This window comes from Typopeltis vanoorti, chromosome 18 (assembly GCF_054136105.1).
Source record: "Typopeltis vanoorti isolate ZY-2024b chromosome 18, IOZ_Tvanoo_1.0, whole genome shotgun sequence".
Taxonomy (NCBI): domain Eukaryota; kingdom Metazoa; phylum Arthropoda; class Arachnida; order Uropygi; family Thelyphonidae; genus Typopeltis; species Typopeltis vanoorti.
In genome coordinates, this window is record NC_143566.1 from 75,485,474 (window position 1) to 75,599,906 (window position 114,433).

Consider the following 114,433-nt stretch of genomic DNA (forward strand, 5'->3'; position numbering starts at 1 on the left):
ATTAAAAGAAAGACAAATACCAAATAATATCCTAAAAGCTATCACAAGTATATATGAAAATAATCAAATACAAATAAGATTAAATCACGAGCTATCACATACAAGAGAGATAAACCAAGGGGTCCTACAGGGATGTCCCCTCTCAGCAACTCTTTTTAATATCTACTTAAATGAAATAATAATAAAATGGAGTAAAAATTTACACCAAGGAATTAAACTTTCACCTACAGTAAACTTAAACACTCTCCTCTTTGCAGACGACCAAATAATAATTACAAATTCTGAAGATAACTTGCAGACAGCTATTTTAAATCTAAATGAGATATCCAAAGATTATGGTATGATAATATCAACAGAAAAATCAAAAACTATGGCCTTTAATGATCCAGCAAGAACTAAAATAGTATTAGATAACAAGATCTTAGAACAGGTGAATTCATTTAACTACCTAGGATGTATGATCACATATGAAAATGAAAAAGATATAAACGAAAAAATTGCAAAATATTTAAAAATAACAGGTGTAATTAACTCTATATTTAAACCAAACCTAGTTCAAAAACAAACCAGGCTAAAAGTATACAATACATTAGCCTTACCGGTCTTAATATATGGAAGCGAAATCTGGACAATAAAACAAAAAGACAAACAAAGATTAACAACAGCAGAAATGAAGTTGATGAGAAAAACTGCAAAGTATACCCTATTTGATCACAAAAGAAATGAAGAAATTATGAAAGAATTAAACCAAGAACCAGTAATAGAAAAAATTAAAAAATATAAACATAAATGGATGGAACACGTTCAAAGAATGAAAACAGAAAGATTTCCAAAACAAGCCTTAAAGTACAAGCCATTAGGAAAAAGAAAACCAGGACGTCCTCTTAAACGATTCAACGATGACTTCTAAGGCCGAACAGGCCATGCTAGGCCTAAATCCTTGATACGTATGATGATGATGATGATATATATATATACTTTCTTTTTTTTGTGAGAAAAAATTTAATTGCAATTAAAAGTTAATGTACCTTAAATGAAAAGCCAAACGGCTAGTTTTCTGGCAACCTTAATAGAATTTAAGAGGATAAAAATCCCTTGTTGTTTTATAGCCAGTAAGCGAAACTCAAGATCGAAAACTACGATCTACGAGTTTCATGCCGAAAAACTATCGGCGAAACCAAGCGTAAGTGACCGCTTGGTAGTACAACACCAAGGCAACTCGAAGTAAAGGTGGAGCAAGATCCCTCACTATTCTTGATATTTTCTCATAATGTAAAATACAGCTCCTAGGAGATGTAATAGTGTCATTACATTATGAGGAGAGGTCACTACCCAGACCGATTTCAACCTTTGATGTCTCATCATTGAGTAGGTAGACCTGGAAGATATCAAAGCTTAGTGACAAGAATATTCGTATAGTGAAGGTGTCAATTCTTTCTTGTCACGCTTGGTTTCGCCGATAGTTTTTCGGCATGAAACTCATAGATCGTAGTTCTCGATCTTGAGTTTCGCTTACTGGCTATAAAACAACCAGGGATTTTTATCCCCTTAATTTCTGTTAATGCATCTTTTTAAAAAAAATATCATAAATATATATAAGTATATTATTGTTAAGTTAATTAGAAGGTAGACCGTGAGATGCGATGATCAATATCAATATAACCTTGGAGGGTACTGGATGGCAATGCTGTAGCCAATGAAGTTCTAACTGAGGCTTGGCTGTTGCTGTTACTCTCTTGTCATGATCAGGGCTTTAATAGCTCAATAGCATCTTATCCCTACACTGTCCTCTACAGATAACGGGGAAGATGAAAAGCATTCTTGCTTCGCCCCTTTAAGCCAGTCCTTATTATTATTATAAGGACTTAATTATGAAAAACGAATGTTTTTCATGATAAACAGAGCAGAAGAAGCAATTGAACAACCTTATCTTTTTAAAATACAAATCTCTATTAGTCAATACCGCCAATGTGAGCATCTAGCTGTGTTGTGACTATGAGATTAAGCGTGTAACGAATGGAAATAAATAAGAAAAAAAAAATTGATATTAATATCAGAAAGGAGTTGATACGAATGACAACGTGCAAAAAAATCTTGCAGATGCATTTTATTAGAACGACTAATATTCATGATAAAATTTGAAGCGTCATATGTGTGTGTGTGTGTGTGTGTGTGTGTGTGTGTGTGTGTGTGTGTGTGTGTGTGTGTGTGTGTGTGTGTGTGTAGTGCAAGACAGATAAAGATGGGAAGATGGTCACACACTCAACAGTGTTCTTTAGACGACTGAAATTAAATAAATCTAGTGAGTGAAGTGGTCTAAGACAGCCGAGGATACGTGAGTGGTGTATGCAAATGAACTGCTTAGTTTAAACTGATTTGATGGCCCCCCCATACATCGGAAATGTCGAACTGTTGAAGAAAATAAACCATAATAGCATGCGGAAACTGCTGAGAGAACGAAGGAATAAGAGATAACTGGTGCAGAGCAGGTTTTATGGGCTTAGGAGCAGAAACAAACGTTGTCGGTGTTGTAAACAGCTGACTCAGGAACACGAACTTGGAGCGTAAAAGGATACAAAACTATTGCCATTTTAACCAGCCCATTTTTTTCCCAGGGAACCAAAAGAGCATCCACAACTGCGATTATAGAATAGGGTGAGAGAGAGAATGAATTAAATTTTTATAAACTGCATGTGGCTCACTCTTTGAATGGATCTGCGTAATTGGGTGTAATGCAAGGTTTGTATAAAGGGCATTTCTAAGTAATATACAACATGTTTGGAAATATTTGTCTATAGAATGTGTTGATAATAGTAATAAATGGAACATTGAACTCTTTTCCTTTTCAGTCTGCATTCAGAAAAAGGAAAAAGTTCTACACTTTGATAATAAGCTTACATGAATTATCTTTCTACTCCATCGTTTCTCTCTCTCTCTCTCTGTCTGTCTATCTATTTAGGTGGAAGATGAACGTGATCACCGACCCGCTTATAGGACTGAAGTGGATTGATAAAAGTTCTGCGTTTGGTTTCCGGACTATATAAAAATTAAATGAAAAAAATAGAAAAAAAAATGTTAAAAATAGGAAAAATATCCCTAGAGGTACAAAATGTACTTTATGTTTTAAATTGATCTTTCTTGGATGGGAACAACATAAAAAAAAAACTGTCTATTTATCTATCTATCTCTATTTTTCTGGTCATTATATGCTGTATTTATTTTTTCTCTCTCTTTAAGTTTCTCTTTTTCCTTTGTTTGTTTTATTAATTTATGTCCCCCCTTCTCTCTCTCACTTCTTAATAAGTATCTTCTTAATTCTAACCAGAAGTTATATTACTAATTGCAACCTTCAATATGAAGGAAAGCTATTCTTATTTTGAGTTAGGGAACACTCTGGCAACAGAGGCCATCTCGTAACGTTGCTATTAGGCAAGATGAGATCATTACTTCAATTACATTAAACGACTTACCAAGAACAGATCTAAGGGAACCAACGACATAACTCAATTATCTTAAGTTAAGATGATAATCTACAACAACTTTTCCCACCACCACAGAGAGAGAGAGAGAGAGAAAGCGTTAAATCGGATCATATTATTCTTATTGCGGAAAAAGTGAAGAACAGAAATTAGAAACTAAAAGAGAAAGTGTGTATGGAAAATTCCATCTCAGAGAAGAGCCAAACCTCTAAAATACTTAGTTAAAGTACTTGATAATTCCTGATATTTATCTGGAATATGAATGAAGTGCCTAATAGCATGAACTTTACACGTTTCAAACAAATTGAGAATACAGACTATGTATTTTTAGTCACTATAATATAATACACATACCTTAATGTATAAATATGAATGTTAATATTTTTCATGTTTAAATTATACTGGTGTATCAATATATATAAATTTATTTTTGTAGTATTTCTAATTTATGAAAATATTTGTAATAATTTAAGAGAATATTATAGTTGCTAAGTGATTTTATTCTTAATTATTTAAAAATCTAATTTACTTCTTATTTAATAGTATCCATCTTATCTTCTCTATAGAATTTTGGGTACTCATTCCAATTTTTTTCTTTCAATATGTATTCTTATTTTTCCTTTTAGTGTAATAATAGCTTTTTTATTTTTTTTTATTATGAGGAAATTTTGAATTAGCAGTTATAACGAAAATGTGATTTATTTTTTATTTCAAATTCTGAATAATTATATTATTTCTGCTCACCAGCCAGCTGTGAGCAGAAATATTATAATTATTCAGAATTTGAAATAAAGCTGTAATTTAAAAGAATTTGAAAAATAAGCTCTATATATCCATTTCCATGGAAGGGATGTTTCAAGTCTTTAGTTGTAGAAGCCTCTAGTGTTAGGCCATCACCATGGAAGCCTGAATTAGTTTGAAAGAAAAGAAACGGAAAGTTAACATGTTTGGTCTTTAAAAATAATATATTTTATATTAAGTACATATTACTTTAAAATCGAATTTTTTTTGTTTCTATTTATTACAGTAGGAGGAATCTTCCAGTCAAAACTTCACTTGTAAATGCAGGCATCTTTGACTATTTGAAAAATAATTCTCTCTAGCTATTGATCTCTGATGTATTCTGAGACGTCTTCAGTTATTACAATAATAATTTTCAAAGTTTTTTGTGAAGAATTCTTGACACAGCAGCTGTAGTTCACTTTCTCACACCTGACTGTCCTACTCGTTATCAGCACAACCTTAAGCCTAGCTTGACATCATAGTAACACGCTTAAGTTTAGTTGTTCTCTTGAGAGATAAGAGCTACATGAAGTCCGTCTCCTTAGCTCACGAAATCATTCTTTCCCTCGATAAACCCAGGGTCTCCATCGGGACGTATAAGTGCTTGCCTTTTCGCAGTGAACCCAGCTTGTGTTGAATAAACTACCAGTTTAGTCAGATAACATCCCAACCGGAAATGGTGGTAAAGTTGAGGAGGGTTTAGCGTGCAAGGATCGGAGAAAAGGGGAGATGAAAAGTGGGGGGGGGGGGTAGGCGGAGACAAATGATAGTTTCTTTGCTATAAAACTGTGTCAGTTGGCTGGATAATGGAATGGACGCGAAGAAAGTCGTTGAGACGTTTGAAAGCACATTCGAGTGACTCAATGTTAAAAGAGATAAAAAAAAGTTAAGATTTATTATGTGCATAGTTTAGTTCCTAGATATGTGACAGCAGCATATATTAAGGAAAATAAAGATTTAAAAAAGTTTTAATTCAACTGGTTTTATCGAATTGCTCAGTTAAATCTAACTTAGAAGTGGGGATTATCCATTTTCCTTCAATTGTCTTGTGTCGTCTATGAGAGTGGAGTCGTTTTGAATCATGTATTTCAGTCGAATTGCTTTTAAACCTTCTATTTGAGTTAAATTAGTTTGAATAATCCATCTACTAGAATTGTTTTGAATCATCTATTTCAGGTGAACTGTTTTGAATCACTTGGTTCAGGCGAGCTGTTTGGAATCATCTGTTTCATTCGAAAAGTTTTCAATTATCTATTAGGGTTGAATTGTTTTCAATTATTTATTAGGGTTGAATTGTTTTAAATAATCTATTTCAGGTTAATTGTCAAATCATTTGTGTCGATTGTGAACTGTTTTAATTCATTGAAAGGTTTTGTTTTCGATCTTCTATATGAAGTGATTTTTTTTTTATTGCTTTCAGTCATCTATGTGAATTGAATTACTTCGTTTTCAGTCATCTGTGCGATTTTAAATTGTTTGGTTTCAATTACTTATTTAACTTGAATATTTTCCGATGATCAGTTTAATTTGAATGATTTTGTTTCAATCATCTGTTTAAGTGGGATGAATTTCAGTTGAATTGTTTGTATGATCTGCTTTTGCTGAATCTTCTGTTGTCTTTTGATTTGTTTAAATGTTAAAAAAAAAGAAAAAAAAAAAGAGAAAGAGATTTCTCCCTAGTGGAATTCGGTTCTCATTCTTCCTTTTCCTCTAGGTGTCGCTCTCTTTCTCCGTACCAACATCAATTTCCTGCAATAACTCCGAAAAACAAAATGTAACCAGGAAAAACAGTCGCTAATCTATATTCATCATTGAAAGTCACATGACATGTCGAGTTGTACCTCAAAAACGAACGATGGCAGAGCGAGCGAGTACAATGCCTTAGCGGTGACAGTTAAGGAAATGTCTCTAAGAGTAAGATGATGCTGAAGGTTTACGTCTTGGAGATGAGTGGAAAAGGGGGTTGAACGTGACGCAGACAGCTGGTTGTGACTGGAACGCAGGGAGAGGCTGTGGCCACTTTAAGTCGGTTGTTATGGTAACCGGATGGTGATGACATTTCTTAGCAGAGAAATACAAATGACTTATAATTTTCCTTTGTTTTCATCCGTACGTTTTGGGTTTCATCTGGCAAACCGATGGAGCGTGAACAATCCGCAAATACTAATTACATTAGGATTTTAATTTTGTTTAATATCTTGTTTCTTATGACAATACCAAGTGAAGTGTGTGTCAAGCGCTTTGTTTTAACAGCGAATTCATTCCAGCTATTTTTACACTTCAAAAAATTTCGTTTATGTGCATATGTTGCCATCGAAAGCTTTGATACTAGATGAGAGCAGAATTACAGCTTGTTAAAGTTCAGAAAAAAAAAAAAAAAAAAATCCAAAGAATAGTTTTCGAAGAGCATACCCAGGAAGCATCGACTAATGCTCCCAAATTTCGTTGATATTAATAACTCCAAGGAGTTGTTATTATCCGCGTTTTATTTTAATTTCTCATAGGAAATTCTATACTATTCACAAATCACTAATTCAAAGCTTTATAGTATTAAAAAACGCATGCAATGAGCCGAAAGATACATCCCAGGTGCGCTAATGTTTTATTAACCGCTGAAGGACAACATAGAAACGTTGACAATACATGAACAGATGAGCTAATCAGGTAGTACCCGTTAGCCGGCTGTGGCTTAATCATATGAAAAGGGTGTTATCTTCAGTTAACAGTGATGGTGAAGGCCGAATTCGATTTTTGTTCAACCAAAGGGGTACAGGGATCACTGTGAACGAACTTTTGTTGCCCTTGAGACCAGATGACGTAATGGTTGAATTAAAAAAAAAAGGGGGGGGGTGCTTATCGCCTCGTGTTTAGAGGTCACTAGCGGTCGTCTGACACGGACCTTCTGTCGCCAACATGGTGAAAATTGCCAAAAGCGATGGCTGTTTTTAAATAGAAAAAATAGTATTGTAAATAAGTTAATAAGTATATTTTGACTATCTGATATTATTATTCATCCTTTTTTGTTATTGTTATATGAATGTCTGTATTAGGAAAGATTAATGTATTATGCAAAGCATTCTTTTTTTAAATATATATTATGTAAATTACCTCTTTTACCATCAATAATATTTTGCCTGCCTGTGATTGTATATATATATATATATATATATATATTTTGTCAAAAGCTGATAATGGAAACTTACATAAAAGTATCTATGAAATTATACGTATGGTTATTTTCACACATTTTTGTTCTTAAAAGAACTGGGCGATGGACTGAGTCCTTGACTCTTTATCCCGTCATCTGAATGAAGAAAATCTATGTCTATGTGGATGGGGTGTTATTGAGCTAAAGGCTCTAGTCATGGCTGGGTAACCGCATTAGCCGAGCCTCAGTTAAAACTTCATTGGCTACAGCATTGCCCTGGAATTCTGGATTCGTTACCCTGGAAGTCCTGATTAGTAAGTAAAGGGTAAAATCTCAAAAAATCGGACGATCTCTAGGCCACTCCATAGTGGGCGAAAGACCGTCCATGTCTCAGCGTTGGTTCCACTCATTGACGGCCGCCCCGTCCAAGCACCCCGACGGGCTCCCCGTTTAAGCAGAACCGCTCAGCGTTGGTTCCACTCAGTGTCGGCCGCCCCGTTCAAGCACCCCAACGGGCTCCCCGACTCCTGAGCAGAACCGCTCAAATTCCGAGGAAAATAATTCACCGACAAGAACCCCTCAGCGGGCCCTGCAGGAGAACACCTTCCCCGAAGACTCAAGGTGCTCCCTTAAGGCAAAAACCCCAAGGGAGCAAACTCAAAAACTCACACCCAGGATAACAGCAACAGCCGAACCTCAGTTTACTTCCTCGGTTCAGCATTGCCATTTGTTACCCTGGAAGTCCTAAAAAGGACTTTTCTTCCATGCCAGTTTCCAAGGTACACATTTTTGAATTTTGTCTCTAAAGTTAATAAAAATAACTTATATGAAATTATGTATGGTTTAAATAAATTTTTTAAAAAAGGAAAAAGTGCACAACAAAAAATTTATACAAACTTAATAATTAAAAATTAAATTTAAAAATATTTTAGAATATTAATATTCTTTTAAGAAAAGTTTGAAATATTTAACACAAGTTTACAATTTTTATAAGCAATATTGTTGGAAGCAAAGAATTCTGGGTGCAAGTTTTGCTCGAAGAGAATTTTTTTTTCGTTTATTTTTTATTATTTTATTTTTATTAGGAACATCAAATTCCTGACCAACTTTAGTTACGGATTTCTGTTGCAAATGAAGAATTATAATCACAGAGTTATGTAAACCAGATCCTCTTCTTTATTACAATATATTACGGTCTGTGAATCCTTTCTACTAGCCGGATTTATTACATTGACCTGACGCCAATAGGGAACCCATGAGCATGCATTTGAGATAGCGTTGGCGAACACATTGTCCTGCATGTCACACATAATAAGTGTTTTACGATGAGTCCCTGCAGGTGCTTACATTGCATTACTTGGTAATAAAACTACCGGTTTATGAGAGTAATATGACCAATGTAGATGGCAGTGTGTGGAGCCTAATGATCCTTCTTAATTAACAGACAAGTCTTTGCGATCTTCCATTATATAACCCTTTATATGGCTATAGTAATAACAAAATATTACAGTTTCGTTGTAATAATGATCACTACTTTCCGCGCATGGAATATTAAGAGGAATATAATGTTAAGTGCAAAAGGTTAAAGAATAGATTGAGTTGTTCAATAAACCCGTTTTATTTTTAAAGCAGAAAATTATATTTTCTTGAATCTATTGAACATCAAATAAATTCTATGGCATTCTAATTTATTGATCATTTCAATGGTATTCTAATTTATCGATCAGCTTAATAAGCCTAGGATATTCAAATTTATTCCCCAGCTTATTAATTCTCATCACCTCATCTTGCTTATCCCTCTTTTACCTTGTGGTGTCGAGCGTTAGTTAATCATCGGATCTCAAACCGTTCACAGGATAAGGTGATCAGCCCTACACCCCGGTGTATCCTATGTCCGTAGTGTTGAGTTTTCTAGGCCAGTTTGCCTGCTTTGCGGGAGGAAAAACCCCAGAATAAACTGGAGAAAAAAATCCTGCTGTCCATGCCCAAGACCGGCTAACTTGGCTATGGATGAGGAAAATCCTTAAGCTCCTCACGTCACTGACGAGAATCGAACCTAGGACACTCCTTCTCTAGGCATATGGTTGCGAAACGCACAGCCACTAGGCTAACCGCGCGGACTATATTAATTCTATGATAGTCTAAATTATCGATCGGCTTACTAATTCTATGATATTCTAATTTATTTCGCAATTCGATATTGTTTCAGTTTATGGAACAGTTGAGTAAATGAGTTCGTTTGCAATTGTATCAATATACTGAAGTCACCATTTCTGGATCCCAGTTCCCTATTTACGATGTGTTCTTTGATACCTACGGGGATGAGTGATGCTGGAGTAAAGGATGAGGATGCACACAAGACCTGAGCATTGTTTGATTAAAGCTTCGCTAAATACGTGCTACGGAATAGCCGTGTGCTTTTAGTTTTTATGGCGCCCATTTCTCCTGCAGTGATAAAAACACGCTGATGGACGTGGGATAAAGTTAAGCTTTAGTCACGTGCGGGAATATTTCCCCCCTTTCGTTATGTAGGTGAAGGAGTGAAAGAGAGGAGGGTGAACGACCTAGATGGTCCCTGGACGATGATGTCACATGAAATCGATGGGTGGACTTTACGCTAACGAAATGATGGGAGAGCACCTAAAAAAAAAAAAGAAAAAAAAAAGAGGTGGCTGCCCAAGAGACGAGACTGTTGCTATGGTTCCCATTCCCAGCTACTGTTTGGAAATTTTAGACAAACATTGCAGGCTTTGCATTAGTGCTGTTCACTTAATGGAGGGCGTTATGAGTAAAGGATTAAAAGAAAGATGGAGAAACAGAATACCTGAATGGGATCTACACAAAGACGTTTTCTTAATGTTAGATAACTTGTCTTATCTTCTTCTTTCCCTACTCCTATTGCATCTAACGCTTTACCGATATATTCTCAATAGATCTGATACGGCTACTTTTTATCACAAGCATAGTTTTTTATTTTATTTTTTAATAAAGTTTTTATTAACTTTGCTGAGATCGCATTTCTCTAGAGATTGGCAAGGTGGCGGAGGGGAGGCGAACAAACGTAGCATATAAAACAAAAACAACAACAAAATTTCTTTAACGTGAAACAAAACTTTCTAAAGATCTATCCTCTTATAAGACATAACCGAGTAAAATTAATTATACATTATGTTAAACCGGTTTCGAAGGAAGTAAAGTGTTACAGTATCTAAAGGGTGCGTATAATAGAAATTCAGTAGCGCTCGCGTACTGCAGTCGGTAGCGACAATGTCATCTGATTGAAAACACCTAGGTTCAATTCCCGTAGTGGTGGTGTGATAAGAACAACTATAAGGCTACCTAGGTTAGCCAATTTCTATAGATGTAGTCAGACCCTTCTCTGGAAATTTGGATTTTTAAACCCCCCCCCAATACAAACAAACATTTTTTTTCAGTAAACAGACATAACAGATTACGAAACACGAAATAATTATCCTATCGGTACCAGAATTAGATTAATAAAAAGCAAGTTAAGTTGTCTAAACAATGACGTTGAGACAAATAAAGCAATATGGAATGAGATAAGTCTAGTGATGGATTTATAGATGAATAATCTTGCCTCACACACATACTAACGTGCATGTGTGAGTTTTGCAATTTCTTGTGTACGGAATTAGTCCAAAAGTGTATTGAGTTACGAGGTGTCTAGATTCCTCTCGAAAAAAATGGATGCTTTTTTTAGATGAAGGTCGGTGTAACAAAAGTATGACGCAAAATTTCTTCTGGCAAAATTATTAAAGAAAGAATCATACGGCTTCGTTTTGGCGATGTAAAATAAATAGAAATAGTCCTGTATGGTTCTTTCTTTGATAATTACCATTATGCACCTACCGAGAACTCATGAAACTTACATCTATCTGAAATAGATAAGTGTTGAATAGGGATTTTCACCTGGTTGTTGAAGAGAACTAACCAGTTCGAAACAACTGTCAGGCAAGTGAAACCTTTATCAAAACCACCAATAAAAGGCGAATATATCGCCTAAGTAACGCTCGTGTCTTTTAAGTAGTACAAAGCTAAGACAACTTCGATGCCTAGGATTGTACGCTCATAAGCTCTCTGGTCACATTTCGTAATGTATTTCTACATATATTCGGATTTGAAATAAGGATGGATCCTTAATGTCCTCTATTTCCATTTACCATTTTGTTGCAGGTTGATATCATACTGATTGACGATCGCAGAAGAAATGTGTATGCTTATATATTTTTTAATTAATAATTATTATTATTATTGCAATCATTTCAGAAAAATTGACTATTTTTGCAATACCAATAAAGTTCTTAATCTTTTATAAACCTTATTTAAAATGAACAAAAAATGAAATATTTATTGCATTAAACATAATTAAATTATTACTAAAATTAAAATTATAAATGTAATGTAATTATATTATTATATAATATATGAACATTGTTACGCGTCATGCAATAATATAATAATATTACGAAATAAAAATATGACATTATTATTTAAAAAATCATTAGAGGGCGCAGTGGTAGAACCTGGTAGCAACACGTCATTGATACGCTCCTTTAAAAATGTTCTTATTATTATTCTTTACTGCATGCTTGTACTATTAAATAGAAAATATGGTGTCAATTATATATATTGTACATACTCTGTACGATCATATTTTATCAAACTTTGAAAAAAAAAAGCTTATTTCTTTGTGTAACTGTGAACTATAATAGTAAATTATTATTGTATTATTATTATTATTACTAATAATATCAGTTTTAGTTGAAAAGAGTAAAAAACACCTTTCTTAGATGAGATTCCAACTCTGTTTTCCGAAAGTCCTTACTCCTTATGACTAGTGATGTAACGAGGGTATGAAACGCCTGTGGCAAGTGTCTAACTTGCGCCCCCTAACCCAAAAATGACAAAAATGTTATACATTTTGCGCCCCAAATCTAGTTGCGCCCGTGGCGGGCGCCTCTTTCGCCACGCCCTCGTTACGGCACTGCTTATGACAACCTTACGGACGCTTATCAAGTTCATAACTATCCGAACGAATGTCCATCCTTATTGGGATCGTTCTTTTCAGTGTAATCTAAACCTTGACTATTTACCAGTTCAGTATATATAATCTTTAATTATAAAAAATTACAAAAAATTAAAAATGTAACGTAAATTTTTTAAAATTAAGTCTTGTTAATAAATGTAATTTCTAATTTTACTAAACATTTAAGTAAACCATAAAATAATTTAATTAGTTTAATATAAAAATCACAGTAACAGATATCGGAGGTTGTTGGTTGAATCCACCGTGAGATGCGGTGATTAATAACCTTGGGGGGTAATGGATGGCAATGCTGTAGCCAATGAAGTTCTAACTGAGGCTTGGCTATTGCTGTTACCCTCCTGCTATGATCAGAGCTTTAATAGCTCAATAACACCTTATCCCTACACTGTCCAGATAACGGGGAAGATGAAAAGCATTCTTGCTTCGTCCCTTTAAGCCAGTCCTTATAAGGACTATTATCAATTATGAAAAAGTTCTTTTTAGGACTTCCAGGGTAACAAATGTCAATGCTGTAGCCAATGAAGTTCTAACTGAGGCTTGGCTATTGCTGTTACCCTCCTGCTATGATCAGAGCTTTAATAGCTCAATAACACCTTATCCCTACACTGTCCAGATAACGGGGAAGATGAAAAGCATTCTTGCTTTGCCCCTTTAAGCCAGTCCTTATTAGGACATCGGAGATTGTTGTATATACATATTTTTGTGTATATGTATATAGACATACATATACATATTTTTGTGTATATACATACAACAACAATCTCCGACATCTATTATTGGGTGAGAATAACATACATATTTTTTTTTTGTGTATATATATATATATATATATATATATATATACAACAATCTTCGACATCTATTATTGGGTGAGAGTAATTTCTCTTAGCATGTTTTTTTTTTTTTTTTTTTTTTTAATTCTGATACAGCAAAATTATTTCGTAACTTCTTAGAATTACTAATTTATTCACAGAAATACATAACCAGCTAAATCAGGAATCTGATTTGTGGTTATGGCTCCCAAACATGGACACAAAGTGGGTCATGGCATTTAAGGCATGCTTTCTAAGGTGAGAAGGAAAGAACTAGATTTAAATTCGATCTAGGTTGTGAGGAATTGATTAGTCACTAGTCATCCAGAGTTCTTCACAAAGTTCTTTGCAAGGTAAAGGTACCGGAATTTCCCAGAACTATCATTCCCTGGAAAAAATTCCTGAATCTTTTTTCAGTTGAATTGAAATAATAATACCAACAGCCATGGCTCTCTCTCTCTCTCTCTGCTTACATATAAAATATGTAATATTTTTAGAATATTTCGAAGAATTTTGAATGATTTTTAATAACAGAATGTGTATTATTATTATTATCCAATAAAAATAGAAATATTTTTCAAATCTTTTTTTTTTTTTTTTTTTTTTCACGGAAGGTTTTATAAACAGGTTGGGGATCTTGCATTCAGCAACAAAAAGATCACCTACCATCTAAAAAATTCACAAATATCCATACTCAAATGGAATTCGACCCCGCAGGACAGAGATGTTATTCACTGGACCAGTTAGGATAGTAAATATTGTTGAGGTTCAGAGAAATAAAAGTTATCTTTAGAAATACTGGTTCATATTTATTCATTAAGATATAAAGAAATAAAAAAGAACATTAAAATCAGTACTATACTTGCTTGAAATCGCTTTCTAGTTTTCGTTAATTTTTGTGAGGTTGATTTCTAGTTCTTCATCCTGATGATGCTACGAAACAATTGCGAAACCTGTCGATGTTTTGCTTAATCTGCAGAAAAGTATTCTAAAGAGACTCCTATGTAAATTTCATTTCATTTATGACGTGCAAGTGCGCACTAGAGTTCTAAAAAGTTTATTTATTTTTTATTATAGACTACAGATCACTGTTTGCAACTTTTCGCTGCTGAGATGTCATGAAAATATCCATAAAAGTTTTGTATACAAGAAATAAAGTTTATTATTTTATTCTTAGAAATAATAATGTAACCTATATTTACTTAAGAAATTTGAATTAAAATTTGTTAATTATTTTAAAAAAATTAAAAATTATGATTAAGTTAAATACACCTTTAATTATTTTATATTTATTAACAGATATTGCAGCTGTCATAATTTCATATTTTCAAACATTTCGAAGGAGATACCATTACAAAAAATATATTTCATTATTAGTAAAAGTAATTTTTCCAGAGATATTTATAAGCATTACAACTTTTAAATTTCAAATGCATTACAGTATATTATTAATGGGAAGTTTTATTATACTGAAGTAGGTGAATGGAATATCGAGGAGTTGTATTAGGAAATAATGCTATTAGAATTGCCTTGTATCTCTCCTCTAGAAAGGATCTCGCGTCCCTTAGGTGGACTCCTCCCACAGTGTGAAACCACTGGTTTATTATTACATTATATAACTATTTTCTATTACGAACTAGTTCGAATCACTGAATATATCAAATGTATTGAAAAGTCTCAGAGTGGTGTGTAAACTACGACCCGGGGAAAATGCAAGTTATAGGTAAACATATGATGAATATGAAGGAAAAGAAAATTAAGATAATAAAAAAAGAAAACTGGATAATGAAAACATGGTAAATGATGAGAGTGAGAGAGTGTGTTTACACTTAAGGATTTCTAAAGAAACCACCAATAGAAAATAGAGATGTAGAAGATAAACAATAATCTCTCTCTCCGACTCTTTTTTTTTTTTTTTTTTTTTTTTTTTTCCGGAGGTGTCCACGCACTACTCTGATAACAACTCTTTACTTGGTCTTGCAGATGGTGAGTATTCTTTGCAGCGCTGCTGGCGCCATAATGTTTTCATAGCAGCCTCAACTGTCAATACATCAGAATTCAGAGACTGGTAACATGGCCCGGGGGTCGCTGGTCTCTTGGGGATTGGAGAAAGCCATACTTCCCCTGCGGGTGCTCCTTGATGGCAACTTGCGACAGGAGGGAGACGTCAGAAAGCGATATGAGTCCTTAGAATAGTGAATGCATCTTTTCCCCTTTCGTCTCCTCTCTCCGAAGCTAGCCCATTATGTAACAATGTGTAGTGAGTGAAAGAAGAGACAGAGTGCAGCAAAGCTCTCCTACCTGGTCTAAGAAAAGATGGCAGGACTGTCGTCTAGCATTTTTTTACAGTTATTGAGCGTAATGTTGTGAAAAAAAAAAAAAAACAGAGATACAGAACGTAGAAGCAAATATAGTTGTCTTTAATGCAATTACCACTTTATAATAAAACTTTTTTTAAATTTTATTTTAATGTTATACTTATATGCAAAATTATCTCCAGTGTTATTATATAATTATAAACACACAAATTATTTATTTATCCATTTTATCAGTAGCCATTTTTTTACTGCACATTGTTTTTTTATGCATCGAATTTTTTGGCTCCTGAACGTAAAGCTAATTTCGCATTTATGCATTTCTTCAATATTTATTTACATCGTTAAGGCGCCATTAATTAAATTCACCATCTTAACATAGTCTATTTCTTATAATTATTTACTAATCCACAAGATTCATTAATGTTCCTTGATTAAAAGTACTGTGAAAAATACAAATAAATAACAATCATATTAAATGCTCATCTCACATGACAATTCCCCCCTTGTAAACAGATTTTATATACTGCTTAATTATATACCTTGTAATATGTAATAATAAAACTAAAGTAATAATATATACCAGTACATATTATTACTCCAGTTTTGTTGCGTATCCATATACATATTTCGGATCCCATTGTGTTTAGAATTAAGATTTAATTCAATTCCATTGTTTCAGATCTGCTGTGATCTAAGCCTAAAGCACCGAAACGTAAGCTATTTTACTGACGCTTAGGCTAACATGACGTACCTTTATATATTTAAAAACGTTATATTTAACTATGACTGTTGTACCGAAGATCAAGATATTTTTAATATAGACGTTAAACCGGGTATCTAATATCATTCTTCTTCAACAATACTAAGTGTTTAGATAGCATGTGAGCTGAGTTTTATCATCAACAGCATGCTATATTGGAGTGTCTGGCTTGTGGATCTACGGTTGCTCACACAATCAGAATTTTTATATTTAAGCGAATAATGAACTAGATCATTTTTTATGGGTTGACCAGGTTGGTTCTCTATTTAATAATGAATTGAGAACAGTCAGTTGTACTCATCATAACTGTTGCAAAGTAACAATAATAGCTTTGTTTTGGTCAAGGGATGTCTTTTCCAAAACTGTTATGTAGCTTTTTTTGGCTTTGCAATTTTGATGAGTGTTCAGTTGCTTTTTTTTTAACACTAGACAATATACCAATTTTTGGATATAATCAATGCAAGAAAATAGAAAAATAACTAAGAAAATAGCATACAATTTTCGTTAGCTAATATCTAGTATTTTCTTTAGGGTTACTGGTTAACATTATAAAAAATACATGCAAGAAAGCCGTGCCATCATATAATAAAAATCCATAGAACACTGATGTTTATTAGTCTGTTACCCAAATAAATAAATTACACGGACTAGTTCTATCACCTAAAAGTTGTTCCCATCTCAAAAAAAGTTACTTCCAGTACATTTTGCACCATGTGTGGGCTAAGAATTTTTATTTTATTTTATTAATTTTATATATTTTTATTTTTTAAATTTATTTTTTACATATTCCAGAAACCCATCTCTGTAGACCAAATGGAAGCGGCCTGAAAATCTTTTCAAGCAACTTCAAGCCTCCAATAAACAATGAGATTCATCCTCAACTTAAAAGTTAATGATAGAAAGGGATCGTTAGCGAACATGAAATCTCTAATGTCAAAAAATAAATAAATAATAATAATAATAATGAGAGATTTCCCTATGTCACTTGGTGTCAGTCCGTTTTCATTCAGTAATCCTTGCGAGTGGATGACCGCAATAGATTCCTTCAGAATTCTAGAATAAAAGATCGCAATATCAGAGTAACTTTTAAACCAATTCAAACCCTTCGTAACCGCTCCCCCGCCTCCTTCCTGAGGTCTCCTAAAGAGAGTACATCTTTCTACTAATATCCACGAGTATATACAATTCCATGCTCCTGTGGTTTGACCTACATAGGACACACAAGCCGTGGATCTGAGGTCAGAAAAAAAGAAACATGTTGCAGATGTTGACCACAAATGTTTAATCAACTTCATGACCTTTGTATTTATATTTATTTTATGACCTTTGTATTTATATTTATTTTAATGTGTCTAGCCATGTAGAAGTCACGAGTTGTCTTTTAGGAGGTGAAACTCGTCGGTGTAATTTAATTATTTAGGTAACGACAAATAAATTTCTGTTCTATTGTATCGTTTTTAGTTGTATGACTTTCTTTCATCAAAATAATAAAAACCTGTTAATAATATAAACTATAGAAATATTATGTAGCAACATGTTTGCTATCAACTTTCTTGTTTTGTTCTCTGTCGATTGTTCAAGTTCTGCACACTTAGGGCACAAAAGCTTTCTGATGTAAATATTTCCCTATAAGATGTTCTAGCTATTCTCATTTCAAATGAAATGTAGAGCCAAAAGGCTTCATTTTGGCATAAGAAAGATATTAAAATAGATGATATTATAAATTCATCCATTTTTATGTGCCACAAAATAAAGAAATTTATCACCGAGCTTATGAGAATATAACGTTCTGCATAGGAGCTTGCCTTGACTTTTACTACTTGAAAGAACACGAACTCTGTCCAGGAACCTGTATTGATTACGCTTCACTAGCCTGACAGATTAGAAACTATTCTAATAAAAATGGATCGATTCATAATATCCTGCAATTTAATAATTAACTGAAATTTTGAAACGTGATAAAAGATTGTAACAACTCGTTATGAAAAAAAGACGCTGTACACTTCGCTGCATTTTTCTATTTCTATTCGTTCAGTAAATAACTTCAATCTTTTCCACTGCTTTCCTAATCTGCCTTCTATACTTGATTACATTATTTTTCTTTTCCCTGCTTTGGAGTATCAAACCCCATCGGTGCTTCGATTCTATTTGTTAAATCACAGATGCAGGAATAGGCCAGTCGGCCAGTAATCAGACTAAAATGACGTCATCCATATGAGACATTGATAGGGTTCATTCACCTTACCCCGTTGAGTTTTAAAAAAATCGATTTTTTTCCCCCCACTCGCTATTGTTAGAAATAACAACCCTATCCTGCAAACCCATAAGGGGGTAAAATCTGGACAGAGGGAAAATGAAAAACATCTGGGTGATCACGAAGTCTGTTATCCGTTGATTTTCGACGGGTTTATTACGAAATAAAAATCCCAAATTATAACATAAAATGATGTCACAAAATGTTTTCATAGCGACATGAAATAGACTCGATGGCATTGCAAATCAGCCATATAAAATACAAATGCTTGCTTTCCTCATGTTCTCAGACTACTGTTTAAAAAAAAAAAAAAAAAAACACTAGAGATGTCACACCGACTAGTAAAGATCATCTACTATTTATAGCGCCATTTTGGTGCAATAAAATAACGTATAAGTTTGCCCGAATGAAGCCAAAGTAACAAATTTTATTTAAACCCTATCCAACTAGAACAATTCTAGTTCGGATAGGTAGATAGATTTGCAAAACGTTCCACAAAACGTGATTAATAATAATTTAACTAATAAGTTTCAATAATTGATAGTTTATAATTTTAATGCAAGAAAATTAATATTTTTAACCCTAATGTAATTCTAATCAGACAGACGATATCATATTTGTTGATCTGCTGATTTATATGCTAGTTCAAATTAATATTTTAATATTGGAGTAGAAATAATTTAATTCTTACTCCATTTACGAAATTAATCTGCCAACTAAACATGCTTAACGAATACTATTCTATAAGAATGCTAACTCATCAGCTTGTCGGTTACAAAGAAGAGAAAATCTATTTGGTCAATCAGCCGGGAACGTGTTTGTTTTATATTTATATTTGTAATTGTTAGACCCCCCCCCTCATATCTTAACAAAGCATGTTTGGAGCTATGAATAATTGTTGGAGGCCAAGCAGGGTTGTCTGCTTTTCGTTAGCGACGAAACATCGGAGTTTGAGTTTTTGAGAAGGAAATCATGCTAGAGTTCTTTGGATGGAAAGAATGGATTCATATCCGATGTAGGAAGCCAAGAACTTTCATAGGGGTTTTATAAATCGAAGGTGAGATGGTTTCATACTGAAGGGACAGGGATTTTCGTCCTACAAAGAGGGCAAACACATGCAATTAACATTCGCCTCAGTTGCTTCTGCTATATTTACAAACTCAAATTTTTCGTTCCCTTGATGAATGGGAATCTCTCTCAATTAACACACGCCTCGGTTGCTGTAATTCCAAACAAACCCTTATAAATATTTCTCATTCCCTTGATGGGATTTGCATCCTTCTCTCTCTATGCTCAATAGAGAGAGAGAGAGAGAGAGAGAGAGAGAGAGAGAGAGAGAGAGAGAGAGAGAGAGAGAGAGAGAGAGAGAGATGTTCTTCCTGCTGTACTTGTATGGAAGTGCTAAGTGTCTGTAGAGTAAAATGTACGTAACTTTTCGTCTAAAACATGAAGTATATCGAATGACAACCTCAAAACTACTACAATAAAAGTTTTTACAGTATATGTCCTTTCTTAGATTTACTTAAATTTATCGCTAAGTAAATCGAATATAGAACTTCTTTTATTCACAGTGAATATTTTTCACAAATTTCAAAGGATTTCTTTTTTACAAAAAAATTGCTTTAAACTTAAAATAAAGCCTAGAAATAAAATAAATTATCGTTACTCAACAGGTAAATAAACTCATTGAAAAAAAATTAACACATTTCAATTATTTTTTATAGAACACCTTTTAATAAAATAAATAAAGATATTTATGGTGTTATCTTTAGGTAATATGGTTTACGAGAAGGGAGGAGGATGAAAAAAACCATGGGAGTGGGAGGGTAATAGATGGCAATGCTGTAGCTAATGAAGTTCTAACTTAGGCTCGGCTATTACTGTTAGCCCTGCCATGATCAGAGCTTTAATAGCTCAATAACACCTTATCCCTACACTGTCCTATACAGATAACGGGGAAGATGAAAAAGCATTTTTGCTTCGCCCCTTTAAGCCAGTCCTTATAAGGACTATGGTTTACGATCATTTTTGAAAAATTTTAAATAATTTTGTATACAGAAGCCTGTGTTTGCCCATTATTAATTAATATATATGAATTTGAATAATGAAATTAATTATTTTGTAATAAACTTGAAAAAACTATTAAAATCTGCATGCATATTAATTAAAGTATAAATTAATGATATATTCACATTGTTAAATAAATTAAAAATCATAAATTTATAAACAAATTTTTGAAAGTATACGATCTGTCTATGCTCTATTTTTATATAGCACTTTTGAAATTTGAAACAAATGAATTATGAACTGCAGATCAGTTTAAATGTGGTTTAAATCTGAACTTCTTATCCAAAATGAGAGAAGGATTTCAATTTTATGCAATGTCTAATTGCACTGTCAATGAGCAAAAAATAAATGATGTTCCTCAACTTACTACAGCTTTTCACCGTCTAACTAAAGAGGCTATTGGGGAGCTGTTTAATCCGTTAGGTCCCTCCACGCATTAGAACATCTCTTTCCAAGTTCGTTCACCCCACTCCCTCCCTAATCGAACAGTTTTTTTGGGTCTCGCAGTGACGAAGATATAAATCCCTTCTCCTTGTCATGAATAATGACATTCGTGTGACACACATCTGGGAGATGCAAAAATAAACCAAAAATAACAGATAAGGGGGAGACCAATGATTAGAACGCATGATTAAAGCACCCCAAATTCGTTGCCTCATCAGATGTTTCAATCTGCCTTTCATTTTTTTTTTTTTTTTAATTTTAAAGATTGACTTTCTTTACCATTGGCAAAACAGAGAGAAAGAGAATAACAGAAACTGAAACTAAAGATAAGAAAATGTATTGTTTCACTTTTTTTTTTTCTTTCTAGAATAACATTCTAAATGATATTCCCAAAACTGATAATCTTGTTCTTAACCTTTATGCGATTAAGATAGAGAGAGCGCGCACAGAAACAAACACCCTGTTTGAATTATGCTAAAAAATTAATATATCTCATACTGGCTAATAGTAGGCTTAAACACCCCACCTGCGATAAATTTATTCCCCACCTAATTGTAGGATGTAATTAATTAGTATAGAGTGGTTGAGTGAATTCTACTTCGGTAATTAATTATTTATTTATTTTATTATTTCTGCAGGCTTGGAAAGATTCTGTACGTTGACTGGAAAGGAGAGAATCGAAAACAACACAAATCCTGGCATATATACTCGAAAATCTAGCAAAACGATCATGTAAATCTATACTTTGATAACGTGTTTAATGATTCCAATCTCTTCTGATGGCATATGACTCTACTGAACTATCTCAATTTACAGCAATTATCTCTAACAAAACTTTTTGATCTTCTTCAAGTGCTTTTATAAATAATATTGCCAAAAAAAAAAAAGAATGAATTTCACACGATGAAATAGCCAATTTTTGAAGCTTAAAAACAAGATTATGAAGGTTGATTAATCAGCATTTTCATAATTTTGTATTTAAGAAGATAAATCGCATTTTTTTAAAAATTTTGCATAATACAATTTTTAAATTATTATATTTTTAATTTAGTATTGCAGTTTAATTTTAAAGTATTTCACTAAATACGTTAACTTTCATTATTATTTCATATATTCATTGAATATTATATCATATATTCATTTTCGATATTTTTTTCATATAATGCATGATGTCTTAGAGTTGGAACATCAATTCGTCTTTAATCTAATAATAAAATATACCGATTCTTAATATAGAAAGTTTGTTTCTTTAATATAACGTAAAATTTTTGAATAAAAACTTTCTTTTGCTTTGTTTAATAAATTTAAAATATTCAGTATACATACTCAACTACGTTTATCGTCAACACAGTTACACATTAATTATACAATAATGTTATAGATTAATAATTATTATCTAAAATATATAAGGCTATAAAAATGTAGCATATTAATGCCACATGTAGATAATTGATTAAAAAGAAAGATAGTTTTGATATTTTTTTTGTACAACCAAAGGTTAAAATAACACCTTTTTTAATTACTGAAGTTTTAACTACATAATGAAATCGTATAGAAATTAAAAATATTTTCACTCTGGGATTATCCAAGTTCCTACTGCATCGCCGCTAGCATCTGCACATTCGGAAACTAAATGTATTAATGAAAGAAAAGAAATACATAAGCGGGGTGGGGAGGAGAATAGAATGTATGTATGTATACAAAGCAACACATGGAACTATCTGCAATAGCGTACGTCGTAAAAAAACAGATAAAAACTATCGTACATATGGGTAATTACTTATCATGCTTTCACTGAGTTGCATGGAGAACCATTACAATTACTGCACATATCTTAGTAAGGTGATAACATTGAAGACGGGAGGTTCGGGAAGGGGAGGGCGACTAAGTTAAGGGTCTTTGGTACGGATCAGATATCTGCTTTAGTTATTGCCGTTGTTATAATGTTTGTGTAAAGAAAAACCTTGCCCAAACATCATAATGACTATCATAGATGCAAAGAAAGAACGTCAATTTTTGTCACAGAGATGGGAAAGGTTGTAAATGCATCTTTCTATATAACCGCCCGTCGTTGCTGGTATAACCAGGTGATACTATACAACCAACCTTAGGAGACACCTACAGGCCAAAAGATAAGGCAGCAAATTTCTAGAAGTAGAATCCATCAAATTTTACTGCCATTTCGTTCATTGTTTACACACCAAGTGATGTATGTTGACTTTGAGTTCCACTTTCGCGTCTCTATGGCAACTGCAAATCTTGCGGCCTACAAATTTTGCTTGGTCGGGAACATAACAACATACTTGTGTTTCTGATACTTTTTTTTTTTCTTTCCTATTTGGCTATTCAAAGAGGAGGAAAGCCGTGGAGTATTTTTACGCTTGTGTTGACATAGGGAGGCAAGGAGGATGTAAGAAAATAAAATTTCTTTAAAATGCAAAGTTTTTTTATTTATTTTTTCTTTTCTAGGTGGCAGTAATGTCACTTTTAAAGTAGTTAAGAATTTAATAGGAATGATTATGCGCAACTCGGTGGGTTTGGAGAAGATATAAATTTAATTGCTATTTTTTTCCCCATTGTATCTTTATTGTGGTTTATGAATACCTTCAAAATGATAATCAGTGAAATGAATTGAAAAGCAAACGATGCTCATCTTTTTTTTGAAAATTATCCTTTTTTTTTTTTTTTTAATGTTGCGTCCACCCATGCAAGGTTATTTGCCAAACGTATAGTGCGTCGTGACAGAATGAAAATAAAACGTAAAAATGTTCGCGTTCGGTTTTAAAAAGCAAACCTTTTCAGACATATGCTTTATGTGAATCATCTCTCTCTCTCTCTCTCTCTCTCTCTTTGTATATAGTATTTTTTTTATTTTTAATTAATTTATTTTTTGATGGTACATAGCGGTACGGCATACCGGCACCGTTATTATTGACATTTGACATAAGAATGCGAACGATACATTTAGAAATTTGTAATATTCAGTAATTTTTACATGTTTACCTAGTATGTAAATTTAATGAAATTTACATTCGCTATATATATGTGTGTGTGTGTGGGGGGTGAACTATGTGAAATATATGTGTTTGTATATATCATCATTATCATCATCATGCATATCAAGGATTTAGGCCTAGCGTGGCCTGTTCCGGCCTTAGAAGTCATCGTTGAATCTTTTAAGAGGTATATATATATTAATAAAGTTATCTTATATATTTTACGTCTTTTTTTATGCAATTTCACTTTGTGTAATTGTGTCCTTATTCCAAAACATTATCACACTATGAAGTAAAAATATCATTAAATAAATTTGTAGATTTCTTTTTCATATCCTTTTAATTTTCAGTTTTTCTTGTTGTCAAAGAATGAGTATCGGCACCGATTCTTTAACCAAAAAAAAAAAAAAAGCACTGTGTATATTTGCTCATATGGTTAGTTCTTATTTTCCTAACCTGCTATCGCCTATTACTGCTGCATAAACTCATCAATAAGTATTAATTAACTAAAACTGTTAAAGAAAGAGGGAAGAAATTAATTTAGTGACTTTTGTCTACTAAAGTAAATAAAACGGTTTCTGTTAAAGATACCAAGCAATTTTATAAGCTAGGTGCAGACGCAAACTTGACTTACTTGTCTGTTTGCTTACTTGGGAAAAAGGATTAAAAAACCTAGCTTATAAAATTGCTTGTTGTCTTTAACATAGTATGTACCCAAGGTAAAAAAACTTTCTACATAAAAAAAACGGTTTCTTTTTTCTTTAATTCCCAGTGGAAATCTATTTACATATTATTTTCAGGTTTCATATCATCTGTTCCTTTAAGAGTGAATAATATTAATAAAAAGTACCATTATATAAAGTAATTAATTTTATTTATTAATAATTCGATAAACAACAAATTTATCTTTATAAAAGAATGCATGTTAACTTTAAATAGATAAACTCAACAAACCCCGTGTGATGGGCAGGCTAAGAATATATATAATATAATATATAGGATGTTTCAAAGCGAATGTCCCGATTTGAAAATTGTATATCTCTGCAACCACGAACCACAAATGAATGTACATTGAGCATTTATAATTGGGGTGAGTGAAACATTAGGCCTTACTTCATACTTGGTAATTTATTTTGCAACTGTACCACATTTTCATTATTAGATATAACTATTTGAAATCGAGTGATTCTTTTTGAAACTTTGAAACACCCTGTATATAACATAATATATAATAGAACCCCGGGTGGTGGCTGGGCTAAGAATAGCGCCAAAGTAACCTATGTGTGTCGTAAAAGGCGACTAAAATGGACGCTGAGTTTCAAGAGTTTTGCTCCATCAGATTTCTTCCGGAATTTGCTCCCGGTGAGGGGGGGGACTTAGATTTCTGGGGGTTTGCCCTGAGAGAGCATCTTGAGTCTCCAGGGAGGGTGTTCTCCGGCATGGCCCGGTGAGGGGCTTTATTGATGGATGCTTTTCCCTGGAATATGAGTGGTTCTGCTCGGTGGTGGGGGAGCCCGTCACTGAGTGGAGACAACGCTGAGTTGGATGGTCTTTCGGTCACTATGGAGTGGTCTAGAGATCGTCCTAATTTTTAGAGTTGGCTTTACTTTAATATCAGCCCATGCATGTCGTACGAGGCCACTAAAATGGGTAATGGATGGAAATGCTGCAGCCAATGAAGTTCTAACTGAGGCTCGGCTATTGCTGTTACGCTCCTGCCACGATCAGGGCTCATAACGGGGAATATGAAAAGCATTTTTGCTTCTCCCATCTAGCCAAAAAAATAATAGAAATTTGATAATTTAGGATACAGTACTCTATAACTCTCCAAATATACAGAGTCATTGAATACATCACCCAAGGATGTGAATGGCACCAACTCTGGCGCAGTCTTCCTGAACATAACTGAAGCATTCGACAGAATTTGACATTATGGACTAATTTTCAAGCTAGCTACACCAAGCGAGAATTCCATGACCACTAGTTCTACTCATCAAATCATATCTGAACAACAGAAAATTTAGGATAAAAATCAATGGAATCAGATCCACTGAAAGAAGAGTCACGGCTGGAGTCCTTCAACTCGCTACTATCTCCGTTACTCTTCTCCATATACATAGCAGGTCTCTCCAAGTTGTCCCCATCCATTACCGCCCTCTATGCTGATGGCACGATCATCATAACCAGATCCCTAAGACCACAACTGGACATAAACAAGCTGCAGATAGCAATCAATGAATTAGAGAATTGGTACAGCAAAATGACGTATCTCAATCAACCGAGGAAAAAACTCTGCAGTACTACCAGAACCGAACACAACCATCCAAATGTTTGGAAAAAATCATCCTTTGGCAGACCTCAACCAAATATCTAGGCGTTCAGCTTGATACATGCCTAAACTTTAATACACACATAAATAATGTCTCAACTAAAGCCCATCAGACCATAGCACAACTATATCCACTCTTGAATAGGAACAGCTTCCTAAACATAAATAACAAATTTCTCCTCTACAAATCAGTGATAAAACCTCAACTAACTTACGCCTCACCAGCCTGGGGACACATGACCAAAAGAAACATCCACAGATTATAAACAATCTATAACAAATGCCTAAGAATGGCGTTTAATGCCTCTTGTTTCATCAGAAACCTCCAGCTACACCGAGAAGCCAACCTGCCAGATATCAAGACCCGCATGATGGGCATTTTAGAAAAATTCTTCACAGTCACAGATAATCACCCAAATCAGCTAATTCGACAGACAGTTTGATTACAAACATAGAAAACCGAAATCCTTCATCGCAAGAGAAAGCTGATACGGCATAAAATGCTCCAAAAGAGCGGGTAAAATACCCACAATAATCCCCTCACCCACAAACTAAAATTCAGATAAAGGGATAAAGAGTCAAGGACTCAATCCATCACCCAAAGAAGTTCCCAGTTCAAGAAGATAATGAATAAATCTGTAATGTATTGAAAAAGTTATAAACTAAACTAAACTATTTTATTAATTAAAAAATAATTAATAAAATAAAATTAACGTGTTATTCTTCTTCTTCTTCTTCTAATGATTTCGTTCAAACCCATAGTGCAGTATTTCTGTATCTTTTTTTTTTTTTGTTTCTGCTTCCAAACTGTAGCTTCATCTCTTTATCTTCCTTGGAAGATTCTATTAAGATTCAAACTCGCAAAATGTATTGTACACGAGAGCTGTACTTGGAATATTAATTCCACAGACGAGATGCTACAAAACCTATAGGCACATTAGTACTGAGTATGGCCAATATTTTAAGCAGAGAGAAGAAACTTATTGATGTTTTTTGAGTACAGTTAGTGTGTGTGTGGGGGGGGGGGGGGTAGGACTGCTCGAGAATGGTTGTTTCGTAGGACAGAAATAGATAGAATGAAGAAGGTGAGGTTAGTTCGGTGGGTTTGTATTTGGACAACGAATGGATATTGTGTAGCAAGCTGCTTCTGTGTTCGCAGGAAGTACAGAAAAATTGAGGAATGTCAGAAATCCATTCAGGAGAGCAAAACCCATGAAAATATTCACAGAAATGACCTAATGAAGAAATAGAACGTCTGTGAGAAAGTGATTGAATGCAGTCTGTAAAGGAAAAGCATCAATTAACTGAACTATGTAGGTTTAACTTTAGTAGTTAGAGAAAATAGTGTTTTGGAAAAAAAATGACACTTTTTATTTTATTTTTTAGGGATTGGAATGTGATGTATTTTTGCCAGGAAAGGGTGAAGGGTGAAAGTCAGACCAAGAAGAGAAACCTTTTTTTTTTTTTCTTTTTTTTTTTTTTTTTTTTTTAGATCTGCTACGAAAAGGTAAGAGGCGATGACGTAACAACGTTCTTATCGTAGACAGGATTGTGTTTTCGTATCACTGAAGTTTGATATTTATTAATCGAGATAATAAATATATTCATTTCGCAGTACCATTCTTGCATAGTAAAATCATTCATTATAGGTGAATTTTGGGTTTAGTTCAGTTATTATAATTTAAACACCGAGTTGGAAAAAAAAAAAAAAAAACACGTTTAGTCAGGAAAGATGTACGCATAAGAGTGGACGAAGGAAAAAAAAAAAAAACTTCTTCGAACCTACTCCACAGTAGGGTTATACTTCTTCTTTCACTACTCGTTATTCCCGCTTCCTATGAGGGTCCGCGTGTTACTTAGATGCGACTACTTGTTAGTACCACTCCTAACCGACCTGTCGCCTAGTCTGCCGCTGGGGGGGTGGGTATATTTTTGGCTGTAGAGGCGTATGTTCACGGACCCGCTTTGCCTGCTTGCGGGATGAAAAACGCCAGATAAACTGGCGGAAAAAAACCCTACCGCGTCCAAGACCGGCTAACTTGGCTATGCCTGAGGAAAATCCTCAAGTTCCTCACGTCTTCGACGGGAATCGAAGCTGGGACACTCCTTTCCCAGGCGTATGGTTGCGAAGCGCAAAGCCACTAGGCTAACCGCGCGGACCCGCAGTAGGCATATACTACTAACCTATTATTATTAATGTTATCAACAGTGGTCGGCCATTAGGTCCATTGGTAGGAAAGCCCTACATTTTAAGTTTTGAAATGTATTTTTGAACTGAAGATTCGTTAGCGAGTCTTATATGAAGGTGGCAGCGTTTTTCCTTTTTCCCTTTACAAAACTGGACAATCGCGCGCGCACACACACACACACACACAGCGATAATAACTATATGCATATTTAAATTCCAATTGAATTGTTTGTGATTCCCTGTGGTTTATTCGCCTTATTTACATAAATAAAACAATAATAAATAAAAAAAATCTCCCAATGTCTTTTCATTTTCCAAAGAGGGTGGGTAGCACTCCTTTATCCCTAATTTTTGGAAATCAAGAGGCAACCACTCTCCATCCTAACATGAGTTATGGGCTATGCTATTGATGATTTGTTGACTGACGGGTGAAGTGAGTGCTTCTTCGTCTCGTGTTTCTAATCCGAATTAGTATTATTGCTTCAAAGAGACCATAATACTAGTGAATTATATGGCCTATATTTCTGAAGGTTGCGAAATTAAATACTTGAGTTTCCCGAACTCAAAATCCTAACTGACTTTTACCAATGATCGACTAACTCTGGAAGAAGCTGAAAAAAAAAAAATAGGGAAATGCTTAGTAAAAAAATAGCCCCTTTAGATGGCCAGCGATTAAAATGTAACCTATAGATAATATCATTATGTACACACACACACACACACACAGTAAGCTACGCTTCTCCACTGTGTGCATGTTATTGTCGAAGTATATATGGAGTCATTCAAGTATGAAAGACCTGGTCGGTGTCATATATAAAAACCTCATGACTAAAAACATTAGATGACATTTTACTATTATGAAAACTGGAGAAAGCGAAAGAGTACGATTAGGAGGGCTTAAACATTCTCAACATATCAAAATATAGTTCACGTCGAAAAGAGGAGAAGGTAACTGCTGGTCGCTATTGCCTCCCATTCACTGATGGTCTCAGAACTAACCGTTAGAGACATTGAGCTGTTTTGTCTGCCCCTAGTTAACAGAATAACAAGACCAACAGTATCCTATCTTGAGAAGAAGAAGGAAGGGACATTTAATTTAATTAATTAATTAATTTTTTTTTTTTTTTTTTTTTTTTTGTTCGGGAGAGTCGGGGAAACAAGACAGAAGTCAGGTATACACTCCTCCATCTTATCCGTTTATATTTCTTGGGAGAAATTTAATTCATCATTATCAACTTCCCCTTAGAGAGGTGTGTAAGTACATCCAAGAGAGCCATCAAAACAATGTCGAACGTTTCCCATTATGTAATCCAGGTTTCGCTTTAGAAACTGACGGAAAGAACAGATCCATAAATAGCACCCAAAGTAATAATATCTTAAGTAAAGACCTATAAAGAGGCTAAATGCGTTTACTTTGAAATCAGTCTCGTTTTTTAGAAACCCTACAAGAGTCACTCTATTATCGTAAACTATTTCCAACACTTCATCTGCGATCACTTATATTTCTCCTAAAATCTAATTTAACACAAATCTATTTATATTTCCCTCGATAAGTCCTAAACTCCAGTTGTTGCGATCTGTGATGCTTCACTTCAAAGGATTCCTTTGCAAAGATTTGTATGGACGAAGCGTAGCTGGGCACCCTCCCCTTCGTTTCTCTTTTAGGGCGAACAAGTTATTGTCTATAACCTTTCCGACATATCGACGGAAATGTCGAACGCTTAGTGTATGAAAAAAATGTGGCTGGGCTTTTTACTTCCTCTAATCAAAGGTTGGGCAAAATTTTACAAGCCAAAGTAATTTTTCATGTTTGTAGATAGTATTCATGGCAGGTATTATTAATGTGATTATCATAATAAAGCCATTAACATTGGCGCTCTGCGACCATTTATATAATGGGCCCTGCAGAATGTAACACTTCGGGCTATTTCTGTCTGGATCAGTTCCGTAACCAGAGATTCTTACCTGGTTCATGGATGTTGCTGCAAATAAACGAACTGACAAGAACATTTTTGTGGATCAGTTGGTCAATTGAAGATGTTAATAATAACAATGAAATGTCGACGTCAATCGAAAGCATAAATATATTTTTATGCCATAAGCGAATATTAAGAAAAGTCATATTATATCCTTAATTAGCAATAGTTGATCACATTAAAACAATGCCTTTTTTTCTTTCTCTTTGTTAACTATGGAATTCAAAACGATCGCTTACAATCCGATTCATGAAAAAACTTTATAATGTAATGACGATCTCAATTCAATCTCCCATTTTAGAAGAAAATTTTATCAGTACAATCATCTGAGAATGTCTACACGATCATTCATATATGAAAGTGATGTAAACATTTAAATGGTAGATCCATTTTATACAAAAAGTTAAAAATAATTTTAGAAAATATTAATATTAAACTTTATTTATTTTGATACTATAAATGTTTATATAAAATTTTTAACTCAACATCAATTTAGTTTAATTTAATTCAATTAATTATATTATTATTATTATTAATAATGGTTAAACATCCACTTCAGTCTTTCAATGCAAAAGTATTCTTGTCTTTTTAACGATAACAAACTTGCTTGTTCCTCAATATATTTTTACATACTGTGTCAATTATAATGTAGTGGAAACACAAATTTTTATGTAACTCCAGTGATGGAAATTTGTAAGCCGACAGTAAATTATTACAGTGGGTGAGCTATTTGTATATTTTTTTTTATTCCTTTTTGCCTAATCCGGAACTTCTTCAAGCTAGTTTATAAGGGATCGTCCGGTGTGATTGCCACCTAAAGACAATCCTATATCCAAGACGGGATTCGGACCCGCCACTTATTAATTGGAAAGTGGATACGCTAACCACTGCCCCAAACATAAACCCTTTCCGCCAATTATCGAATGCTTGTAATTAAATTGTAGTTCATAATGCATTAAAATGAATAGTTAGGAAAACATTAAGGGATGCTAATTTTATGTGACAATTTAAGTTAACTGAAAAGCCGTGTTATTTAATTGTTTGGCTTTACATTGAGTTGTGTCTTTGGAAACATCCTCCTAGAATAGTTGCTCTGTGTTACTCTATTAGAAATGCCTCACGCTGTGGTGGCCCAAATGATTTCATATTACACAAGCACTTTATATCTTTAATATCCAGAAATTATTTTGGTGTTTACTGTATTTGTTAAATAATTTTATTTATGTGTTTTGGTTTGTAATGAGGACTACTGAGCACGGACTCTTACCCTAATAGGGTAAGTTCGGTCTCTTCCCAATCCGTCTTGTAAGAGTGTATATCTGTATATATATATATATATATAAATGAAGGACATCACCAACATCCCTGTTCAATGCAGGATTCGAACTTGCAGTGTTTTGGATGGAGAGTGGATACGCTCACCACTAGACCAAACACGTCAGCAATTTAATACCTTAAATTTTAAAATATATTATAAATTACCATTATATAATGCCATTAGCACATGAAAATACAAATAACATTCGACTCTATACATTATTGCAAGAAAAATTTTAAACTGATATTCATTATTGGGTAATTGCAGCTTATTGCATTCATTCGATCTTTGTATTTCAATTCTTTTATCTTAATAACACCTGTGTTTATTGCATTAGCAGTGTTAATTTCTAAATCAGGTGTATTCATCAAACCATTGGCTGTGACATTAAAAATAAAGCTGAATTAAACATAGAAGTTTATTATAAATTAAAACTTAAATTGCAAAAAGATAAAATTATAAAAACACCTTTATATTTTTAACATATCTTGCCTTGATAAAATTTCACATGGAGAATTTCAATTGGATTTCAATGATGTTCTTTTCTGATATATATGTAATATAATATAATATATATTATATATTATATAATAGTTCTTTTCAGATTTTAGAGCAAAAAAAAAAAAAGTGTTATTTCAAAACCACTGTTGCAAGAATGTTTCCAAAACAATAATTTCAAGTTTATTTCGAATGGAAGAACAGACTGAACCAGGCCCGTCGCCAGATTAGATCGCCCCTGAGGCAGTTAAATATCGCCCCTGACGGATTATAAGACAAAAATATATAAGAAAATCTCCGATTGCTATTTTGTTTTTATTACAAGAGAAACATAAATGCAAAACGATTACATAATAATATTAATTAAATGTTTGCTCTACGGGGATATCGCACTATAAAACTGTTTATAAAAGCGCTTCTAAATTTAAATTATAAGCTGTGTCCGCCTCTATCGATATAATCGGTAGACCAACCAATCTTTCTTGGGTCACTGCTGTTCGCAAATAATTTTTAATCAGTTTAAGCTCGGAAAAACGTCTTTCCGCACGTCGCTACGCTAACAGGAATTGTTAGCGTAACGACGGCGCCTACCGCAATATGGCTGAACGAGCGCCCTTATTAAGCCGCTCCGTGAGGCGGGCTGCCTCTACGCTATCCCTGTCAACGGTACTGGGTAGATCCTACATGAAAATCAAGAGTAATAAGGTTTTTTTTTCAAATATTGGAACTGGAAAAAACTTATGAAATCATGCATGTACTAAAGCATTTTTATCAGATGATTTTACTAATTTTTTTGCTGGGCTTATATGCAAAATTAATCATAGAAATGGATTACGAAAAACTCCGGTACTGTAATACTATTAGAGAGTTTAACCTCACCCTGAAAACTATTATAATTACTAATATTACAAACTCTCAATGCAATATATATATATATATATATCACAATTTTTATCACAAAGTATAAAAAACATGTTTATATTGTTCTGAAGTCACTAAATTAATCAGTAATAATTTTCATATTGAAAAAACAGTAAGGGCAATTTGCATCTGCAAAAAATGGCATATTTCATAAGAGTATTAAACAGAATTGCACATAAAATACTCTTAAATGATATTGTAAATTGTGGAAAGAAATTGATAATGGTTTCTGTTGTTTTCCATTTAGTTTATAATATTTTTGTCATATAAATGTTTGGCCAAATAAGAGGCAGATTTAATAATAAAATACCAAAAATGTTATTTCTAATTATGTTATTTAAATTTTATTTATTGCTTAATAATACACCATAATTTTCTTTGTATAACAATGTGTAATATTGGAATCGTTGATAATTTGTGGTTAGGTCGTGCAGGCTTCGTCATGTATAACAACAAAAAAAAAAGTTGCGATTAGGTTTTCATTTTGTGTGGTAACGTCCATTTTGGAAGAAGAAGAGCAACCAAGTTACATCTAAAATAAAAGTTGTATGTTATAGATAGTTGACTCCAATCGAATTTTAGAAACGCCTTTATAAAATAATAGGGAATGACTCTGGCGCATGCTCGTCCACCCATAGAGCATGTGCAATAGGGATTATTATTATTTTTTATGCAATGTCATCGCCAACAAAAATTTGTAAAGCTACTGTTTTTAACTATAAACACTTAACGCCCACGAAAGCTTTTAATATCTGTAACAAAAGTTTTAAGCCAAACTTCAACATACTGTTACCATCAAGGTTATGTAATAATAAGTAAGGTTATAAACATGTTGGTACTTTTGTGAATTTTTGTTTTGATGCTTATAGATTATATGAATGTGTTAAAGATTATGTTATAATGTGCAAGATGTTTAAATACAAAAAGGGATGTTTTGTAAGAATGAATCTGGTTTCCAAAAGAAATCACAGACTCAGATTTATCCGACATAAATCACTTTAATTAATACCACTGAGAACATTCATACATTACTCTTATTTTTACAGACTTTTAGCTATCCACAAAGCTATCTGATAAATATAGAACTATGTTAATTGAACACTATCATGGATGTTATAATCATGACTACTTATATTGATCAATACATTTAAATATATATCAACAATCACAATATAATTTCAACAACAATTTACACAACATCGAAGCCAATTTCAACATCGTAATATACTTTTTTATATAATTAATGACTTTACATATATTTAAACAGCACAAAACAACAACGATATAGACAACCAATTACTTCATGAGTCCATATACATAGATACAACATTAACTTGACTATCAAGACAATACTAGTAACAATAATCGTATACAGACAATGCTAATTACTGTTACATGCACTACACAGTTACACTATAGTTAAGGACAACACGAAACAGGTTATGACATTTAATGTGACATGATTCGTGAATCATGATAGTAACTATACACCCAGTTAGCTGCCTATACTTCTCCACATCTCTGCTCATCTTAACCATTCTGACTGCAGAACTACATATTATCAATAGAGGGGAAAAAAATGATGTAATGTTACCAAAAACACCAGCATATCTTGAACCATCATCATCTTGAGGTAGTTGAGTTTAATACACCTTCATCCTAAGAATACTTATGTGGAAGATTCCATCTAAATGGTTTCCTAGATATATAAAGAAAATAAAAAAAAAATGTGAGAATAGGGAGAAAAGCAATGAATGCACAATAATGTAGTATACTCTGATATTTCTTAATCTTTATAGTGATCACAAACACCCAATCGTTACCGAAGGGCAGTCAGCTTGTCTTACGTATATAAACGCTTTAACAATTAGTAACACTAGAATATTCTACACAGTTATCACAAGGATTTAAGTCCGTCCTAGAGGCAGATAACAGTTTTTCTTTCCACGAAATAGAACAAGGATTTAAACAAATCGAAGCAATCACGACAAGATGCGTTTTGCCATGACATTCTTGTGGAGTGGTCATTATTATCCAAGCAGTTGAATCTAGAAAGCTTTTAAAGTGTATTTTGTTCATTCGGGTACACATATATATTAACCCCATTGTGTGAATGAAAAATCTTATTAATATTTGATTTACATTTTCCTTAACACTTCTCTGGCCTAGTCTTTGGTCGCAATTAGAACCGAAATTTTAGTGGCATTACTATTCGAAATAATGTTATGTCATAATTCATCTTTGGCTGGATGGACTTTTAATGAATTGGAGTACTTACTATCTCTCAATTAAATTAGATCACTGGGACAAAGTTACATCATTAAAGTCAAAATCGAAATGTCCATAAAATATCCCAGCAATATCTCAATAATGTATGTGATTGGGACATTTCAATTTTGATTTTAATGAAATAATTTTCAGTGGCAAAAATAACCAAACCAAAACGCGCAGCGAAAATAGTTGTTACTAATTACAAAAAAAATTCAGTTATCACGATATTGACACAAGAATGCCACACAAGAAATATCAGCTAGTTTATGATCCTACCTTTGACTATTTCTATACTTGTTGACGTGTTTATTATCATTTGTAACCCGCTAATTCTGTATTGCCACTGATCGTCTTGTGAAATATTTTCACTAAATATTGTACGGTTTTAAACAAAACTTCTTCATACTGAAGGGAAGTAATATAAACCAGACAATAAGTGCTTACTCCTTTTGTGAAGCAAACTTTAATGGAATTGAAGAATATTACTAAATAACACTTTGATTCATGTCCTTTTCTTTGTTTAATTCTACACAACATCGGTTTTCAGTCCTCGCTGCAGTCAGGAAGACTTCGCAATACTTAGACCCGGGTTTGAATCCCGTCCATAACAACTACCTTTAAAAGAGCTTTTAAATTAAGGGGTTCAGTTAGTTGTCTCATATGGCAGTAACAGTATTTTTTTTCTTCCTGCAGCTCATTTCTTTTTTTTGTCCCACAAAACAGGCAAGCCGGCCAGAGGAATATACGCAATTATCAGACATGATACACTAGACTCATATCCTTAGTGGGTTTTTCCGTAATTCCATCCTTCCCGTCATTATTATCGAAGATATTTCAACCGAAATGTCAATGGTCCCTCATTCTTTTTCACCATTCAATGACTCATATCCATTAGTCGCATCCTGAACTCGCTCCTTCTGAAACGCATTTCTATGTCTGTCTCCTACATCTCTCTCTCTCTCTCCCTTTTTTTTCCTTGCTTATCAATGTCGCCCATTACCACTAAATGACCACCATGTCTCAGATAGGAGATTAACTATCGGTCAGTCCTTCTCCATGAGAAGGACTGACCTATCCTCACAGCTTTTTTGCTTGAGGAGATATGACCTTTCATATCTCTTCAAGCAAAACTTGCTTTTAACGCTTGAATGGGCATCTTGACTTGTTCCCACTCTCTTTTCAACTTTTCATTCTCTTCAACAAAATTCAACTAATCTCACATGTCTGACATGGGATGCCAGACATGTGAGATTAGTTAGAAATGAGCTGTGGTCTATTCTGAACATATACAGTGAAGTTGCTGTTATTTTTAGACCTACAACTTTCGATGGTTATCTTGAGTGATTTGGTTGGATCCCTGACATGATCCTACTTTCACACTGCGAAATTGTAGATACTGTTGCCACAATTCCCCTATTTTTATTTTATATTTGTTCCTCCCGAAACAAAATTTTCTATCATATATACTAATAATAAATAATCAAAAAATTCGAATGTATGCAACCAGAAGGCGTTTTTCTGCTAAATTTAAATGCATTCAATGTTCATAATTTAATCTATATACAGTATATATAACACTAAAACTTCAAGAAAGAGAATTAGAAACAGAATTTTTGGAAAATATTTCTAAAGACGTTTTATTTTTATTTCGAAAATTTTCGTGCATGAGAAGATTATCTAAATCTGAAATGCGAAACGGGGAAAAAAAAAAGAATGAAAGAAAGAAAGAAAAAGTAAATCTTAAAGCATGTTAGAATAGTCCTTTCCTTCATCGGTTCCTAACTTTTGAAAGTGCAGTGTATAATAAGTTATTAGACAGACGTCCAGTTCTCGAGGGCCTAGAATGAGAATATTCGATGCTTTATTTTTTATCCTACCTACCTAACTTCTTTTTTTTTTCTATCAGTTTACTCTAAAAAATGTCGTTTTGAATTGCATTTTCAATAAATAGGAATCCATTTATGAAATTGATATTTGTCAACAAATACGTTTGCGATTTTTGTCAGCCATCTTGTACTCTAGACCTCAGAGATCGCAAACTATTTCTAGGATTCCAATCAGCCATAATAAAATGCTACAAATATAACGGCTGTTACTGTGCTAAACGCAATATAGCTTTGCGTTAAATATTCAATCATTTCGTATGCTTCAAGGTATACGTGAGTCTGAAATGCTGTTTTTATACATTCTTCCGGCCTTGTAGCCAAGCCTATGAAGGAAATGACGTACAGACACCTAAAGAAACAATCCATAAATATTTCATGCTACCTCTACCACCGTCTCCAAGGCTACAGAACAGCTACACCCAGATGAAATGCTAAGGTGTGTCTGCGCATGTGTAGAAGGGGTAAAAACCAAGGAGACGACCATCCTCCTGTCTCTGCAGCCGCTACAAATGCAACATATAGATTGCCGTCATTTTCACAGACTTGCTATCAGGAAGGTGGCTTGCAGAGGAGGCATCAGTGAAAGGGGGAGGGGAGAATAGATCGGGGGATAGGGTTGAAAAGAGGGGGGGGGAAGAAGAAGACGAAGAAGAAGAAGGAGGGTTGGGCTAACTGTCGCAGGAGTCCTTTGTCGAAGGACAAAGTCAGCTTGCAGAGACACCTAGGGGCGTGATTGTCAGACAAGTGAGTAGGGAGTGTACGAGCTAAACCGGCTGCCATCAACCGTAACCATTTTGATTTAATCCGAATATACGGAGGGCAAGGTGTTCGCTGATAAAGGAAGAGGAGAGAGGAAAAAAAAAAGTGAGAGTGAGAAGGCTGACCTAGTTCCAAAAGAAAAGACAGAACGCGGAAGAAGTTGCGGTAAAAAAAAAAAAAAAAAAAAAAAGTTCTGTTTGGGCGAACTGCAAAGGGGCGTACAGGTTTCATAATGGGTTCCGCACCCCAAATATAGGTCACCTAAATTGCTTCACGGGGGGATTTGTATAGCTCCCTGTAAACATTATCTCCCGTTACTGAGAGACCCACCTTAAGTTTAGTTTTCGTTTTCATGTCTAAGATGGGGAGAAAAAAATAAATAAAAATCCCCAACTCAAGGTTTCAGTTGCACGTGGTTGGCCTTAATAACTGAAGTAATGTCACTTTACTGTTAACATCTGTAGTTCGTTGAAAGCGGTTTACTCGGAAAACAGCTATCTTAAATACTAACTTTGAAATGAATGCTGTCAAACCATTAATTGGTTATTTGTTAATATTCTTAATACCGTTTTAGCCAGAACTACTAATTTCCATGGAAACCATTGTCTGGATACGAGATTGCAGGCGAATTTTTTTTTTTTTTTTTTTTTTTAAATCAGTTGATCATTTTTTGAGCGTGCAACAATTATCAATAGTTTCTTATTAATCGCCTGGATAATTTTTTTAAGAATAAAAATCCCAATCACGTAAGATTGTTGGACTTATATCATTCTGAAGAATGGATAATTAAGATGGTAGGAGAATAGGAAAGATTGTTAATAAGTTGAGCTATAAGGCAGCTCTCTTTCTTTCTTTCTCTCTCTCTCTCTCTCTCTAAGCGAAAAAAAACAACTCGTAATAGAGCCTAAATACAGCTCTGTATAGTAATCTTTAAATTAACGTGATCTTTGTTTAAGTATTTATTCTAAAAATAGAATCATCAATTCAGATTCTCATCTCAATGAGTTACTTTGTTACAAGTCAGAAATAACAGTATTTGAACCCCGAATATACCTATTCGTAGATTTGCAGTATTCTCCAAATATCCGTAGGGAAAGAAGTTGCGTACACAAATATGTTGCAGCATTTATAACAAAAAAAAAAAAAAAAAAAAAAAAAACCCTCATATATTAAGTCATTCTATTTTTGCAAATTCTGTTATATAAAAATCACATATGATTTTGATATTTTAAAAAGTTAAAGCGAACGCTCTAGTATCCTAAACAGTTTTTATTTGAATAATCCCTTAGTAGGAATCTTAGCATTTAAAATCCAGTTTTTATTAATACCTCATTCAAGATAACAAGTTCGAAGTTGTTTTCAGTTCGTAGAAAGATTTCGAGTATGATCGTCAGTAACCGGGAATTTTTGACATACAATGAAATATTACCTTGAATATTTAATAACCTAATTATATAAAAGATCATTCGCATAGCTGAGCTAAGTATTTGACAACCGGGAGAATCTGGAAGTAGATTGGCAAACCTTAGCATGCAAGTAAACTATTGTTTATATGGATGGTAAACAAATCGATAGATTTCTTAATTATGTGATCATCTCATATGATCATGTTACATAAGCTTATTAACACAATGGATCCTGTGTAGATCATCATCATTTACCGGCCCGGTTAGCCGAGTGGATAGATTCTCTAACTCGGAGGCAGTGGGTTCAAATTCTTATATGGCATTGATGTTTGTAAAAGTATTATTGTTCTAAAAGAACAATTCTTGAGATATTGTTTGAAATGATTGGTTTTTTTATAGAAATTCCAGGAATTAAACAATATTAAACTATATCCTGTGGATCATCTGACGATCTATGATCGTATATGCTGTGTAAGAATACATGATACACAAGAACAGATGATACACATTTTGTTCATTTTAGAACATTGCTTTAAATAATTTATTTGGTTTATATAGAAAGTTCTAAAACATTGCTTATGATTTGATTAGATGTAAACCATGAAGATAATGAAATTTTTTTTTTGTTGTTGTTTGTTTCTTATCATGCTAAATTAACATACTGCCATCGGAACATAAAAAAAAAAAAGAAACGTTGATGGCATAGCATCAAGGTTGATAAGTGTAAAAGCCACATTCATTCAACAAACTGTAGCTTTTAATACTCTCATAGGGCTATAACTAAAATATACCTCTACTGGGTATATTTTAGGCACTAAGGCAGAGGTCCGCTTAATGTGAGGTCCTGAGCTATAGCTTACGTCTAAATTCTGCCCTGGTTGGTTTTTCCGTGCAATATATCATGGACAAACACTCAAACTGTCTTTGTCTTTAGGCGAGTGGTGAATTTCTACACTCAAATATGAAACCATCACCTTGCTTATCGGAGATCTGAAATGGCTCGAATGAAAAAAGTTCCACGTATGGTCCCATCCATAGCAATAATGTACGATACGATTGCAACCTTTTTGTGGATGGAACTGACATTATAATCGTACTAAGAATATGGATTAGCGTATGTGCCATTTTATAGTGAAGCGAAAGGATACTATTCGCTAATCAGATTCCATCTATACGATTGGGGGGAGGGGAAGCACCAGGCAGAAAACATGTTAATAATTATTTTTCAGGATCCTCAAATCCTGGTCTAGAAACATTGAACTTTTTTTAAGCCGCTTTAGGTCTTTAATAAGCGGGTTAGTGGTCTCACACCGGACGGTGAAATTCATTTTCCTCCTAAAGAAATTCAACATCTTCCACACCCGTAACGATACTCGAACTGATTGGTTCGCTATCCACTAATCCGGTAAGAAACTAATAAAATCTTAGTGTAATTCGAAAGGTTCAATGTATGGAAAAAATTGTAAGATTCAAATCAGTCTGCTGGTAACAGAACGAAGTGTTCTTAAAAGAACTGGGAGATGGACTGAGTCTTTGACTCTTTATCCCATCATCTGAATGAAGAAAATCTGTGTGAATGGGGTGTTACTGAGCTAAAAGCTCTGGTCATGGCTGGGCAACGGCAATAGCCGAGCTTCAGTTAAAACTACATTAGCTACAGCATTGCCATCCGTTACCCTAGAGGTCCTAAAAAGTACTTAATCGCCAGAACAAAGTGTCCTTAAGTCCTTAAAAGGACTGGCTTAAAGGGGCGAAGCAAGAATGCTTTTCATCTTCCCCGTTATCTGTATCTGTAGAGGAGAGTGTAGGGATAAGGTGTTATTGAGCTATTAAAGCTCTGATCATGGCAGGAGGTAACAGCAATAGCCAAGCCTCATTTAGAACTTCATTGGCTACAGCATTGCCATCCATTACCCTCCATTGGTATTAATCATTAATCACCGCATCTCATTGTCGATTAATTCAGGAAAGCTTCAACTCCAGAACGAAGTGTCCTTATAAGGACTGGCTTAAAGGGGCGAAGCAAGAATGCTTTACATAATCCCCGTTATTTGTAGAGGACAGTGTATGGATAAGGTGTTATTGAGCTATTAAAGCTCTGATCATGGCAGGAGAGTAACAGCAATACCGAGCCTCAGTTAGAATTTCATTGGCTACAGCATTGCCATCCATTACCTCCAAGGGTATTGATCACCGCATCACCAGAACGAAGTGTCTCAACTTAATGGCAATACCTTAGAATGATATTTCGGTCTTAAGATGGTGTACGAATTTCTGAAGTGTTCGAATATACTCTAAGAAAAATTGAATGCAAATTCAATTATAGAAATTTTATTTTATTTTTACTTTAACTTTTAATATAAATAGTTTATTTTATTATTATTTTTTCATTATACATTTCCAAACTGTCTTAAAAGGAATGTAAACTGTAAGGAATGGTTGACTTATCATACATCAAAAGAACTCGGGTGTCATACTACAACTTGTAAAATTGTTCTTCATTATATTTTGGTATTTGTTTTAACATGCTTTCCAAAGTGAAATAGAAGGTGCCTTCTAAGGGCATTGCCAAGTTTGTTTGTTTTTTAAAATTGAGTGAAATATTTTTATTATTTGATTTTTTTAGGTTACAAAATGAACAGTTTCTCGTAATACGCGCGCGCGCGTGTGTGTGTGCAATGTTATGCAGTGGTCATCGTAGGCAAATATGCAATAACGTCCATAGTACGTCATTGCATATTTATCTGAGATGACCATTGTCCTGACGTCTGAAAACAAAGGTTTCCACACTTATCCCTATTACAGATCGATTTTAAATCAGCTTTTAGTTTCTCGGACCCCTATATATTTTTAATTGCAAGATTTGACACATTAAAACTTAGAAACTGTTGTCCCTCAATGAACCTGTTGAACTTGTTTTTTTTTTTTTTTTTGGCACAGCAGATAAAAACCATTGCCCGTTTCCTGCAGAAGGTAACGAGTTCGAATCCCCCCCCCCCAAGTAATTATACTCTCGCTCTTTCTTTATTCTTAATGTCCCTTTATTTCCAATTCTGTTTTTTTTAATTATTTTTGAACTAATTACGTTAGATTCTGTTATTAATGCTAGTTCATTTATTATAGATAAATTAAAGCTGTAATACAAGTCAAATCAGGAAATATATTATTTGTAATATATTTAATATATATATATATAAATATAAATAAATAAATAAAACAAGTAGAACAGTCAAATGACGTCCAGTACGTAAATACATGACTGATCGAATGCCTTCTTATCAATGGCTCAACGACCTTTTAATTATCACAAAATTTATTACTTATTATTTATTTTTTAATTATCACAAAATTTATTACTTATTATTTATTTTTTAATTATCACAAAATTTATTACTTATTAATATATATATATATATATATATATTATTTATAATCTCATATATATTTATATATTTATTATTTATAATTTCATATATAATCTCGTATTTATCAAGATATATATTTAAAATCTCATGTATATATAATCTCGTATTTATCAAGATATATATATAATCTCATATTTATCAAGATATATATAATCTCATATTTATCAAGATATTTATATATATATATACATATACATAATCTCATATTTTATATATATACATATACATAATCTCATATTTTATATACATAATCTTATATTTATCAAGATATATATAATCTCATATTTATCAAGATATATATATATATTTTTTTTGTTTTTGCTACAAAATAGTTATGCTATCATGTTCGATAAGGTATGGATATTTCAGAATTTATATACAAAAAATGCTATGGTAACATCAATACTAACCTCGACCCTATTTTTATTAACCTGAGCTTCTTGTCAGTTGGAGAATGAATATCGACGTCAATATGAATGCTACTACATTTTTTTATAGAATTTATTAGTGTGCTTTGGATGAAATAAGGGCTAGACAGCGTCGAAAACCCCAGTTCCAGAAACTAATTTAAAAAAAAAAAAAAAAAAAAAAACCCACGATTGTCATTTTATCGTTAAATGAAAATTCCCCTCCCCCTCTCCAGAATAAAATTTGTTTTGCCATCTTCACCAAAAAATAGCTAAAACTGATAACATTTTCACTATTTTCATACTCTTCGAAAATTAGCAAATTATTTTCATAAAATACTTAAGGAATAATAAAATTTTCATTGAAAATTGTATTAGTATTACTGAATAATGCGATTCCTTTAATTAATTTTTAAATTAGCTAGCAAAGTTTAAAATTTATTATATATAATTTTTATAAATGAAATTATCTCAGTATTTGATCTCTGGAGATCCGGTTTGGCCTTCGAGAGAGAAGTAGAATCAATCAATCGACCGTGAGATGCGGTGATTGATTCATTCAATCCAATACCCTTGGAGGGTAATGGATGGCAATGCTGTAGCCAATGAAGTTCTAACTGAGGCTCGGCTATTGCTGTTACCCTCCTGCCATGATCAGAGCTTTAATTTAATAGCTCAATAACACCTTATCCATACACTGTCCTCTACAGATAACGGGGAAGATGAAAAGCATTCTTGCTTCGCCCCTTTAAGCCAGTCCTTATAAGGATTGATATCTGGAGAGTGTAGGAACTTCGAATCGACCGTGAGATGAGGTGATTAATACCCTTGGAGGGTAATGGATGGCAATGCTGTACTCAATGAAGTTGTAACTGAGGCTAGGCTATTGCTGTTACCCTCTTGCCATGATCAGAGCTTTAATAGTTCAATAACACCTTATCTCTACACTGTCCTCTACAGATAATGGGGAAGATGAAAAGCATTCTTGCTTCGCCCCTTTAAGCCAGTCCTTATAAGGACTGGGATCTGGAAAACAGAAATAGCTGATTTTTTTTTCTAAAAGCGGGAAATTAAATCCGGGCTTTTCATTTCATAGAAAATAAACATGCAAATCAGTTTTTGTGTTTATTAAGTTGTTCTAATTTTTTTCTAAAAGAGGAAAGTTAAATCTGGGCTCCAAATTTTCATAGAAAATAAATGTGCAAATCAGTTTTTGTGTGTTTGTTTTTTATTAAGTTGTTCTAATGTATTTATAGCTTTGCTTTCATCAGTAACGTGATCATAAATATTGCTTGCAGTCACTGATTTGCCAATATATGAATAGACTGTTAACTCACATAGAAGATGATTTTCTCTTTGTTCAACAGTTATCTAAGAACATAAGGAAAGAATTAAAGGACATGGAATTAGTCGTCAAAATATTCAGCGATAAATACGTAAAATAAATGGAGACGTACTCCAACTGTCAGATATTAATATTGTTTGATCCAATACCAAGGAAGAACTTAAAACATAAGTTGAGAAAGAAATCTTGGAAACAAATCACGCCTATAGAGAAATTGTACTTAATGCTTAAAGTCAAGCTGGATATAAGATTTGTATGCATCGACCGAAAACTAATGCAAACGAACACATACATCGAGATACCAATATTTCTGATAGGATTTCTATAGCATACAGTAAACAGAAAATAAATCAGAGCTACCATGATACTATATTTCTTGATATACATACTATCATGTTTGGGATAGTAGCATAATAGAATAAAAAGTAAGGCCAATAAAGAATAAATGTAATGTGTCTAAAGAGAGAGAGAGAGAGTGTAAAATATACTGCATTTTTGCACTCCCTCATTAGGAACAGTATGTAAAAAATCATTGAGAATATTACAAAACGAAACAGTCAAAGAGAAATAAATGTAAATGACTCGTATAGCAGAGCATTAAGAAATGTCGTTTATTCTGGAAGTAAAAGGAACGATATATATTGATGTATAGGAAATAAAAAAAAAAAGAGGAAAGCTAAAATTGCTGTACAAAGAAAGAAAAAAGTATGGGAAGACTTCGTTAGCGAACTATAATATGATCCACCTCCTCTCTAGCATCAAAGCTGTGGATTAAATGATGATGAGACTCAGCATGGCTTAGGAAGACATTAGTCATTCACCGAAAAGCTTAATTGAAGGAAAGAACATAGAACAGACGAAATAGTAGTATAATTACCGAAAAACAAAGGCGAATTCGGTATAAAATAATCTAACAAATTTCCTAACAGACAACTTAATTTTATAATTAATTTTATTAATTATAAAATTAAGATTAAAATCACGTCTTTATTGTTATTATAAATTATTAAAGACTAAAGAAAATAGTTTGATACAGAGCGTCAATCTAATTTGTTTTTCCAATAAATATGCCATTGCGATGACGACATCAATTAATGATAAAAAAAAAATTGTCTAGTTACTCTTGCAAATGCATGTTTATTTTATTTTTACTTTTCACTTATGTTCAAGTACATCTTACATGCCAGTACACCTTATATTTTTTGTTTTCAAAAATTTCATCACCTATTTTTCTAAAGTCATCTAAACTCTACTATAGTGTACAAGATTGGGTGGTTGGAAATATAAGAGCAACCAACTGTTTTTCCTTGCAAACATTATAGAATAAGCATAATGTAGACGTATTATTGATTAAAAAAAGGTAAACAAACACACCAATCACAATACATGCTACGTATAGACGTAATAGACTACAGGAAGAAGGAATAACCATCCTATACCGTCGGATCCAATTTCGAAATACTGCACGGTACGATGTGGGTCTATCAGTAAGCATAAAACGTATATCTCGTCAGAACTGTTACTTTAAAAGGATAATAAAACAAATGTAATACTGGATCTCTTCTCCCCTCCCTCGACAGAAGTACGCATTTATCATCTCCAATTACAAATCAATGCTTTTATAGCTAATAATTCATCGGATGTTGCCTCAGAAAGAAGCAACAGTACTAAATATAGAAAATTAACAATGAACAAAATCTAATTCTTAGTTAATATTAAACGAGGATCTCTTTAAGCTATTAACTATCAATTAGATTTTGCTCGTTGCTAATTTTCTGAGAAGATGTATATAACTGATCCTGTTTATATTTAAGAGAATATCATCTCTACATGGATTTAATATATATCTTGTGTTTTGAATGCCAAATAATAAGACTGAGATAATGATTTATTTATTGATTGATTTTTGATCTTATAAACATATTAGAATATACGTTCTTTGTAGTATGACATGAAACGTTTCTGATATTTAAAAATATTGAAGTCTCTTTTCATTAAAATCTGCATGCATTTTCCAACTCTTGATTTGATCTTTCGTAGTAAGAAAAGTTGTGTGATAAGCATTTTTTTTTCATTATCTGTTCTTTAGTTCGATAGTCTATGTTCGTATACTGCCACAATATTATAAATTTAATGAATTTCTTCTTTATTGCTAACTTTTTTTTTAAACCATGAATCTAAAGTCTTCAGTGGAGGGATGCTCTGTATATGAAAGTTGCATATAGAATCCAAGTGATTTAATTATTGCTTTTATTATGGTTGATTTGCGCATCACTCCACATAGCAAATGATCTAATGTTTGTAATAAATCAACGAAAGATTGAATCATTATTTCTAAAAAAAAAAAAAAAATAGAAAGAAAGTGATATCATCTTCATATAAAACATTTTAATTGTGGAGAATCTGACGTTAGTAGCTTTGATTTGCCCTCAATTATTCTGTCTAGTAATTCAAAGCCCATCTAAAGCAGAAGATAATAAACATCCTGGTCTGACTTCGTTTATACCTTGCATCTTATTATTAAAGGACCTTGAAACATACAGATATTATTCTAATTAACAGATAGGAAGCAAGATTATCATCGCTCAGATTTCTTTAATATTTATTGCATGCATTAGATGTTCCCACTGGCGAGATCATAATTTTGTATCTCTGCTGCCTTCATCCTAATATACATTGCCACAACTTTTAACTGAGTACTCAGGAATTTGAAAGACATTTTAAAATTATCGTTGGATTTATGAACATATAAATTATCTTACATCAATTACTAGTATAACATAACTCAATATGATTCGCAACCAGAAGCTAATTTTTAATTATAAATTAAATTAAAAAACTTACACATAAACCAATCTATAACTTCATGTACATTATATAAATAAATTCACATAAAAATATAAAGGTATTGCTTTTTTCAACTAAATAAGATTACTAAGAAAAATTTAACTTTGATAATTATTTATACAATATAAGTTAAACGTCATATTTTAAATTAATTTTAATGAATTAATAAAATTAATAATTGAGCTGTCACATTTCGAAATTTGATTATCCTAGCCATAAAATAATTATCTAGTACAACTTTTGTCAAATATATATCGAAATGTCTGGATTACGTTTGACTTCAAATCAAATTCCAATCAAAAGTAGTGCGATATTAAAAGTTTTGCAGTTACACAGCATATTAATGCACATTTAACACTGAATTTGGGAACATTAAATAATTATTCATAAGGGATAAAATATCTACTATAATAATTGATACTGATTTATCCCGGAATTAGTTTTTGATTTTAGCATAATTTTTAAGAACCTGAGTGGAAAAATAAGTAATTACTTCCAAACGTCTACTAAATCAAACACTTTTTTTTCCCGTCTACCGAATAGATAATAAAATTAAAAGTGACGAAAAGGAATGGTCCAACCAGTGTTACCCACAGTGGACGATCCTCTACACTCACCGAACTTGACCGTAGGGTGCTAAGAAAGATAATATGCAAAAACTGCTATTCGTTGGCTGCGGAGTTCCGGGCATCGACTGGAACACAAAAAACATTCAGAACCGAGCCTCACAACATGGGGTTCCATGGTAGGATGGCAATATGCAAGCCCCTATCCGAACCGACATGCAGCGGCGTATTCAGTAGTGCAAAGAGTGTACAGTAGAACGTGGAAGCTTGGAAAGCTGTGTTATGGAGCGACGAATCACGGTACACCTTCTACCAAGAAGATGAACGGGTGTGGGTGTGGCGGATGCCCAGTGAACGTCTCTTACCAGAGTGCGTAATTCCAACTCCAACAAATTCGGGGATGGCGTTGTGATGGTATGCTGCTGTTTTTCCTAGTTTGGCCTCCGACCTCTGTTTGTGGTGCCACGAACATTGAACTCCGAAAGATATCTGAAAATTGTCTCCTAGTATGTCACTCTTCAGCAAGACAATGCACTCTGTCATAAAGCTGCTGCTGTAACTGCGTGGTTTGTGGACATGAACGTCACTACACTTTATCAGTATCCACAGAACCCTGATCTCAAACCTACTGAACATTTGTAGGATGAACTGGAATGTCAGGTGAGGTCAAGGGACGTCCTACCCACAACAATCTAGGAACTCATTACATGCCTACAGGAAGAATAGTCCAAACTTCCCATTGATCGCTATCATACGCTTTTGGAAAGTATGCCCCGTAGGATCTCAGTATGAGTACGCCACGTAGTCATCACAGCGAAAGGAGGTCCTACATCTTATTAAGGTGATGGGGGCCATGGCTGTTTGTTCCTCACACTGTCGTGTCCATTGACTCCTTTCCAAGCAGTTTACGTATATATATATATATATATATATATATATATATAACTCATACATTATTTGAGGACAGTAATGTGAATAAACTGTCTCGATCTTCGCGGAACTGAAATGTCAAACTATTCTCAATCATCCATACTTTGGAACCAGGTAGAACACAGTTTGAATCCGAGGTCAACCAAGATGATTGTGTTCTGTAAATGAACGAGTTATCGCGAAAGGTATACAGGAAAAAAGTCCACTACTCGTATCTCGATAACAACTTTTAGTAGCGAATACTGCCGATAATATATTGCTCTCTATTGCCTAGAATTTCACTTTAACGTCTTTGTAAAGAGCTTACATACGATTTTTCAGTTCGAAAGCTTTTTTTATAAACATTCTTCAATTCTAGAAGGGATTCAGCATATTAAACCGAAGGATATTGCAGCTACTGATTAATATAAGCAGACACTTTTGGTTTTGCACGCACGCACGCGCACACACACACACACACACACACACACACACACACACACACACACACACACACACACACACACACACACACACACACACACACACACACAAACTTAACAAAAGTTATCGTACACTCCATTTTTCTGAAATGCTGCGCAAACCATAATAGCATGGTGACAACACTCATAACAAGGCAATGACTCAGTAGTACAGTGCTGATTCGGTCAGTTCGTCTGATTATAGCACTCTTAGAGGGTACTAAGTAAATTTAGTGGCGACGTTATTAAAAGAAGCTCTCTGGAAACAATCAGGCCAGACACATGTTCGAAAGGGACAGCGAATGCTAAAAAAAATGGGTTCCTCTCATCAATCCAGTTCTTTTTTTTTTTTTTTCTTTCTTTCTTTTTTCTCCAAGAAACTCAGGTTTGGTTTGTTTCTAATTCCTTAAATCATGAAAAACAGCCGGAGAACACACGTTCTTGGCTGGTTTCTATGATATAATACCTGGCTTAATAGGCGTAAGTGTGCTTTGGCTCAAATTCCAACCGACGCAATCTAGATTCTTCCATCATGCATCTGTGGATTCTCTGAACACAGGACATTTAGATGTGCAGGCGTATTGTTTCATGAATATTACACATTGAACTCCGTAGCCATGGTTACCATGGAAGAACTATTGTTACAATCCAAACATTACTCCCAATAATGATCAAGTTCAGCTTGCTTGGGATAGAGCTCCATTTTTCAAATCGAATGGACTGTTGTCAGGAAGCCGTTATATACTGGATATACGCAGTTCCAATGTAGAATGCGTGTTCGTCACGTGCGCGCGCGTGTGTGTGTGTGATGAAGAAAAACATTTTTATCTCGATTTTTTAGGATAAAAGACGCTTGAGAGTCACAGTACTATGATTGTCATTTCGAAACTTTTAGCGCATGCGTATCCAACAGGATGATGTAATAGTTTTCACCTTCACGTCAGTTGTTAACCAGACTGTGGTTAAAAACTACGAGAGCTTTTTCTCTTTTCAGGTCGGATCTCACATCAGGGATCAAGCAAATCACCATCTTAATATTCTGGATTAAAACACGTGGGAATCATCATACTAGATGAATAATAACCGTGTTGTTGTTTCGCAATAACGTTTTAACCAACAATACCTTCTCTCTAACCCATTTCCTTATCAGTAATGAATATTTCAACAGTGTTTGATTTCTAAATTACATCAGCGATATTGATCGCTAACAAGCATTATTTTTATTCAGAATTCTGCTTTCATCTAAAGAACGTAACTACCATTATCAATCACATGATCTCCATTAATCACCACTCATTCTCGAAGCAGTACAAGACCGGTCAACACTCCCGTCATAAACATTACACAGGCATAAACCAGATTGAGATTTTTCCTTAGACGAACCAGTAGTGATAGCCCTACCTGTTAAAAGCTAATATCGTAGCACAGCTTTTAAGAAAGAAAGAAAGAAAAAAAGAAAGAAAAGAAAACAGTAACCATTCCTAATAATAACTTCAAGTGTTTTGAATTATTATGTTGGGTCTCAAAACGATTAAAGACATCAAATAATAAGTGAACTTTAAAGAGGCAATTAAGGATTGGATCACACACACACACACACACACACACACACACACACACACACACACACACACACACACACACACACACACACACACACACACACACACACACACACACACATTATTATTATTATTATTATTATTATTATTATTTTGAAAAATATCATCATCAAGGAGTTTTCGAGAAAGGATTATGGAATATAAAAGAACAGGTAAGTTCTTTTAATCCACAAACCTTAATCCATCCCTACACGTAACATGTTGTTACATGTAGGGATGGATTAAGGTTTGTGGAAGTCAAAACGGCTAATTTTCTTCTGCTTCTTCTTGCTCTTCTTATAACAATTTTTGGCTATAGGCTTCTCTCATTTGTGTCCATCTTCACTAGGTCATCGTTCCATCTTCTCTGGTAGTCTATCCATTGATATTCCTTCGTATGAACGCTACTGGATGATTGTCTTTGCCCATCAATAGCTTTACATCCGGGCTTTAATCCCTTCCAATTTCCATTTAATTTTAAAATCCTTTCTCTGATATCTAATTCTTGTTTCTTTTCTTATCCCCATTCTTTATTTCGTATTATAGTAGTGATATTAAGCACGACGATCTCGATTTTGAGATCGGTTTTCCCGATTCAGTATTTTTGCTATTTGGTTACTAGTCCAGCACTTTAGTTGTTGGCCATGTCTCCGATTCCGTATGTCATAACTGGGATGACCCATCAGTTGAAAAGTTTGGCTCTCTTTTAAGGTTTTATTTTATCCCACAGGAATGTTTTTCAGAATTATTTTCTTTATTTCTTCATAAATTCTTCTTTTCTGTAATATAAAAGTTCTTCCTAGGTATAGCTATTCTTGTACTTTATTTTATTATTGTCTATTGCCAGTCATTCTGGTTTTCTTAAATGTTTATTATAGTTCATTTTTAACCCTAGTTTATTCGATACTGTATTTAATTCCTTCATCATTTCTTACAGCTCTGTTTTGTTGTTTGCTATTACTACAATATCATCAGCGTATCGTAATTGATTTAGTTGTTTACCATTGATAGTAATCCCTTTGTCACTCTAATCTAGTTCATTTACGGCGTATTCCAATATTGCACTGAATAATTTGGATGAAACAGTGTCTCCTTAGTGTACTTCTCTATTTATTTTGAATAGATTGCTTGTTTCATATATAAGGATACCAGCAGTTGCTTTTTCATATATTTTCTTTACGTTCTGCATGTAATTTTGGCTTATTCCGTGTTTTCTTCACTGTTATTCGGAATGCTTGTTTATGAGCTGAATCAAAGGTTTTTATAGTCTATAAAACAAGTACAATTTTAATTTTAGGTGGTTTATTATTCTTTCTGTTTTTGAATCTAGGTTTTATCATTAGGCTTACAGCAAGTTGATTTTTTTTTAAATTATTTTCTTTGATAAGTGTCATAGTAGGCAATGTTTCGGTTGTTTACGTATAATTTTCTCTTTTGCGTATTTATTAAAGAATGTCTGTGGCAATTAAAGAATAACAGTGGCAATTCCTTGATCATCAAAGGTCGAGGTTTTTGAGAGGAAAAGACAGAAAAGGAAAAAAAAAGACAAAAAAAATTAGACGAAGTAGAAAGAAAGAAATCATACAGCAAGAGAGAGAGAGAGAGAGAGAGAAAGACGCAGAGGAGGAATGAGTTTTTGGCATCGAGCATCCCACCTTAACAGTGACCCGACATTTTTACGGCAGCATAAACATCATTCCGGGCATTCCAGTGAGCCGTCACGACACTGCAAGGCGGCCGCGACTACCCGATTGGTTGAACATCCATCACGTGACCTGATAACGATCAAGCCGATGCGAAGGATGGCAGCATCCATTTCATCTTGTTAAATATTCGCAACGTGTAGCTGTGCAGGGAGGCGAGGAAAAACCTTCGAAACATTGGATGCTGGTGGGGGGATTTTCGAAGCACGTGACTGGAAACAGCACAGCAGTGGGGGTGCTTATACGAAAATTATCAGCCTTGCGCTTTCTTTTCGAGGTAGTGATGGACTGATTGGTGTCCAAGTGCTCTTAAAGCCCGGATGTAGATGGGTAACGGGTGTAGATGGCGCCTGAAAGATTCAATGGTCCAAAAGAAAATAAAAAAAAAGAAGTAGGCTCTTTTCCTTACCCGTATCATCTTCGATAGCTTTATACAGCTAAGATAAATCTGATGGATATAAGAATCCAAAACTTATATCTCCCCTAGTAGTTTCTTCAGTAGTGATATTTCGCCTCTTTTGGTACTTTTCAGTTGGCATGTTAATCGTACCTAAAAAAAATTCTCATCAGAATTTGACTGCAGCATAGTTCCATTTAATCCATTTTTTTTCTGTTCATCTTTTAAGGAATATATACGTGAACTCAAGTACATGATGGATGACTGCACATCTCACCACATTTCACACCAAAACACAACATCTGTTCTCACTGGAAACCGCACAAACCTTAACCAGTATGATCTATTAAATTAGTTGCTATTTGGGCTTCAAGGCTACTTAAGCGATATGCCAAGCCTCATACTGTGAAAATTTCTTCCTGTTAATTATGCCCTACATCAACCCCCCCCCCCCCCCACTTCTACTTGTGATGTTTGTTGATTTGTTGCGCAATGCTTGAAGCTTTCACTCACCAACCAGGAAGTTGAAATAATAACACCATCAACAACTGTGGCCTTTGATTATGGCCACTTTAATGTAATTTATCCTCCTCCACGTTTCTTACTGGAGGAGCCATCTAATGAACGAGAGATGAGAATATTGTAATCATCTTACAGAATAATTTCTCTCTCTCTCTCTCTCTCTCTCTCACACACACACACACACAGACTAATTTAAAAAACGTATTAATGAAAGCGATCTCCAAATTTTTCCTCACTGGACGTATATCCGTTTAGCGTAATAGATGATATATCTGTAAATTGTATAAGACCTACCTTCAATTTCTGAAATAATTATTTTATTGTCAACCTTTTAAATCTAGTGAATAGCGTTTTAGGCCTCCAATGTACTCGACCAGGCGACCAATTTGATTTTATAGATATGGATGTTATGAAAATATTTAGATCTCAGGTGATTTTCACTGTCCGGTATGATACCACCCCCTTCCTTATTTGCAGGGTGGTGATATCCACAATCTGAACTGCTTTTAAAAAAGTATTATGTTTCACTACAATGAATTTCGTATTTTCTAACCCTTGGAACACTTACTAGGTATACTATAAGTTCAGAAACTGGAGCGTGCGATTTATATTTATAAATAAAAATAATATTTGAAAATAATTAACATACGAAAATGTTTAAGGTAATATCTAAAAATCTATTTCGTTTAAAATCTATTTCTTGCTAATAAGATTTTAAACGAAAATCAATGTAGAAAACCAGAAATATTTTCATAATCATATTAAAAAAACTTAAATTTCTTTTATAATTAAGATATAATATAAAATTATACAGAGTATTGAATCAGTAAAAGTTTTTGAATTAATTTAATCATAGTTTGGTTTATTTTATTATCTAATATATAAGTCAATTAAATAAAAGAAAGGATAAAAATCATGAAAGTTTAATATATTTTACTTATGTAATAAAGTAGGAACATATTTAAAAAAAAAAAAAAGAAAGTGCATGACGTATGCAGACGTGCATTTTCTTCCCAAAAGTTCATATTCATACTCTATCTTTGTATATCTTTAGTAAATAAAGACATAACACAACTGCCTACTTATACAATTAACACAAACAAAACGCGCAAAAAAAATATATATACATATAAAACTTTCTACACACACATATATATATATAGCTTCGTGATAACGGGAAAACCTTGTGACCTGACTGATTTCGAATCATAGCTGGAAACAAATGGACCGGTAAGAATATATAACCCATCATTGTCATGCTGGGATTCTCATATACGTCAATGCTTTTATAGAACAGAGTTGTTTTAAACAGAAAACATTAAATCAATATCGCACATGTGGCTAAAAACAGCTATTCGAAGCAAGTGAGTATATCTAGATGCACTATATGAAAAAAACTGTCCCGAATAGGGCATAACAGTAGATGACCTTTTGGGATACCACTCCTGTCCAATAAAAGCAGACAGTTGTAGCTAAGTTGAGATGACAGGAGACTGGAGTGATGAATCTCTGTTCCTGTAATTCCATCCAAAGGAAAGAAAAAAAACCTGAAGTTATGGACTCATCATACTTGGTCTCAACAACGCAAAGCAGTGGGCATTGTAAAGATGGATGGTGTGTGTCTGTGGGGGGGGGGGTATGCTTTCTTAGTAAATTCTTACTCCTCTCGATGCCAGAGAAGCAAGTTATGGCTAATAACTAGACTCGCCTCCTAGCCTTAGTTGTCGCAATTATAATCACACCAAACCATAACTCAATATTTCAAACTAAAATGTAATTGGAATTCAAAAAACATTTTCTGAAATTCTTTTGGAATTTAATCTTAGAACAAATGCAGCTACGAGAAATTGTGCGACTAATAAATTTGTCTTTGTTTAATACAAATATAAATTTGTATTTATATAAATTGCGTTTAATAATAAATGTTTAATAAGGTGTTTAATATAATTACAAATTCTTATTTTCCAAGGTATAGTTGGAACAGTTATTGATATTCTAGCATGTTTTGAACATTATAGATGATGTATTTGAAACTCAAACGTAATATATTTTTAACTTATTTTAATTATTGAAAATCCAGACGGGTTTTAAAAGCATATAATTTTAGAGAGCATTATACAATACATCCATACACAGTAATGCATGCAATAAATATTAAAGAAATCTGAACAATGATAATCTTGTCTCCTATCTACTAATTAGAATAATATCTGTATCAGAGATTTTTCATTCTCACGAGAAGAAACTCGGAAGTGTCCAATATCAGTCCTTCATTGTGTAATATGGGAACCTTCCACCATCAGTATTCTTTGAACGTTTCCAAGAGAATCATTCCCAAACAAGGAATACGTTGTATGGAAGTTTGTGCACCAATCAAAACCTGTTCATTCTGAGTCGTTGCCGATCGTAAAGCGAGAATGTTTTAAGGTCCTTTAATCTTTCTCCTTCCCTCTTTGACCCCTTGGGTACCAAGTCAGGAAGTGTTCAGAAATGCAGTGTCATCTGGCAAATATAGAACAGATGGCCTTGGCCTTGGCAGTTTAAAAAAAAAAAAAATCCTCTATGCACTTCCTGTGTGAGCATACAATGCGTAGTTACATAAGCTCGTGAATGCAAACGTTCACTTTCAAATACAGACGCTATTCATCCCTGCAGACGATTCCCTATTTAGGCCTCCTTGTATACCTGTTAGTAACCCCTTAGAGTACTTTCTCTTTCACCCCCCAAGGTTGCTGATAGTTGGAACCTTAAAAGTTAACCTTTCCCATAAGGGCTTTTGCATGCAAGGGTGAGAAAAAAAGCAAGAAATCTTTTCCTGAACTATTCACGTCCCACCCGCCACTCCGCGCGCGGAAGATTTTTCCTGTCATTAGGATAGATACAAGGTCAAAAAGAACACGCAAGAGAGCGAAAGATGCATCCAATCGTATGGTTATATTTATGTCAGCTAGATTAGGCCTAACTCGATACACGGCAGACAGTTCTGACATTGTAGCAGATAGAAATATCGATAGTTTACTGTCAAGGCGGAATCCTTACATGTTCCTCCTCTTACCGGATAGCTAGATAAGTGTCACATTCACTAAACCTAATTCTGAGCAAAGAGACGTTTCTTTTTTCTTTCTCAGCAATGTTTGTAGACTAGTAAAAAGTGCGAATTTTTCAAAATATATTGTATGCAAGTTGTCTTGTTATACAATCAAAAGTTTTAGATCGTATATAGAGGGAACTTCTTTATAAATCACCATAAAAGTTTTAAAAAAGCAGCGTTATTGCAGGTTTTGTATTTATTTTAAAAATTCGTTGAAGATTAATTTCTAGTTCAAATATAAGAAAGAAGTGGAATGATTAAAAAACATTATCATGTATGATTATATGCCTTACTTCTAAAATGAATATAGTCTCCAATGTTAGTGTAGTTATTCGACAACTATTAAATTAAAAAAAAAAAACATAAAGCAATCTACCTGCGCTGATATCTCACCTCACAAGGCCTATCAAATCACTGAAATGAAATATTACATATACATACATGGCTGATTGCGTATAAAGTAAATTTCACTTTCAGTTATCATTAAAAAATAATGGTGTCTAAATATTAGAGCAAGTTTTATCCTTTTTCAAAGCTTTTTGAAAATGCTTTGGACTTAAAGAGAGATTAGTTATTTGCTTTAATATTATATAACCAGTTTAAATTTTGATTAGTTTATTACAATAATCAAGTAAACGTAGCGTATACAATCGCTATTTTTTGTTATTTTGTATTGATTTGTATTCAACATGAAGTTCGCGTAGTTTTCGTGAGGTATTTGTATATAACAAGACCACACAGATTAATTCATATCAAAAGCGACCAAAGTGATAAAAGTGTACATTTCTCCATAATTTTATTTATTGCCGTCATCTTTAGAACGAGTAAATATAAAGAATTACTCAAAAAAGAATTACTTCAAATATTTAACAACGTAATGGATTAGATTAGAAATTATGTAAATACGTATTGATTAATTGTTCATGAATGTTTAATTCTTTCTGTGTAATGCATTAATTTAAGAACTGGAAATATATTTTATTTTATTTTTCTTCTAGTTAACATTATTCAATTCCTTCTTTAATTTATAATAAGCCCTTAGAAGATTAGAAATATTCTTTAATTTGAAAGAATTTTTTAAAAACTTTTTATTAACATTACTATATAATCTATAAAGTAAACTTAGAAAATTATATTAAATTTAAAAACAACAAAATAATTTAATTTTTCTTAAGTAATACTAAAATACCTTACATTTAATTCAATAATATCACTCCTTTATGAATGGTTAATATTATGTTATTATATTATACATTAATCAGATGCTGTTTTGAAATTCGAATATTTCCAAAATGTTTATCCGTGGTTTCTAAAGAAATTGTGAGGTTTTTCACATGTATTTCCCTCGCTGTATAGCTTTATTAATTGCTGAAACATATTTTCAGCGTTATTTATCTGCCATTAAAGAAAGTACAGCCGTTAAAAGGAAAAATTTCGTTCGCTTTGGATACAGTCGTTAGAATAATAAAAATCCACACAGAACATTTAAGAATCCTTGGTTCAAACACAGATGAGTTTTACATTCCCAGTATAGGGATCATGCTGAAGTTTACAGTACAGTGGGCCAAAGGCAGACACACAGGAGCCACTGAGGGTGTTCACAGAATTTTTCGCTAGAAGGACATGTCAGTTTTTTTGCGTCAAAGGCGTCGCAAATATTCTTCGCTTGGCCAGTTACATTCATGTTAGTAGAAATGTGAGAATCAACTGCCATATAAATATTTAATATTTTTCATTCCTAAAAGTCTTATATTTAGTATACAAATAATTAATCTTATCTCACATTATCAGTGAGATGGATTACTTTTCTAGTATGTATTAAATTTAGGGTAACGAATGCTGCCGTTTCTATAGGAGTAATGTGCATGTTTGTCTCTAAAGAGGAGCTTATTTTTTGTGATGTCTATTTTTGAAAATAATTACTCGAATAGATGAATATTAATCTATGCGAGTTCGTTGAATTATGGGAAAAATAATTTTATATGTCTTTGCACTGTCAATAGAAATAAACGAAGGACTCAAACATAAAAGTTTACTCAACCTAGGTTACATTATTAATATTATGATGAGCAGAAGGTTGAAGAGAAAGAAGAAGAAACTTGTCAAAATTGAATTTGGAGATCTGTAGTTTGTAATCTTTAGGAGTGTTCCAAAAGATAGCAGTAAAAGAGAAATGAACAAATGAAATGAAGACAGAAAAAAATTGTTTTCGAAGAGGTTTTACATAAAAATCTGTAAAAATACTAGAATATTATTTCAAAGCTGATGATATGCAGAAAATATCAGAGTTTTGTCATTATGACCAGAGAACGTATGAGAATACAATCCCCTGCATCGGAGTTATCTTAGCTTGCACTACTTAAAACACCATGACCGTTGCCCAAGCGTCCGTACGGCTTCATATTTCTGTCCCAGAAATTAAGCCGTATGGCTTTTTCTTTATTAGTTATCAGAATATTAATAAATAGATTGGATTTGTAGTCAAGTGGAGAACGTCTCATAACAGGGTTATGTGGAACCCCCCGGCATTAGTTACAGGGAAAACATAAACCTACCGTTCTAGATATTGTTAAGATTATTGTTATTGTTAAACTTGAGATTCTCCAAAATTTTCTATTATATTTGTCCAAGGATCCGTATAGGCGATAGTTCATTATCTGACATGTTATTGATTGATTCTCTTCCGTCAAAACGGATTGAGTACTTCATGAGTCCTTCTTCTCCACTTTTCTCTTAATAAAGTTTTTCTTGAAAGATCTTGTAGGCTGTTGATCTTAGCAGCTTTCTTGATATTAGTGATCCAGCTTATCCTTGGTCTGCCCCTTGTCCGTTTGGTGGTTTTTCGTCCCGGTAGGCCAATGTAAGGTAATCTCTGTTGGTTCATTCTGTTTAAATGCCCATACCATTTTAACCTCTTTTTGTTTAGTTTTTCTAGTATTAGTTCTTTATAATTCAGTTAATTCCTCACTATTTGATTGATCTTTTTCTCAGTCCATTTGGTTTGGTTTATTTTTCGTAAGCATTTGGATTCAAACGCTTGTAATTTTATTTCTTCTTTTTTTCTTTGTTATCCAACTTTCAGATCCGTAGAGGACCACAGGCAATACCATTCAGTTGCATATTTTTAGTTTCGGCTGTTTACTTATTTTATTACTATTCCAAATTTTATTAAGCTTTCCTATTACAGACCAGCCTAAACCTATTCTATGATTTATTGTTTTCATATAATTTAGATTTTCAGTGATAAGTGATCCCAAATAGTTAAACTGAGTTACACGTTCAATTTATTATCAATATCAATGTTAAATAGTTTATTTTCTTTCCGTATTGTCATTATATTAGTTTTAGTGAAATTTATATTCATATTATATTTATTGCTAATTTGATTTATTTTACTGATCATGGATTTCAGATCTTCTTCGCTATTAGTAAGGACTATATCATCCACATATGTGGTATGGGTAATGTTGGATACGTTATTAGTAATTAATAATTAAAAGATCTGCGTATTAATAACTTGATCATATATTTTAAGCATGCAAATTATGTGTAACGGCTAGCAGTAGAAAAATTCCATTTATCTAACCACTTTTGATTCTGTATCTCCAATGATAATAGGGCAATTATAATAACTTTCATTTTTCCTAATGGCTCAGTAGCCAGTCATGGTCAAATAACTCATCCTTTTATGGAGCTAATTAATTTAATGACAGGATAAAATGTTAATCCTATATATACACATACACTGTAATGGATGTAATTAAGTGTATTCCCCAGCTGGTTAGTCAATTTGCACAATCAAATATTGGCCACCTCTCTCTCTCTCTCTCTCAATGAGAGGCTAACTAACCTTTATTAGCATCAACAGTCGATAGTATTATGTTGAATTTTTTCTTGACAATTATTCATAAGACTATTACACTTTTTTGTATGAATTAGAACCATCAGTTATAACCTAGTCAGTAACCTTCATTTTAGCTTACTAGTTTGTATTCCCTGAGGATGCCAATAGAAAAAATTGGCGAAACATGTAGGAGGATAAAATAAAGCTACTTGACAAAGATTATATGTAAAAAAAGTGTAATAGTCGATAGTATTGTTTCGCGGATAACGTAATGGCAATTGAAAAAAAAATGGTATATATTTATATATATTATATTGTTTATCTAGCTAATAAACACTCACCCACCTACACACACACACAATAAAAATCTTTTGAAGATTAATGTAAAAGGTTGAAATAAATTTGGAGCGAAGGAGACATTTTTATTGTAATGCAAAGTTAGTAATAAATGTATGAAGATGAGAAATACAACCAAAATACAATATCAGAGTTAATCACGCAATGAATGAACCAACAAATACAATCTTACAAATATAAAAAGAGAAGTTATATATAAAATAAAGAATGGTTAAAAACAGCCTACGTGGTAGAGAGAGATAGTTAAATTAATCGGCATTAAATTAGATTAGAATTAGTATTTGGTAATACACCACTTTAGAAGAAATTTGACACCTAAATAAATAATTCAAACATGAATAATGATAATATAGAGGAGATGCGGTGATTGATTCATTCAATCCAATACCCTTGGAGGGTAACGGATGGCAATGCTGTAGCCAATGAAGTTCTAACTGAGGCTCCGCTATTGCTGTTACCCTCTTGCTATGATCAGAGCTTTAATAGCTCAATAACACCTTATCCCTACACTGTCCTCTACAGATAACGGGGAAGATGAAAAGCATTCTTGCTTCGCCCCTTTAAGCCAGTCCTTATAAGGACTATAAGGAATGATAATATAGAGATTTATCCCCGTGTGGTTACCGGGATAAGAATAGCACCAATGTAGCTAATGCATGTCGTACGAGGCGACTAAAATTGGTACCCTTGGATGGCAATGCTGTAGCCAATGAAGTTCTAACTGAGGCTCTGCTACTGCTGTTACCCTCTTGCCATGATCAGAGCTTTATTATATTATTTATATTTATAGCTCAATAACACCTTCTCCTTACACTGTCCTCTACAGACAACGGGGAATATGAAAAGCAATATTGCTTCGCCCCTTTAAGCCAGTCCTTATAAGGATGATAATAATATATAGATAATATATATAGAAAAAAAAGTCCTTTTTAGGACTCCCAGGGTAACAAATGGCAATGCTGTAGCCAATGAAGTTTTAACTGAGGCTGGGCTATTGCCGTTTCCTAGCCATGACTAGAGCTTTTAGCTCAATAACACCCCATCCACATAGATTTTCTTCATTCAGATGACGGGATAAAGAGTCAAGGACTCAGTCCATCGCCCAGTTCTTTTAAGAATGATAATATATAATATTCCGGTGGGCTGATACTAGGAAATCCACCATGCACTTGGAGGGTAATAATGGATGGCAATGCTGTACCAATGAAGTTTAACTGAGGTTCGGCTGTTGCTGTTACCCCCTGGGACGCAGAGATTCGAGAATTTTGAGTTCGCTCTCTTAAGGTTTTTGCCTTAAGGGAGCAATTTGAATCTCCGGGGAAAGTGTTCTCCGGCACGGGCCCGCTGAGGGGCTTTGTCGGTGAATGCTTTTCTTCGGAATAAATATATAATGAGCGGTTCTGCTCGGTGGTGGTGTGTGGGTGGAAGGCCATCACTGAGTGGAGCCAACGCTGAGATGGACGGTCCCAACGATCGAGTGGCCTAGGGATCGTCAAAATTTTTAGAGATTGGCTTTACTTACGTATCACCCTTGGAGGGTAATGGATGGCAATGCTGTAGCCAATGAAGGTCTAACTGAGGCTCGGCTATTGCTGTTACCCTCCTGCCATGATCAGAGCTTTAATAGCTCAATAACACATTATCCCTACACTGCCCTCTACAGATAACGGGGAAGATGAAAAGCATTCTTGCTTCGCCCCTTTAAGCCAGTCCTTATAAGGACTATTTAAAAAAATGATAATATAATATGTAATAATATAATATATGAATATATTTGTATTCAAATGTTTATACGTTTTTGGTTATGTGAAGGTTCAGTGAAATGTTACGTTGCATGGAAACTATCTCAGAAAAATTCAAAAGATTTCGTTTCAGTTTTGAACTCAAACAGATGTTCATTTTTGCGACAAGAACATGCGTCCATTTCGTCGAGATTTTATTTCAGTATATAACAGTCAAGAACCGGAAACTGGCTATTAAAATATAACGAAAATGATACTCTTAACTTTCTTACCATATCTTAAAATATTGCTTGTTTCTCCTAAACTTTCAGTATTTAGTTATTACTGATAGCAATTTAGTAGATAAGATAGTTTTATTTTCTTGAAGAAAACCAATTCACACAGGGCAAAAGTATCTCTACGTTTCTTATAAATTCGTTTACTGTTAAAATTGAATGTCAATTATCCTACTTTTTAATAAATACAATAATTAAGTCAAATGTCTTAATAACTGTTTCTGTATTTAAATTAAATTATATGAAATATTAAATAATATATTATTAAAAATGAAATATGAAATAAAAAAGGTAGAAAAATATAAATAAAATTGCAAAAACTTTTCTACCTATATACAAACCAATTATTAATGTTATTGAAGTTATCATTTAAAAAAATAACAGAGGAAAATCTTGCATTAGGTAGGAGGTAAGATGAGCATATTCTATATTCTATTTCTTTTATCTAATTCTTTAATAATATACGTATCGCGATTTTTGTCCAATTATCAGGGAGATAATCCCCATCAAAAGATAGCAATTTACCGTGAGAGTAGAAGCACTATAGACGGAATAATAATAATAATAATAATAATAATAACAGAACAACCATATAGCGTTAATAGAACAGACAAGAAATATGGCTTGGAATTTCACTGTAGAGGGATGGGAAGTTAACTTCTATCGGGTGACGCTCATACTGAAGTAGCAGGAAACGAGAGAGCGAATCAGCTGGCTACAGAAACGGCTAGAAACAAGTTACTAAAACTACTCGAAATCTGCTATAAAAACACTTACAGAAGCCTAGACTTGTGGGAAGAAGAATGGAAAACATCAAAAACCGATCAACAACAAAAGAATTCTTTCCTAGCATCAGAGGCAGACTCCGGCTGAAAACATACGCGATTTCTTCATGTTTAACCAAGCTACAAACGGGACATGGAAAACTAAGACACTATTTACAGAGATTCCATATCCTAGAATCACCATCATGCATTTGTAGTCCACACCTTCAACAGATTGTTGACCACATACTTTACGATTGTCGGATACTGGACTCCATCCGGATGCCTCCTAGTACACAACACGTCATCATTTCTGGAGACAAGTGGCCAGTGTCAAAACAGAAATTATCGAAAAGTATTACACAGAATTAATTAAATTGGCAATAAGATCAACTTCCAGTCGTTGTAATGCAACATAAATTACTGATATATTGTATGAATTATATAGTGTGTAAATATATGTATATATAAAAATATAAATATGGATGTAAAGGTCGAAATATGTACATATAGATATATAAACATAAATGTAAATAAATATTGATACAAAATTGGATATTGGATATTGATACAAGAAGCAGATATACGGTACAATGTCTTTAACAAATCCTTGTTGTTGGAAAAACAAAATTACTTGTCTTGATGGGAGAAAAGAGATGTGAAGTCAGTTTCTTTTTTCCCTCTAAACTGATAAACCATTATGAGAATGTGCTTATTTTCATATATACCCATTGGAAAATGGGATAGGTCTAACCAGGAATAGCTAAAAATAGCAAGTCAAAACAGATTTCATATGTGTTGATTTGTTAAGCTGAAACAAACGGATAAATTATCTGCGCACGTGAATTAGAAAAACTCAATGAGATAACAATGGCAGTTATCATTTATTTATTTATTTATTTTCACTTTACACTGAATTTTAAAACTAGTTAGCTAGTACGTGTACGTGGGAGGGTCGGTTGATCTACCGACGAAGATCGGCAATTGTCGAGTTACCCTTTCGTCAAAAAGAAGTAGCTTATGCATAGAATCTTTAGTTGTGCAAAAGAAAATATGGAGCGAACATGTCATCCCATTATTCTCAACAGTTTTCGACATTAGAAAATTTTAATGCTTTCATTCTATCTGAAATTCCTAATGATGCTATCTGATTTCTGATGATAACCTAAGTCTAGAATATCGTCTTGGATATTCTTGTGAAATTTCGCCTTCTATTTTGCGAATTGCAAAAAAAAAAAAAAAAAAAAAAAAGTAATATCTAAAGAAAATGGGATCGCTTTACTTCACAAGCATCTATGCTACTTTAGAACTAGTTAATTTGCCACAATAATTTAAGCGATTCTGATGTATGTTCTTATAGAATACTTACAGAATCTATATACAGAATTATCTAAGCCCGTTTAATGTCAATAGAATTCGAAGCTTCAAAAAAGAACCACCTAGCAAGGTGTTCGACTACTATTTTTAAAATTCTCTCTCTCTCTCTCTCTCTCTGTGTGTGTGTGTGTGTGTTGTTAGAGATATTAGACTTTTTCCCCCTCTAAATTCACAGTAACGTAGATGATGAGAATAGTACTGTAAATGAGTTGTGTTAGCATTGTCAAGCTTTTCATTTAGATTAACTTTGAAGTTAATGTCCATTGTAGGACATTTCAATTCAAGTTTACTTACCTCGGTTACCACTTAATGAAAAGTTACTGAAGATTTCAAGGTTAAATTATTAGCAGAAACTGACCAACATCAATTTGAAAAAAGTATAAAGGATTTTATAACAAAAACTCACAGTATATAATGAATTTAATGTGATTACATTTTTAAAACGCAGATTTTGTTGCTACAAATCACTAGTTATATATAGAAATATATAAGTATTTATATCCCTTATAGAATAATTACAAATATTCTCTTACAATACCATATTGTTAATGATACAAATTGACTTTCAGCATTTGTTGGAAAGTTATTTGTCCATCGCTATGTAACTATGGACATCATTCATAAAATGAATTAAAAACATGTAAACGAAACCAAAAATATACAACAGGCAAAAATGTAATAGTTGAATGCTAAAAATCTTTATTAACTCGAAATTCAAAATTCAAACTTCAAACTACAGGATTCAAATGCTGAAAGTAAATAAAAGTACACTGATAGACTAAATACTAATTTTATAAGAATTATTAACATATTTTTTGAAGGACCAGTTAATATAAGACAAGTTTGGTAAATTAGCTAAAGGAAACTAATAAAAACGTATTGACAAATAAACACGAAAATATGAACTTAATGAAAGAAAACAATCACGATGTCACTCAAGTTGCCTACAATTGTACCTTTTAATTGAGCAAAATGTTGACCAAGAATCCTGAATAAATGAAAGCTGACATCTTTAAACTTGTTCTCATTAAAGCGACACTTTAATGAGAACAAGTTTAACTTCTACTAGGAATTATTAACCAATACTTATTGTAACTAAAAGAAACAAAAGCAATAAAAGTGTAACTTATATTTTATTTTAAATATTTAAATATATTTCTTAAATTTCTAATATTTTTCCAAAAAAAGTTAAAATAAAATAATACACCTTTAAATAGTTTATGTTATAATACTACAATTACATTATGCCCAGGAAAAGAGTGATGGACAGAAACGGGCTGATATTAGGTTAACAAGAAGGAGCCTAAAAAAAGTCCTTTTTAGGACTTCCAGGGTAACAAATGGCAATGCTGTAGCCAATGAAGTTTTAACTGAGGCTCAGCCATAACTAGAGCTTTTTAGCTTTATAACATTCCATCCACACAGATTTTCTTCATTCAGATGACGGGATAAAGAGTCAAGGACTCAGTCCATCGCCCAGTTCTTTTAAGAACTTAAGAGTGATGGACAGCTTTACTTTTTCATAAGCCTGTTCTTCATGTGGCAAATCCTTATTTCATATCATAGCTCAATGAAACGTAAGAGCATTTTGAAAAAAAATGTAGACCACATAGCTTATAAGAATAAAACCGACTTAAAAGACTCCACCCAGGAGCCAATATTCTCCTGTTATTAGCGGTTTTTTTTTTTTTTTTGGTTTCACTAGCCGAAAAACTGTTGGTTCTCATCCGAAACTAGACAGAAACCTTAATAGATATGGTTGGGATGATTGAAATTATGGAGAGGCAAGCAAAGTCGCCAGGTGTGTATATACAAGTATGTTTATTAATATATGAAGATAAAAGAATGTTTCCAGGATGTGTTAGCCTTTCTTCTTCTATATATGAGATTGGTCGACTCATTTCTGCTTGTCCGAATTATTTCTAATGAAAAATTGCCTATCAAACAATAGTACACATGGAACACTTCAGTAATAGCGACAATATGTTGATTCGAATAATATGTTACGTGTTTTTCCATTGTGAAAACATCAAGTGATATTTTTCAGGATTAATTGTAAATACACTATGTTGCAAAAATTATCGGGCACCCTTGTATTTTTCGAATACTGTGTACTGATGACTCCCTATGCCCGAATGGTAGAATATATTCAAGAAATTCAACTTTTTCGTGCATTCCTTGTTATGTACAATATTGAGATGAAGAGCATGGTTTAGAGTTCGTCGACATCAAATCATTAAATATCGTCAGTTTCCATGATAGTCACTTGCTAGCTATGAATACCAAAACATTGGGAAGCTGTAATGGAGTGACGAATCACGATGTACATTTTACAAATCAGATGGGGGTGTTTGAGGATGGGACTGCTTACAGAATGTTACGTACCAGGGTGTGTCCCAGTCTATGACTGCGGCGATGCTGTAGATTACAAATGCTTCTCCTGGTTTGACCCCAAACCCTCCCAATGTTGTCACAGTTCCAGACAATCCTTTGTTCCTAAAACTATGGTGATTTCACGAAAACTGTGTATTGATATGGGAATACATAATGTCATACTTCAAAGACTGTGATGACATGAAGAAATTGTCTTCATGTCATCACAGTATAGGGTTCAGTTTTGACCTTGTCAAACTGAACCCTATACCGTTCTTCTAAGTATTTGAACGTTGATTGTAGATGAGAATATTACATTCAGTTTAATTACACTAACATTATACGCCATCTTGGTGTAAAGAATGGCCAAAGGCGGGCCAACGGTATGTTGAGGTTTGTGAAAAATAAAACAGATACGAATGTTGATGGCTCCAAATGTATAATATCTTCATAATCATTAAAATTCAGAAATTTCTAAAAAATTCATCCTACTCTATTTATTTATAAAGAATTCCTCAATAAAAAATAATCAGGAAAAATAGGAAATTAATAAAATAATAACATTCAAACTTCCCTGTTGCAGTGGACAGATTTTAATGTTTTTTGTTGCAATTTTGCCGAATTAGACTACTGTATCAAATAATAAATAAATAAATAAAAGTGATATACCTCTCAACTGTGTAATAGTAATTCAACAGATCATAAATATTCTCATTAAGTAATTATCCAATGGCCTTTTGAATAATTCTGTTTTATCAGACATTCACAAACTATGTTAACTTCTTTGAGTGATGGACTGAGTCCTTGACTCTTTTAGCCTTTATCTGAATTCTTGTTTGTGGGCGGATGGTGGTTAAGTGTGGGTGCTTTACCCTTTCTTTGCGAGTTTTGCGTCGTTTCAGCTTTCTTTCGCGATAAAGGCTTTCGGTCTTCTATGTTTAAAGCGGTCTGAGTGTCTGCAGTCAGCTGTTTGTCGTATTAGCTGATTTGGGTGATTGTGACTATGAAGAATTTTTCTGCAATACCTCTTGGTGTAGTTGGAGGTTTCTGATGAACCAGGGAGCGTTTAGCGCCTTTCTTAGGCATTTGTTCGGGATCGTTTGCAGTCTTTGGATGTTTCGTTTCGTCGTGTGTGCCCAAGTTGGTGAGTCGTAGGTTAGTTGAGGTCTTAGTACTGATTTGTAGAAGAGAATTTTGTTCTCTATGATTAGGAGGCTGATCCTATTCAGGAGTGGATATAGCTGCGCTATCGTCTGGTTGGCTTTAGTAGAGACACAATCGATGTACATCTTGAAGTTTAGGCTTTTATCAAGCTGAACGCCTAGGTATTTGGCTGATTTGTGCCAAGAGATGATTTTTCCAAACCATCTCCTGGCACAAATCAGCCAAATACTTAGGACTACTACTTTCGTCTGGTGACCAGTACGCAGTACTAGTCACCAGATGAAAAGCAAAACCGAACAATACAGCGGAGTTTTTTTCAGGTTGATTGAGATGCCCTATTTGCTGTACCAACTCTCGAGCTCGTTGATTGGTGTCTGCAGTTTGTTTATGGCCAGTTGTGGTCAATGATGATCGTATCGTTAACATAAGCAGATTTTTTTTTTGGGAGGGGGGAAGGACTGAGTCCTTGACTCTTTATCCCTTCATCTCATTGAAGAAAATGTATGGACGGGATGTTATTGAGCTAAAAGCTCTACTCATGGCTTGGTAATAACGGCAATAGCCGAGCCTCAATTAAAACTTCATTGGCTACAGCATTGCCATCCGTTACCCTGGGATATAATCCAATTTTATAAGCAGATATAGCAGAACGCAGAACGTTACTGGTTTGATGGGTGAAGCATAAAGGCTTTTCATATTCCCCTTTGTCTGAGAGGGAAGTTCTTTGAGTGGAGAGTTATTGAGCTTTAAGCTCGCCCTGGAAGGGCAGTGAGATTAGCCATGTTCAGCTGCGCATAGGATTGACTTGGGTCTTTTGTATTTGTAGAATTCTGCTTCATTGTAGTCTGAAGCTTGCTTGATCAGCGGGTTTGGATGATTGCTTGTCTTGGTGAAGAGCTTTTCTGCTAGATCATGAAGGAGGGATGTAATGTTGGGAATGTTGACTTCTTTGTGAATCTAGGAGTTTCTAATGAGCCAAGGACGTCCAGAATCATTCTCAGGCATTTATTCTGTATCCTCTGCAGTTTTTGAATCTTTGTATCCGAAGTATGGCTCTATGCAGGAGATGCGTAAGTGATGACTGGGCGTATTACCATCCTATATATGAGTAGTTTGTTCGGAGTATCCAGTTTGCTTCTTCAGTTGATCATGGGGTAGAGTTACGCGATTACTTTGGATGCCTTAGAGCTTATGTGTTTTATATGACTTGAATTGTAGTTTTTTGTCAAGCATCACGCCGAGATATTTGACTTCAGTCTGCCATGAAATCTTGACTCCTAGCAGGTGTATGTCCTCCTTGATCTGAACCTTCTTTTTGGAGAACAGCATGGCTGAACTCTTCTGGGTATTTGCTTGGATCCTCCAGTCCATCTGCCACTTCTACAGAGTATGAATACTGCTTTGGAGTCTTCCGATTGCCAGTTTGCGGCTGAGCGATCTTGCTAATAATGCAGTACCATCTGCATATAATGCAGTGATTGTTGCTTGGGTTTTGAGGGATATCAGCTATGTAGATAAAAAATAGCAGGGAGGCCAGAAGTCAGCCCTGCGGCACACCTGCTAGGAACTTGCGTCTAGTTGATATAGTTTCATTTATTTTGACCTGCATGCATCTGTCTTTGAGGTATGTGTCAATTCTTTTTATTAAATTAATTGGTATATTGAATTTGATGAGTTTGTAGAGATCTCGATGCACACCTTATCAGAAGTCTTCGCAGCATCTATAAAGACCGCAGCTGTGTGAAGATTCCAGTTGAAACCTTTTGTGATATATTCGACCAGTCGGTGTATTTGTTGTACAGTGCTATTGTTTTTTCTAAATCCGAACGGCTCATTTGGAATAATACCTAATTTATCCGCTGCTGATTGAAGCCTTGTAAGGATGACTTTTTCCGCTACCTTTCCCAGGCTGGATAGAAGACTAATAGGTCTGTAGCTTTTGGGGAGTTGAGAGTTCTTTGCAATCTTTTTGATTGCGTGATATCCGCCGTCTTCCAAGTTATGGGAAAATGCTTGAATCTGAGGATGGCATTGATCATATTGACTAGATGCGCAATGGCTTTTCTAGTGAGTAGTTTGATTATTCTGTTTGTGATTCCATCTGGACCTGGAGCCTTGTTGTTGTTCAGATGAGTTATGATATTTGTAACTTCTGCTGGAGAATCAAAAAATGGATGTGATAAGTTCTGAGTTATCCTTTTGTTGTCTTAAGACCTGCTTGACTTGGCGGTGAATCTTGTACAATAGATAGTTCAGATTTTCATATGAGGGGGTTACATTGAGTTTCCAAGCTGTCAATTAGAGCTTCAGCGTTTTCTTTATCTGTGTGAGCAATTCCTTTCTTGGTCTGTATTGGGGGTATGGGTTGGCTTTTAGCGCGGAGGGTTCTCAAGAATTTCCAGATGGAGTTGTCCTCTGGGTTTAGATTAGTCAGTTTGGTTTCTCAATCTTGGTTTCGATGTTTTTGCAGAGCTTCACGGACTTATCTATTTAAATTATTCAGAGTTGTTTTATCTTGTGAGGCTCGTGTATTATGGTACCTCTTTCTGGCTTTGTTTTTTAATCTGATTAGGTCCATGATTTCCTCAGGAATCCGACCGCTAGGGTGAAAGACTGTGGTTTTCATAACTGATGCTATTGCTTTTTTGATTTGGTTGGCAAGGTTGTTTACGGCTATGTCTATTTCCTCTTTATTGTGGATAATAGGTACTGGACTGAAGTGATCTCAGAGAGTTCTGGAGAGCTTGTCCCAAGATATAAAGAAGTGCGGAGGAGAGAATTGGTCTTGTGTACCAAGCTTAAACAGAATGGGGTTGTGATCAGATGATAACTCGTTTAACGTTGTATCTGATGTTTCTGAGAATGGCGATGTCGAGTATATCTGAGCTTCCAGCTGGGCTGTGATGGGTGGGCTCTGTGGATACAGCTATAACAATAGAGTTTCGCGTTGCGTAATGGTTTAGAATACAACCTTTGTCATTGAATGTGGAGCTGACCCAAGCTGTATGCTTGGCATTAAAGTCTCCAGCCATGATGATGGAGTCTGTGGAACTGAGAATAGAGACAAATCAGATACCAGTAATGGAATGCTGGGTGGATTGTATACAGCATAGATTTTGATACTGCCAGCATTGTTTGTATGAACTTCAATATCTGTTATCTCTAGGTTATTGGTTTGCGGATTGGTCAGGACGTTGTAGCTTGGATAGTTTTTAATGTATACGGCTGTACCTCCTCCACTTGTGGTGAGTCTGTCTGTTTTGACAATATGTAGCTCCGTAATTTAGGGTTGTTAGCTGGCCTGAGATGTGTTTCATTTACTAAGATTATATCAGGAAGCGATGTTGTGTTGTAGGAAGAGACTGACTGGCTCAGCTCGGATTTCCTACCTCCCTAAAGCCATACATCCACCACTGGTCATCAATTGCGGGTGGGCCATTGACCTCATACACATTTCGTGTATAGGGGGAGATAGTAGGAATTCGGGTAGGGTTAGAGCCAGTGCAATGCAATACTACACAATTCACGGAATACCTCCATAAATTGTGTAGTACAGTCTAAAAGAGTGCGGTTTTCAAGCACAATAAATATAACACGTCTATCCGCATCGAAATCTGAATCTTATTCCCCATAAGCAGTCCTTATAAGGACTGGCTTAAAAGGGACAAAGCAAGAATGCTTTTCATCTTCCCCGTTATCTGTAGAGGACAGTGTAGGGATAAGGTGTTATTGTACTATTAAAGCTCTGATCATGGCAGGAGGGTAACAGCAATAGCCAAGCCTCAGTTAGAACTTCATTGGCTATAGCATTGCCATCCGTTACCTTCCGAGGGTGTTAATCACCGTAGCGACCGAGATCTTGGTCGGATTTTTTTTCTCTCCCATAAGCAGATATGACAGCATATGTACTAGTACCACCAAGTAATAAGATAAATAGTGGTGTTAATGAGTTATTGTAATAATATTTTGACAATTAGGAATATTACAAAAAGAATTTATTTATTCACATAAAAATATTCGCAATTCTTTTATAAATATTTTATAGTGATAGAAAACAATATATGCCAGATTTCAAACGAAAGTTATTGACTTTGTATTACATTAGCATGATAAGAGTAAGGTCCAAAGAAAGATGCATGAGGAGTTGTATGAATTTCTTCAAATTTTAACCTTAATTTGTCCAAAGATTTGATTTGATTTAAATAAAGAATACCCTCCCGTGCATCAGTATACCTTAGGCAGCCTTGTGATGTTTAATTCCAAATATTTAGATGAGAAGATGGTCCATATAAGTGACACCTTATTCTCATCGCCAAGTAAGCCAAAAATAGTCAGAAAGAGGCTGTCGCGATAGCCTAAAAAACACAGTTTCTTCCACTGAACGAAAAAAGACAGTAGAAAGAGTCTATCTTGTATGTTGTACTCATACTGGCCTTCTATGATGGGTTGTATGCATCCGAGTTTTTAGCGCAACTTCGTTCATTAGCATGTTCGATGTCGCTGTTAGGGTATTTTAAATGCTTTTCGCAAAACATGTAAGCATGCATCTACTTATTTTTCTCTGCCGTATTGATATGACAACTTCATTCTCACTATTACCAAAATTTGTCGTCTCAATTTTTGTTTCGATTTAATTATATTTAGCAGCAAAATTAGGCAAAAAAAATATTGAAAATGATACAAAACTGGTGACAATAATAAACTGTATACGGAAAATACGAAAAAGACAAAAAGATCATTACTACATCTCTGTGCAAATGGCATCTGTATAATAATATTAATGTAAAAGACGCTATTTTGTGATTGTCTAGGATCATTTTCATACTTTCTTCTGTAAATCCGTATAGTCTATTGGTATATTATTATTGACTCTTCTTAAATTGCTTAAAAATGAATCAAGATCACTGACACGTTATTTAAGAATTCTAATATTGAAAAAAATTTATAAATTCATGAATGGTAAATATATATACAGATAATTGTATTGATCTTATTCATAGTTTAGTTTATATAAGAAAAATAAACAACAAATTTTACCTGTTTATAAAAAAGAGTTTCAAGTAAATCGCATTACAAACAGAATAACCTGACATTATTTAAAAAATAAAATTTCTTCGAAGAACGGTTCTCAGTTTAGGTTATACAAAACAAAGATATAATCCAACTCATGCTTGATGACATCGAAACTGAAGACAAATGCAAGCGAATTTCTTGACAAAATCCTGTAATTCTTCAAAGTTTAAAAAAGAGCGTTGAAAAGATTGAGAGAGAGAGAGAGAGAGAGAGAGAGAGATGGAAACTTAATACCAAGCAAGTCGATCTACTTCTTTGTTCAATGCAATCCGATTTTGTGAATTTTAACAACTTCCTATTAGCATGTGTGCGTGTGTGTTTAGCTTTTTCTTTGTTCAGAATATCAAATCCTAGAAGAATTACGCCAAGCCTTGTTTAGCGCAAAGTAGTTTATTTCAACGTGAGAATACTCAATACTTGCAGCGTACTTCATTGCAAATATCACAAATATTTGATATGTTATGAAATCACAATTTTATACGCAACAATAATCACTGCTATATTCCGTGTTCACAGTATCATCATCATAGTTGAAGAAAGAGCCTAAAGGGCTTCCATTTGACGATGTAAAGCTATACAAACAGAGGATGCTTTAGATCTATCATTTATAAACAAACCAATTGAGTTAAAACTCTACAACCCTCGGGATTGAATAGACCTGCTCTCTTAAGGCATTTCCTAGTTTGCGATATGAATCAAAAGTTCCAAAAAAGAAGACACGAGAAAATTAAAATTTAAAGACGTGAATAAATATTTGAACATGATTACTAGAATTAAGGCATGATTGCGAGAATAACTGAGAACATTGATTTGACAGAATAGGATAAAAGCATTTTGGAACCAAATATTCCCCAAAAAAGGAAGAGATTTTGGATTGGATTGAAAATTTTATTAGATAGATCTTTAGAATCTTAGAACGAACCTATGCACAAATATTACCTTCGATGTTATAGGTAGTTTAAAAAGTAGTCGTGGATAAAAGGATTAATATACGTATTGAAGAAGTGTTAGTTAACTCCAATTAAAAAGAGGATGTAGAATCTAGAAAATTAATCAGAAATGAACGTCATTCAGTCTTGTAGTTTTGATTAAGAATATGATGAAATTCCATGATTGCTTGAGAAGGTAGAGAAAAACATAAAGGAATATAATTATACAAGCTGTTGAACACATGAAGAAATCCAACTTGCTATTCATCGAACTGCTGTGGTAATCCACACGGTATACTCTTCTCATTATAACTGCATCTAGTAAGGACATGCCTCTAAAATTTGACTATTTTTGAGCAAGATACGCAAGATATGCGATGTCACACTGAATGGAGAATTTATCTACCACCTAGTGATTCTTCGTATCAGAAAATGTCCATTTTACTTATATTCTTATATTTGACAGCCCCAGATGTCACTCCATCAACGTGATAGATTTTGTTAGCTTAACGTATATGATTAGCAGAATATACTCGAAACTACAGTCGTGAAGATAAAATCAAAAAAATTAGTTACTTGAACTGATTGGACTTTTCCAGAATCGCTCTTTATTTTTTCAGAATGTTTTCAATTCAATTTAAGCATCAATAACAACTCTTTCTTTGCTGACTGCCTAAAAAACAGTCAACGAGATCTCTTTCATATTCATACCCTCCCGCTTATATGATAGGTACTATTGTTTATCAATAGTCAATAAATTGGCTATATATATATATATATATATATATATATATATATATATATATATATATATATATATATATATATATATATATATATATATATATATATATATATATATATATACAGGGTGTCCCAAAATTCACGCAAGAAGTAATTTTGATAGAAAACACAGGTTTTTAATTAAAAATTGTAATTTCTTATTGATTCATAAAGTATACAGTATAAGGTTATGCATGGAATAGCATATCAGGTAAATGGCCTCCACGGCTTTGCTGGCACATACGCACTCTTTTGTCGAAATTTTCCATGACCGTTTTGCATAAATGTGGCTGAATTTCGTTGATACAGCGCTCAGTTTCCTCCTTCAAGGCGTGGGTGGTCGTGGGCATGTTGGCATAAACCTTAGACTTCATTAGCAACTTAACAACTAGATATAGTTTTTTTTTGCACAAATTTGAGAGCCAATGTCGAAATAACCCAAACAACGGTAAAAATCATCTACCCCCCCCCCAAAAAAAAAGACAATTGCAAACATTCATGCCCACGGCAGGATTTGAAGCCTGTTGGTTAGAGGGCGGATACGCTAACCACTTAGCCAACAAGGCCATTTCAAAAATATTTTTTTTAAAAATAAAATAAACATCACTATTTGATATTGAGAAGCATTTCTTTGACTTACCCAGGTTAGAGGCCGTCTTCAAGTCATCTCTTCGCCATAGCAGAGCTCACGAGCCCATTCTAACCATTTTTTTCTTTTTCTTTTTCTTCTGTAAATAAATAGTACAATGCAATGTCGTCTATTATAATAAAAGGTGTAACCAGTTTAAATTTTGTTTTGAATAATTAATTTTTTTCACTTGTAATAAATTTGTTATAAGTCTGGTATTTCGCCATGATCTAATTTTTATCCCATATTCTTTACAGTATCTTGGCTTGCATACAGGATATGAGCTGAGTCGAATGCAATGGACCCAATAAGTGCAGCTTAATGAAGCAGTCTGAATGTCAGTTGTAAAGTAGAGTTTATGGGATCAGTTTGATTTTTAAATATCTTGGAGCTTATGCAGCGGTATAGCGTACGAATGAATATATCCATCTTTTGCTATATCGCTCAGAGGTATTCAGTAATATTAATATATTGTCGACATTTCTCTTCTTATATAGAAAGTCATTCTTTGAGGGGGGTTTTCTTGGCGTTTTAAGATTATTTCTTCTTATTAATCTTTTAATTTATAATTTAAAACTTAATGTATAATTTTAGATTTTCGCATTTTTTAAAAAAGTTATTGTTAATATTGTTATTGTTACAATGATACCTTCGTAGATTCATCCCGAGAGCCCACTAACATTTCACCAACTATCGCTCCCATGATACCTATCATACTTCATATTGAACTGATTCATCGGCAAAGCAACGCCGACAGTTGACTCTGGCATCCCATTCAAATCATTCACCACTCTCCAAGAAAAAAAAATTCTCCTCATGTCCTTGCTAACTGCACATATACTCAATTTCCATCCATGACGCCTGCTTCTCAACACACACACATCATGTTTCGAGAATTTTGGTCTATATTAGTCTTATTAAACTCTTTAAGTAACTTATATCTCTATCAACCAATTTCTGTTATTACCCCCAAATCTTCAACGTATCCTCATAAGGAGCGTTCCATAGATTTGCCATCATTTCGGTCATCAGTCTCTGCATCCTCTTGCATCTCTTCCGCATCCCCTCCAAGAAACCCAGATGACTGGATATGTGCCAGTCGTAAATGGGCTTCATCTGTCCAGATAGACTGTATCAAAGTATTAGTAGATAAAGACTTTGGTAACATCATTTTCATCACCAAGGTGTAGCACCACCATTTTAATAAGTAGAAGGTTGAAGAAGAAAAAAAAAAAAAAAAAAAGTAGTTTAAAAAGGCACGTTATCTATTTCAGTTAGACCAAATGATGAAATTTTAAAAGTGATAATATTATCAGTCATATTATTACACCTGAAGGTGAATAAGTCGGTCTCATACGGAGATAGTTTTTTTTTTTTTTTTTTTTTTTTTTTTTTTTTTTTTTTTTTCCCCACCCGGAAACTCGGGTTTTTCGATCCTTAGAACAGGCAAACCGGCGCCTTGAACACACGAATCTACAGACATAGGACACACCGGGAGGCACAGGGCTAACCACCTTATCCTCGAGACTGTCGCGGTTGTGAAGTCCACGGCTATGAACCTTAACGGTTCGTAAAAAGCTTACACACAGCTTGCTCTACCTTTGTCACTAGTTTGCTTTGTTGTATTACACTGCTACGATCACAATTTCAACGGTAACTTGACTTTTTATTTTATATTATTATTTTTAATGCGTTGCACGGAGCCAATTCGGGTCTTTGCATTCACTAAAAGCACTAAAGACGAACGAAAATAGTGACCAGAATCTTTCCTTAGGACTTTTTTATGTAGAAAAATGCTGAGATTATTTACGGCTAAGATGGATAATGTTCTGCGTAATATTTTCAGTGCAAACAATATCGCTGTTTCAGTAATCAGCATTAATATATTGATTATATAAAAGTTTGAGTCAATATTATTAATAATACTAAGATTAAACTGTTAATCTTGAACAGAATTAAAGATTTATGATTCATATAATAGTGATAGTATGGAAATATTAATATTTATCTTCCGATAATATCTATAAATGATCAATATTTGTCTTCAATATTGACAGTGTTGAATTTTCAATACTTATTTTTATTGCTTAATAACTTGGAAGAAGAATAGAAATACAAGTTCTCACCAAACAAATAAACTAAAGATTGTTCTATAAAATCAAAAAATAAATCAAAAACGGATTTTAAAGGAATGTGTAAAACCTTAACATTATAACGTTATGAAAACATGAAGTTGCTCTTTGTCAGAAATTGTCTCGCTATGGTGTAAAAATATAAATTTTAGACCTTATCTTCTAAATTCGCTCTATACTAGCGAAATTTACTGTTGCGATGGCCAATAGAATATTAGCTGTATACTTTTTGAAGAGAGTTATTGAAGAGATTCTGGATCTTTGAAGATAATTAAAACAGTTCGAAAAGATGGTCACCAAAAATCGCATCAAAGGTACTAATTAAAAAAAAAAAAAAGGAAAAAAATATGGTACTTTAGATTGAGGTTTTTGAAGTGGCGTAATATCAAGACATTCTTGTCAGAAGAATGCATGGCCTATGATAATACTTGACCCATTTTATCACACAAACAGTTAATTTTTTATAGTTTTTTTTTTTGCTTAATAGTGCGGATGTAAAGTAACTTGGGGTATTAAGAAGCGATTATTGTGATGTACTTATACGAAAAAAAGATTCGGTTAAAATTGTACCAAGTGAAATTAGACAGAAGAAGAAGTACGTTATCCATTCTACCAACCAAGCAGACAATGTATGGTTATTATATTCTTAATTTATTTGACATTATTAATAATAATACTCAAAATATAAATAGTTTCGTATAAATGTAAGGTAATTAGACCAAATATTTAAATAACCAGCTACACCTTTATTTTAAAAACAGAAATTAGAATACATAATACACTGGCGGTGATTGATTCATTCAATCCAATATCCTTGGAGGGTACTGGATGGCAATGCTATAGCCAGTGAAGTTCTAACTGAGGCTCGGCTATTGCTGTTACCCTCCTGCCATGATCAGAGCTTTAATTTAATAGCTCAATAGCACCTTATCCCTGCACTGTCCTCTACAGATAACGGGGAAGATGAAAAGCTTTCTTGCTTCGCCCCTTTAAGCCAGTCCTTATAAGGACTGTAGTAATGTAGTAGATCATGATTGGGTGATTGATTCATTCAATCCAATACCCTTGGAGGGTAATAGATGGCAATGCAGTAGCCAATGAAGTTCTAACTGAAGCTCGGCTATTGCTGTTACCCTCCTGCAATGATCAGAGCTTTAATTGCTCAATAACATCTTATCCATACACAGTCCTCTACAGATAACGGGGAAGATGAAAATCATTCTTGCTTCGCCCCTTTAAGCCAGTCCTTATGAGGACAACAGTAATGTAGTCATTCAAATCAAACTATACTCCACTGAAGAATGGTTTGAGATCAGTATTTAAGTGAAGAAGTAGACTTTCTGGAAGTTTTATGTTTTTGTGTAGTTCAAAATAAAATATAAAATAGGATGCGATATTATAGCCAGGCAAACTGTACATTTAGTGTGCAGTCACTTGGAGAAGATAGAATGAAGAGAGTAGATGGAAGAACAGAATTCCCTTCTTCAGTATTAACAGTGAAGTTTATGGATAAACATCTACCCACCATCTTATAATACGCTGGCAAAGAGAAAGCTGTCCCTACAGCTGCAAACGACTCAAGCCAAACTATATTGTTAATATTATTGTTGCTGAAGACTTCAATAGAGTAGTTAGGCTTATCGCAGATGAAAGCTTACTTAATATGCTTTATGTCCCTCCCGCAATGAGTCTTCGGACTCCTTGGAGGTGTTACGAATAATAATAATAATAATAATGTCAAACATGATCCGGTGCCTCAGAAATATCAAAAACAACCACTAAAATTCCTGGAATTATTTCCGTGGCATTTATCCTAAGGTAAGTGACGTAAGCAAAAAGATTATTATTAAATATTCCAGTAAAACTGTTAGCGGTGAAACGGATCATCTATTTGTAGAGAGGTTTCCTGGTAGAGAAGAAATGCCACCGGTAATAAGATACCTTTTGGTATTCTGTCAAGATAATTTAACCTCGTTCTCAGGAAAAATCAAAGCGATCATCAAAAGTGGAGAGTATGAAATGTTGGAGGATATTTGCTCACAGTGAGTACGTTATCCATTCTACCAACCAAGTAGACAATGTATGGTTATTTACATTCTTGATTTATTTGACATTATTAATAATAATAGTCAAAATATAAATAGTTTCGTATAAATTTAAGGTACTTAGATGTAATATTTAAATAATCAGCTACACCTTTATTTTTTATCAATACTAATTAAACATAAAATGTAGAAATAAAAATAGACTTAGGTATATAGATTTAGATATTTGTACATTTAGTCACAATAAGTAATTAATGTTCTTGGAAGTATGTTAATGAAAAATGGAAATAAATTTGGTATATATATAAAATTTTAAGCCATTTAATATGTTTTTGTCATTCCATTTATCACGTTTTTTATTTATAGAGAATCACAAAATAACTATCTTTATATTTGGTTCTATATAAATCAAAAATAAGTCATACTATACAAATAAGTAAACGATAAATATGATTACTAGTTCTATAAAAACATGCTACGCAGATTTTAGAATCTAATAATGTATTAGAGAGAATGTTTATTGTCCCCATTGTGAATTGTAGATTCAGCCTTGGATCTACAATTCAAAATAATATAAGCAGCAGCGTACATAGTTTCTAAAGCTGGGATGAAATCAGAAACGAAGTTTCCACTCACTCTTATAGCTGAAAGCTGTAAAATTCGCTAATAAATGTACGAACATTGGAAACGAAAACTTCTGTTGTCTGTGTGTGCGTGCGTGCAATTTCAGTTTAAATATAAAAGAACGAGTGCAAAAAAAAAAAAAAAAAAATATCGGACTATTTTCAAGGATGCATTTTCTCGAATGCTAAATGTAAAATTCAAAACGCATTACACCTGAAACTAATATTTTTCGTATGCGAAGAACGTAAAACGTAAGAATCTAATAAAGGACGAAACATATTTTCAGGAGTGAGAAATGCCAGACACGATAAAGGCATGTATCTGCCCATGTATCGCTGTAATGATATCAGCTTGCTTTAGGTGACCCTACTGAGTAAATCTGCAATCCGTAGCCTTTCGTTTATCTAACCTGTCTGCTCTACTTATTAAATTGTGGTAATATGAATGACAAGGAATTGAAATTTGGTTTCTCGACTCAGATTCGTTTCACTTATTAATTGATTTTGTCTAGTAAACATCTTCGATTCATTTCCAGGAAAACTAATTTCATTGTAATTTATCCTTATATAATCAAATGAAACTATCCTAACATATCAGACCAGAGAAACTATTCTACAATATAAACAATAATTAAACAATTTTTAGTGTTGCAGTTGAGAATGCTCATTTCACTATTTTAGTGGCATTTAGTTTTTGTTTTCTTATATAATCGTTCTACAACTTTAATTTTCTTTTTAATTTTTAAGAATTTTTTTTTTTTACTTAGAAATACTTAATTATATAAATACAATTTTTAGTTTTTTATATAAACTTTATTTATAAAATATCAAAAAACAATTGTCATTGCATGGAAATAATAAATTACTATAAAATTGGAAATAGGATAAATTACGCATGTGTATGTAATAATAGAATGTATTGGAATATTCAAATATATATAATATTTATAATTTATTACTTATATAATGTAATAACATATAAAATGTAATAATTATTTATTATGATTATCCTCAGACTTCCATAATCAAGAGATATCGCTGAAAGTGTCTATATTTGCACACCCATTTCATAAATGTATATAATACTGATATCAATATTAAATTATTCATTTAAAAGAATGGAAGGATTGAAGAATCCAATACCCTTGGAGGGTAATGGATGGCAATGCTGTAGCTAATGAAGTTCTAACTGAGGCTCGGCTATTGCTATTACCCTCCTGCCATGATCAGAGCTTTAATAGCTTAATAACACCTTATCCCTACACTGTCCTCTACAGATAACGGGGAAGATGAAAAGCATTATTGCTTCGCCCCTTTAAGCCAGTCCTTATAAGGACTTAAAAGAATGGAAAGACAGTCTATCGCCTAGTTCTCCTTGGGACTTTTATGTTTCCCAAGTTCGTATATTCCTTTACTGTATTTCTTAAAAGTGATGTTGGTTGAAATGTTTTTATTTCAGTATCTATTCTAACTGTTAAATTATGATGATGTGAATGACAAAGACTTGAAATTTGTTTTTTTTTAGATTTGTTTCAATTATTAAATGATAAATGATGTTGTTCATTATAATTTATCATATATTCTTAAATGAAACTATCCCCCAATACATCACATTAGATATCCCTTCTGTGTTGCTGTGGAGAACTCGATTTTACTATTTTAGTGGCTTTTAGTTTCTTTATTTGAGATCAACTTAATGAAATTTATGTTTATTACTTAATATATAAAATTATACAATGATTTTGTAATATGAATATTCTTTTTAAATTTTAAAAATCAATATGACTTTTTTTTAAAATTTTCTAAAGATATTTGATTATTTAAATACATTTATGCATTTTTTATATACTTTATTTAGAATGATTTATAAACAGTTCCCACAAAATAAAATTCTAATCTACCTACACCTAGCGGAGGTAGGCTCTAATTATAACTATGAGCGTATTATCATCTACTGGTCAGTCAGGAAGAAAGCACACACAAATATTTCAGAGATAAAAAAAGATAAAATCATATACATAGTAGATGTGAAACTATTTTCGTCATGCCCAATGTAACCAATTGAAACTCTGTTCCTTTTCTCATCTTGGCAGCTCAACACAATACGGATTTAATTTAATAAAGTGAAGGAGAGCCAGTATCATATTGGACGAACTTTAGGACACAATAAATTCAACTCTGGATAAAAATCGCTTTGTAATAGAATGATACCATTGAATATTTTTGTAAACGGTATAACCAATTTATATTAGATCCATCCGTACGCAGATGACACATTATTCATATCCATACACAAAGATCCCTTAATAGCCTTACAGCTTTACAGCTTTACTCACAGACTCACATAATCACTGATTGGTTACACAGTAATTTTGTCATAATAAACAACTATAAATCTCAACTCATCATCCTTAGAACTCTTAGGATGACCACATATCTCTCACGCTTATCATTGAAATGTCATACAATTTTGTCTAAAGCAAACACAAACATGTCCTTGACCAATAATACAGGAAGTAACAAACTTTAAATATTTAGGCTTGCACTTTGACTACAATGTGAGATGGAACACACACACACACACACACACACACACACACACACACACACACACACACACACACACACACACACACACACACACACACACACACACACACACACACACACACACATACACACACACACACACACGCACGCATTAACTATACACATAAAGAACCGCGCTTATTACACTTCAAAATGCATTACCTAAAAGATATATTACCATCAAGCAAGGAATGTTGTCTACAAACCCTTAGGCAAGTCCATACTGAGAAAGAGTATATCTTGATACTATGGTTCTGTTGTAGAAAATTAAGGATCGAACTAAACTCATTACAAAACAGACTAATGGCAACAACAGCTCTGCAGTTCTGAAATGGTACTCATCTTTTCAACCATGAAAATAGTCTTCTGACTCTAAAATATCTTAGACATTACGCTATCATGCTAAGATCCTACGTTTCCAGAAAGTACCCAACAATAGTAACTATCCCATATCAAATTAGATCTGAACATAGCATAAGTAATAATAGTAATGGATATGGTAAAGCAGCTAAAGCAATTCTCTGTCCCAGACCTATTAAAAATTGTACTATTTAAGTTCGTTATGGATGTGAATGTCTCATATTTTTAAACTAGTCACATGTAAAATAAATAAATACATTTTTTAATTGAACTTTGCAGTGGATAAAAATTAGAGTAATATTATTTTAATTGTATATATCGTAAATATCCTCATTGCATAATAATAATAATTATCATATAGCGCAATACATTTATTTATTGGTATAGAATAAGAAATACAAGGAAGATAATAAACCATTGTTTAAAAATTATAATTAATAATGATGTTATTATTAATTAGATCAATATCGGATATGATATTTCTTCATTCTTTTCCTAAGTTTTTGCCTAACAAATAGTAGGAACACCACGATTATCTGACATGTAGTTATAATGCTTCAATAAGCTATTTTGATACATCGAATTCAGGAATTGAGAACGGACTTGTACAAGAGAAAAGCGGGCTCAAAATATTTGAATAGACAAGTCAGCTTTTTCGTTATACTTTCAATACTACAATTTCTTGCAATTCAAAATATTATCACATAGAGTCCTTGTTCGGAAGATCTGAATTTAAAATAAAACGGTTAGTTTATAGAAACGTAAAAATGAAATATGTAAAATGTGAAACGTACGTCTATGCCTTACTCTATTATATACTATATTATAATACCCATCCTTCAATTACTATTCGTTTGAGGAATGTTATATTTTAAATACTATTTGTTTGAAGAAACTTTACTCCATGTGAAATGTTTTTCTTCAATAATTAGTTTAAAATTATTTATTACATGCAACATTATTGCAGTTTATAAGCAAATAGTCAAATGATAAGGTTCTTTTTACTTCTGAATAAAAACGTAATCAGTTGTTGCTCTTATTTTTGAAAAAGTATGTGTGTGTGTGTGTGTGATGAGAACTTCAAATCCAGTTTATCTAACTTTATCTAACTGTAGATGAATCATATTTTACTTCTCAGGACAGATCTTGATGAGCTGTATTATCTTTCAAAAATATTAATCCTAGTTATTTTTTTTTTCTTGAAATTTAAGAAAAATCATGAAACTGTCTTATCTCTTGTTTTTATAGGCTGATTAGTAGATCGCAGATATTTAATGTTTCGGATTTCTAATTTAGAATGTTTTGATTTCCAATCCTATCTTAAATATGTTGTTTCATATGCTTTGATTTTGATTTTGAAACAAGTGAAATACTTAACATTTAGAACTATCAGAAGACAGAACTATTATTATGATACAGAACGATCATTAAGTTAGTTTTGTATTCATTAGAAATACTTTTATAAACGATGAAAATTCAATATTTTTATATGTGAAGATCCTACAGAAATGTAGTTACAGGCCTCTAATATTTTATATACACTATCTGATCAAAAATATCCGAACATCCCTTCTTAGTAGTGGCTGCGTCTGTGTATATTACAACTAGTGGCAGCTCGTGGCTTGAAATCGTGGGGATGTTGCAACTTTCGAAATATACATACACACTGTAAGTACAGTGTATACGTGTTTGGATAAAATATAAAAATTATGGTAAAAAAAAAAAAAAAAAAAAGAACATGAAAAAATATTGTTTATTATCGATAAAATTATACAATTTAGTATAATTCAAAATTACTTTAAAATAAAATCCATTCCTTTAATTGTAATTATAGGAATGGATTTACAGTTTTTGGACATTACAATTAAATCCTTTAATTGTAATATACAAATATTTAAAGAGACGAAGTAAACACGATAAACTACGAACACACTCTACTACTGGCGCAAACTGCATATAAACAACAGTGGAACTGCGCGACGGACAGTGCCGCATTTCGCTAATAGCTCACATCTCACTATGACGTGCATATGCTTGCGCGCGTAGCAATATGGCACTGTGGAAAACACAGTGCAGCTAGCGTCCTTCGCCCTCCTAAGTGCTACAAGATGGATTTTTATTATTTTTTTATACAAAATAAGAGAATTGTATAGGATTGTTGATGATAAAATTAAATATTACAAGCAAATATAAATAAATTAATAAATATATTTATATATCGAGAAAAATTGGGGGTACTGCAGTTCCGCAGTGCCTATGCACGAGCCGCCCCTGATTACAACCATGGCTCATGCAGACATAAAAGGAAGCACACGGTCTTATAATTTTCGTACAGAATCATTGACACTAAAATAGTCAATATTAAAGAGCTCAGTGACTTTCGACGTGGCATTCTCATAGGATGCCTCATTTAGAAGTCAGTTTGGGAAATTTAGGCCCTGCAGATGATGTTTTTGTGAAATGGAAATGACTGGGAGCAACAACTGCAAACCCTAGTAGGCCACATAAAATCACAGAGACGGACCTCCAAGTTTTGAAACATGTGGAGCGAAACAATCGCCTGTACTCGGTTGAAGCACTAGTTATCCAGTTGCGAAAAGCTTGTACGAGTAACAACACCAGAACTTTTCAGCAGCTGAGGAGCATGGCTATCCGTGCCCGCACACAAGCCTAACATCAGCAAGGGCAACGTCAAGCATCGAATTGGATGGTGTAAAGATAGCAGCCATTGAATTCTGGAGCAGTGGAAACGGGTTCTCTGGATTGATGAATCACATTTTACGATCTGGCAGTCCGACGCACCAGCCTGGATTTCGGAGATGCCAGAAGAACGCTATCTACCCGAATGTGTTGTGCCGACTGTGAAGTTTGGTGGTGGAGGAGGCATAGTCTCGGATTGGTTTTCATGGTTTGGATTGGTCTCCCTAGTTCCAGTGAAGGGGAATCTTAACACTGCAGCCTATAATGATATTCTAGGCAATTCTGTTTCCAATTTTATGGTAAGTGTTTGGCGAATGCCCTTTCCTGTATCAACACGACAATGTGCCTCTTTGAAGGAGCACATTGTCGTCTTCAATGATTTTCATATTAGATAGACTAGGAATAAGCAGGAGTCTGAATATTTTTGATCGGACAATGCAAATTTATTTAATTTAACTAACCGAATATATAATATGAGATCATCGCTGATATGATAGTTTACAACATAATCATTAATAACAATCACAGAGCTTCGACCACTAAACTGGACTGGTCTTTTAGCATTGATAAATAGTAAGCAGCTGCTTTCAGATCTGGACTGTATTACCCATTCTAAACAAATTGAGTCGCGATTATACATTTTGTTGTGCTGTTAGAGACTGAAGATGAACGTAAGTGAGGTTCTGACTTTGGAGGTGGGAAATTACTCCGAATAATCTTACGACAAGGGTGCGTTTTTCGTAACATTTTGACATTAATCGTAAGTTCGCACTAAAGAGCCTCGACTTGCATACATAACGACTATGGATTCTAGGTCTCATACAAGAAACTAGTCGTGAAGTATCTTCACGATTATACTATAAGTATCCGAAATATTTTAGATATAATTGAGTTTCATATCCTTAAAACTGCCTCGGTCTTTTTGTACCGCCTCGGTCTTTTGTGTGTGTGCGCGTGTGTGTGTCAAAGCTCAGCGAAACTAGATACGAGAATCTGTTACATATAGTTACGTTATAACTCACTATGCTACCGCCAAATTGTTTATTGGAAGGCTAAATGTAAAATTATTGTGTTTATTGTCCAGAAGTGGGCTTCCCAAACATCTAATCGTAGCGTGCCAACAGACTAATACTTTAGGTTTATAAATTTTCAGGGGTTGGGGGTTAACGTAATTATATCTTGAAGTTTATCATTAGCTGGACAATTCTACTAAATGCTTTAAAGCAGTGTTTGTGAGGTCCGAAGCCCATTCTTGGAAAAAAAAATAATAATAAAATACTAGTCCTCAGAAAATATAGAAATTTAAGCAGGGCATTTACGTTGCCAGTAGAGAAAATTAAACTATAAACTATACGAAATAAAATTAAACGACAGAAATGTGTTAACTATTTTTTTCCCTATTAGTGGATAATTTTCTAACATGCGAATAGAAAATATACACTTACTTCGGGTATGTTGCGTAATAATTTTTACAAATTTGTGAGAACACAAGAATAAAACAACCATCGCTAACAAATATTCTCCATTTAAATTTTAATTTTTGTTTGTTGTTGTTTGGCTAGATGGGTGAAGCAAGGATGCTTTTCATTTTCCCCGTTATCTGTAGAAGAAAATGTATGGATAGGATGTTATTGAACTGTAAGCTCTGGTCATGGCGGGGTAACGGCAATAGCCGATCCTCAGTTAAAACTTCATTGGCTACGGCTCTCGTTTTCGCTCAAAAATTTAAATTTTTGGCAATTTTTATTGCCAAATATTGATATAATTCATTGGTTTAATTATGTTTTTCAAATGTATATTTAAAATTATAAAACAATAAATAAATAAACAAATAGTAATAAATTACATTAAAAATTAAAAGTTATTATAATAAGATTTATTAATTATCTTATGAATTAACTTTATATTTATAAAAAAAAAGTATGAACTGAATATCCAGCAGCTTGTATTCTGTGTAAATATGCTTTTTGCAGAATAGATAATTATGCATTTTTCGGTGTTTACTTTTAATCCCATGTGTATGCATTATTTCTTTCCTCGTTTTGGTATGCATATAGTAGCCATTCGAAATTTTAATTAAGTTTTATTTTAATTTCTTATTACGTATTCTTTACGCTGTAATTATAAAGTATTATCATAATAAAATATAAATAAGATAAAAGCGAATCTTAAAGTTCTAAAAAGAACTGGGAGATGGACTGAGTCCTTGACTCTTTATCCCGTCATCTGAATAAAGAAAATCTGTGTGGATGGGGTGTTATTGAGCTAAAAGCTCTAGTCATGGCTGGGTAACGGCATATTGGCAATGCTGTAGCCAATTTTTAAAGCTTTATTGGCTACAGCATTGCCATTCGTTACCCTGGAAGTCCTAAAAAGGACCATCTCATAAAAACGAATCTCACGGTCGATTGATCCTTATTTCATTGTAATAATTTTTTTCGTAAAGCGTTACAATCGAATTAAAAATAAGCTACAGTATCTGTTGTGATAAAACGAATATAAATATCTCCAAGTTAAACTTAATATGAATTTTGATACAAGCGTATACACTCTTTGTATCAAAAATGATATTTATGATAATTTTGATTGGTTTACAGATATTATTCCAGTTTTTTTTTGTGTGTGTGTTATGACTTAAAAAAGTAGAATCATACATCGCAAATCAACCTATATTGCTCAGGGGACATTTTATACAAAGAAATGATATTAGATGCTGAGAAAATTATAGAGAAATATTCAAACAATATTTAGAAGATGCGAAACAAAGTAAAACAGTGTCTTAATATTTATTTTGTAATGTTTTTCGTATGATAAATAACTGAATGTTAAAAAAAATTCACAAAAGCAGTCAATGTATGCACCATTCAGTATTTTCAAATAGCTGCAAGACATCAGTATTCTAAACACAAATCTACAGTCTACTGGAAGTGTAAGAAAAAAAAAACTTGCTTAGGACTCGTCACAGCTTTACGACAAACGAATTTTTTCCCCTCCCTGTTTCTTCAGAACATTTGATCAGAATTCTGTAACAGTGTCGAGAAAGTACAATAATGTAAGTTCCAGGACAGAAAGATAGTCAAATGTATTGATCTGCTAACAATAACAGCCTGCTAAAGATCCTACGACATTCTTTGCCACAGCATGTACATTAGCTCGCTATACAATACTTTTTGATCCACACTCCGAGATGCTGTGGTGTCATTAAACTTGCTAGCGCGTTTTCAAACAACAACACAAGGATAATGGCCGAATTTCTATTGTTACTGGCTGGAAAGCAACATTTAGCAGCCCGAAACTAAACAAAAGTTCGCGCTGCCTGCTTGTTGGATATTCTCTGTTAATTTATGAAGTCTGTGCAGGTGTGTGTGTGTGTGTGTGTGTGTTTTTCAAGTGTGTACATTTTTCCTAGGCTAGAAGGCTATTAACAAAAATTGCGTATGCATCTAAAGGAATATTAAGTCAAATACACGAACTCGGAAACCGATAGTAAATGGTAACGACATTATATATTTATTTCAAAACCGCAGGAGATTTCTTTTGCTTTCTCTTTACACAGTGTTGAAATTTTCAGCCAGTTAAAGTACCCTCTGTTCTCATTTCATCAACTATGTATGAGAACACAGTCGACTTTACCCAACATATTTTTAAGATACAGCGGGCACGTAATGCGCTGAAAATACAAACAAAATTTCTCTTCCAAATGAAAAAAAAAAAAAAAAAAATAGTTAAGCTATCTTGAGATAGCAAAAACCTTTAAAATTGTATCGTTCGGTGAAAAAATGATCATTTTGTATCTTTAAATATTAAGTTAGAGAATAAGAAATATGGTGCGATTTAAACGAAGTAATTACAATATAAATTATTCATTTATTAATACACGATACTTGCAAGAATAAAGTAATAAAGTAAATTTTGATGAATTTCTTATTTTAATTGAAAAATTTTAAAATAACGTTAATTATATTCATCTACCATACAATTATCAATATAACTAATATTAAAGTTCAATTATTTAAAGAAACTGACATTGTATTTTAGTACTTAATATTCATATTCGCATGTGCTCTGATGATAAGACTGCTCATCGATGCAATGTACATTCGGACAATAATTCATAAAGCGAGCAATCGTACAAAAAATACATTCATTATTTATGGAAATGATATGAAAAAATCACATAAAATGCGTTTCTTGATACTCCGATTCTTACACATTATACTCGACATTAAAGCCTTAGTGGTATCGAGAATTTTCTTCTCATTAGTATTTATTATTATCTAGAATATGAGCAAAAGGTGTCTAGTGGTCTCGGTATATTTACTGTAATAACTATCGTCTTATTTCCAGACAGACAATCATTCGTTATTACAGTTTTTTTCTTTTTTTTATGTAAATATAGTTGTCTAGATTCACTAATATTTATTAATAATCAATCATCATATAGATTAATATCATATTAATAATCATTGTATAATATTAAACATATTACATGTTTTATATATAATAATCATTAAATAATTAGTCAATTTGTATTTAAATAAAATATCGTTAAATATATTAACCATTTATTATTTTTTATAATAAAGTTAAAAAAATGTAATAATAATAATATGATTATTAATTATAAGTTTTATATACATTATGAATTTATTCAAAATTGTTTTACTCTTCGATAATATTTTAGTTTCACAAAAACAATACTTTTCATTTTTTATCACTTCAAATTAACAAAATAAATAAGCACTAAATACAAATTTCTGAGTTTTATGACACACACGACAAGCATTTTATTTTTCAGTTTTGGGCAATGACAAATAACCTCCCTCATAGACCTAAAAGAAATTGATGATTTAGCCTGATAAATAGTCATAACCAGTTTCATATATCTTTTTCTTTCAAATAAAAAGAGATGTGATCACTCCTGATATGGAGCCTTAGTATAACTTGCATATATGCAATATGCAAGTTATAATTCACTGATATATCAGTGAATTTTTCAGATCAGAAAGGTATTATATATTATAATATTTTCCATTTTCCACGAATTCACAAAATTCAAGAATCTTATCTTATCCATTATCTGGATTTTAATGGGTGTAGCAAATATTTTCGCATTTTAGAGGAGCTTTAATTGAAAAACTCTGAAGACGAATCAGATCATATTTTGGCAGTTGTTTAGAGTTTGAAATGTATAAAGGAATAATATACATAAGACGTGATTTCTGAATGTATCTTATTTCATTGCCATATGTTTTATCATATTTGAACCCAAGTCTAACCGCGTGCACCCTTACGATTGCGCTAGAAAAGGAAGTCGGAAACGATACTACTTCCCTTCCACACAAGAGCAAAAATTACGATAAAAAATATATCAACGTAGAATATTTTTTTTACTTCAAAGGTTTTTATTTGACTTATATGAAACTGTACTACATTGAATGGTAATAATATATCCACGAAATTATCTCTTATCAGAAGCAAATTACCACAGACCGTAAAGAAAAATTTATTTAAAGAAATATTCGGATAATATTTTCAATAAATGAAGATAGCCAAAATAGTTATATAAATTTGCTTTTGTGCGCTTAACAATGCATAGGAGACTTTATGGTATTGAATTTGTGATATTTTTAAGCTTAAAAGAAAAATTCTCTATGCAATATTCCTATTTTCAATTAAGAGGCGAATTAACACTACTCTCTCTCGGACTGATCAAAAATCTTTGATGTTGATCTTTGGTTCGAGGCTTTTCTCATGATCTCTATTCAACCTTTTTAGTATTAATTATGATAAAGAATAAGAGGTGTAATCTAGAATAATCAGCATATTTATACTTATATTGTATATTTACATAATATGTTAAAAACTTCTTTATTTTTATTACTTTAATCCAGAAAATAGGCAGAATAATTTATAAAAGGAAACAATACTGCTTAAAAAAAGAAAATAAGGCTTTAAACTTATTTAAAATATAATTTAGGCAAATTGTTTAGAATAGATGTATTCTAAAGTGTTTTTCGTTTGCCATCCCTCAAGTTTCCTGACTCGAAACCAGTGTATGAGGCGGAGGGGATTGAAAAGTTCTGATAAACTTCTAGAACATGGTTCTACCTCAATTCCGTCAAGGTGATTATCACAACTTTCCAACACATTCTCGTAGTTAATGCCGCTGATGTCTCTGAATTCAGCGGAAAGAAATGAATATTTAATTTGTTTGAACAGAAATAACGTGTATTTAAAATGATTTTACAGAGGAAGTCAAGCCTAAGCGAAACTTGCCCGAGCATTCGATTTAACAAAAAATTTTACCGTTAAAAGGTAAAAATCCTTAAGAGCTAGAAACAAAATTTCCTTATAAGGACTGGCTTAAAGGGGCGAAGCAAGAATGCTTTTCATATTCACCGTTATCTATAGAGGACAGTGTAGGGATAAGGTATTATTGAGCTATTAATTAAAGCTCTGATCATGGCAGGAGGGTAACAGCAATAGCCGAGCCTCAGTTAGAACTTCATTGGTTACAGCATTGCTATCCACTACCCTCCAAAGGTATTGGATTGAAAATCGTTTATTTCTATCATCCTCAAACAAAATTTCAACCTACTAATAAAAATTTTATAAAACGTTATGAAAGAAAATAAATGGTGTGTTTCAGAAAATAGAAAAAAAAGTTAGATTAAAATAATATAGATTTAATTAAACTGTCTGATATATTTCTTAATTTTCTTGCTGATTATTAATAAATTATGGATTTTAAGAGAATAAACTAAACGGCAACTTCAGTGATATCGAGCATCTAATATTTAAATCAAGGAAGATCGGTGTATTCAGTAATTAAAGACAAAATACCAAAAAAAAAAAAAAAAAGAAAAGGCAAAAAAAAAAAACGTTAAGTAGCTATCCTAACATACATGACCAATGTTAATTACTTACGAATGGCAGAAGGTCAATAGTGTAGTTTGCAATGAGAAAGAAAGAGAGAATTTGTCTTTGAAAAAGAAGATTATGAACATAGTTACAAAAACTTGTTTGTTATTCTTTCATGTGGTGAACAAAGGGTGCCGTGTGCAAATCTCATGAAGAGACTTACTTCCCTCTTGTCCAGTGGTGTAAGTTTGTATGTCGGTAAACTTAGCCTGCACTTCTTTCATTTAGGTATCGTCCTTGGAAAAACTTAATGGAGACATTCAGCGCAAGACCCTGGTAGATTGGGTGGGCCTCGTGAATAGAAACGCTAGATGTGACGTCATAGACTCTTTACATAAAGCAGCGTCAACAGCAATGAAGGCCTGCTCCGCATCAAATCGGCAGTGGGACCGCCTAAAATTGACGAAGAAGGAAGGGAGGCCACTTTCTTTTAACTCATCGCTCTAAATAGATGCGTACGGTAAACTGGTACTTGCTTACGATAGTACAAAGGCTGATGGATTTATTGCCGCAATGATATTCAGTGCTAGTTTAACGAGTTAAAAATACAAAAGCAGAGTCCTATAGAAGCTTCAAAGCCCACAGCTCTGTTCAGCTACGTAGATGGTCATATATTCTCTATAGGACCAAATGCATGAGAGTATATTCTTTCTAGGACAATATCCATGTAGGATATCTTCTACTATACCATCTTAAAATTTCCTTCAGTTTCCGTTCTTTTAATATCGTGTCCTCAATCGCATTTATGGTAAATAAGCTAGTCTACGAGCCATATCTTATATGGAACTTCAGGAAGGGGGGGGGGGGAGGAATGTTATTTTGTATTTTGCAAAATAGGTTTTTTTTTTTTTGTGTGACCTAAGAATGAGTTTGTATGTTAGACAAAGCTAAGGGGAAGGAATTTAAGGAACCGTACAATCTCCGTCTATGATTGACTAGCGCAACATCTTTTTGGTCTTCATAAATTTGGAGAATTTGAATCCATTTATTAAATCTCCTCCATATGAATCTTTGTGGAGAGATATGTATGGAGGGGTGTTTGATGTGTGTGTGTATATATATATATATATATATATATATATATATATGTATAGAGAAAAAAAAATCACGGCTTATGATAATATTTACTCCGTATATACGTGTAACAAGCATAAAACTGATTTTGTGCGTCGATTTATTACTATGGATGAGACTTGGATTCACCATTACACATCAGAATCAAAACAGCAGTCAAGACAGTGGACGGAAGCCGGTTGTTCAGCGCCAAAGAAGACAAAGTCGGTTCCATCAGCAGGAAAGGTCATGGCATCGGTGTTTTGGGATGCTAAAGGCATTTTGTTTATTAATTATCTTGAAAAGGGTAAAACAATAACTGAGGAATATTACTGCGATCTTTTAACCAGATTAGACGAAACAATTCGTGAGAAAAGATCCGGTTTGCAGAAGAAAAAATCATCTTTAATTAGGACAATGCACCTGCCCACAAAGGTGTTTTGGAAATGGGAAAATTAAGGGATCTGCAATACGAATTGTTGGAACATCCACCCTATTCACTAGATTTGGCTCCCTCTGACGTCTATCTCTTTCCAAAACTAAAACTCTTCCTCCCTGATCAGCGTTTTTCTTCGAATCAAGAGATGATTGCAGCTGTAGAGGGGTATATTGCAGATCTTACTGAGAACTACTACAAGGACAGGATGATAGCGCTGGAGCATCGCTAGAATAAATGTATTAGTCTTAAGAGAGACTATGTTGGAAAATAAAAATAATTTTGAAATTATAAATTCGTTTTTTCATTGTTAGGCCGAGAACTTTTCAGACCCACCCTCGTACATATCGCGTTGTATTTATTAGAACTGCTTGAGTATAATAAGCTTATATATATATATATATTTTTTTTTTTTTTAAATAATCAACATTAATTAATTTTCTTGCTTGGGAAGAATGGCACATTAGCGTCTATCAAATATGTACTTTACAATAACATCTTCACACTGAAATCGTCTTCAATCAACAAATTCTTTACGATATTTCAAATAAAAAATAGAGAAATTGCATTTTGCTAAATCTACGCCATGTCTATTCTCCCACTAAAAAAAAAAAAAAAAAAACCCTTGCATCCCTAATGCATCAGTCCACTCTCTGCACCCTTTCGGTACCCCAGACGGGTTACAATAGATCCCTAAGCCTCCGCACTGAGTGACGTCATCGTAGTGGCCTCCTAAAGTTCGTTCACCTCACATGTTCACCCCCTTCCCTTAAAAAAAAAAAAAAAAAAAAAAAAAAAAAAAAAATCGAAATTTTATCCAGTTGTCATGTTCCCCACTGTTAGCAGACTTGGTCGTTACTCGCAGCCAAGGCCGTTAGGAGAGGAAAGGGGGAAAAAAGGGTTCAAAATCATAGGTTGTATTCAATATGTCGCTAGTGCAAAACACAGTACAATTTATATTATTACTGGTGCTAAAATATTTTCATGTTTTCTGTATATAAAAAACGTAGATATTTCAGCTTTTATGCAATGTTACCCTCTTCTCATTTTATCTGGAAGTTGTTATAAACAAATATTTAAAATTTCTTCTATAATACTACAAAAAAATATAATAACATTATGATTTCAAATCTACAGTAGTTGCTAATGAAAACCATTTTTATATTTATAAAATAAATATTAGTATTCTAGTAGTTAGTATGCTTCCTACACTTTATTGAAATAGACATATCTTTTAAATAAATAAAGTGATCTTATCATATGGCGTGAATAGGTGACCCTTGGAGGGTAATGGATGCCAATGCTGTAGCCAATGAAGATCTAACTGAGGCTCGGCTATTGTTGTTACCCTCCTGCCATGATCAGAGCTTTAATTGCTCAATAACACCTTATCCCTACACTGTCCTCTACAGATAACGGGGAATATGAAAAGCATTCTTGCTTCGCCCCTTTAAGCCAGTCCTTATAAGGACTATAAGGATGGCGTGAATAATCAATCGACCGTGAGATGCGGTGATTAATACCCTTGAGGGTAATGGATGGCAATGCTGTAGCCAATGAAGTTCTAATTGAGTTTAGGCTATTGCTGTTACCCTCCTGCCATGATCAGAGCTTTAATAGCTCAATAACACCTTATCCCTACACTGTCCTCTACAGATAACGGGGAAGATGAAAAGCATTCTTGCTTCGCCCCTTTAAGCCAGTCTTTATAAGGACTTTGCTTTTAACGGATTAAAAGGTAGCTTAAATTCGTATTAAAAGGCAGAAAATTTTTATGTTGGTTAAGCATATATGAACTAAAAATATTTGTTGAGTGATATTTTACTGAATTGTTATCGTTCTTCTAAAATAATTCGTTAATTTATTAATACTGAATCAAAATAATATTTATTCGGTATTTTACTAAAATTTATTAATAATGCTAACATTATAAAAATGTCTTATATGCTAATATTATGTGGTTCTAATCATTGCAAGCTATTTGTGTGATTTACTGGTTGGGTTTTTCATTTGATTATTATCTTGGATTCTTTGTTCCATTGCTAGGAGATCGTAGTAACTCAGATAGGAAAAGTGTATTAAAATATCCATATAACGTAGAAGATACTCAAGAAACATTCAGGCTATTCTTGTGGGGATTTCATTTTGTGTGTGATTGATTTATCTTGTTAGTTTCTTAGCAAAGGGGAAAAAAAAAATCTAGAGGAAACCCTTAACAAATGAACACATCCTCGAAAATCCCTGAGACCTATCGGATTAATTCTCGCTGTCAGAACACACACACACACACACACACACACACACACACACACACACACACACACACACATACAGAGCAAATGAAATGAAGCTGATCTGGAAAGAAATAGGTTGAGCAACAACTGCCTTTGAATATTAAGATGAAGAAATTGTTGCAATACAGAAACATATTGAGTTTGTTAAGCAGCTGTGCAAATCACTTGTTTGAGAAGGGTGGGTTGGATGTCGCAGGTTGAAATTTAATGCACCTTCATGGTTGCAATGGAGAATATTTAATTTGTTTCTGATGACGAACGACTTCGCTACAAAGAGTGAACGGTTATAAACACAACCTTAAAAGTAAGCACAGTCGTAAGATGAAGCCTAAAAACGAACGAGCAAAATGCAGAATTATATTATTCGGGTGGACGAAAAGAAACTATGTTATAGCAAAGACGTTTTTTTTTTAAAAAATCAAATAAAAACCGAAAGGCTTGAAATAGAATTACGTAAAATGAATGTATCGATATTCTTTGGATTAGAGAAACATAATAATGTAGATTTACGATGGGATGTTAATATCGCTAATATGATCATACTTAATTGGATCCCGTATTTCTAATTATTAAAATACTATGGTTTAATTTTATCAAATCAATTACATAATTTTAGATAATATATTAATTGAAAAATAAAATTTAATACATAATATTTTAAAATCAGTAACATTAATTAAAAAATTAATTAATTAATCTTAGCAACCTTTATACACCATTCAAAAATTTATATAGATTTAATAAATATGAATAGACATAGGCGTTATTGAAATTTAGCCTATGGATGTTTTAAATCCAATACCCTGGGAGGGTAATGGATGGCAATGCTTAGCTAATGAAGTTCTAACTGAGGCTCGGCTATTGCTGTTACCCTCCGGCCATGATCAGAGCTTTAATAGCTTAATAACACCTTATCCCTACACTGTCCTCTACAGATAACGGGGAAGATGAAAAGCATTCTTGCTTCGCCCCTTTAAGCCAGTCCTTATTATAAGGACTATTGAAATTTGTTGAACTCACAATATATATATATATAATATAATGGATGGCAATGCTGTAGCTAATGAAGTTCCAACTGAGGCTCAGTTATTGCTGTTACCCTCCTGCCGTGATCAGAGCTTCAACAGTTCAATAACACATTATCCCTGCATTGTACTCTACAGATAACGGGGAAGATGAAAAGCATTCTTGCTTCGCCCCTTATAAGGACTAAGATTATTATGGTTCTGGATATCTCATCCAACTTTAAACCCACGTTAACCGATGCAATGAAGTTTTAACTGAGGTTCGGCTATTGCCGTTACCCAGCCATGACTAGAGCATTTAGCTCAATAACCCCCCCCCCCCGTCCATCCACACATTTTCTTCAATCAGATGAAGGGATAAAGAATCAAGGACTCGATCATCTCCCAACATTTTTATTTATTTATTATTTTTTTTAAAAATATGCTTAAGACCCTTGCAGTGGCCGGGATAAGAATAGCCCCCACTGTAGTCCATGCATGTCGTACGAGGCGACTAAAATGGGTACCCAGGGAGGGTAATGGATGGCAATGCTGTAGCCAATGAAGTTTTAACTATTGCTGTTATCCTCCTGCCATGATCAGAGCTTATAGCACTATATTACCCTATCCATACATTTTCTTATACAGATAACGGAGAATATGAAAAGCATTTTTGCTTCACCCATCTAGCCAAAAATAAAATTTTAAAAAAATATATGCGTAAGAAGGAGGTGAAGGGATTCCAGAGGGTAACGGATGGCAATGATATAGCCAATGCAGTTCTAAGTGAGGCTCGGCTATTGCCGTTACCCCGCCATGACCAGAGCCTATTGCTAAATAAAACCCATCCATACATTTTCTTCTACAGATAATGGGAATATGAAAGCATTCTTGCTTCACGCATTTTGCCAAAAAATAAAAATAAATAAATAAAAATAAGTTGAATGATTTACAATTCTAATTTATTGCATAGAAAATAATTATTACCAAATAAGAATTAGCATCATCGAAATCTAACATAAAAATGTAATATAAATTATCAGAAAACTGTTATTTGAAAATTCATAGAATTAGAATAATTTTTAACGTGGTTCAAAATATTAGAATAATGGGAAAATAAATGCACAAAAATTACAGTCAAAGGGAAACAACATGATAATTAGTAGTTTGTTGCATCCCCCTTAGCTTTTATGGCCTTCGTAAACTGTTGGGCTTATTAATTACTAGCAGTTCACAGTCTCTTTTATCGAAACATGCCCAAATGGTCTGCAGACTAGAAACAAGTTCATTTTCATGTCTTAAGAGCAATTTCTTGAAGACGTTTCTTCATAATTCCCCACAAATTCTCAATGGGATTTAAATCTGGTGAGTTTGCCAGCCAAGGAATTACATTGATTTGCCTTTCTTTGAGCCATCGTAGTAGTGGTCTTGGAAGTGGGACAAGAAGCTGAATCTTGCCGAAAAAGGAAATCACATGAATCTTTCGATGCCAGTAACATAAACAGCCTACACAACACACACAGCCTACCTGGATCCTCTGCCGTCATACAAGCCATACATACCATGACAGAGGATGCAAATTTCATGCATTCTTTATCAAGTGCTTCTTGCTTAAGACGCCAAACACGTATCTATCCCTTGACCACAGGACACACAAAATATACTTTCATCGCTATAAAGTACCCTTTTCCAGTCCTCTTGACCCCACACCAGTCTTTGCTTATACCATCGCACTCTAGTTGCCTTTTGCTTGGAATAACTTCCAAGCAGCTTCGTCTTAGGCACAAGTGATTTAAAACTCAATTTGCGAAGTCGTCTCAACGTCGAAGATTTAAACACATTCACACCCAGTTCTTTCCACCTCCTGTGAAAATACCTTACACTTCGGAAGCGGTTCTTCTCCACGATATTCTTCAATCTCCTCTCATCTCTTAATGTAGTAATTACCTTTCGATCGCTATTGCAGCGATCACTTTGAAAACTCCGGTTATTAGAATACTGTCTCAATACTCTACTCGCGCTTGTTTTAAAACATTTCAATTTCTTGGCTGTAAACTGTTGAGTTTGGTCTTCTTTGTGTAAAGATACCATGCGAAACTTCTTAGCATCCGATATGTCACTCGTTCGATCCATGTTTAGCAAATGATTAACTAAAATTCACGAGCATACGATTCCTCACACACAAGTCAGTCTCGCAACTACTGAAATATATTCTATTTCTATAATTTCTTGTAATTTATATTATATTTTAATATGTTTACTGGTTATATAATCTACAAAGTACGTTGATTTAGATGGTACTAATTCATATTTGATAATAATTAGTTTGTATGCAATAAATTAGAATTGCAAATCATTCCACACATTTTTTACAGTTTTTTATAATCTATTTCGAGTAACCAAGAGCCAAAGCTTTTCAGAGATAATATTGTATTTCTACATATTCGTTTTAAAGTTATACTTGAAATATTTTGTGGCCTTCTTGAGTTGTCTCTCAGTCCGAGAAGTTCTGTTTTTAAAAGAGGACCTGGATCATGACCAACTCAACAAAAGTGAAGAAGATGATTCTTGCTATTGTATTCGGTTTACTTCAATGAAAACGCTGATGGCAGGGTGATTATTTGAAGGTAATGATGGTGAGATTTTTAATTTTTTTAATGTGCCTAAGGTATATGGTTTACTTTTTTTCAGCCATGCAATAAAGTTGTGATGAAAAACTTCAGCAAATGAAAACTCTCGTTGCCACATGGATGTCCACTTGTCAATTGACTTATTTTCGCGAACGTCCAACAGCTTCACTAGCTTATTCTGAACGACACTGAATTTCGTCATGGGGTGGAGGAATAGATGACATGGTATTTTCCATGGTTATAAAACCAGCCAAAGAACAAGCATTTTTACTGAATCAGATGCAGCGGAAATAAGAATCAATTGTATTTTTTCTCCTTTGTTTCCACTCAGGCCAATTCTTTTGCAGACTTCATTTAAAAATGTCTAATGAGTTGACATTCAGTTTCAGAATGAGAAAAACACATTTTCGTCAGAATGCTGAGTTGCATATGTGATGTTTAAACCGTCTTCGTTATGGATCTGATTAAGGGTAAAAAATCTCCTAAGTACTATACGTTATTCCAACTCCTAGAAGAAGTTTTTCATCAGTGAAAGTAATATCACTTGCCAACATGTTGTTATGTAGGGTATCCAACACAGAAATGAATTTTCATAAACAACAAATCTTTGGTAGAAAATTTCAGAACTTCTCAGTTAACATAACCAAAGGCTTTGTTGGATAAATCAATAGTGACTTTTCTCTTGCAGTTGCTGTGCAGTCAAGATCATGTCGATTGTTTTATGAAATGGACTGAAACCGAAATGGGATTCGAGAAGATATTTTTTAAAATTCTTTTCCTCTTGAGTAAGAGGACAAGACCCCTAGCGAGAATTAATGTAAGGATGTTCCCAGCAATAGAACCAGAGAGAAAGATCTATATAATCGTCGTAACATGGCTTGACCAATTATGTTTTATTAAGATGGTTACAATCATTAAATTCGACAATCATAACTTCTGTAAGTGTTCATTTTCAACATTTCCTTCTACGAAAATTTCGAGAAAACTTCCTTATCCTTATAAGGACTGGCTTAAAGGGGCGAAGCAAGAATGCTTTTCATATTCCCCGTTATCTGTAGCGGACAGTGTAGGGATAAGGTTAATGAGCTATTATTAAAGCTCTGATCATGGCAGGAGGGTAACAGCAATAGCCGAGCCTCAGTTAGAGCTTCATTAGCTACAGCATTGCTATCCATTACCCTCCAAGGGTATCTATTCTACTCCTCACGAGAAAACTTTCACATCCAACAGATCTATTAATAATGTATATATATAATATATAATGGTATGCAAATAAAATAATTATTATTAATATTATTATTTTTTAAATACTAAATATTATTTAAATTTTCTAAATAGTTATTAGTATTTCATTTTATTTTAAATAAATTTATTAATTTATTTGAACTATCTTAATATTACATTATTTTATACATTTATAATTATGAGGCATATTTAACTGAACGCATATACGAAACTATCTTTCATGAAGAAACATAATCTCTTGAAAATTATACGTAAAACAAGTGTAACATGTTGACAAGTGTAACTATATATCTTTTTTTCCCTTCCCTCTCATCAGAATTATGAGAAGTTTGAAGGCCAGCTGCTTCCAAGAAGTCTATTTTTAGTATTTCTGGCGGGTGTTTTTTTTTTCCTTCCTTCCTTCCCTCTTTTTTTTTTGTGTGTGTGTGGGGGGGGGGATACATACGCATTGCGCCAGTTTATTGATATCTGAACTCCATCTCACATATACCAGAAAAAAATAATACTTTAAAAATAAACAAATGATGAAAGAAAGTGATTCGACAAAAATATACAATAGCTTAGCATGGATCTCTTAACAGAACAGCACGAGTCATTTCGTTGTACCAGTGGATGATGTCAAATCAGTTTGGACATATATTTGTCATTAAGTCATCCACAAGGTTGATGAAAGAATTCAAAAATTTGTAGCACGTTAGTAGAAAAAAATATGATGACAGGAACGTATCGCCATTTGTTACGAGATAAAGGTTTATTTGAAATGGAATTCAAATACTCGCTAGGGATACAAATATAATTGAAATTGGTCAGCAATAATGCATAAGTGAATTTGAATTTGTTAAGATACCAAGAATATGCTAAGTAAAACAAGACAGACTGTTCTTATCCGGTAACCGATACTGGTAATGTCTATTGCTTCACAAGGCTAATATGAATCCTACTTCTACCAGCTTCTAGTTTTGACGATTTCACTAAATAAAAGATTACATAAATCCGAAGAAAACAAGTCAGAGTGCTACAAAACCAACAGTAATGACACAACTTAAGATGATGCAAGTTGAATGGTTCTTTACATAATTTCATCTGAATTATAATACATCATTATCATCATCATACACCACATCTATATTTTCATGATATATCACACTATCATTTATTTTATCATCACGAATCCCCATCTATATTTTTATGATACATCAGTATCATCATATCTTCAGCTATATTTTCATGATACATCATCATTATCAGGCTACCCTTGCTTCATAAGACTGCATCTGTAGCCAGTTACACTCCTTGAGGATATATATGAACAAATTGTTGATGATGATGATCATATATCGTCTTCCATATTTTCATAATACATTGTTATCATAATCGTATAGCTTCATTTATATTTTAATGATACATCCTGCTCATCATCTTCATCATATACAGTAATAATATTCGTCGTCTTATGCAATTCTTTGTCATTTATAGCATCATGTATGACATACATGACGCTATAATATGATGACATCATCATCATCATATCTTCAGCTATATTTTCATGACGCATTATCATTATCAGGCTACCCTTGTATCTGTAGCCAGTACTCCTTGAGGATACATATGAACAAATTATTGATGATGATCATATATCGTCTTCCATATTTTCATAATACATTGTTATCATAATTGTATAGCTTCATTTATATTTTAATGATACATCCTGCTCATCATCTTCATCATATACAGTAACAATATTCATCGTCTTATGCAATTCTTTGTCATTTATAGCATCATGTATGACAGCATACATGACGCTATAATATGATGATATCATCATCATCATCATATCTTCAGATATATTTTCATGACACATCTTCATTATCAGGCTACCCTTGCTTCATAAGGCTGTATCTAGTACACCCATTGAGGATACCATGGTGATGATTATCATATACAGTAATAATATTCGTCATCTTATGCAATCCTTTGTCATTCAAAGCATCATTTTGAAAGCAACAGCATATAGCTTGACAATGCAAAAGTCCACGATATGACAGAGGTTAGCAGTATACAGAAAAATCTGACCTAAGCATAATCAAAGATATTGAAATAAACAATAACAAAACAATGAACTAAATACAGTTATGTTTCCTCAGACAAAGAAGATATTTTGAGGTCGCCGAGGTTGTGAAACGGAAGCCGATCACGTGACTAACAACGGTGTTACATTGGCCCATCACGTTACCAAACTTGCCACCCATTATCTTGGACACGGCGAATGCATTTTTTTTTTCTTTGTCCAAACGTGACAACATGGAACCACCCACTTCTGCCATACGAATTGCAAGTCTGATTACTGAGTTTGATACAGCCTCGCGTGATGAAGTGCTATAAAACTGGCTACATTATTATGGAATATTTTTCGTGTACCTGCCACTAACTGACGTGTATGAATAGGATCTGTGAAGCAATATCCTATGATGGCGTGTCAAAGATTTTACTTTGTGTGAGTGTTTCCGCAATTAGCAGACAAGGTTTACCATAAATTCAACAAGAATTAGCCACGTTTTTATCGTGTAATGCACTCCCAAGAGGCACGAGACGTGTAGACTCGGCTTTGTAAAGACAACTATTCTTTTTAACCACCCAAAGCGTAAAAATTCTTCGAAATGACTATTTTCACATGCAAACAGTTTTGATAATTCCTTAATTGAGGATGTAAGGCTACTAAGTCGATATTTGGGCCGAAAATAATGAAGTCATGCGAAATAAGACTCTCAACTTTTGATAATGTGGTGCATGGAAGAGTAAAAGTTCATATCTCCATCTAACAAAAGCTGACGGACTAGTCAGAAAGTAATCAAAGTGGAGATTAAAAAAAAAAAAAAGCATGCAAAATTACGTAGAATTTTACAGGTCATGGTTTCCTTAAATTGCTTTTAATGAATTTTTTCCCCCGGAAAATCTTCATGAAAATTGGTCTGTATTACAGATTATTATCCAATTTTTCTTCATGTTTCTATGAAATCCGTCATCATAGCCGGTTTAAAGCATTTACCAGGATTATTAACTGCTATAACATGAACTTTCATCCACCCCCTCAGAGAAAGACAGTTCCCTTTTTGTGTTTAATGATAAAATTTAACCTAACTGGACCTCAAAATGAAATTACAGAGAACTACAATAATTGTAATAGTTGAGTAGCAAATTTGTAAACCAGTACATAGAAAAGAACATATTTCTTTTATCAACAACTTCAATCTTTTTATATTTTGAACGATTTTGTATTATTCTGAACTATACATTTAAATATTATAAGTATTCATTAATACATAATACTTTTTCAGTAATTCATCATTATTCTGGAAATTATATATTTACTTTTATAAAAAAATTAATTTTTGGCATCTTTCAAAAATATATGTTTAATACACCATTTTGTAAAAAGCATAATTCCTCCTAAATAATTAAAGACAGAGTCCTAAAGAAATTCGTTTGAATCAATCGACCGTGAGATGCGGTGATTGATTCATTCAATCCAATACCCTTGGAGGTTAATGGATGGCAATGCTGTAGCCAATGAAGTTCAAACTGAGGCTCGGCTATTGCTGTTACCCTCCTGCCATGATCAGAGCTTTAATTGCTCAATAACACCTTATCCCTACATTGTCCTGTGCAGATAACGGGGAATATGAAAAGCATTCTTGCTTCGCCCTTTTAAGCCAGTCCTTATAAGGACTAAAGTAATTTGCGTTAAAGCAAACACATTAAAAATATCTGATGTTCATGAAAAAAAAAAGAAGAAATTATCGTATTATAGTCATATAAATAAAGATAAATATAAGTGTATTTATAAATAAGTATAAATACCAGTAATTGTTGCTCGTAACTAAATTTTCAATCTATGTTTTAAGAGCCATCTAAAGTTTATCAATTCAGATTTAGGTACCAAAATGAAAACATTTCCTTATAGAAATCTATAAATATGGAACAAAATTATACAAATGGCAAACGCACTTATAATAATATTTCAGCTTAGTAAACCTTTTCTTGTTTCCCAATGCATTCGCCTTGGGAAACAGCCACAACAATATGTTTCTCTTTATTATACGTACCTTAGTGATGACTAAGCTAAAATTGTTAGGAAACATTTCTGCGCTCATGCGATAAATTATCAGATATATAAAACATACCGGCATACAACAAGGTAAATGTTTTATACGTCAAATACGAAGGCCAAAAACTAGAGGGAGAAGAATTTGAGATTAAGAAAGAGAACAACTGAAATAATTTGGAAAACTGTAATGTGTGTTATATGTTATATTCATCTTTCTTAAGCTGCTTCATTTTCCATGTTTATTCGCAACGAATGATGAAAACTTACGAAACCTCTTAACTAAACATTTCTTTCTGTACTTTTTAATTTAATATAAATATACATTCTACTTTAAGGTGTATGTGTATTAAGCTATATTAGAGGATTAATTAATTTTTTTATAGAATAATTTCAAGTTATTTTTATGAAAATAAAATTTTCATTCTTTTTAAATATTTACTATTTTATCTATTCCAAAGTTTAATTCTTTGCTATTTTAACGTAAGATATTAAAATGATCACTTTTTATCAGTTAATATTGGTAATAACCTTCGTATTTTTATGTAGTAAACTTAATTTGTGTAATCGTAACCAATACCAGAATAACGTATGTAACTCTTTGTTGTTTTGTTTAATTTCAATGAGATTTTATTTAATACATTGTTTTCTTTAATTGGAAAGTAATACTAAATTTAAGCATTGAATTAAAACCCTGCCAAAGAAGAGAGAAATATTATTAGATCATTCCAATCCCATTAACCATTCTTTTACAGATATATAGCAGGGTTTATCTCCGTCATTTCTTCAATAATTATACCTGATTAATTTACAACAAACCTCCCCTCTTGGCTTTAGTTTGACTAATGCTTGAAGTAAATGTTGTAAATGGGATATTTATAAAAATCGTTTTAGTAAATTTAAAAATGAATCTCTTTCTCTGGTGTGTGTGTGTGTGTGTGTGTGTGTGTGTGTGTGTGTGTGTGTGTGTGTGTGTGTGTGTGTGTGTGTGTGTTTATTTTCTGAACATAAAATATAACATGATTATTTTCAGGGTAACTGTTAAGATGCATGTTTTGTTCACCATAATACTATTTTGTTGCTTACGGCAACTTAATATTACATGTACGCAAATTTGCTTTTATTCCGGTCATTTTTATTCCCCCCCCCGTCAATTCTGTAAACTAGTAACTTAATTTCTAGTGTGAATTGTCCACTATTGTGTTAACTAACGATCGACAATCTACGTATTTAGAGCGCATAAAAGTGTGTGGGTGTGTCGATTCAAAATGCAGGTTGAATAATTTCTTGTAAAGAAAAGATAAAGTTTTATTTATTATCCTTATAAGGACTGGCTTAAAGGGGCGGAGCAAGAATGCTTTTCATATTCCCCGTTATCTGTAGAAGACAGTGTAGGGATAAGGTGTTATTGAGCCAATAAAGCTCTGATCATGGCAGGAAGGTAACAGCAATAGCCGAGCCTCAGTTAGAACTTCATTGGCTACATACAGCATTGCCATCCATTACCCTCCTGGAGTATTGGATTCAAGTTTTATTTAAAATAAAAATAAAAAATAAAATAAAATAAAAAAATAATAATTTTATAGAAATATTAATGAATATAAGGAATGGTGTAGTTTCTTAATTATCGACAAATAAAATTATAAATTACTAAACTCATAAAAATTAAATCTGATACATTAAAAATAAAAAATACCATTTTATAATTGAAGTGTAGACTCAATACCCATATGGCACAGAGACTTAAATAGTCAAATGAAGAATAGCGATTAACATATTTCAGAACTCCTTTTTGAGAAAAATAAATAAAACAATGAACTCAAAAACTATTAGAAGATCAAAAAATTAAAGCACCAGATTCCAGAAATAGAAAGAATAAAATAAAACAGTTACAATGTGAGCGTATGCAATATGCCTACGAAAAGGCTTCCGCAAATTCTCAAAACCGGAAGAATAGAAGGATAAAAAGAAAACCAAGATGTTAACAGATAGAGAGAAAAAAAAAAGAAGAAAAGAATTAAATTGAATTACGAGAGAAATCTAAGTAACTTGATTTTAAATTAACAGGATGGATGTTTATAATAGATCCAATGAGCCTTAGGCGTTAAGGATGCTGATGAAGATGATGATGAAGGTATAAGTTCACCTTAATGTGTATGTATGTGTATGTGTGTGTCGTAACATTCTCAGGCAACTGAAATTTTATAATAACTTTCACACACATATTATAAATATGATTAATATCATTAATAATTATTTACTTGTATAAAATCGGCAGCGATATGAAAATATAATAAATACAAATTGCACATCAACAGATTTGTTCATTTTTTCTATACATAAAATTATAACGTATTAAACAGTATGTTATTAAAAACAATAAATAAATAAATGTTCATTCATTTTATATTCACATTTAAAGTAACATATCGTATTAATCATAAATTTAAATTTTCTAAATATATTCAAATATTTATAATAAAATCATTTAGTTTAAAAAAATTATTATTTCATAATCACTCTACAAAAGATATTGTTCAAACATAAGACATGCTTGTGTATCATAAAATGTAAGCCAAATATAAAATGCATGGTATTCTAGTGATGGCTGTGCTGCCAATCAACCAGCCAACCACCATTCCGATGACGTCATAGCCAAGAAAAAAAATTCTGGAATAAATAAAAAAAAAAGGAAAAAAAAAAAGAAAGACGCCCAAACCGAGCTAGAATGGACCACTTTTATTCTAAGATTAATGAGTCTATAAGCCCAGAGGATGTAAATGTTCCTGTAGGCTTAATCTTACCTTGCTTCCTGTTCAATCCTTTTCTTTCCCATCTGGTGACTTGTCCCGAGTTGGCGTTGCAGCTTCGGGCAAAACCCTATCAGGTTTTGCATCCGCGATGGCGTAGAAAGGAGAGAAAGAGCCTTGTTGTGGTGACTGCCTGCTACAGCTGGATGTTGTTGGGCGGCCGACGGACCTAGAGAGCCGAACAGCTAGAGAAGAGAGAGTGTGTGTATTGTATTATCTTGCTTTACCCCTTCTGACTTCGATAGCGGCTTTCGGGACCAACCTTATTCACAGAATGGTGTGAACCCATTTGGTCCGTTGAAGCAAGCCGTTCGGAGCCACTGTATTGCACCCCTTTGACACACAACTTAAAATAATCCAGATAATTATTCGCAAGATAAGCTTTGCGAGCTTCGAGCCTGCCATCAGCTGTGGGTGGGAACGGGCAAAGAGAACTGGATGCTCTGATTGGTCTCCATTTATAATTACACCGTATCGATTGTTCCAGCGCCTCACACATTCTGCGTTCCTTATGTAATGGGCTTATAAATTGCACTGCACTGGCTACCCCCACTGCTAGAATAATGAACTGCTAATTATTTAGCTGCTTTGTACAGCCTTGCGTTGTTGTGGCGTCGTGCGTGTGTCGCTACGATTGGTGCTTACTGCACATTTCCATTTATGGATAATAGTAATTTACTGCCTTTAATTTTAACATATTTGCTAACATCGCCATCATCAGCACTATCTAAGAATTTGTGTAGTTGACTTTTCTAGCAACATCAATGTTTAAGAGCTTTAAGCTATTCCTATACTGTTGAAATTCCAGTATTTTATTTTCTTGATTATCATACTTGATAATATATCTGATAATCTTCAGATATTACTAATTATCTTCAGAAGGATAATCTTCAGTCATGTCTGATCTACAGAATGACAATCTTCAGTCAGTCTGATATTCAAAATCTAATCTGAAGTAATGTCTGATAAGTAGAATGATATTATTTAGTCAATCTTCATAATCATCGAAACCTTTCATTTGTAATTTTTAGAATTTTTGATAATCTGTAGCTATGATGCCTGAGCTTCAGAATTTTGATAATCTTCATTAATGTCTGCTTTATTTAGAATATTAACTTCTGTTCATGTTTGTACTCAAAATGATTATGTTTATTAACAGCGTTTGATTTTCTTCAAAGATAATGTACAGTATAATTTTCATTGAAAAGAAAAACCCTCATCCTGGATATTATTTGTGACACATTGCAAACATGCAGAGTAGAGAAAAAAAAAATTTTTTTTTTGTCATGTAGAATAAAGAGAAAAAAAAATCTATTTTGTTACTGTCTATATGTTTGCACTGTATCTACTGCTTAAGTTTCATTAAAAATTTGTATAATTTGTGATCATATATTTTATTCCCCATGGTTATCATCATCGCACACAGTATAATTATCTACACGTTAATATAACTAATAGGGACAAAAACTATGCAATTTTAAAGGGCTGCCATCTGCATGATGGCAGAACTGAACAGTTCCATTCCTTCACCATTCTAGCTCAGGTACATTTCATTCCAACACATTCATCACTTTGCTGCTCATGTACATTTCATTCCAATATCACTTTGCTGCTCATGCAAACAATTTCAATATCACTTTGCTGCTCATGTACATTTCATTCCAATATCACTTTGCTGCTCATGTAAATTTCAATTTCAATTATCAGTTTATTTAAAAAATCTGAGGCATCAGCACTCAGTACACGAAAAAGAAAATAAGAAACAAAAATATTCCCCTCAGTATTTGTCCTTGTTGCAGCTGAAGTGACGATATTTCGTTCTTGTATGTTTACAGCATATAAGGATGAAAATATTTCACATTATTGTTGATAATATATTCATCTAAGACTGAAATGCCTGTATTTGCTTACTATATTGTTTGCGATTGCAAATATCATTGAGCCCGCTCGAGTGAAAAGGGAACTAGACGGAAAATAAAAATTAAAAAAAAAAAACAACCTATTTTTGTTCTTTTAAAATGTTTGCCTAAGATTTATTTCAAATGAGTGATAAAACACAAAGTGGTTTTTGAAGCCTCGCTATCTAGACACAGGGCTTTGCTTGCCCACTGTGATTTTAAAGTGCTCAATATAGCGACTTACATTCAAGAACAAAAGTGGCATATCTTCACCACACACACACATACATATACCATCTACCAGCATTGTTCACCTGGAGCTACAATCAATAATAAAAACAGGCGATTGGGAAAGCTCACAGAGATCGCTTATGCCATAGTCAGGATAAACAGCGAATTGTTACTATGTTGGCAGTCGGAGAGAACGGATAAATTCCTGTTCACTGAACAGGTTAAACCTGATGCGATTATAATATGCGTCGTACAATATACTTGAGCATATTTCGTATTTGTTTTTATTTTAATTAAAGATGGACAGCCTTCTAATTCTTAAAGATGTGATCTCTCTTTTTCTGTTTGATTTTAAACACTGATGTTGTGCTTACGTTACATTTCATAAATACGACTCCACTGACTTCGAAAATGATCACGTGGCTCCATTAACGATGGTATACTTTCATTTGTTTACCAACTATACTATGTATTCCTTAATTGTGTAATATATTTTGAAAGTCTTGCTAAAATTCTAGAAAGATGGCAAGTTGATTCCGAGACAGTGCTATTTCTGTCATATCTTCAAACCAGTTGTTACCGCACAGTTAAAAATATTAGAAAAGGAAAGTGATTATTTTTTATAGAAAAATTTTCATGAGTGTAAATAAACAATTTTAAGTAAATCTCTGGTTCTTACAATGTTAGCATCTTCACTTTAGATTTGTATTATCCTTCAAAATGAGATAAATTTTTCTGATTTTCTTGTTTTATGAAATAATTTTATGCTAATTTTCTTTTAAAATATATTAACCTTTGGAAGCTATAAATTGTTGGATAAATATTGTAGGTTGAAAACAATACCATGCTATATTTCTTTGGGTATCAACTGTTTATGTGATCATCATCTTCTTCTAACAGCGCTCAAGTTATTCAAGTATCCTTGGATTTCGTGACCAAACGTTCTAGAATGGGATGATTATGAGGTTACTTACAGACGTAGTCTTATGTCTCTAAGTATACTTTGTATATGTGAATTGTGTATATCCTCCTGTTTGTGTGCATCGGCCTATTTCGCGAGATCAGTTTTCGGAAGAAAAAACCTTTTATCCCGTATGAGACTAGCTAATCATCTCCAGAAAAACCTTGATAAAGGTTCCTCGCATACTAGACAGGATTTGAACTCAGGTTTATACAACGGAAAGCCATCGTCAAAACCAACTGAACAACTTAGGCTCTATGTGACAGAAAGGAAAAATAACTGCCTCATCTTGACTTTTATTTTTCACTAGTATCTGACATGAGTTCATTTTAAGGCGAGGCAGGAGCTTTTATTTTCCTGCAGTTTGACCATCATCAAACCAGTTATGCAAATATCTTAATTCTTATAATTTTTCTGAAGAAAAATGATAAGAAAATACATCACTGTTACTAACTGTAACATTTCTATCAGCAAAACGATACATGTATAAACTCGTATGCCAGTATCATTTTCAAATTCAATTACCAAATTATTCAAGCACTCTGGTTCTGGTTAAGTATATTAAAATGATCCTACGTATAGGGATTTCATATTTATTATTTCATCAATCACAATATCAGAATCAGTATAATTCTTCCAAATACCTGCATCAATACAACATACATGTACTTCACACTACCTGATAATTGTATATGCTTGTAAGCTAATGTGTATGTGGTACTTTCATATATTCAGCTGTTTTTGAATATGAACTGGAGCCTAACAGTTTTATGCAGTAGCTTTATATGTTACCAATAAAGATGATTTATATCTCTTGATCATGTTTATCCAAGGACAAGAGATCTCACTATAGAAATGTATATATTGAGATATATAAATGTCTTTTGTCCGTTACGTTTTGAAACAGAGATATTCTTCGTTCTTTTGGCTCTTTATTTGAGTAAATTCTTCGTTCTTATTCTGCCATGTAAATTTCATCCTATTTTAAAAATTCCTCTGTTAGAACTTTTATTTATTATTTATTTATTTGTAAATTTTTAGGAGTGAGTGCTAAAATTTAAATCTATCACTAGCCCCATTTATAAATTTTTCAAAAGGTTTCTTTTCGGAATCATCAGTTAAATAAAGATTCTTTGAATACGTAAGTTAAGATAGGATTGTCAATATCCTTGTTTAAAAATCAGTACTAACTAGTTAAGTTTTCGAAAGATAAATGAACTAGTTTATTCAGAAAGTAATTCATAACAGAGGAGTTTACAAGAGGATGATGACAGATGTTTTATATAAAGTTTTGCGCATATTTTCAAAACTTTTCGCATCACAGAGCACAATTTACCGTATAAAATACAGCCACTGGGATCATAGTATTATCTAGAATTAGAGAAAATTCTGGGATGAATTCATAATCCACTTGATTATCTGGTACATCCCAGATAATCAAATGGATGATAAAAAAAATCAAGAAATTCGGCTCATTTGCAATTATTCAGACTGTAATTTCTAAATTCTGCAGATAGTTTCCAAGATATCTGCACATGAATGATTATATTAAATTTAGAAGTGCTCATGGCTGTGCATGTTGACAAAGGTAGGCTAATGCTCAATGCCCAGAATTTTCTTATAAGATCGGTAATGAGTGTATACTAAGCTTCAGGCGTTTAATATTTTGATGATTTAAACTCCCATTTTTCACTCTGTGGAATTCAGAATCTAATATCGCTTAAAATTTCATTTCAGTTAGTGACCAATTTCTACTTGGTTTTAATTTGAAGGAGTCGTTTTTTTTCTTATTAAGTAATCATATATAATCCTTAAGCCCGAATCAAAATGAAAATCTTGATACTTCAACCATTAAGATTTTAAGGGTAGCTATAGGTAAGCTGTCATAAGAATGATTCCTTAGTTAGCCCATATTATAAGACATATCTTGTAGGTATAATCATGAATTTGATGAGTAGATTATCAGCATTATAGTGACAAAATCGATGCAAATCATTGCAAAATTTATGAGATTTTACAGTTTAAATCTCTGACAAAATCATGTCTTACAATAAAGGCCATAACTTTTTAAATAATTTTAAATAAATAGAATTTTTTTTCCCTTCTGGAAA

At 33.3% G+C, this 114,433-nt stretch overlaps 1 long non-coding RNA gene across 1 annotated transcript; it reads right to left on the bottom strand.

Moving 5' to 3' along the window:
- Positions 1-34,337: 34,337 nt before the first annotated feature.
- Positions 34,338-109,623, bottom strand: LOC150096816 (uncharacterized). The gene is made up of 3 exons (XR_016549832.1): positions 109,227-109,623; positions 76,298-76,385; positions 34,338-35,058 (listed from the first exon to the last, which is right to left on the bottom strand). It is a non-coding gene; the product is annotated as an uncharacterized LOC150096816 (long non-coding RNA).
- Positions 109,624-114,433: the final 4,810 nt, after the last annotated feature.